The sequence below is a fragment of the Idiotropiscis lumnitzeri genome, chromosome 9 (assembly GCF_059441095.1).
Source record: "Idiotropiscis lumnitzeri isolate Australia: NSW breed Sydney's pygmy pipehorse chromosome 9, RoL_Ilum_1.0, whole genome shotgun sequence".
Taxonomy (NCBI): Eukaryota; Metazoa; Chordata; class Actinopteri; order Syngnathiformes; family Syngnathidae; genus Idiotropiscis; species Idiotropiscis lumnitzeri.
In genome coordinates, this window is record NC_142399.1 from 8388238 (window position 1) to 8501004 (window position 112767).

The 112767-nt window shown below is 40.1% G+C and overlaps 1 protein-coding gene across 2 annotated transcripts; it reads right to left on the reverse strand.

The window, feature by feature from the left end:
* Positions 1-2668: 2668 nt before the first annotated feature.
* Positions 2669-94174, reverse strand: LOC148330113 (cGMP-dependent protein kinase 1). Of its 2 annotated transcripts, none has more exons than XM_088304898.1 (18): positions 93707-94174; positions 79403-79569; positions 52307-52420; positions 29356-29461; positions 25502-25565; positions 23950-24027; positions 22323-22417; positions 14694-14759; positions 12126-12200; positions 8186-8282; positions 7946-8085; positions 7378-7467; positions 6793-6934; positions 6560-6723; positions 6369-6491; positions 6237-6299; positions 5109-5175; positions 2669-5029 (listed from the first exon to the last, which is right to left on the reverse strand). In XM_088304898.1, the coding sequence occupies exons 1-18, from the start codon at positions 93961-93963 to the stop codon at positions 4931-4933; spliced, it is 2007 nt and encodes a 668-aa protein (XP_088161024.1). In that variant the 5' UTR covers positions 93964-94174; the 3' UTR covers positions 2669-4930. The 2 variants fall into 2 exon arrangements, with proteins under 2 accessions (XP_088161024.1, XP_088161023.1); XM_088304897.1 differs by lacking the exon at positions 93707-94174 and adding an exon at positions 86417-87008.
* Positions 94175-112767: the final 18593 nt, after the last annotated feature.

Here is a 112767-nt window from a genome sequence, read left to right on the forward strand (position 1 = left end):
ATTCATTTGCCGGCTCATTTGAGGTTAAGTGAGGGGGGGGGAAACTGACACATGCAGCGCCCTCATGTGGCCACTCACTAAATTGTGACCATCAGAGACAGTTATTGTAAATATTTTTGCTGTAAGCGTTTCAAGAAAAATATAACATATTAATATATATGTATATGTATTAAAATATATATCTTTATCGCATATTATTCAGTTTGAAATTCTATTTTTATATCACACGCAAGTGTAAGAAATTACCGCTGGCAGTTGCACAGTCCCATAAAAAACAACAATCTTGCCTCATTTACATGCATTTAACAAAAGGTTGTAAATAGTAAAAATATGAACTCTAATATAATTGTCTAATACTGTAATTCCCCGCCAAAGTCACACACATGCACATAGATTAGACGCACTATCATCCATTATCTAACCCACTTATCCTTACAAGGGTTAGATGCACCATGGAACTCCCAAAAAATACATTTTATTATAAACTATACATGATGAAATAAGTTGACCAATAAGTCACTTTTTCCTCATTAATTAAACATTTACTTCTTTTTCTAAAATGGGTGATTTTGACCAACTACATAATAAGGCTAATTGAATGAAAACACCAACACTGATCTTTTTTTAAAGTCTATAATTAAAAAAAATTATACACGTGGCACTTTGCAAAATTAACTTACAGCAACAAATCAAAACAAAAACAACACAAGGCAAATATTCGACAACATGAAGATGGTCCAAATATGATATGAATCCACTCACTTTTCCATATTTTAGATAAACTTGCATTTAAAAAAAAAAATAAACATTGCACTCGGTATATAACTTAAAATGACTACTAATAAATAAAAACACCTATCATCTAGTTTGGAATCAAACGGCCCAGCTGTTGTTTTCCACTTAATCATTTTTAACATGGGACTTCTCAAACAATTGACAAGTGGGTATGAAAGATGAAAAACCGACTGTCGCAATCTTAATCATAACTAGAAAATGCAATTCCTGGAGAAAATGAGACTGAATGATTTTGAATGACACTGAATGTTTTTGGATGACTCTGAAATATTGAATGAGGTTGAATGAATTTGAATCATATTGAATGATTTGAATGACAGTGAATAATAGTGAATTATATTGAATCATCATGAATGAAATAGAAAAAATATTGACTAATGTTGGAAAATATTGAATAATGTTGATTTATAGTGAATGACATCGAATGAAAATGGGGAAAGGCAGTGATTAATGGAATTGAATGATATTAAATCAACGTGAATAAAGTTGAATGATATTAAATCAAAGCTAATAACATGAAAACTGAATGACTTTAAATCATTTTAAATGGAAGTAAATAACATTGAACAACTTCCGGGTTTGTGACGTCACTTCCGGTCAAAATACGTCACTTCCGGTTCCATGATGTCACCTCCGGCCAAAATACGGCGCTTCCGGTTTCGTGACGTCACTTCCGGTCAAAATACGCCACTCCCGGTCAAAATACGTCACTTCCGGTTTCGTGGCGTCACATCCGGTCAAAGTACGTCACTTCCGGTTTCGTGACATCACTTCCGGTCAAAAATACACCACGCCCGGGTTTGTGACGTCACTTCCGGTTTCGCGACGTCGCGTCCGGTTTGTGACGTCACTTCCGGTCACAATACGTCGCTTCCGGTTTCGTGACGTCACTTCCGGTCAAAGTACATCACTTCCAGTGCATGAATCTAAATTGAATTATGTGAAAGGAATTACATGAATAGAGTGAATCACATGAATTATGGGAAAGGAATTAAATGAATGACCTGAATAACTTGAATCAAACTGGAAACATTTGAATGTGAAATGTTGAATGTCCCATTGGAAATGAATGGGGAATTTGCGGGTGAAACATGTAAAATGGGAATGCATGAATAGAGGGAATCACATGAATAATGTGAAAGGAGTTAAAGGAATGCGAAATGAATGACCTGAATTTCAAACTGGAAGCATTTGAATGTGAAATGTTGAATTTCCCAATCGAAATGAATGGGGTGAATTTGGGGTGAAAAATGTGAAATTGTGAATAATCTGAATAAGTGAATGACGTGAAAAATGGAAACCCCCATCACATGAATAATTGGAATACGTTAAAAGTGGAATTGAAGTGAATCGGTTGAATTATGTGGAAGTAGTTAAGCGTAAAAAAAACGGGCGGAATAAGTTTAATAATAATAATAATAATAAAGAATCAGAATAACATATGTGTGAAGGCCTCCGCCTTCACACAATAAATACTTGTGCCTCTTTCAGTCTGCCATTTGATTCCTTCCCTCGATGCGCTGTCATGTTTGAATGACGCAAATATTAAAGCACAAGTTGACAACTGCAAATCATTCCTGCCTCCGTGATGGTTGTGATTTTGTACTGAGCGGAAAAGCATGTCATTGCAGTCGTATGTGATGGATTTTTTTTCATTTTTTTTTTCATTCCTATAGATGAAGAAAAGATATTAAGGACTTTTCAGTTGTGTGTGTTCATGCAGCATCAAAAAGGCCTTGTGACGATGATTTGTACGCCGTTGATTTAAGGCACTTACATTTTATGCTCTTGATTGTTGGGACGTGACAGGTGATGCCTTCAAGATTGTTTGAACGTCATGCAGATGCGATGGGAGGAAATATACACACACGAAAAAAATAAAACAGATTTTTTTACACAAAATAGACGGCGTCATTAATATCAAATAGTAACAAAAAACAAGCACAGGAAAGGAAAGAAATTACTGTACAAAAAAAAAAATCCAACCAATGTCACCGTCTTTTTTTTTTCTTTTCTTTTTTTTGTGATCATGAATTAAGAACAGCACCAGAGACATTGACAGCGTGTTCACAGTTCGAGCTGTACAAGCGCGATGCAGGTCCAAACAATATTTCATGAATCGTTGAATGGGAAAGTCAAAGAACGAATGTGTTATAACGAGTGCATAATGGACGACACATTACCTCATGGAAATTTTGTCATTTCACATGTGTCAGCTGTGTGATAGTTGACATCTGAAACAGGGCACTTGGAAAGTCTCCTTTCTTTCGCTGCACACGCGTTTGTGCTTTTTGATGTGTTCACAATGCACCTTAAAGGGGACGTATTATGGAAATTGGACTTTTTTTATTTAAGTCTCTCTGCAAATACAGTCCTACCTCTATAAAAATGTTTAAATCTTGACTTAAGACTTTTTTTTTTTTTAACTCTTGAATGTCACTTACCCTACATCTGAATTTTGGCCTGTTTTACCGCCGCTTCCTTCTCCAGAGGCGTCATTTCATTCAACCAACTTTGACTACACCTAAGCGGCATCATGTCAAGAGCTACAGCATTAGCGCAGACTATATTAGCATTAGCTAACAGTGTTAGCTTCTGAAAACCGGAGCATATTTATCACCAGGATCTATCACGCTAATTGGCACAGTTTGTGGCTTGGAGTTGAAGTGCTGCTCCCACAAGTGAAAATACAATCTGGTCTTTATGGACACTCACTTTTTATGGTGTGGACGTGGACGTGGCCGTTCAACTAACTTGGGTGTGTTTACTGAGAGATCCGATCGACTGGATTTAATTGGCAGATATTTTGCATTTTATGGAAAATCGGTTGTAATTTAATAATTTGCCATACGATCAAGTGAAGTCACTGATCGGACCCGCAAAATAAGACATTACAGCAAACAGAATTTTATTTGCGTCGGGGACGTTCAGTGCTGCCATCGTCAATAAGACAAGTTTTCTCAGCATATACAGTTGGATTAAAAAAAATTAAAAATTCCGTGTATGGAATGTTTTAAGTGTTTCTGTGAGATTTTTTAGGGTTTAAATTTTTTTTCTTCCCAATATGTTTGAATGGGTGTCAATTATATATGAATTATGATTATTCGTGGGCTGGGCTGCAAATAGAGGAGATCGACTGTAATAGATTTGTCCTATATTTTGATCGTATTGGTGATTGCTTATCTTTTTTTTGTTGTTTTTTTTTTTTAAACCCTCTAATGAGCGATCAGGTCCAAAATCCTGGTTGTGTAAAGCCTAGTTTATAAAAATGTTAATTAATCACTTTTTTAAAAAACGAAGAATTGGAAATTTGGGTGAATGAGCTTTGTGCAAGCACTATTTATTCGCAGTCTCGATGTGGAGGATTGAACTCCAGCTGTGCAATCTCAGAGCCTCCATAAATCTCTAATCGCGCGTCAAAAAGTAGCTACTTTTGTCGTGAGAGGCGTTCAGGAATGTCGCGCAATCTGACGACAGTTTTGAAAGAGGCATCACTGTGTAGCCCTCGCATTGTCAGAACGCCCTAACTCTGACCCTGGTCACCCTGCTGACAAAATACAATTTTTAAACACGTTTTAAGACACCTTGGAACTTTTTAAATTGAGGAAAACAAAACCCTTGCATAATATGTCTCCTTTAAAATGTTCAATACTATGTAATGCGGCAATCGGTGACATTCAGGTTAGTCGAGAGCACTTGTTGTACAACGGGAGAAGCGATGATCGGAACACAACATTTGACATTTCCACACGCTTATTTATCCTAAAAATAAACAACAAGAAAAAAAAAACCCGCAACATTCACCGGCCCGTCACATGGGAACGCCGGCTCGGTCACCGGCCATGTTTTTTTTTTTATTTATTTTTTTTTTTGTGCGAGCGCGTGTGTATCCCTGCACTTTCTCCGCCTTAGAGCCGAGTGTAAGACAACACCGAACATGTGCTACAGCTGTCCCACAATAAATGCTTGACCCGGGGGCCACAGTGAAATAAAGGCATATCGGTGACCCAAAAGGGCTTGCCATCCATCCGTTAAATTTGTTTCCTTTTACCAGGCAGCCACGACCTCTGCATGGCTTCCATACCAAATAAAAGAAGAGTTTCTTTTGGTTCCACGCGGTGCTTGAAGGACAACTTCAGAAATCAACGTCCCAGCCGGAGTTGTCGTCAGGCGGCGGGTCCTCGTTGTCCTCTGGGAAGCTGTCGAAGTTACTCGTGTCAACTGCTGACGTGACCTGACGAGGGAGACGAGTGGACCGCGTTGGTATACAGCTGCACAAATAAATATATAACCCTTCCGCTAAATCCACTTACGTTGGGGATAATAGGAGGTGTCAGTGTCCCCTTCTTCAAGCCCTCCCAGTTAAAGCCCTCAAACCACCTGCAAACAAACACATAATTGCACAGAAAAGTTTACAAAACAATTGTACCGAAATAAATGTGTCACAATAAACCGTTATTCAAGATGAAATGAAGTTTGAAGTTAAATACAACTGAATGTGATTTGCATGCCTCACGAGCGGGAATATAAAGCCGGTCGGGCTTCGATGTCTGCAATCTTGTGTCAATTGGAGAAGCCCGGCTTTCAAGGCAAACATGGTGAAGCAGTATTTAGATGTTATGCTGCATGCCAATGGAATAAGTTGCCATCACAAGTAAAGTCTGCCTCAAGTATGGATGCCTTTGCAATCCAGGTTGAAAACGATGAGAGAAAAGCTGAATTTGCAAATGCTGATGATAGTACACTTTTTATATTTACTTCTGGGATTTTTTCACTCCATTATTAGACTATGAAAAGAATGCAAGAAGGGCTGAGATGATATAAGTATTATTGAAATAAACTAATTTTTTTTTTTAAAGTTACGTGTGTGTAAATGAATGCATTTCTGTTCGTCATTTATTTTTTGAAATTTTTTTTACTGTTTGAAAAATGTTCAGATATCCTTTTTCAAATCGTGCAATTTTCTTTTCCCGAATGTTCTTTTAAAATTTAAAAACAATATTTGTGTTAAAAATATCTGAACATTTTTTTTATATCTCACAATAGCATCCTGAGGGAACTCGTTTTATGTTACGTTTTCATCATCACCAGCATTAGGTAAGCCTCCTCTTTGCCCGTTTTTCCAATTCGCCTTAAAACACTTTTTTTTTTCTCTGCACTATCTGTGTTTTATTATGTTGACTGTTTTTATGTTTCATTCAAACTGCCTTTGTATGATTTCTATTTTATGTGCATCACGTTGTATGCGGCTGTGGTTGTTTTTAACGTGCTCTATAAAAAAAAAGATTTCTTTTTTTGTAAAATTGTAAATGGCTGACAACTGGCATGCGCTGACAGTCGGCATTTTATTATATTTGATGATGCCTCTATGAGTACAACGGAATGAACGTGATGTCATCCACGCGCCGTCGCAATCATTTGTGATGAATTGGTACGCTTACTTGTGCTTTTGGATGTCTTTGACACCATTTTTCAAGTTTCCCAGTCGTTCAGAAGGATTATCCCTGCAAAGGCAACACATTAAGTTGGCACGGCCACAAAATGAACGCCAAGTCAAAAAAAAAATCAATCACCTGCATAGCTTTTTGATTAAGTTGGCAGCATTTTTGGTAATTTTCTTTGGGAATTCGATCATGTCGATGCCTCTCAGGATTATGTTGTAGGTCTTCATTGGATCGGGCCCGGAAAACGGAGGACTAGAAATAAAACCGTTGCATGAGTTGAGATTTGGCTTCCTTGTAGATTTCTCACCGGATTTTCTTACCTGCCGGTCAGGAGCTCAAACATGAGGATTCCCAGTGACCAGTAATCAGCGGAGATATCGTGGCCCTTGTTCAAAATGATCTCCGGCGCTACGTACTCGGGCGTCCCGCAGAAAGTCCACGTTTTCTTCCCAAAGCCAATCTTCTTGGCAAAACCAAAGTCCACCTAGCGGAAAGACGGTATTAAATGAACGGAAAGAACATTTGGAACCAGATCATCGGGAAGCGTTCCTACCAGTTTGGCGTAACCCCTGTGGTCCAGTATAAGGTTCTCCGGTTTGAGGTCTCTGTAAATGATGCCTTTGGAATGTAGGTAGGCGAAGGCCTCCACCACGCAGCCCGTGTAAAATCTGGTGGTCGAGTCCTCGAACGACCCTCTGGGAACAGCAAGAGAACGCTGGTGCCTTGATTTGTTTCTCAAATATTTATTAGTGGTATATGTAATCATTTGGGAGTTTATTTATTTTTCCCAATAAAATGCCAATGGATGTTTGCTATCAGTGTAGTAATTTAAATTATATTATATATTACACCATATGGAAAGTGCTTTGATACAGCTCCAGCTGTTGTGAAATACGCTATATAAATTATTTTATTGTAAAATAACAATGATGAAAAAGTAAATATTCATTGCCTTAGGGTTATAGCACAGCCACACTGATGCTGTTAGCCTGTCTATGGCGTTTCACATCATGTGTTAGCATTGAGCTAGCAGACATAATAGCAATAAAAAAAAAGTAATTGTCTTTGTTTGATGTTTAGTTTGACATGATTGTCATTCAGCTGTAAAAAAAAAAATTTTAGCAGCATAATAGCATACCGGTCTCGAAGAATGGTCCACAGTTCTCCGCCTAAGCAGGCTTCCATGAGCATGTAGAGGTACTTGCTGTCCTTGAACGTTCTATAGAGTCTGAAAACAACACAGTAGCGGGATCAGAATGGCACACTCGAATCGTGACACACAAACATAAATGGCGTTGCAAGTCATTCAAATATTTGTGCCCCGAACCAGTTTTGTACTTCTGGTAGTAACGTAAAGAATTTGAATTCAACGCCGTTTACATCCAGCAACAATTTATGGGAAAGGTACATCATTACTACACAATGAGCGTTTGTTTTGGAGATGTGCTGTGACATTTTACTCATTGAAAATATGTGCCATGGCTCCCAAAAAAAATTGGCAAACATTGGACCGCGCTTTCTTGGTGCATTTGTATTGTCAGTGTCCCAAAAAAAAACAGAAAAACTATTGAGTATTCTTCATTTAAATGCGTAAAGAAACCTTGACATGTGGAACCACAAACACAATGCGCCCCCTTGAAAAACACACTTCAGCCCTCTTGGGCCGAAGGGCATATTGCATCACTCTTAAGGTGAGTTTCTTATACCGAACAATAAAATCCGAGTGGGCCTCCTGCATGATGAGTTTCTCCGAGCGAATGTGCTCCTGCTGCCGGGTGTCGACAATGTGCCGCTTCTTGAGGATCTTCATGGCGAAGGTTTTGTTCTCGTCGCTCTTGAGCTGAACCTAACGAGGGATGACGAAAGAAAAGAAAACACAAGACAGCATTGGCTTCATTCAAATTCACAACCACCGCCCCCTTTCCCCCCCCCCCCCCCCTCCTTACCAGCTCCACACGACCAAAGCCGCCAACCCCCAGAGTGTCGATGATGTTGAAATCAACCAGATTGAGATTGAAGAAAAAAGCATTCTCGGCTTCATACCTGCGGTTCGTGTGAGGAATGGAGGATGAGGGGAGAGTGTGGCGGGTGGGGAAGACAAGACAAGGAACGGGATTAGACATGAGACGGGATGATGAAAGACAAGATAATCCACCTTCAATTTTGCCTTTGAGTTCATTTGTTTGCAAATCTCAACGGATTACCTCGGAGTAATCCATCAGAGATGTCGTCAAGGATGTGCACAGCGTGTGAATACACGAAACACTTCGCTCGGAAAGCGACTCACGAAGTGTCCTCAGCCTGCAGCCAATAGTGCGGGACGGAACAGGAACATCTGGCACCCGAGACGCGTTTGGGCCGGAACGCCCGGCCGACTCAAATTGTTTCCACGTGTCCATCTCTGATCCCCTCACGCCGCCCCCGTGTTTCGGGTTATTGTTTGATCCAGATCGAGTTTCATCAGATCAGGATCCGGATCAGCGGGCTTAGTATTCCTCAGGCTCCTTGCTGGTCACTCGAAATATGCAACAGCTTTTGCAACCAGCGGGTTTGTGGTTTGCAAAAATTAGAGCGGGAATTTTGCCACCAGGTATCCGAGCTCAGTGTTTCTTACAAACAAAGTGAGGTCGCCTAGGGAGACTTTTGTTTATTTGTTTGCATAGACCCGGTAACGAACTCAAGGGATTATTCACACGTGAGCTTTGTTTTTTGTTTTTTAATCTTCATCATCCACGAGGGTGGCCCAGAAAAACATCCAAATGCCCCAAAAAAATGAGTCCATTTTTTTTTTGTCCCGATGAAGTATCAGAATGATCAATGGACGTGCCTAATTACACTAATAGTAAGCACACACGTACTTATATTTCAAGACCAAATATCAAACGCGCTTCCACAATTGGCCAGCAGATGGCAACATTGCTCCGTTACGCCGCTGCACATGCAGCAAACCATTCAATGTGAAACACTAGTCATAAATCTTCATCTACATGCCTGGGGTGGACTTAACACGGTTCAACCGATAGCCTCCAAGAGCAGCCGATGATGTTTGGGCCGGCTTCAAAGTGCATTCTTATGCTGACGTGGATTCCTTTGCAGCAGGGAAAAAGCACTTGTTGTTATTCCATAGCCGAAGCCCTCAAAGAATATGAGAGTGGCCGCCGGCTCTGAAAGGCCTACAAGCCGTACATCAAACCTTGAACAGATAAGCCTGACCTTGAAATAAAGATGAACTGCATCCATCACACAAACACATATTAGATTAGCTTCAGTTGGAGATCAGTGCCACATTTGCCAACCGTAACCTTGACATGCATGGAACACTCCCTTGTTCTTGAATGCATCTTCTTTTTTTCTTCTTTGAACTGCACATATTTCATCCCAATGATTAGAAATGCAACATTTAAAAATCATTAAGACACAAAGATCTAAACTAAATCAAAGTACTGAAATGTGTGAACACTAAAACCAGCACTGCCATCAGTTTTCTAAACAGTTGACTCAAAATTCTTGCAAATATTTATCAATTTTGACAGTATTATTGTATTGTTCATTGCAGCTTCAGCTCGCTACATTTGTCATTGATCAATATTCTATAGCACTTGACACTTTAAAGCGCCCAAGGACTTTCTACATCATTGTACATACTGTCATACTTGTGTGTTTTTACGTACATGGCCAGTAAAGATGATGCTGACAAAAATAAAATAATAATCTGTACTTGAAAAGCTACAAACTTGGGAGTGACTTTGTGGCAGATTTTTGCATTTTTTTGTGCAGCATAACAGTTAAATGCTGCTTCACCATGTTTGCTTTGAACTCTGAGCTCTCAAACCTAAAGATCATTTTGATATAAATGCTTACCCGCACCAAAATCCTAAAGGCAAACCCTAACACTGACAAAAAAAAAAAACCAAATCCAAACCCTAGTCCGGATTCTAACCATGACAAAAACAAAATCTTTATTCTAAACCTAAACCCAAACCCTTTTCCAGAATCTGAAAACAAAAGCAAACGTCAACTATAAAAGTTCGCACCTAAAAACAATGATAACACAAGATTGAGTCGCCATGGTAACAGTTACGCAGCTTTCCGGAGATATATCGGTTTTCATTTCACCACTGATCAGTATTCAGCCAAGCACAAAATGTAAATTCACGACGCTTTAAACTAGCCCTTGGCAGTCCACAATCGCTCATTTCCAGTTAGAATGGTAGAGCGGAATGTTATTCACCAAACCTTTTAAAAGCGCTGGATGGCAAAATGCTTCTCCACAGATGGCGTCGCACCCGCATGGGTGATAAAAACCGGCGGACTGATGAGGTCATAGAAATAATACAATCAGAGTTCAGAGTTAGTTTGTGCTCGGCAGTCCGTTTCCATTTTCTCTCAGGTTGTATCACAAATGCACTCTGACCTTTCCACATTTTATTTGGACTTTCTGCAAAGGTTTGAATATACGGTTCAAATGTTTTTTGAATAACTTGCTGCTCTCAAACACGGCACTGAATGGAAAAATAGTGTGAAACATTCAACAGTCGCGTTCCAAAGTTTCGAGAAGGTCAAATTAAGTTCACTTGTGAAAATTCTGATGTATTATAGGTTCATTCTGAAATGTCACCCCGAAGCCTAATAACGTTTTGTGAGCAGCGCATGTAAGAAGTGACAACGAATATCTGAACGCGGCATTGCACGTTTAAAAAAAAAACAACAAAAAAAAACACGAAGCACAACAACAAAATGATGCGTCTTTCTATTTCAGATAATCGCAAACTCCCGCCGAGTGAACGGGCGGCTTGATCAAAACCACCAACATTGATATTCTTTGAAGGAAAGCGCTGGAAACAGCGGGGAGCAGCTGGATCTTTGCGGCAACGCAACTAATGCGGGAGATAGTTTCCATCGCCGCGGGATGCTGACTCAGGTTTTCCTCGCTGTGCAGCTTTGTTGAGCTAGGTGGGTAATTCCGGCAAAGAGGTGATGCACGTGCGGCACGGGAAGCGGGGAAGCTCCAGCTAAAAATGGAGCTGATGGGACATCGGGGAAGAAGCTGAGAATTAGGCCTGAAATTAATTTACGCTTTTTATATATTTTTATTACATTTATATATTATATTATATTATTTTATATTATATTATATTATATTATATTATATTATATTATATTATATTATATTATAATATATTATATTATATTATATTATATATTAATGTGTGTATATATATATATATATATATTTTTTTTTATTTTTTTATTTATTTATTTTTTTATTTTATTTATCTACATAGTGTCAAGAGTGAGTTATTGTTGACCCCGCCTACAAATATTTATAACGGTCTATATCAATTCATATTTTGGTGGTGCACAATATTGGGCACATCCCATAATATGTGGCAATAAATATGTCAGTGCCAATCAAAACTTGAGCGTTATCTTTCTAAAGGCCGCTTTTTACTTGTATAGCGGAGGGTGCCTTATGACTTGTGCATTGATGTTCTCTTGTTTCCATGGTGACGATGTTACCGAGTTGCAGGTCGTCGCTTCACTTTTCTCTCTTTCCAACCATCTGTTGTTATGCGGCAGGCCAAAAGGTGCAGTTTATGCCTTATACCAGCAGATATGAAACTTTTTTTTTTTTCTTTTCTAAATGGTCCATTAACGCCCGCTGCCAAGCGCAACGTGCCACGTGCGTGTTTGTGTTCAGTTTCCCCCTTGAGCTCTCAATGTCAGCGCTCCTTTATACACATTCAACGGCTGGATATTTTTGATGCAATTATTTAATCAAATGGTTGGCCACAAACTTCTGCGTTGTGTGTTGGAGATGCTCTGTCACTGCGTGTTTAAACGAGAATCTAACATGGCTTATGATTGCATATGAAAATAACTTACTTGGCTTTGGCATCAACATCCTCATGGCCTTTACTGGACACGTCCTCCAAGCCTCCAATCAGGTGCTTAAATGAACTGCAATAAAAGAAGAGCTGGCGTCAACACCGTTTGTGCATGTGATTAGTACATGAAAGGCTGACCAGACACTCGCAACAAGTGATGCCTGTTATAATAAAATATTTATTGGGTGAGACCCGTTAAAAGTCGGCGTAGACAGCGCTAATCGGAGCAGACATAAACGTGAGAGGAGACACGAGTTGAGAGTTGATATGACAGTAAAACTTTACAACAAGCCTGTGACTTGTTTGCAAGGTGACCTGATTTGAATTCAAATGAAATCGTTTGCACTCCATGAACAGAGACTTTGGCCCGGCTTGAGGTTTTCACCGTTTGATTTGGGTAGATTAATATACTTGACTCATATCTCAAACTGTACAACTAGGTTTTTTTTTTAAATTAAAGTACTAGTTTTCATCAATCAAACATCATCGATTTCTTCCACTTTAAAACATCATTATTATTTTATATATTTTTTTAATTTTTTAAAAAATTATTATTATTATTTTTTTACTGAGCCAATTAAATCGCAATCCCAGAAAATGGAATCATTCCACTTTAATGTTTACCACCCTAAAATCGTATCGCACCCCATGTATCGAGTTCCGCATTGAATCAGCTTGGTAATTAATAATCTGTCATCCATTCATAATTCTTAAAGCCAGGCCAAAGCATTTTGTGGCATCTTGGTGCTCAAGAACTATGCTGCAGTGAGTTGACGACTTTGAATGAGACAAAAGTAGTGCTATGTCGCCATACTGTGGAGATGATTTTTTTGCTCTTTGTGGCATTTCATCGAACCAAGAATCGAGTGACCTCCAACAGACCGAGACCAACAACCTTTATCTAAGGTCCGTGCAATAAAAACAAACAAGCGTCACAAGTTGCACTCCTGGCTGTATAATTTCCATTAAAAAAAAAAATCTATCTGCACCTTTCCCTTCAATTGAAAAACAGCAGAAAATAAATCATCACAAAAACACACTTCCACTCAGGGCTCATTGAGCTGTCACACCAAAAATGTACGTTAATTCCTCTGCTAAGAGCATTCGGGTGTGAGTTGTGATGCTCGCCATTGCTTGTTTTCCTTCGCAGCGCAGTTCGGTATGCCAATAAATGTACACGGACGAAGGGGAAATATGCACACACACACACACACACACACGCCGGTGGAGCTATCACTGCAGATGAAGACACTATCGGACACGTGTTTGAAAGACAATGGCCATCACCTGTACGAAGTGATTCTCTCATTTTCCCGTCTGTTAGCTCAGACGAAGCCCAATTTGAGCTCACTATACTCCACAGCTGGGTCCTGGCCTCGAGGTAAGACGATACTCTCCACCCCCTGAGCTCGTCCATATCGTTTATCCCCGCCACAAGACTTAACACTCCTCGGATAAACTGTCCCCTCTTTCAGGGTCAATAAACATGAGGAATACGGTTCTGCTCGGTGGCAATCAAAACAACAAACAGTCCCGCTGCTCGATTATTCACGAATTCTGAATTCCGACACCTGTCCTCTTGGCATGGCTTCTCAAAGCAAAGCATTTATTTTCTTTAGCGACGAGGAAAAACATTTACATGCAAATGAGCCGAGCACAAAAGCAACTCGGCGGACGGCAGGTGACGGCGCGGTGAGCGAAAATGAAAGACGAACGTGATCCGGGAGATTGAGCATTATCCGAATGTTCTGTAGGCAATGGAGCTCATACACTCGGTACTGTACTTCAATGAAAATACAATCCCGTCAAACTATTGTCAGGTGTGACGTTGCCACAGTTACCTTGAAAAGGTAACTTACAAATTACGTTATTAGTTACATTCAACAGAAAACTCGCCTAACATGTTATGTTAGAAATACAATAAACAAAATAAATAATAAAAGACATTTTTTTTAAATGAGACTTTTGGGATTTCATTTCTAAATGGCAACTAGTTTTATTTGAAATTTTTTTTTTTTAAAAAGTCGTTCTTTTCTTTGCTTCTGTATTTTTAAGGCAGTCTGTTTTAGCCCGTTAATTGTTAATATTGTCATGGAAAAAACACTATTGTTTTAAACATAAAATTATGTTTATAACATAATAATAATGATATAATATAATGTAATATAATGAAATAAAATTGGGGGACCTCGTACAGTCACACATCTTTTCGGGCCTTTCTTTTCTGGCTTAAATGTGCAGCAATGACGTTTTTTTTTTTTTTTTGGGGAGCGGCTGGTAAAATCTTTGAAGCTAGAAAACACTTTGTCATCAGCATCGTGTGCAGCGTAACTTGAGATTGTATTTAGCTGTTTGTTCATTTTGACTTTTGGTCTACATGCACGAATGAGGGAAAACGATGATTGCCGAGTGGTAGAGCATTGACAGCTCGGTTAACCCATCGTGCCGATATTAGAAAAACGGTTATCTGCATTCCTTCTTTCCTTTTAATGAATTCCATTCCACCAAATCAAACATTTAAAACCATCCAATCAAAGTATCATTATTTGTGTGGATGGATACTCACTCTCGATCAATGACGAGGCACGTGACCGCCTCTGCAGCAATAACATTGGCGGTCCTGATGTCCTCCCTGTAGGGGGGGAAACAACCACAATTAGCCACAATTGAACATTAAAGACTTTTTCACTTTGCAATTTCTTTTGTAAATTGCTCATCAGATGAAGAAGCTGAGTCACATGACGCACAATTCGTAAATATCGGGACATTACACTTTATCATATTTGAAGTCCAACCCATCGTCCGATTGGCATTCATCATCCGACGAGTTGCTCCAGTCGCATGAATCCTCCGAGTCGGTGTTCCAAGAATCCATCGCCAACGAGGAAGTCCTCCAATAAAACACTAACTAAAACGTGCCGTAAAAAAGACAAGCGGAGTCTCGGACTGACATCCCGTCTGGAGATTATGTGGACACTTGAAGGGGTCGAGCGCCGCTCCAGTGCTCGCGCTCCATCACTCACTGAGTCTCTGCTCAACTTATGACAGCCTATTTCAATGATGGTCCATTTCAACTCCCTGCTCCTCCTCCTCCTCCTCCTCCTGGCGCACTCACGCGCGAACCCGCCTCGACGCCGCCGAACCCACCGCGCGCCCGTACGTTACGAATAAAGGTCACAGCTGGTGAGTTTTGAGGGGCGTTTGCTGCGTAGGAGAACTGAAAGGAGGAAGGAGGTGTTTGTCAAGGCTGGTGGAGGTATTTAAGAGTTGGATAGGAGTGCGGGGGGGGGGGGGGGGTTGTCCAAGTGGGGGAACACATGGACAACTTTATCCCAGGGATTCGTTTCCTTTTTTGGGATGAAGATGTTCCAATTAAATTTAGATCACAAAAGAGAATTAACAAGTGAAGCATGTTTTTAGGTGACCACAATACGCTGTGTCAAAAAAAAGTAACGATTAAACTCGGGCCCGACCGATAAATTGGCTGATATTACCACATTACAAGAAATGACAAAGAAAATATTCGGATATTCAAACCCCAACTTTAAAAGACGGGGAAAAAACCCCGCAGATTTTTCTGTTCATTGTAAATTTAAACAAACACCGAAGGACAAAGTTTTGTAAAACAGTCAAATATGCTTTTTTTTTCCACAGATGAAAATAAACTTTTATACATTATTTAATTTTTTTATCTGCCCTAATTTTCTCAGATTTTCACGACAATAATGCTAATATAATCACAGTAATGTAACAGGTTTTAGGTCTGATAAAATGTAATTTTTATTTCACTATAAATTACATTGCATGGTAAAATCTCATGAAATAGTTTATGCTTGACTTTAGAAATGAAGAAAATACAAAAATTTGATCTTTTTCATTTACTAGCGATCAGCTGATTGGATCAGGACAACTCTAATATACACAACCTATGAAAGTATGACACCAGTTCATACGAAACATGAACGCATCGTCAGCATCCATTTCCACGACATTGATTGTCTTCGAAAGGTAGCTGAGGGCCACATTACTAATTCAAGTACAAGAAGTTAACTTGTTTCACTTTCATCAAAGTTCTTGTAATGCACCAGCTGTGATTTGACACGACTGCTGCAAGCAAGATGTTGTCGCTCTACTTCACAAAAGAAAAAAAATACAACACGTGTCCCCTCTACAACTGGAACGGGCTCATTTTTAATTCATGCCACATACGTGCCAGACAAGGACACAACAAGAAAGCTGCCCTTACGTGCGTGGCAGAAAAGAACAGAAATACACGAGTCAGACTGCATTGAAGCTTCTTGAAAAGTCATTTTAGTTTCATTTTCAAGGCAAGGCAAGGCGCGGCAGCTTTATTTGTGCTTGCACATGTCGTACATAAGACAACTCAATGTGCTTCACGCAAGCAAGCAACACTACTTAAAAAATTTGGATTAGGGGAAAAAAAGATAAGTATTTAACCGGGATTTAAAAGCATTTACTGTCTGATATCACTTCTGTTGGCAGCTTATTCCGTTTATATGCAGCACAACACTTTACTGCAGCTTCAACATGTTTACTTTGAATTCTGGGCTCTACTGATTGACCGGAGTCTGCGGATATGAAAAGGCAAAAATAAACATAATAAAGGCTAAAATGACAAATATTCATGGACTGGTCGCCTGCAAATCACAGTTGAGTTCATATTTGCATTCAAACAATCACGAAGTGGGAAAAATTCCAGAGTCCATTTTATTATTCATTTTAGCAGCCTCAGTTGAATGCTATAATTAAGCAAATTAAAATTATAAGAAAAAAATATTTTTCATTGAATTCTATCATTGTTATTGTTAGTCGTAGTCGGATTATTCTGAGCGTTAATATTATCGTCCAAGTATTTAATGTATGTTGTAGAAATGCAAATTACTATGAACAAAAATTTATAATATAAAATCCAATCAAAAAATGAAGTAAAAAATACTTAAGTACTATAATTAATGAGCTAATTACGTAATAAATTAATTAATTACATTTGTAAGGGAATTTAATAGTTGGTTTAAAGTTTTACATTTATATGAATCAATTTTAAACATATTTTTCTACGCTGTAATATAATATTTTCGGAAGGTATTAACTCACTCACTGCCATTGACGGATAAATACGTCAAAGATCCATTTTTTTCACTCAGCTGATAGTGAATGAGTTAAATTAAAATATCTCATTTCATATACACACACACACAAATTATGATGATCTCAGACAGTGCTAATCAAAGAAAGTTAAAAAAAAAAATATATATATATATATATATATATATATATATATATATATATATAAAACATTTGTGGGTGTGCAATGACATGTCAGCTGTATGTAAAATCAAAAGCATTTTGGATTCAACTCTTACATAACATTGTTTCAATACAAGCAGCAAGCAGATGACACCTCATTCTCCTCACGATGCAAATGCGTCAAACCGAGCCTGCACATGTGCCGAGCATCATTTTGTTTTTTCTACGCTGATGAGCGACAGCTAATGACATCCACGCTCTGTTACATGAGCTCATTAGTCCCCCAAACAAGGAAGCTGTGTCACTTCTCCGCCATGACGACGACGCACAACAAGTGCAAGGGACGCATGTATCAAAAATAATGGTTACATAAGCATGAATCCGGCCGAGGTAACCTCAAGGGTTAGTTGCCTCTCATTACGACCTGAAACTCCGCCCCCGACATAGTGTGCCATTGCGTTGACAAGATCAGCAACCGTATCTGTCATTTGCACACGTCAGAGGCTTAAGTTAGCCACTAAGCCAACAAAAACAGACGAGGTGCTTTTTAATTAGGCCAGAACAAACATGCCGTCCGGGACGCACGTACGGCATATACTAGCTCAGACGCTAAAAGCGGAGAAGAATGTTCTTTTGGAGTTGACGGCCGTGTTGATTACTGACCCAGAGGGAAGGAATTAACCTGGTAATTTGACGGCGATCTGGTGTCCTGGGATAAGGGTTATAAAAATAATATACAAGCACGCAGTGTCGCCGTTCGGGCCAAACGGCAACATGAGCATGTAACAAGTGATTTGGACTCCACTCCACTGCCAAATATCGGGAACAAGACAAGCACAATGGAAGCAGCAGAAAAGCATCTAGCTCTCACTACTAAGTGGGAAAATAGAAAATTCGGGGTCAACATCAAGGCAGAATAGCTTCAACGTGATTCGCGTATTAAATATTGTTGCTTTAAAGGTGAAAGTTCAAGCAACCGTTGAATGATCTTCTTTGGGGATTATTTTTGAAAAATGGCCTCAAGCGAGGTTACAGTCCAAGGCTCCGAGGGTTGCTTGCTGCTTTTCATGCAATTTGTTTGGATGGCTATGCACCTCATCTCAAGAAGTTCTCACCTCTTGACATGTTGTTAGCGACATCCATATGGCGTCTCTGATATTCTATATGTGAGATCATACCAAAAATAAATACATAAATACATAAATCCTGTAACCGAATCATTGTGCAGCTTAAAAGCGTTTACATGCGCAAGACACACTGTGACGGATTAGAAGGAGAACTCGCTTTGATTTGTAAACATGTTCTCCTCAGAGATGAAAGGACGACATTGACGGTGCAAAGACAAGAGAAACCTTTGAGGTGATTTTCATCCACGAGCACTCAGTTAACTTTCTAATTAGAGAGGCGGGGGTGGGAGGTTTCGGGGGAGGGGAGGGGGGGGGTCCCTCGGATCAAAAGCCTCTCTTGCAAGATGCTCGTCATCCGCCGTCATTTACATTTGGCCGAGACAGTCATCAAAAGCTTGGTTGGCTCAAGACGACGCAGCGGACAAAAGGAGCGCCGGGCTCGATGAAAGATAATCATAACGACGTCCTCATTGTGGCATGAAGATGAAGTTGCGTGAATAAACAAACGGTCAGACCATCGTCTTGAAATTGCATTCTGGGAGAACATGTTATCTAAGAAAAATTCAAGCATACGATAATAATAAATAATTTATTGATGAATCCATCCCACACTCTTTAAATACTTTCAAATTTGTTAAAAAAACATTGTAAAAAGAGTTGTTTCAAAGAAAACCAAATTATTGGTAAAAAGGAGCGGTCCACTACTTGGCTCAATTTGACAGAATTTTTCTTTTTTGTGGTTTTACATTGTGCATATAGAACAGGGGTGGACAAACTTTTTGATTCGAGGGCCACAATGGGTTCTAAAATTTGACAGAGGGGCCGGACCAGGAGCCGACAGATGGAGTGTTTTGGTAACCTCACCTCATCGGAGAAAAAAAACCAAACACGTTTCACAGTATTTAGAAAATAAAACATTAACAAGGTTTATTCATTTAATTTTTTTCAAGTTCGGCGGGCCGGATTAAAAAGTTTAACGGGCCGCATGTGGCCCCCGGGCCGTAGTTTGCCCACGCCTGGTATAGACAAACAAATTTGTATTTGGAAGACACCAACAAATGGTCAGAATAAGCCAATAAAATATTTTACTATTTGCTATATCATCAATAATGCTGTGTCACGTAATTACAGTGTAATTACTAGTAATTATTAGTGGTGGCCCAAGACTTTTGCATAATACTCAATGATGTCATGTCATCTTCTTTTTTTTTTTTTTTTTTAATGGTAGCGCAGATGCCGGTTCCATTAACAAGTGTCTCATTCACATCACTTGTTGGGTCGGATTTCAATTTGAAACAACCGTCTGTCTGAAGGGCCGACCTATCCTTGTCACGCATGTCGTGCACGTCATCTTGCGTAGCTTCATTAGTCAGTAACATGTGGTCAAGGTCAGGCCATCTGCACCACGCCAGCTGTCTCAAAGCTACTGAGGGGTTAAACCGGTTGGAAGCATGGTGTTGATTCGTAGTCTGAAGTTTGCGGTCATAAAAAAAACAAAAACAAAACAAAAACAAAACATGAAGCAATTATACGCCAGTAACACGTTTGCGAGCACATTTTTCAATAACCAGCAATCTAAAGCGCCCCTATTCCTAGAGGGAATATCAGATTCAAGTTACTTATTCTAATCACTGAGAGACACGATAGCGGCGACAAAGAGTCGCCAAATTGTCGAGGTACTTCAGTTTGCTGAAGCAAAACGCTTTAATGAGCAATCAGCAGAAAATCACACACGCAGCAACTGGAAAGTGGCTTTGGAACACAAAAGAAATGAGCGGGATGTCACAACACCGAACACAAACCAAAAGTGCAGAGTGAAACCAAAATAAAATAAAGCTGCAACACAAATACAATCGCGGGACCGGACAGGACAACACAAACTTGAGTTGGGGTTTCAAATTAGGGTTTCAAACAATGGTTAGGCTTTCAAAAAGTAGGGTGTTAAAATCGGTTTAGGGTTTTCACATAGGGTTTCAAACTAGGGTCAAGGTTTCCAGGTAGGGTTTCAAAGTAGGGTTTCAAATTAGGGTTAGTTTCAAAGTAGGGTTTTGAACTCAAATTCCTGTCAAATATTCACACTTCCAACTTCTACATGGAGAAGAAAGTGCAGCAAACCATTTGGGATTTTGAAACTGAACTTTTAAGTGATGATTTCTTTCATTTGATTTGCGTTTTTACAGTTTTAAAAGTCCATTTTGAATATTACCTCCACTTCAAAGTGTTGAATTGACGCACGCGTGAGCTTGTTTTCAAAGAGGCTTGACTGACCACAAGATGGCAACATCCTCTTTTTACAACTGGCCGCTTACTGCCTCACTCTTCTCTCAAATGTGTTTCTCTCTTAAAAAAAAAAAAAAAGTTTCAATTTACCTCCCACATCAAAGAGAAGGAGCGAAAAAAAAAAAAAAAAAAAGCACAACCAAGCAAAAGAGGCGGCCGAGTAAAAATAGCTTTCAGGGGCTCCGGCCATCTGCGCCAGACGAAATATTTTATTTATTCCACTTAAGTGTTCTTCAAGACAAAAGTGTTTGTGATATGACTCAGAGTGTTTGCAGTGGCCGTGGAGCACTTGAGGCTTCAAGTAGATGCAAGCTGGCTCTTTGGTGTGTGTATGCGTGCGCCAATGACCCCCACCAGAGACGTACTATCGGCTTCATTGTGATTGTTTACTATTATGTTTGTGAATATGCACGTTTCTTTTTATTGTCTTGTCAATTACAAAATGTAAGACGAAAACCTTAAAAACAGGCTATGGAGCAAAGCAAATGGCGATGCTACGTTATGTATACGGTATATGTGGGAGAAGAGTGTATGGGTTTCGGTAACTAATAGTAAAAGTGATCGTGGAAAAAAAAAAGGTGGCGCAGGTCATTGAGAGAATGTAAAAAAATGTGAAAAAAAAACAATAACTTGTGAACTGGCGGTGCGCATACCCCAAATAGAATCTGTGTCATATATCATAACATGCAGCTGGTTTATCGCAATCAGTTGTAATTTTCGACTATACTAGCGCTGCGTCATGAATTAGCCGAAAATTAGAAGAACTACGAAAAAACACATTCAGTCTCAGTCTCTCTCTCTCTCTCTCTCTCTCTCTCTCTCTCTCTCTCTCTCTCTCTCTCTCTCTCTATGATATAGAAGACAAACATAGTACCTCAATAACACCAAAATACTGAGTGAGTTGATTTCTGTGCCGCACAAAATGAATTCTTTCATTTCATGTTGGTTTCCTGTTCAGCAGTTTTGTGCTGTCCTTGAATGGTCATTTTTATGCAAGTGAGCTCTTTGCATTGAAAAAAAAGGAAAATAACAGTATGTGGTTTTGTTGATAATTTCAAATAATTTATAATTAAATTTAATATAATAGGAGCACATTTTGCACGCATGCATGCATTTTGTCCATATTTTAAAACTTTTTTTTTTCATAAATTTGGTTAGGAAGTAGCACTGATGGAAAATTGTGGCCCTCTCCAGCATTTAGGTTGCCCATCCCTGATCTAGGATTAATAAAGATTTGGAAACAACTCGCTCGGCAACAATGCTGTCATCTACAACCACACATTTTCAGCGAGCGTCCGCATGTGGCATGTGAAAACATTTGCACCTGTCAAGCGGAGTGAGCATTGGCAACAACAAAAAAATAAACACAACAGGGTTACCATGAAAGACACGCGGAAGACGGATAGCGAATTAGAGAGGATAAATGCAGGATACGCAGAGAAAGCGTCTGACAGTGATAGAAATCGAAACGGAGAGAGGATCGAAATGGGAAGAGGCAGCGTCGTTAGGCATCAACGTACCCTTGCAGCGCCTTCTCCCCGAACCAGTCGCCCTTTCCCAGGCTGCGCAGGTAGACGGGCTCTCCGTTGGGCGAATCCTCCCTGGTCACATTTACCTGGCCAGAGAGACGAGCTAAGATGTCACATGTCCATCAATCAAATCCATTGTGTATTTCAAGAACGTCACTTGTCAGAGTTAACGATGCTGCATCACTCAATTTTTGGAGGATGTGGAAGAAGCTGTTGATTACGATTTTCTGTGAATTTTTATACATCAAAAAGCGACCCACGGACCATTGCGTGTTTAACTTCTTACACCAAATGCCACGTAAAAAATAATTAGCTCTCAACGTACCACCATCATGAAGTGTTCATCAAAAACCCTAAAAACAAAAATTCAGTATTTTTAGCCACTATATCATTTGCACATTGTGCTTTATCTGAGTCAAAATGGATCAATTAATTGACAACTATTAGATTATGAAATTAATCAACAACTATTTTAATAATTGAGTGACCGTTTAGTTTCATTTAAAAAAAAAAAAGTATCCAATCCTCTTATTTCAGTTGCTCAACAGTAATTATTCTGCTGTCTGAAGTTGTTCACGAAAGCTGACTGATTATTATATTTAGTGTTTAATCAGAACAAGACATTTGCAAATATCTGCTTTTACTTTGGAAAACAATGACTAAATCAGTTTAAAAAAACGCTGGTCAATCCCTCGTGTGTGGTATTGCTTTATTTGTTTTTTTGTTGTTGTCATTTAGCACTAAAGAATACTAAATAAACAAATGGTTTCATAATACACTTGAATATAAAATTTTATCCAATCAGTCGATTAATCGATAGAATAATCGATTCTAAAAATATGCGATAGTGCCCAGCTCTACTCTGCTTAAATATAGGAACATTTAAAAGAATTTTAATTCAAATTCATACATATATTACGCGTACAAAATATGTTTTGAAAAAATAGACATGTTTGAAAAAAAAAAAACATTTTAAAATTTCACAAGAAATATTGTGAGAGAATTACGACTGAAAGACACTGGTTGGAACTTTCAGACAAGTTTTGGGGTCTGATGTCATTCAAAATTAAAATAAAAATAAATAGGGTCTTTGCTGTAGTATGGCTAGAACACTTCAGAACCTTTCGACAGTGTGCAAAATAGCTGTGTGTGTGGGGGGGGGGGGGGGGGTGTGTGCGTGTGTGTGTGTGTGTTTGAGGCAGGATGTAAGATGTAATCATGTGTCCTCTCCACAAAGTTCACTGCTATGTTGTCTCCTTGGAGCGGAAATTAGGGGAAATAGCCATGTGGAAAAAGGTCAAGTGTGTGTTTGTGTGTGTGTGTGGGGGTGTGTGTGTCTGCAAGTAAAAGCAAAGTGCAACAGAACATCTCTTCATCGCCCTCACACCCCATTATCCCATTTTTATTGCACTTTGGGCATTTCTCGTGTCATCGCGAGGACGTTCTTATTGACAAGAACATAACAGCAATGAGGAAGGTGTCATGAGATGGCGGGCCGAGGGAAAACAACGACGGCAAGGGCGAGACAAGTTGGCGTGGTGCTAAAAGCCGGCGTGACGGCGATGAAAGCGACTCTTCCTCTTCTGCTAGACATGCCAACAGATCTTCCTCCGCTCACCTTTCCTTTACTGATGATGAAGAAGGTGTCTCCTCTGGCTCCCTGTCTGATGATGTACTCGCCGTCCTCGTAATGGGTCTGACAAAAAAAAAAAAAGTACGAGAGAGACTTTCAGGTACGTGCTGTTGTTCTTGTTGCCTCTCTTGGCACGAAACTTCACAGCTAACGAGGTATGTTTTTACGTCATGCTAGAGGTGCAGATTGATCAAGCCATCTATGCAGAGGTGGTGGAACAACTTGTGGAGCATGTGTGCGTGTTGGGGGGGGGGGGGGGGGGGGTTATGCCCTCATTGGCCCCCCTGATTGCACCACCACTGGTCGAATGAAGTTACTCCGACAAGAAAATGTCATTTGTTTTGTTCAGTTTTTTTAATTCATTTGCCCTGTGTAATTTTTTGGGGGGTGATTTGGTCTTTGCTCTATAAGCAAAGCATATTTGAAAATCAATGAAAATCGTGTTTTCAGGAATTCGTGTTTTCAGGCTACTGTACATGCCAAGAGCAACACGAGTCTGAATGCAAGTTGGCTGTTGCAACAAAACGTGACAAAAATTGTCAAAGCAGCATCCTTGGCTGCATCTGGACCAAAACAAAGGATCATTTTTCATGGATATCAAAAACAGATAGTCGTTCTACCTCCTACGTAACTAATCAGTTGAGAAAGAGTATTCCACGTCTTTTAAAGTCTCCCCAATCACAAAACATTCTTTCTTTAGCTTGCCTTCTTCTTTATCACTCGGGCCTGTTTTTGTTGCTTGCTGAACAAATGCCCTTTTTTGTGTTCACGACAGCAACTTTAAGTTAAAGTCAACTTAAACAAATGCAGGGGGGGGAGACCTGTTCCACCAAGGAGAAACATTCTGCGATTGCATTTGCACGGATGCTTTCTGTTAATTGAAACACAAGGGGAGAAATCAGCAAAAAAAAAAAAAAAAATCCATTTTTGCTCCACTGATGGTGAAAGATTCAAATCAGCGTGCGCTTACGGTTATGAACGACATTAGGAAAATTGATTACTCTGTTCTGGCTCGTGTGAAAGGCTTTCATTAGTTGATGAAATGCTCCATGAAATCAACAGTTGTGTGTCGTGTTTCTGGAAATACAACTGCAACAAGATCTAACTCAAGGGTGGGAAAACTACGGCATGTGGGTGACATACTGTGACTGATTAATCCAAACCATCGGGCATTTACATTATACATAGATGGCTCACACTTTAGGCAATAATGGTGATTGCTATGGGCGCCGGGAACATTTCACTTACATTAACTTGTTCACGACCAGCCCAGTAAAAAAAATTTAAAAAAAAAAAGGATTTTGACGTATTTAGCCGTCATTGGTATTGAATGAGTTAAAAGTCATCATTCGCATAAATTATTTTTACCCATTCTACCTATATACTTGAACTTTATATAAAAAATCGTTGCAAATGATCAGATCGACTGGCTGCTGCGTCAACCAAACATCTGGAACCCTAATTTCACTGTGACTCGATCGTATAGAATTCGACAAGTGCATTGTTGAACGCGTCTCGTTAGTAAGAGAGCCATCACCTCCTCAAGGACGTCGGCGAGCTTGCTCAGAATGTCCTCCTGCAGGCTGTGGAAAGTGGGCACGCTGCAACAACAAGAACAAGGAAGTACTTTTCAAGTGAGAATCACGCGCTTTGGTGTCATCCATACAGTGCTCGTAATGAATAATGACTGAATCATGCTATAGGTGGCGGTTTATGCTATGGTACAGCATGTGCGAATTAATATTTAAGCATTAACTGAGTTAAAGGGTCTGGTTACACAGCGGGCCATAATGTGGAGGAGGTTGAAAGTGCCACAAAGAGGCTTTTTTTTTTTTTTTTTTTTGCTTTTCAGCAGTTTCATCGTACACCACACGGCTGTTATTGAGACTTCTAAATAAAAGTGGCCCCATGTTATTTAACAAGGAAAGGGAAATATCCCACATCGGCGAACAACGAGCTTATCTCGCCAGAGCGTCTCGCTCCATCCCGTCGCCCAGCCCAGTTTCCACGTTTGTATTACAGTAATCGGAATCATCTCATCGCTGCTGATCTCTTTATTCCGCTCCAAACTTCCTCAATAGAGGTGAGGCAACAATAGTGGAGTGATCAGACGCAGTGGCGTCGCGCTGACACGGCCCGGTGGAAAGTCATACATTTTTGTTGTCAATATTGAGATTATTTTGACCCTTTGGCCTCACTGTAGTTCCGGCCTGGAAATGTGAGAACAAGGTGGCACACTATTATAGTAAAAAAAAAAAAAATAATAAAATATAATAATATTAATAAATGCTCACACTCCACACACATGGCAGGACAGGACACAAAAATACGCTAGCAGCTCAAATGCGGGATTTGGGGCTTGTTATTTTAAAAACATATGTATTTGTTCTTAATAAACTTAAAAAAAATTATAATCAATTTAATTCAATTTTATTAATATTTACTGGTAGAATATATACATATAGGCCATAGAAGTCAACAATATTTTCAAATTTTGTTTGTTCGCACATCAGAATTTCATAATAATAATAATAATAATATAATAATTGCAATAATATGCGTAATATTGTAATGTATTTAGTAAAGTTTATAAATTTAGCGTTCCGCAACAGGAGCAAGTATTTTTCATATGAATTACATCGCATGGTAAAATCTACATTTTATTGTAAATATTTTAAAAAATCTGATGGGCTAGAAAAAAAAAAGGAAAGACGTTTATGAAATGGGCATAAAAATTACATTTAGAAATATATAAAGCTATCACTGATTCAAATATTGTCGAGCAGTGTTATTAAAAATAATAATAAGCAATGCTTCCATCTTAATAATGTAATTTAATCACATTTGTATCAAATAATAATTGAGAGGAAATGTACAGGAATTTAATCAGGTTCTTAGTTCAGGTGGTGAGCTTTTCAACTCTAGGGGGCAGCATCGTGCAAAGGCAGTGCCATCCTTGTGATGAGTTTGATGAGGGAGCTTCAATTCCAATTTTGGTTTTATTCAATATAATTACATGTTTTATTCAATATAATTAATTTCAGCTTATTCCTGATAGAAATATGGGTCTTCTTACCTTTGTGTTTTCCATATTTTACTTTCCAAACAAGTCACACCTCAAAGTCCTTATGTCGACAAGTTGTGCTTGTAAAAGTCTCAACAGGGCTGTCAGCTTTGAAGTCATATTTGATGACTCAACAGCTGGCGGTCCAAATCACAATACAGAAGTCACCCATCACGGGCGAAAATCAAGTTGCGCTAATGATCATGCGGCTTATGATACGACTTTGACCTTTTCGAGGATCCTGTATATGAGCGTCTGGCTACGCGCCAACTATTAAATAATACAATCATCCAGAGGAAGGTGATCCCTATCTCGCAAGGCGACGTCTGGCTTTGTCGCGACGGACATTAATGCAATTGGAATCTATTCTCTTTTGCTTCATGAATATTTTGGTGTGTTTCTTAGATAGGCAAATGGGAAATGTGCTCCAAAGAGATGAGTCCAGGTTGGTCGTTATTACACGGTTACTAGAAAAGGTAAGTGTGTGATTTTGGTTTCATGGAAGTCAAAAGGCGATTACATTTGTAGTATGCAAAGGTTCTGAGCAGAGGATCCACATTGCTGGTTGTAACCATTAATCAAATGAAAATAAATAGCGCTAAAATTCTACGCTCAGTTTCAGGTTTGAGTTTTGCTTATGCAGAATACAAATTAGAGGTTGGACAAACTGCACAATTATGAGTAGCCGATAGCTTGAAGTCAATTTAATCGCCGGTTATCTGTTTTGACATTAACAACACGGACGCCTCAATTAAACCAAAAAAATGGTCGGTATGAACGGCGATCTGTTATATTACAGTGTGTGCTGACGACAAAATGAAGCCAAGCGATAGTCAATAAAATTATAAAATGAACGGTTAAAGTTGCCAGTAACACAACCGGAATCCATAATAAAAAAAATAATACCGCAAAAAAAACGAAAAAAATAGTAATAATAATCTTTGCGACACTGCAGTTTTGTTTTCCAGGTCACGAAGGCAACTGAGTGTGATTGGATGAGCTGGTCGAGGGGGTGGGGCCAGTGCAAATAAAGCGTGTGGAGAGTTGGTAACGGAGAAAAAAAAATGTAAACGACGTCTTTGATGACTGCGCAGAGTTCCTCATTTGACTACTCTGTTGTGCTGTGAGACAAAATTTGGGTGGGTTTCAGCCGTTGTTCCAGCTCGTTTTGACATTTCCACGACATCGCACCTGTGGCCAAACGTTATTTTAGTGGGAGGCTCTGATGACTTACTGCATCCATCTGCCTGCCATGAAATAACTCTGTCAAAAAGTGACAGCTTCTGATTTCGATCAGTGTGATTCATGCGCTTTGTTGCAGTAGAGACGAGCTTGTGGGAAGTGGCATGGTGGCAACGACTGTAAACGCTGGCGGGAGGCATCAAACCTTTCTTTGGCATGACCACAGTGGTGGACGACGTATAAAACATGGCAAGGTCAAGCAGGGAACCGGGTCTCATTCACCTTTATTAACACTTTCCGTGTCGTTTGATCAGTCTTTCATGCTTTATTGCGCATGCGCTTGGATAAAACAGTCAGCGGGCCTTTAAAGTGATAATGGGTTTCTCATCGGGGGATAAATATAAAGATGAATCACATCAGTGGTTTGAATAACTTATTTAAGTTTGGACCCTGGTGAGAGGTAGCTGGCACATAGAGTTCCGTGAGAAAGTATTTGCCTCTGTCCTGAGTTCTCACAAAGATGCCTAGTAAATGTAAAAATCAGTTTCTAAATGATGATATTATTAGGAGAAAATAATCCAAACGTATCTGGAAAAAAAAAAAAAAAAAGGTTGCACCACGAAATCTCAATTTGAGTTTAGTCCGGACTTTGGCTTTTGACCATTCAGAGGTGGATTTGTTACCACTATTGGCTGTAATGTTTTGGGTTGTTGTGCTGCCACATAAAGTGAGAGCGCTAGAGCTTGAAGGAATGGACTGAGAGCCAAACATTTCCTTGCAGCATTTCCTGACAGGCAACATAATTCATTGTTCCATTAATCACAGAAAGTCGTCCAGGTCCTGAAGTCGCAAAGCAGCCCCAAACCATGTTTGACTTAAATTATGCTTTTTTTTTTTTTTTTTTAAACACACAACAACACACATCACACACACATACACACTCACGCCTAATGGGTCAGACACCTTCCCCCAAAAAGTTAAACTTTACTCTCATCAGTCAACAGGAAATTCATTTTGGGGGATAAAAAAGAAAAATACATCAGAACTCAAGAAAGGGGGCAAATGTTTATTATTATTCACATCACTGTATTGTACTCTATTTCTTTTATTATCAGATATCAGATCTAGTTCGGCGAATTCTTTACCTTTTCAAAAACTCCATATACTCCGTGTGCTTGATGAGACCCGTCCGCATCATGATGGTCTGGAAACATTGCCGATCGATTGCCCACAGCTTCACGTTTGTCAGTGCTGGAAATGAGAGTACACACACAGGCATTTCTTTAAAAAAAAAACAAAAAAAACAAACAATATACAGAACCAGCCCACACACTGGCGGCTTCAAATGTCGTGCATGCAGATTAGGCATAAGGAAAACATCTTAAGCATCTGAAATTGAAGTTGATATGCAACCAGAATCCCCACCACATTTTCTCAAAATGCAAAGAGAAATAAATCAGCAGATCTTAGAAGCAAACTGTTGTTTGCTGTTTTGGAATTTCTTGCATGCATGACTTGGCTCGAAGTCGCCCAATGGCATCCTAATGAAGGTCAAGACTTTTTTTAATAGCTTTTCTCCCTGGTCTTCTTGATAAAAAAAAACAAAAAAAAATGAAAGATGTGTGCAGTGTTGAAAAGTCAATCACATCCATGAGCAGATCGTGGGCATGCAAAAGAAAGAAAGATACAAGCGGGGATTACTGAGGCCAGCATACAGAGTGGAAAGGAAATCCTAGAAAACATGTACAGGGGATTATTGGTGCACATTGGGAGTTCATTGCGACAGAAGTCGAGTTTGGATTGAATTCGGTTAAGTTAAGTGTTCACCCGGATAACAGTGAAAGGAAAATATAGAAGTTTGGCCTGAGAATTATAACAAAAAAATGAAATAATTTAGCATGAGAACCTCTGCACCACATGCATGGACTGTCAAAATCTTATTTTATTATTTTTTTTTAAACTAACTTTTCCCAACACTGAATTGAATTTGTGCTCGCCCGAAGGCATCAGGCCAACCCTTGCCTGGTGTACATTGATGTGACCATATGCTACATAACTGGACAGTTCTTTTGGCTATAAAATATTCTGCACTATTACTTTTGTTTTTTTTTCAAAGCTATTTCTGGTCATTCTAGCTTTTAGCTATGGCCGTCACATCTCGCCAATATTAAAGCTTGATACACACTGCAGGTCTTACTGTAAGTGCTCCATTCCCATTTATTGTCTGCATCTATTCGACTGTTCAAATTGGTTACTTATATTTAAAGGGGACCATATGAAAAAAGATATATTCTGTGTTATCCTTTGTATTTTAAAAAAAAATCTGTGAAGTTATAATCAAATAGAATGCAAAGAACGGAAAACTGTACCAAATTTGTTGCTTTAATTGAGTAAAAATTAGGCTGCTCCTTTTGTTGTGCGCCTTTTGACCACCAGGGGGAAGTATACTACAAACACAAACATGGGGACGTCTCAGCTCCTAAATAAGCCTCAGTAAATCGTTCTTGGCAGAGGATAAAGATTCCACGCCCGCGTTGCTCCACAGTTTTTGTTCGTTAGCATTGTGAAAAATTAGATATAGCTTTGAATACACAGTTTGTTTTGTTAGTTTGACAGGAAACCTGGACTGAGAGTGGCAATAACAGCAAAAAAAAAAAAGCAATTGGCCAAACAACTGCTGGTATCTTGAAATCGTTTGAGTCAGGTGACTCCAATCTCAAGCCAGCACTGCACAGTCAACGGTAGTAAAGTTCTTGTGTCCAATCTATACTCATAAGAAATCAAATAGATCTGGAAATCCCATCCATGGAATATTTTATTTCGACTTATTTGATTTTTTTTTTGTTTACGTGCACAGAAGCAATATACAGCCTACTGTTTGATGGCTTGCCATGGCCCGATTGTGTCGCTGTGTTGTGTGGATGTTTTGTTTATGTGCCGAGCAGAGCAGACTGGTTGGCTTCATGAGAGCGCCGGCGTGTCGTTAAAGTTCCCCCATTAAATGTGTGTTTCATCGTCCTCGGCGGGGCCTCAAAACTCTCTCTACATTTCAACGTGGCTGAGTCATCCACGTACAGTGGCTCTGACCATCCTCTCTTCTATTTTCCTAATGGTTTTATTTGCCTCATTATTCCCAGTTAACTTGGGAATCGTTATTTTCTATAATAACGGCTCGTTATTTGGCTTTGGTGGAGGACGATTTTGGGGGTGTGGGTGGAGAAAATAACATCTTGGTGTCTTTGGATTTTTTTCAGTCTGTCTGGTTCTGGAGCTTTTCTTGTGGTATTTAACTGTTGAGTGACCGATGGGATTTTTCAGATTTTTTTATTGCTGAAAAACCTAATTTGCTGTCTTTGTATTCAGCCCAAAGCCCTAAAAAAAATTATAAAAATATTGCTTCAATAAAACTGTGTGTGATTGAATCAGACATTGTCAAAAATAAAATGTCGCAATGTCGTGGCATTCATTGGTGATCACAAACCTTTTTACACGGTCGTCAATAATTTATGGAATTAGCTTTTCTATTGCAGGTTAAGGTCCTTCAAACGAATCGCAGGGCATGCACTCATAATACCCAATTACAGTGAGAGCAGCAAGTGCAGCCCTAAAAGTAGTGCTTTGGCGCTACCTTGTGCTATCTATTGGCAATCGTAGAATTTTGCTATTCACGTCAGGGATCAGTACCTTTCTGTATTGCAGTTTTAACATTTAAAATAATCGGTCCAACGGTTTCCTGCGCAGGTCGCGGGAGGGAGAGGAGGGGGGGGTGAATTCCTCTTCACACACCCCACTGGATAATAGGTCAGGTTAATGTCGCAGATGTAAAATTGGGAGCAACACCACTCCAAATGATCTATTGCTCTATATCATTTTACTTTATGAGCTTTTTTTTTTTTTTTTTTAAATATTAAGCTTATCCCTTTTAAGATGACCTCACACTTGCTTTTTCAACTCACCTCACATGTGACTTAATCATTTTTGAGATACTCAATGAGATTTCATTTTTCTTTCCTGGTGTTATTGCCGGTTGGTGGATACCACAAGTTCCTTTGGGATCGCTAAAGTTTCGACTATAACCACAATCAGAGGCATGTTGAAAGTGCCCGAACAGAGCTTTATTATTTTTGTAGAAGACTGCGGATGAGGATGGAGCTAATGGCGTAGGCTGATAGCTGGAAATGGCAGGTGGAAAAAGTTAGTCAGACATTCATAGCGAGTTCATGAATATTTTACAACTCGTTCAAAAGTCCAACGCCCATGTCTGAGGTGTAATAATACGATACAATATAGTTACAGTCCGTGTGGGGAAAGAATTCCGCGATGCAGCAATTAATCCACGATATAAATACGATGAAAACAAATAGAAATTTGCGATGCGGTGAAGTTACAAAATATTTTCCCGCATTTCTCAACCCAGAATTTACCAATCTAACGGCCCCCATATTATCCTCCAACTTAAAGATATACGTGAAAACAACTCAGTAAATCGTTTTGGAGCAAACAACTAGCTTGTTTTGTTGCACTAACTAACATAGTTGCCATAAATATCAATAATTTATATCTTCAAATCGTTCCAATTCAAATGACTGATTTAGCCCAAAAATACAAGCAGTGTGTTTTTTTTTTCTAAAATGTGTGTGCTGTTGGGCCATTAGCCTGGCGGGAGATCCATAACCTGCGACTGCAACACCGTTTTATTACACGATGCAGCATATTTCTCTCCAAAATGCCTCAATAGTCTTGAGATTTCACTGTACCCGACAGATTCAGGACAACGTAGGCCTGATGTAGCAAAGCAGCCCCAGAACAAAACTGAGCCTGCTGTGGGTTCACAAACAGTACAGTACAGTACAGTTGGTACTATGTTCTTGCCTTTGTACACACAACTCAGGCACAGGGCAATATTACAAGCATCCTTTTGTTAAAAAAATAAATAAATAATAGCCACAGTTGACACTGAAATAACTTAAAAGTGGTGAGACCGAAATTTGGTGAAATGGTGACAAGCCACAATGCTTGTGGTGATCGGCGTTTTCCGTCCGTAACAAAAGGCGACCGACTATTTTGACTGTGACGTGTATGACATCAATAAAACGTATTTCAAAAATGAGTCTAGATGAGGATGAAATGTTCTGTAAATATGCGCTACAAACGGTCATTTTGAGCCTGCTTGTACATTTCAAATGACAGAACTTCCTCGTGTGTTCCGTCCCTCGCCAGACAACTTTATAAATAGAACCGCTCAGCAGGGGAGGTGCCCTCATTACGCAGCCTGACATCCTTTATATCACAAGAGACACAATATCACAAATCGGCATCGAACAAAGACGTTTCGGACAAACATGTTGCACGACCTGCATCCGAAAAAAAATGTCAAGAAAGCCAAAAGAAAAATGCATTAATGGAGTGGGGGGGGGGGGACTTCAAAGGACTTCTCATGTGCCAACAAGCGATATATATGTGGAGTGAGTGGGCAAAAAATGATTAGGGTCATCTTTTAATTTGACCCGCCGGTCACATGAGTGGGAGGTCGGACGTCATCGGCCACGAAGCCGGGGCCCAAAGGAGCGTTTCGGGGCGGAACCAAGAGAAGGGGCGCTGGGAAATAAGATGTGCGGCCAGACCGCAGCGTCGCGCAGAGGGTAAGCATCTTATTCCGAGGCTGCTCTAAATTGCACTGAGACCCGGGGAACTAGTTATCTGGTAGCGAGGACGCTGATGAATGTTGTAATGCTCGCGGGTTGCCAATTAGCTTCCTGGTGCTGAGCGCAGCAAATGAAAGATTTGAAGGAATTTGGGGCGGGGGAGCGGGGGGTGTCGGGAGGATAAATGACGTTTTGGAGAGTCACACCATGACGGAAAGGAATTCATCAGGCTGGAAAGTAGAGAATGTGGAGTAGGACACTGCACGGCCCAGATCAAATGCGACTAGTTTTCGCCCTCTAAGTCCAGTTCATCAGAACATAACTTTTTTTTTTGTTGTTACAATATAGTGACCAAACACTGTCGCAATCAGCAAAAACCTGGAAGGAACGTCTCATGTAAGGGTTTATAATTGCCTCAAAATTGCCATCTGAAGGCGGCAAAGCACTGCTATTGTCTAAATGAAGCACCAAAACTCAATTTAACGGGATAGTCCGGCACCAAAATGCCAAAGATTGGTTCGTTTGGTCTTCACAAATATCCTCAAATCACTTCAAGACTGCTACTTTTGTAGAAAGGAAGCCCCTCAACACACATCAAGCAACTTCCCTGGCACCAAGACACCATTAGATGGGCCATAATACTCATTTTGTCCAAATGAAGTACCTCAACTCGATTCAACATTGTTCTCGAGCAGCAAGATGGCAAAAGACAGTGGCAGTGCACTAATTTTGTCTTTTGGTTTGGCTTAAGTACAAACAAAACAAATGGGTGAGTTTTAATACAATAAAAAAATTGAGGCCTCTCCTAAAAAGGTTTACAACTCCCGCTGGCAGCAAATAACTCCTTTTGTCTAAATAAAGCTCCTCCACTCACCTCAACAGTGTATTGGCAGCAAATTACTACTTTTGTCTAAATGAAGCACTGCCTTCCGCCATCCACCCTGCCCTGTTGCCTTATAGCCTCTCCAGAGAACAGGAAACTACAGAACTTGTGAACTATACACAAGGTCGCTACATTAGTTAATGGATGACTTTTTTGTTTTAGCGAATAACGAGCCTTGATTGGCAAATGCGCAAGATGGCACAATATACTTACTGCTGATGTTGGCCCCAGCTCACACAATAGCAGTGAAAACCACGCCACATTGTGAGCATCATTCCAAATGAGACGTGCCATCAACAGTGGATGCGAACGATCTCATCAAATTGTGAAAGTGTACCTAATGTTACGCAACATAAAACAAGCCAGACGTTTATTTGTTTGCCCTTGTTGCAAGTCAGTGTAAGTGGATTTCAGCCCGCGGGCATTATGCAAATCGAACATGTGCTTGTCTTATAATCCACTTTGTTGCCTATTGAATTGTGACACTAAATGATAAAGCGTATTTTCCGTGTACTCCGTCATGGCGGTTTACGTTGTTGCTGTATTTGAGTATTTTTACCTCAAGCTCAGTGCATTTGTGGAAAATGATTTTGCTTAAGTATGTTTTCACCGCAGGAAATCCTATCCCAAAACTCGGCAGGCTTATCCCCAATGTGCTTAAATACAAATTAGACCCGTCTCAAGCAGTGAGATGAGTTTAAAAACAAGACATGCATTTGTCAGCATCGTAGCATCAATAATACAAATGAAAGCTCGCCCCTGTGTATACACGTCAGTAATGGCAAAAAAGGATTACACAAAAAGTTTCTCCTCCGACAAAATGTTTTTAAACTTGTCTGTAATGACGACAATAATGTGTTCGGTGTACTAATTTGATGCTAACGAAACATGCTAAAGCAGGCTAGCACCTGTGCGAAAATGAGGATACGCCAGAACGTACGTGAGCCATTAATAAAAAATGGCTTAGAGTTATATAAAAAGTAAATAAAACATTTTTTTTCAGAGAATAGCCGAGGATAGGTTCCACACAAAAACACAAAAATGGGTACATTTGAGAAAAGTAAGCCACGAATAGGGGTTACTTGTACATTGAATTGCTAAAACGGGAAATACTAATTTCGGCATAAAAAAAACTTTGGCACAGACTTTGTTCACACAAAGCTAAAATGAAAGCTACATGTGGCTAAGAGCTCGTAAATGCACAAAAATGTGCTCTGAGAACGTGAACACTCTCGCTAAGAGACTTGAAGCAATAAATTGGCAAAAAATAAATAAAAAAGATTAGACGCCGGATGATGAGACAGACAGAATCCTGGCAGACTCTTCGCTCTCTCGCACACTTTAGCATGCTCATCATCAAAACCTTGTGATGCGGCAAAGAAAATGTGTGAAATGATAATAATCAAATGCGCTGCATTGTTTATTCCGATGCTCTTACCCGCAGGTGTTCATTTTAGCACTTGCCGATGTTTAGCAAGGAGCTGGCTCTCCAAACTAATGAGCGAGAGCTCTCACTCGGGTGTATTATTATAATCAGAGAAGGCGTTTGAATTGTTCCTGCTCATCAAAATGTGACGTGCCTGCTTTTTCCAACTTCCCCCACACACGCGCACGCAAATTACGGAAGGAGTGCAGCAGCTGTCATGGCAGCGCGCTGGAACAGTGCAAGCTCTATTTCCCTAAAGTCATTAAAAGCATCAAGTTAGGTCGGACTGATGGAAACGGAGCGTGAGAAAGTACGACGGGTCATTAGATGCCACGTTCACGCACAGAGCTGCAGGTAAACACATCAGGAATTCCCTACTTGTTTTTTTTTTTTTACCACCTAGCAGGCCATGCTTGGGTCGCTAGTGAGCCTTAAATTAGGACAACAACCTGAAGCTGATTTTAATTAACGGTTTCTATACTAACGTAATTTCCTTTTTTTTTTTTTTTGTTTTTACCAATACTGTAGAAGTCAGTCATGGGCAAACTACGGCCCGGGGGCCAAATGCGGCCCATTAAACGTTTTAATCCGGCCCGCCGAACTTAAAAACTAAATTAAATGAATAAACATTGTTCATGTTTTATTTTCTAAATACTGTGGTTTTTCATAGAAATAAATTTTTTTCTCCGATAAAGTGAGGTTACCAAAACACTCCATCCATCTGCTACTGTATCTAGCTAACTAGCAAGCGATTAAGGTATGAGTTAGTAAGTTAGCTCCTAAGCAGGTTAAGTGCCAATTTTTATAAAACGTTGTAGATGAGTGGTTCCTGTGTTAGCGAGCTAGCTGTGTAGTGAGTGAGTGAGAAAGTGAGCGAGGTTAGTTAGTTTGTAGTTACACAAAACCGGAGGCTATAATTGATAACTACAAAATCTTGGAGAAAAGTGTTTCATGGGCTTGCAAGCTAGTTTGGTTTTAATGAATTAGTTAGCAGGTTACGCAAAACTATCTGACCAATTTCCCCAACCTGGCTAGTTAGTCAGTTAGTTAGTTAGTAACCTCACAGAAAATTATCGCAGGGATGAACAAATGTCACTTTTTGCTCCAGTTCAGCCCCGATTTGTTGCAACCTGCTATTCTGAAGGAATGGAGGACGAACAAAGGTTCTATTTGAGCACTTTTTATAAAACTGCCCCAAAGCTTAACACATTTTGACAGCTTTCACATATCTGCAAATTGCAAAACAGACCGCTATTTGTTTTAATCAGCAGCAAACTCCAGATGCCAATATTCTCCTCCAGAAGGCTCAAAAGTCGGAGCAGCAGCTGCCAGAACAATATTCTGCCGTGTGTCAGCCCACCTGCCATCATCTGTACTATGTATAGAGTACAGAAAGCTTGTGTATTCCAGAGGAGAACAGAGATCTATGTCGTTACGTAAGATATTTCTATTCCTGGACGGATGGCTCTCTCTCAAGCAATGTCCAACCGCTTCCATCATTAAAATTTAAAACAGACAGCCACACTTGCGGGAGTCATTAGAAGAGTGATAGTGAGAGGATAGTACTCAGTTCCTCACTAAGTCTTCATGTTTCTCTAATGATCAATGATGAATGAAGAGGCCAATAGGTCAGCGAGAACTGTGCCGGGCAATCACTGATCAGTAGTGAGGGAAAATGGCAGACCTCAGATCAAATAAGGAGCTAGCTATGTCGTTAAATCAGGATATAGGATCGTATAGGTAATTTTCCTCATTAAAAATAAACAAAAAATGAATTCACTAGTTGATTTGCAAGGTTATGAAAAAAATACATTGCTAATTACCACATAACGTGGTACAGGAGTGACATTTGTGCTTATAAAATTATTAGTTTGTAGCTTTGTAGAGGAGTGAGCTAGCTTGTTAGTTAGTTATTGGGAGAGGAGTGAGAGTAGTCCAGCTATACCTAGCCATCAAGCCGCATAGTTATGATAATGAAAAGGATCTTTTGTTTATGAACCCAGACTCCTGACTCAACACGGGGTTTCCTTGGGCCAACAAAAAAATAATCATTAGCCTTAAATTGCTCCGTGGTTGGTTTATGAGATAAATTTTAATTGTTTGTTGCCCCAGTCATTACAGACAATCAAGCTAAAACAATTAGGCGTAGAGGAAATGTGTTTGAATAACCTGATAAGTCTGTGTGTGTGGGTGTGAGTGTGTGTGTGTGCCAAGCTGCAGAAAGTCAAATGCAAGGAAATTACGTTTGTTTGCTATTTATCAGCGCATGACGCTATTTTTAGCACCCTGGTGGAGGTAACACCAGGTCATCATACCCTGCTATGATTTATCTAAATTTCGTGAGAACCGCGTCAGGTTTTCGATCGCACATTGCAAACAATAACGTCTGAAGATAACATCCTGCTGGGTTGAGTAGAGCGTCAACTCACTTCTCAGACTTTTTCCTTTCACTGAGAAAAGTATGACTCGTTTTAAAAGCTTCCGCGTCAGTCAAGTCAGGGGCTTCTTTTCTGAGAAAACGCACGGTAATCAGCGCAGAAGTGTGTGCGAGAAACATTGATTATATCCTCACGAGTTCTTTCACGCTGCAGGGAGCCCACTCGACGTGATGACTGTGTCATTAATGAAGAAATTGGTCATCAAATCAACTCCTCGAAGAAATAAGGTCAGCGGCACAAGGGACGTCCTACCGTCTAGAATACAGGACAGCGCTTCGCCTCTGCTTTTGGATAGCTCGTAATATATTGCTACCCATATTGGATAGATATTAACACATTTCATCCCCCCTTTCACGAATAAGTATCTTATTTTCTCCCCAAGACAGTCGCTGTGGCTTGTAGTTTGGCAACCTTATTGCCTTCTTTCCGCCGGGAAATTAGAATTAGTAATCCACTCTGCGACTTTGCGACCGTCAAGGTGACACATTCTTTTCCAGGAACGGGTTTCCAGACAAAATCCCCGCTAAATTGATGGATCGATGCGTTGGGAGTCAATTTGTCGATGGAATCAGCCAGATTACGGTTCATTCTGTACGTGCTCCGGTCCCAGGGTTTGCTTATACGAGGCTCTCGATCGATAAGGCCCCACTTTTATTCACTCCTAACACATCTTATTTAAGACACCTTTGAAGACACTTGGTGGTTGTTTTTAGAATACACACTAGATGGTTGGCATGAAGCCAGTGAGTAGAATGGCTGCTTATTTTGGCAGAGTTGCATTTCTATGACGGCAACGTTACCTGGATTGGTATGAAATTATATAAATATGTGACTTGGTAATTGATATGTAAATTATCAGTAAGAACGGCGTGTGTTTTTGTGCTGTGTGGTGGCTACTCAAATTAGCTGAATTGAAGGAAAGGCACATCATTTGATACATTTCTACGGCATGTTAATCCCACTTTTGTCATGTAAATTTCTCAAAGGTTTCCATGGAAAATTTGGAAATTGTCATCGTTTTTATGCATGATCAATGAAAGATTTTACATTTGACAAATACGCCACATATTAAAAACAATAAAATAAAACTAATACTAAAACTAAGAAAACCTAAACTATAATTTTAATAATTAAATAATTTTCAAAAACAAAATAAACAAAAACTAGCATACACACGAACCAAATTAAAACGAAACCAAAGTTGAATTCTTTTCTATTCTATTCGAAAACAAAATACAAAATAATTTAAAAAATCTTTATAACTCGGATTAGAATGTGGCGGCATCTATCACTAACCTAATCGAAACGTCATAGTTACAGTAAATATATTTTTGAAAACAATACTAGTCCATTAATACACGGTGACGCCTTGAGATAAAAGTTTAACGTATTTCCAAATTGTCTTTCAATATGAAAAGTCTTTAATGAGGAAAATATTATCCCACATTATTGGATTTTATGAAAACATATACGAATTATATCATTAGATTGAATGAAATGAAAACCACTCCAAGTCACAGAATCGCTGCAAGAACTTCAATTTTATTATAAAATGCAGCAAGTTGTCCCCAGTTGCCCTACTCATGTCGGAACAAGCGGAAAATAAACACCTGGAAATTCCAAATTGTCATACAAGAGTAATTTGCATATAAACACCCTGCTCTGGCTTTTTTTTTTTTGTGGTTACACCTGCAAGACAATGAGCTAACCTCTGAAAGGACCCAGAGATTTACGACAACCTTCTAGCTCCAGGAACACCTGCGCACCCGCTGAGATGAGGATGACAACCGCGGCCAAACACACTTACACACATATTTGTGCACAGCAAAGCACACTAAAGACACAAACGCTTCTTGCATCTCGGCCCCTTTTGTCAAATAACACACAACAAAGGTGACATCAAAACAGCGGGGTGACGGCTACCCTGACACCATCGCCGTTGCGCCATCGCATTTCTCGCGGCTCCACTGGTAGCAGCGTTGCCATGGCAGCAGCGGGAAACTGAAGATTTTTCCATCCCTTTTGGATTTTTTCGCTCCTCAAAGCCATGCTTGGTCTGTCTCGTTATTCCCGTCCCTGTCATCGCTCGGTCTTTTGCATATGCGGTGGAAATGCCTCCATCTCATTAGCAACGAGTCTTTCTCATGAATTGGTCAGAGGCTCATGTGTTTTATTTGTCAACAATTATTCGAAAGTGCGCATCTAACTCATTCTCTGTCGGCCGCATACTCATAGGGGAAACGTGTCAATAAATGCTGTCGCTAATTTGCCTTTTTTTTTTTATGTTGCTTGTCATTCCTGGAGTGTAACTATGGTCGGTTAAACATTGCCAACGCACTGGATGGCGCATTGCTAAGAGTATAATCAAAAGTTCCATTGCTAAGACGCATACGCGCTTCGAAACAATGGAGCTAATTTCTTTTTCCTGTTATGTTACGGATCAAATTGCCTCTCGGAAATGATAACTCAAAAAAGGGTTGAAACACATTCAGAAGGGCTTACTGTTTTCTTTTCTTTGAAATTCTATCTTTTGAATGTGGTTGACACATGTACGTCATTCTTGTTTGTTTCATTTCCAACCCGTTGTGGTGGCGTTTGGAGCCAAAAAGATGAGAATTGTGTTGATGTTGCAATATTTATGAGCCTGACTACAACATGAACGTCGAAGCATGGTGGGCATAAATAGCTGCCAATGGAATTGGTTCTCTTGTATTTATTGAGCATTTGACTGCTGACAGAAGCGGCAGGATGAATTCGGAAATATTTCAGATCATATTATCCGCTCATATTCCGACAAATACTTCCTTAGACGGCGCATGACATTGCAGGTGGACAAAGAGCCGAAGTATGCTGTGGAAGCAACCAAACACTTTTTGAAAGCAAGCAATTGGAATGTTAAGTCATGGCTAAGTCAACCAACAACCTGACCTGAATCCGATAGAGCATGCATTTCACTTTGCTGAAGACAACACAGAAGGAAAAATCCCACAAGCAAAACCAAGTAGAAAACATCAGCAGGGCAGAAATCAGCATCTGCCGTTGTCGATGCGTTTTAAAAAATGGGTCCCTTAAAAATCTAAATATTATAAGGCAACATTTATGACCTTAATTATAGATGATAATGCCTCTATATCATAGAAAAGGTTATGTACTTAAAAAATATGAATATAGGCACCATGACACCACTAGCGCCAGTGTTGCCGACTCAGCAACTTTTTTGCTATATTTAGCAACCACGAAGCGTCACTCCTTTTAAAAAGTGACGAGGAGCAATTCAAACAACTTTCACTTATTGAATCTATCCGTAAACCCTTTCAGCCATTGTTAAGTCTGCTCAAAGATTTATTTAGTGTGTTCTCTAAATTTCAGCTGCAGTCAAACTTTTTACCCTTCTTATAAAATAAGTGATAAACAAACAAAATAAAACACGACGGAGAGTGACAGGCGTACCAGTAGGATGCTTTACGACGTAAACACAAGCCGAGCGTCATAAACTCAAGGCCCTATTCTCTACGACTGCCGGGAGAAGATCCATGACACTGAGCAGGCGTCATCTGCACGCACTTGCATGTCAGCCCTCGCAAGATTGGTGAGAGCGACGATCCTTTGGTTTGGTCTCCACGGAAGGAAGGCTTCCTAAACAGCGGAGACGCTTTGCCGCTTTGTGAAAACGCCGCTCTTCATTCTTCGTGATGCCGCAGTTAGTTTTTTTATCACCTTGTATGTTTTTTAAAAAAAAATATATATGATTACGTTTAGCCATTTGAGCGAAGTGAAAATTCCTTAGGGTTTGTTTACGACTTCAGTTCTTTTAACAGATCTATGTCACGCTGAGTAAAAAAGACGCTCTCTCCCTGAGACCACTTTTGTGCTGTCTAGAGGAGATAAAAATCTGGATGTCACTGAATTTCTTGACTTTCAACAAAAAGAAGACAGACGAAAGACAGCCCTTCTACTTTCGACCCTGTTGACCTCGGCCCCCTGGCATCTTATCTAAAGCCAACAGTCTTGAGCTCGGGTTTTAAACTGGACAGTGATTTTAAATTAGATCGACAAATCAGTGCTGTGGTTTAATCCAGCTTCTTTCATTTTAGGCAGCTCGCCAAAGTGAACTCCCGTCTTTCTCAGTAGCACTTAGAAACAGTAATCTATGCCTTTATTACGTCTAGACTAAATTACTGTAATGGACTTGACTTTGGAGTCAGCCAGTACTCCCTCATGCGGCTCCACAATGCTGCTGCTCGCCTTTTAACTAGAGCTCGGAAGACGGATCACATCACCTCAATCTTGGCTTCTCTTCACTGGCTCCCAGTGCACTTTGGAGTTCGCTTTAAGATACTTCTATTCGTCTTTAAATCTTTAAATGGCCTCGCCACAGTGTACCTCTCCGAGCTCCTCCACCGTGACGCACCTGCCCGCTGCCTCAGGTCTGCGGACCAAATGCAGCTGGAGGTACAGAGGACTAAGCGCAGCCTCAGGGAGGGGGGGGGGGGAGACAACCTCTGTGGACTATGGAGAATAATTATATATTAATTAAAGAAGTGGTAACTCCTTTCATTGTACCCAGGGCTACACAATAACTTTTTTCTCCACTTGGAGCACATTGGTCACCAAGGTGAAATTTTAGGGGTTCCAATGGAAGATATCGAGGCGCAGACTGTAAACTGACTTATAAAGTAAATATTCATCCCACTCATTTTTACGATAAATGGAGTGAAGTGCGGCGCATCTGTTAGCCACAAAAACTGCTCCTTTTTCTGATGCTGTTTACTTAAACCTTTTTTTTTTTTAAATTAACAAATCCAGACAGAGTATTAAATATTCAGCAAACTGCACATCAGACAGATTCATCTAACCAGCTAACAGTTACGAGCGACCGGTGTTTTTGCATCCTTCAAATTCCCACCTAAGATGTACCGTTGCCACCAAGGTCAACATGACACAATAATACACGCAAAAATAATTAATTATGCTGCCATTGATTAAATTTGTCCAATAAAGCGCCAGTCTCCAGTGTTAGCAGCTAGCGTCGAGTGCACAGTGCGCACTTTATATTGATGCTAACAGCATGGCGTAAGTGTAATCCGTCAGTTTCGGACTGATGACCATGTTATCAAAAATGGCACCCTCAAGTTGATTCTTATTCTGTTTCATTGTTTTAGCACAAATGCAAATTTAATCAGAGAACCATGTTTTTAGCGCTGGCACATACAATTGATTTCTTTTTTCTAGGCATCTCAAAACTAAACAAAAATGTCTGAAAGATGGCGTGTAAACCAATGCTGCTGTATAGACTTTGTTCTCTTTTTGGGCCGGGAGAAATAGGTTAATATTCAGTATTCTATCTGCCGGAATAGTATTCAATAACCTTCACTTTTACAATAATCAAAAAAGAACTAAGGGTGAATCAGGTCCGAAAAAAAATGTAAGGTGAGGTACATGTAGTAATTTGTTCCTTTCTATGCATGGCAGAGACTCATTTTTGATGTCTGAATCAATCAAAATCAAAAGTTCTTCCTCAACAATATATTCAGTAATTTTATTAGCGGTGGGTGGCAAGAGTTACTTCGGCATGTTTACAGCGGCTTCTAACATTATCAAAAGCAAGCTAAGAAGAGATCAAATTTACACCAGCTATTTGGATATTCATGACTCCGGTGGCGCGTGTGACGATGTCGTGCCATAACGCCGCTTCGTGAACGTACAACTCTTCATCTTATAGGACGGATTGCGTCACGGCTTTAGCCACTGCCATCCGCGGTAAATGAATCCAGTTCTGCGCATTCATCTTACCGTTTGAGACCGAAGGCATCACCAGGCGGGACTCGAAATGTTAATTGATGGGATCATAGGAGAGACGCAATGTCAATTATACTTTAATAAAATGTAATTTTTTTTTTATATCTACATCCAGATATTAAACTGTTATATATTTGTATATATAGCCTTTTGGAAATGTTGCTCAAGTTTTTTTCAATCCATTAAAGTGGTATCAGTCAAGCAATCTAATTACCGATTAGAATATACAATATCAATTTATCACTGATAAAATACGGATTAATATCGATTCTTGGCAAATTTGATTATTTTTGCTAATTTTTGTCTCTATATGATAACGTGGATGAGTATGCATACTTTAATGCTTGTTAGATTTCAAACAAGAAGTCAAGTCACGCTCCATTGCCGTCATCAATCTTTTTGATCAATTTCCTGCATAATTATTCGTCACAAAGATAAAAGTGGCATGACTCATTTGCGAGTAAACCTGATACAAATCTAGTGATTAACGCCACTATGAAAGATTGTACACATATTTATTCAGCCACCTCGTTAAAAAAACGAGACGACACCAACCAGCGTCATTAACTGCGTTAATGTGGACTCTTGCCATTTTTCATGTTTTATTATACCGAACAGGAATGGGGCATTTGCTGTTCAGGACTGAAAGTAAAAAAACTTTAATTTGACATTTTTGATCAATATATAATCATATGCTTTTACTTTTGGACGGTAAATATATATATGGCTGAAAACTATATCGGACGCAAGTATGTCATATCGGTCGATATCGATATATATCGAATTGTTATTATGCTGGAGCTACGGTCGGCCGGTAAGTCGACATTTCGCCACCCGTTTTTTTTTTTTTTTCGTTTGTTTTGAGTCACGCTAGCTCAGCGGCGGGAGTTTGTGACGAGTTTGGCCGTGATAGGTCAAATCTGCTCCGTTATTTTCTTTTTTTTTTATCAATAATTTATCTATACCATTTTCATTTAATATCAATCACCTAACTATCGTGATACATATCGATATCGAATTATCGTCACAGCCCTAGGTAAAACGATGGATAATTTTGAACTGAAAATAGAATTTTGCTACATTTTTTACGGTGACAGAAAGATTTTTAAAAAGAAAATAAAATTGTAATGGCCAATGCCGTTCATTTAGAGCTGCTAGTACATTTGTTATTCTCTGTACACTACTTATTATAAATATAAATATGACCATTTGTGTTAATTGAACTTTCTTTTCAACCTGAGAGACACATTCACAATCTGCCTTTCACGTCCATCATGGACCAATCAGTGCCTCTGTTGTAAGACGCAGATAAAGGCTGCAAAATATTTATTCTTATTCTTTGCTCTCTGAAAAAAATGATGGCCAGTTCTGATAAAACTGCTGCTATGGCAACAGGCACGATCCACCGCCACAGCTGCCGTTCGTCACGGAACTCTCATAATTTTCCAAACCATCATTCAAATGGGAGGAATTTTAAGACTCCAGATAATCCCCTGTATCCCTCGCAAGGCTGCTTCTAATCCTTTACAATACATTCATGTGAGATCAAGTGATCAGTGCAAATGATCCCATACAAAGCTTGAGTAGAAATATGAAAAAAACTCAAACACGATTTTGTTTGTATTGTAATGTTTGTGTCAAATGAATCATTACACACAAACACACACACACACACTCACACACGAGTTTTAAAGCTATCTACGTCTTGCTGCGCATACATTTGTTGAGAGTGATTAATGTGGACTGCCTGTAGGCACAACGCTGACGGTGACTGATGGCGGAGTACAAACGCAACGATGTTCGTAATGTTCGGAGGTGAATAATAACTTTTTTTTTTCATTGTTGCTTTGTTTTTAAATGAAGCCCGGAAGCTAGTAGAGACAAAATGATAAATGGGTTTGAATTTCTTACATGTGATGAAAAATTGGTCTTTATGTATCTTTAAAGACAGGGTAATCACGGTTGTGACACGTCAAAAGCGATAAGAAGAGCGGCGAGTTTTCATCTGGCGGAAATTGATTCAATAGATTGGCTTTTCCTTTTCCCGGACATTCTTTTTTTCTACAGTGCTTATCATCGTTAAGGGCACAGGTGAGCTTAAAACCTCGACTGGCGACATGCAACCATTCACATTCCTACTCGCATACACATCACGTACACTGACAATTTCGAGGCTTCAATTTTCATGCAAACGACACGCAGAGACAACCCAATGGAGATTCAAACATGGATCTAGGGACTACGAGCATTGGTTTTATAATTTGAAGGGTTCACACTCGCCCTCAAAAACACAATTTGTTGTACATGTACACAAATGACATAAATGCGAATCTAATGATTACTTTTTACTTCTCCAAAATGAAGATATGTCATAGTCCAAAAAATGAAAAATATAATTCAATAACTTAAAAAGTACCTATTGAACCAGAAAGAGAGTAGGCTTCCGTCTTTTGGCCACTTCTTTTCCCCCCATAATTTTGGTCTTTTTAGTAAAATGTTTTACTTTAACCCGCATACCTTGCACTATCATGGCCAAAGGTAGAAGAACCCCCATTCATCCTCCCCCTTTTGGGACCATTTGCATGCTTTCTAGCTTGCTAGCTAGCTAGCTAACTGGTTTGCTCACAAGCTAGGTCTAGCTAGCTATCTAGCTAGCTGACTGGCTCACAAGCTATGTCTCGATATCTGCCACGCTGAGCTAGATCAACTTTGTCTCATTCATTTTTTTCGTAGTTGTTGTCCCACTCCAACGACAACTGCTTTGCGGATTCGGCTGTAGCACTCGATGGATGGCTCCTTAATCTGTGATTGAGCCAGGATGAACTAGAAATGCGTACATGTGTGAACATGATGCGCAGTAAGTCAAAATGATCTCGACCGTAAATATTGGCTAAAAATCTTGGAATGTTTAAAAAAAAATTTTTTTTTAAGAAAACATGGTGGCAGTGAGCAGCTTCTATCAGAATAAAGTAAATGGTATTGCATTTTAAGACTTGTTCTGATTCGAGTGTGAAAATACTGATTCGCTGATAGCTTGGTGATTCGTGGATAACTCGAATAATTACCCAAACATGTATGCTAATTTTGATCAGCATATCTTTGGTGTTTCATAATAAATGGGAGCACTTTGCCAGCCGACTTCTGTTATTTGGTTTTGTTGAACAGTTTAATGTTCAAATATACAAGGTTTAATTTGCTTTTATTTTATGGACCTGTTTTACAGTCAACATAAACTGGGAGTGACAACATAAACTACTTGAAGCAAGCCTGCTTCGTGTCTTCATTTGTTTTGATTTATTATTATTATTATCTTTAGTATTATTTTATTGATTTACGATTTTATTCTTTATTTCTTTTATTTATGCTATTCTTATTCTCTTCATCTTAACTCTCATTCACATCTACAGCCAATTTTACTCCGCATGATTTTGGAATGCGGGAGGGAGCCTGAATAACTGCAGAAAATGCCACATGACACGATTCAAACCCAGAACCTCCGAAATTCGATGCAGACATGCTAACCCACTCACATCCTGTGCTACCCTCGTTTGATTTTCCCACACAAGAAAAAGCTTTGGTCACATTTTAATGCCAAATTGTTTTCAGTGCAACCTCTCTTGCGTTAATAAGTCGATTTTCACATTTTAATAGAAAAGATTCACATCATCTCGTCATTGTCTTTGGATGCAATGATGCTCGTAGGTGGGAATTAAAATCAAACCAACGATCCAATAAAAGCGCTTTATTGGGAAAATGCAAAACCCCCCGCCTCCTTGCCCCGCCGCACTCAGACACACCAAAATGTAATTTTCATTTGCACTTCAATGAACCAAATGAATTCCTTCATACATTCCTGTATTAAAACAGCGGGCCTGCGTCCCCTCATTCGATACCCTCAGTGACCCATCGATTGGGACCTCAAAGGCGCTAAAAGGAAAGACACTTCGTCCCCCCACGGGAACTAGAAGCCGCATAGGGGTGGGTACCTGTTGCCATAGCAGCAGCAGCATAGAAGGAGGAGTAGCATCAGGTTGGCTGCGCTTTGAAAGGGGTCGGCAAAGAGATCACATCAAGTGGATGCCATCACACCTCCACTAGAACCTCTTTGGCCTCGGGAAACCCCTCGTCTCACCCAACCGGCCCTCATGCGTTCATTCATTTTTGATGGAGGACAAACATTGATTTCCAGTTTGAGTTGTGTTCTTCTGTGGTGAGAAGGCAAAGAAATGGCGTCTTGGAGTTCATTACAAAAGGCGCTGCCAGGATGGCCGAGCGGTCTAAGGCGCCGCGTTTCGGTCCCAGTCTCCCCAGGAGGCCTGGGTTCGAATCTCGAATTTCCCCATTGTGGGACTAATAAAGGGAATCTTATCTTATTCACCCACTGATCTAATTATTACGTCAGAAAAGCAGTGTTTCAGAAAACTGCTTCATATCTGTGTTGCATGGCCGCACAGATGAAAGAAAAAAGAAATCTTGCCGTACTTCCGGTGTATTATTATTCGAGGCCAAAAATATTTGATTTTGAAAAGTGACCGACTTCTCCCCGTTACATTGGACTCTTGACAAATGTCAAGATGCTAATTGTCTCGGTCCCATTACGCTAATATTCAACCCACAAGCTAGCAAAATGAGGACGACCACATACGAAGGCCTGCACAATATGCGGCGAGCGTTACCTTGGCAGTCCGCAAAATGTAGGGACTTGCATGAACCGGTATGCGGCGGGAAAAAGGTTGGAGTATAAGCCCCGTTTCTGAGAACTATTTCATATTTGTGTTGCATGAAGAAAACTGAACGACTATATCAACCCATAATCCATTCCACGACAGCCCACAAATGCAAAACAATCAAGTTCCCATAATAAGGTCAGCTAAAACAGAAGAGTTAATTGCTTCCAGCGACATTGAAGGGGTTACATGCTTCTCTATTCTTAAAATATGAAAAACAATTATGAACTCCACTTACACTGCGGCTACTTAATTGAATTGATTTAGTTTGCACCCAAAAAAAAAAATGTTATCTAACAGGCAAGAAGCTACACAGTCTCAACAATATTCAAAATGTGTGGTCATCGACTTATGTATCCCACCGGGCATCCTCGGGTTATTTATGATGTTGTATATGAAGCATAAAGTTGCTCAACCGAGAGTCCAATAATGGCACAGAAGAGGCAATAAAAGACTATAAATGGCTTTGTATATACACGACAGCACATTTAGACGACCTTATACAATCACGTCGTAACAGTCTTACACATGACCAAAGCGAAAGATAAACATATTATCTATTTGGTTTACAGAGTCCAAATATTTGCACAAGAGGGTTAAGGCAGGGTTTGATTAATAATGATGATCTAAGTGGAAAGAAATCCCTCGTTTTGGCGCAATCAAATCCCGCAGGATCCAATTATGAAGTGATTCCCACACACTCGCTCGACGTTGATTTATTAAGGTATCGAGGAATTATGCCGTCATTCCCGAGCGGCGCAGCAATTACACACTTGTGACCGTGTCGTCATCCGGTCGCTTCTGGGTGTGCGCTCGAAGCCGGCGGACCTTATATCACCTTTGGTGGATTTATTATACCGAGTCCAGGAACGCATTTCCAGCCATTTCCCTGTTTCCTGCCGGCCATAAACACGTATTCCTCATCCTGACACACTCTTATAACACACTTGTTCTCAGCCATCTGTTCTCACTCCACACTCCCTTTTGCTAAATATTCAAATGGCTCGTCTTCTTGCTGTCATACATGCTGTGGCGCTGGAACTGAGAGGGAGCAGAAAGTTCCAAAGCGGGGTCTTGCACAAAAAAAGTGGAAAACTTGTGGATCAGAGACGTATCATCATGGCATAAAAAAAAAAGATTCCAGACATCCCTTTTGGAAAGTGTTTGTCCTCTTGAGGGTCGTGGGTGAGCTGGAGCCTATCCCAGCTGACTTTGGGTACACGCTCGACTGGTTGACAACTAATCGCAGAGGTAATAAAGAAACATTCACACTTACAATTTAAAGCAACGACTGTGAAAGTATGGCACGAGTACTATTAGTGGTACGCGAAAGAAACTCAGAATTAAACAATTAAAATTTAGCGTGTTAGCTCTTTGAGCGCCGTTGGGGAATCCTAACTTGCAGCGGTCAGCGAATAAATTTGTCGTCAACTACGAAAAGTATTGGCCAACTCTGGTTTGACCGTTAAGATGAGAAAGTACATAAAAATAAAAATGAAAAAAAAACATTAACTCGAGCCAGAAGATGGCACCAGTGAGTCTCTTTTGAATGAGACTACCTTCTCTCAATAGAACGCACAAACCCATGAACATGCCGGACCTCTGTGAATTCAATCATTACAATCAGCTTGTGATTGATCCAAGTGTTTGTTACTTTCAGTTACTACAAAGATTGTCACGAAAGAGAGAAAACATTAAAAAAAATGTACCTATAAATATACACACCTACTCACACATGCACACACGCTACTAAATACTACTACCACTAAATAGCATGCAAATAGATAGTAAAGTTTGTCAAATGTAAAATTGAAACTTGCAATTTTTTTTCTTTAAATGAAACAAGGGGCCACTCAGGGCGTAGGCCACATGTAGCCTATCGGCCAGCTTTTGCATATTCCTGCACTAGACGATCAGTAACTCGTGTAATCAATACACTGGAGTAGTCCTTTTCGAGTAGTACTCTTTTATTGTTGACTCCTTTCCATTTGTCTGACTCCCTGTTGCTTTCATCTCTCTGTCCAGGGGCTCAGCACAGTCAGCCCCTAATTTGCCATTCAAACAACTCAGTGGGAGTGAGTGACACATGCAAATTTTATCATTGGCCGACAGGGAGGATGGAAGTGAGCCTGATTAACTCCCTTCCTTGCAACAAGGCATCGCACATATGCATGACATAGCGCTTTACCACCTAATAAGGCACGCAAAGCACTTCACACTGACTTCGCATCAACCTGCTGATGACACATTATCATTGGCTGAATTTACACTGCAGGTGCGATTTATGCCTGTGAGAATTGGATTATGATCTGTTTGTACGTGTTGCCACTCTGTGTATGTTTAAGTAACATTGACTTGAAGCTTTAACATCCATGCTAATGTATACTAGCCTGTCTATGGCGTTTCACATTAGATGTTAGCCCTAAGATAGCGTTCGTAAAAATGCATGTGGTTTCGGATGAACATTTTGGTGTTTAAATATACAACTAATTAATTATCTTTGATTTTGTGTCTTACTTTAGCAGTAAAACGCAATTTGGAAGTTACAAATAGCTTCAAGACTCTGGTTTGTAGAAACAGGTAGTAAGACATACGTTAAAAAGTGTGTTGCGTGTAAGTGGAAGTTTGTTCTAATAGATTTGGTTGTGTTTCAAGCATATAAGAAAGATAACATGGAAGAAAAAAATGCATACGGTCTCTCGGCTATCACAAGTTTTCACCTATGTTGGTCTGGAACTAATTTTCAGACGTGTGCATTTAAGCTGAACTCACCAAGGCGTACTTCCAATTCCTGCAGCCGTGCCTTTATCTCAGATTTTTTTACCCATCTGGAAGACGCCCGATTCTGATACGAGGATAACCATTCCATGTGGGTTTTTTGGAGGGGAGCTTTTTACGCTGCTATGACTTATATTGCAACTGTGCCGATGGGGAGAAAATCGTGATTTGTGTCACTAGAACCATGCAGTGTAAATCTGGCTTTAATCTATTAAAGGCATCTGTAGTGCTCCAGTATTTTCAAAGCACCTGTTTTATAACAGATTCGAGTGGATTTCTTGAGACTATTGTCTGCCTCACCATGTTTTCCATGTTATCTGTCCCACCGCAAGGACATATTGTACTCTCGACAGCACTGTGGATGTTTTGTTTCCCCAGCCAGGTGTCTACGGAGACTCACTTTTGACAGTGGCGGTCCTGGTGCAGTTGTAGAGAATAGCCAGCTCCCCAAACACCTTCCCGGGCCCCATGGTACACAGCTTCAGGCTCTCCTTCGTCACCTCCACCTTCCCATCTGCAAAACATGAAAAGAAGAGGATGTGAAGCACACTGCTGTTTTGAATTGCGCATTTAAAACCAGGTGAGCTGTGCTCACAGAATGAGTGGCAAAGTTGGACTGATGGAAATGTGTGTGTGTGTGTCTGGGCGTGTGTGTGTAGGCGCGTGTGTGTGTGTGTGAACGATCGCCGTGTGAGGGTTTGTACTTCATTTTTGAGGGCATCCAGCCAGAAGCCTCTTGGCTCACTGAGCTAGAAAAAGAAGATTATTTTGTGGTGTGGGACTTCCAGTGTGGGCTGCCGCTAAGCTACTACCGAGTCAAAAAGCTGGCAGCAATACCAACGAGGCAGACACCGACCTGCGCCATACTGGTTGACTGACACTGTCACAGAAGTAATCATTTAGAAGTATATTATACTTGTTGCATACTGAAATGTTTGTAATAAACCCACAGTGACAGACTTGCAGTGGCGCCTTGATACTGCATATTCGGTCCTTAAAGCATTAGCATTAAGCTAGCAGCTTTCCAGGCAAATTTACGAGCTTGTTCTAAGCACACGGTGTGTAATTCGCTTTGTTTTATGTTTAGTTTGACAGTAAACTTTAACAAGGCGTGGCATTAAACAGTATGAAGCCTCTTTAGAGGAAGATTTGTTCACTATACTCAACTGCAGCTTGTCGGGAAGTGAGCGAAGTTGAGCAGATCTCACATTTTTGTCCGAACAACGCCTCGCATCTTGGAAAAACTTTTTACCTTTTTGTATTAGATTTCATAAGTGATATCATGGTTAAAACTTCTGAGAATCTTTGTGTGAAACCGAGCCGCTGTGTTTGCAGTAGAGACTAAAATTCAATGCATATTTAATGAACGCTGACAGAGAATAAAATTCAAGGACGTAATATGTTCATGTGTCAGAAACGTGTTAAAGTATGTGCGTTGTGTCACCATTTTATTGGATTTGGATAATAATAAAATGTCAAAACGCAATATCACTGTTTTTGCATACCGGATGATGCTAAACAAATAGGTTGAAACAAACCAAAAAAAACAACCACAACCAGGTTGCCGATGCCAAAATCTAAATGATGAACGTCGTCATTTATGTTTTAAACTATTAATAAAGGTTATGCCAAAAAGGCTTTGGGGCTGTCAATTACTTTTTGCACGGCTTATAAATGCGTCTTCTGCCTTACGACGGGATCTCCGTGTTTCTCATCAGCCGTCAGCTGCAAGCTTTTTTTTTCTTTTTTCAGCCAATATTCCACCCTTGATAATAGTATGAGAGTCAGGACAATGCCTGTGAAGGAAAAGGAATGCTCCAATGCCAGGACAGGAGTGCCAAGTTTCACACTCACCACTCACTTCTACGCCCCCGTTGACAGCAATTGTCTGTGTCCGACAAGAATTGTTATTTGTCACATTATCTGCTTGCTGAATGCTGTGGCGTGAAAGCACACACAGTTGCATCAACGTCCTGCCTTTCTTCGCCGGCTTTCGTATAAAAGGCTAAGGCGGCATTGATATGGAAGGAGTTCCTGTGTTATTTCTATTTATTCAACCTTCAATGTTCGAGGAAACATGTTTCTATGTCAGAGAACACAGCTGACATATTTGAACTAGTTCTGCGTCCCGGGTCCAATTCTTTCACTTGTTTTTTTAACTTTGTTGTTAGTCCGGGAAAGATGATTGGAGTCTAAGATCATAGCGGTTTATATTTTGTAACTTAACTCCAATTACCGTCTTTTGCGACTTGAGCTTAATGAGTAAGTAAATGTAAGAAGCCTCAATAACATATTACCACTTACTTGAGCAATTACCATAAGTTAACGCTGAGTATTCTTCTTGAAGATTCTCATCTCTTGACAGTCATTGGCGAGCAAGTGCTTATTAAAGTAATATACTCCAATTACCAGAGCGCCTCGACACTAAAAACACTTGATCCAACACAATTCTCCTCTGCCCTTTAGACAGGACTTAAAGAGGATGCACGCTTTCGTGGAAACACGGCGTACCGGCGGGACTTTAAATGACTGCAATGATTCACCGAGCGCAAACTCGAAGAAAACATTTGTAGGCAAGCTCTGCGGGAAAGAGTTTTGATTGCTTGCCGAGGGGGGGGGCAGTTTCCATGTCTTTGTGCGCATCATTCCACGGCGCAGTTACACAAGAGAGACAGTCGTCACCTCTTTGAATGTCTAACTATATTTTGGTCCTGCACCCTGCTGTTTTGATTGTGCTCATTTGTCCTCTATTTTGTGTCCAAGGCATACAGGGGAAAATAAAAAAAAAATCTCTTCATGTCGCTACAGGTTTGTACACTCTAAAAACAGCCGTCGGTGCTGTTCTTATAAATCTTTAATGAGAGTGACTATTCACTGAATGGCGTTTTAATATAAAATCATCAACACAGCAGGCAATACGATTCGTCTTAATTACAGCTGTGTCGAGCCAAATGCAAGACGACAATATGAATTTTTTTGTTTATGGTGACCAGTGATGCAGGTAGCGTCTTACCCAATAATGACCGCTGCTTTGATTAAGGAATAATATTAAGTGGGACTATATCTAATATAGTCGTCTGATTAAAATTCAACAACTTTAATGTGTTACATTGTGACAAAGCAGAATTGCCAAATACTTCAGCAGCAGAGGATCTTTCTCGTCGGAAGGCAAAACCAGACAACTGCTACTCTGCAGTAGACGTGAGCAACAGATCACATAATAGACATTTGCATCAAACTTTAAATACAGTCCCTGTGTTGAGTTTGTGTCAGCTAAATACAAAAATATAAAAATTGGTTGCACGCTCCGTGCTGTCAACAAAGTGTTATCTAGCTTCGTGTCAAAAAAAAGAAAACAAATTTTACATTTGAAGAAATGTTTTGCTTTCAAAGCTTTCAAAGGCCGTGCAGCTGCGACTAGAGCAGGAGGCCGCTGAATTTTTTTTTTTAAACAACAATGTACAATATTAGCAGTTAAATATGTCACATTACAAATTGACTGCCTTTATTTTAGGTTATCTACATAAAATAAAATGTATTTATGATGAGTCTTTTTTAAAATAAAAAGTAGACCATTTATGTTGAGTGAAGTATTTTTATATAAAAACAATTTGACTTTTTCCAAAAAAAACTTTCTCCTTAAACTTTACTGTTAAAAATGCACTTCCAAAAAAATACTTTCATTTCTATAGTAATGTTGTCAGTGTCTGCCGAAAGTAACTAATAAAGTATCATAAAGTACAACTGTAGTAATCACTACAGTAACTTACTTTTAAAATCAAGTCATCATTAAAGTAAGTAGGTTACAATATTGATAGCGACACATTTGCCTCACACTCACGTCCACAATTATGGAAATGATGGCTCGCAATCTGCCTCGGGCGCCCTCTCGACACGTTTTAACAAAGTATTATAAAGATGACTTCACACACCGTTTCTTTCACGACATACTGAAAGCATTCATGCGCTCCCCCCTGAGCAAGTGGCTGACGTTATTTCACAGAAAAGAATATAAAGAAAAGCCATTGTGAGGTTTAATTTTTAGAGGTCAGCCTTTGAGAATCGATTAAGTTTTAAGCATGTGATGGAGTCAGCTGTTGATGCCCAAAGGGATGCGGAAGTGTTTGGTCATGTGATGAATAGAAATTGGAAAATTTGTTTTCACGCTTCAATTTAATGAAAATGGGGCAGGGAACTAAAACAAATGCTCTGTGAGAGCATGAAAATGCCAAGTTGTTTATTTGATGACCTGTGCTACACACCCAATATGTTGGCTCATTTTGGACAAAACACAAATTGGTTCCGCTTGTATACTAAACTGTGAAACAAATGACTTATTGACCTATGATTCCAGGTCTGTAACGACTTGACATGTTTTGAATGTGCGTCATGGTGGCGTGGCATCGGCTAATGTGCTCCACGAAACCTTTGAACCAAAAAAATGGATTTTTGACGTCTTTAGTCGTCAATGGTAGTAAATGAGTCAAGATCAATCAAAATTGCGGTTGAGAATAAAATGACCTGGAAAAATAAAAAACAGTCACAAGTATATCATTAAAAAGTCTGCTTTGGGTCATTCAGAGCTACATACCAAATTTCATCCAAATCCAGATTCCTAAATGTTTTACGTAGTCTAAACGGTTAAACTGTAAAACAACTGGGAATGGATCTGGATCGAGAATTTGGATGACTGACCCAGATTAGGATCAAAATGTAATCATTGTATCCATTGGTCATATGGAAACTTGAACACAAATTAAAATTCACGCTAATCAATTTTCAATCTACATGAAGGGATCAAGAATGTGGCATCCATCATTCCAAACCTTTTGAGTTATAGTATGAACGGAGCTAAAATCTACTCCAGAATAAGGATAATGATCCAGCTCAGGACGGAAAGTTAATCAATTTGTCCATAGATCATAGAAACGCTACACATCAAAGATAATCCAAATCTGTTATTAACATTTTACACCTATCAAGGAATCAGATGTGGATCTGGATTTGGATACTGATTCAGATCAGGAATGAAAGTTGATTTTTCCATAAGCCATTTTTTAGATGTTTGTGTTAAGCGATCTCAGATATCAAGCCAGAATTTGGAAGAATCTAATTTTGTCCATTTGTCCATCTGGCATTCTAAAGCGACACTACACCTCTACGTTCAATGAGAGATTTTGACTCTGGATTACAAAAAGGCATCCAAGAGAGATCTTCATTCATCCAGCAAATCCATATATCACAAAAAGAGATTCAAGATTGGGATCCAGAATCTGGATCGTGATCCAGATGGAAGAATGAGATCACAATTTTTTTTCCATGTAGATTAATATGCATCAAATAACATCCACACACAACTCCATATTTTTCAGTGATGTCGTTGTTACAAAAAAGGAATCGAAATCAGGATTTTGAAAACTGTCCATCAAAACATTTTGAGTTTTTCCATACACAAACCTTCTCATAAAACAGCAGAGGGTAAACAAATCCAAACGTTTCAATTCTTCGTCATCCATCAGGGCTTGGTCTGTCAAGTGAAATGATGGATAGTGTGAGAACATGGCTGAGTTTGTCTCTGAGGAAAAATGATTGATATCCTTCACAAGATCTGGGAGTTTAAGCATCAAGATTAGTTTAATGGGGCTCTAAATGAAATGTCCACAGGGATACAACAAACATGAGCTGAGCCTGCCGCTGTGCGAGTCACGGCTTTTCAGCCTCTTGGCTTTCCTGCCCTGCATGTGAACGTGCTCGCTTAGCGGCACTGATTCGCTCGACTGCGGGGCAGGACAAGGTCAAGGCGAGGATGTTAACGCAGTCTTGCTCGATTTAACGACTCCTTTAAAACGCCGTTGTTTTCAACGAGCATTGATCTGATGCATTCCAACCGATTTGTCGGCATTCTTGCCGATTTAATAACGTAGACGCTACCGCTCGGGTTTTGTGTGGAAATTGTCAACTGATTGACTCGGGCGAGCCCAGTCGATGCTTTAGTGGAGTGAAAGTAAAACTAAAAACGCTTTGTCGCTACTTTGAAAAGATCATCATCACGGCTTTGAACACTACCGGAAAGAAATGGCATTATTGTACCTTTTGTGGTACAAAGGTGCGGCTTTCGTAGCCTTGACACTTTGCTTTTAAAGAGGATATTCCAGTTTTTCATGATTTAAAACAATTTCTTGTCTTTTCTTTTTAAGCGGCTGATTCAGTTTCAAGCAAGTTAGCAACTGGACACTGCATCCTATATACCGGAGGGCCCACGGCTAAACTGACCTAGATGGACTTCGATGGAAAAGGTCGTCAGTGTGGGGACACCTAACGGTACAAGTCGCTTTCGAAAACTGAGATCATGCTATTAAAAAGGCACAAGCAGTCAACCCAGCACATTGAGTTGAGGATTGAACCCAGCACGTTGGGTCAACATTGTTGGGTCTTACCAAAGAACACAAATGGTTGTTAATGTTTGTCAGACTGGGATTTGAACCCCAATCGCCGTTTTCAGTGTCAGCTGTGTTAAATTTAAATCTTCAACCCAATCCGTTGTGTCAAAATAATGAACCCAACCTTGAATAAAGATAACCCAATCTGTTCAAAAATGAGTTTGAAAACAATCCAGCATTATTTTAGTGTGAAATTGTCTTCCACCCGTTTGACACTGAGCCCCCAAGCAATCTTTGACTTTTGTTTTCTCCCAACTTGCGCTGTCCATGCCCAAACGGCAAATTCTACCTTATAATGACAGGCGGAGAAATTCTCGTCCCATCTTTACGTCGCTGACAATTCACTGGGAAAGTCGTTTAAAAAAAAAAAAAAAGACTTCTATTGTAGCACTTTTCATGTCAGTGTCAGGTAAACATTTGACGAGGGTGTTCAACAGACATGAAGAGGAAACATTTGTCACTGTTTGCTTTGACAGGAATGGATCCCCGGCCTTGTCGGTTAATTGTCGACCTTTTGAAAAGGACGAGGCGAGGGTGTAATAACAACACGGAGGATATGCGAGGATAAATGCTAGAGTAAGTTCTCGTCATGCAAAAAAATATTAATTTCCTGTGTAGAAGCATTTCATTAATTATTGAAGTCAGAGGCGGATGGCTGTTTTGGACAAAGCTGGAATGCTTGCAGTGAACGGCCGCATTGAATTTGATGAATGCTGCTCTTCTGAAAAGAACAAGTTCATTAAATGCAGGCAGGTTTGGCTCTTATTTCTATTTTTTTGAGCATCTCATAAGGCCTGCTTTATGACAGAGTTGAGTGCAGAAGCTTCCAGCTCACCTCTCGTCGAAAAGAGTTATTCAAATCCGATGCAAATAGCACCACAGGCAAATAAACATCTCCGTTGGCCAGCAGATCTGAGGGCCGAGCAACCCCACAGCTGTGGACGTGTGGCCGAAAGTCAAATACGGAGTGGCATGGCGGAATGCAGAGCCGTGGAATTAAGAATGCAGAAAATTCTGCATATATAATGAATGTCATTACATGTTTTTTTTGTTGTTGTTTGTTTTTTTCCCTCATGCTGGAAATGTCTCAGCTTGCCATCTTTCGACCCCACCTTGAGGATGTGGGCTTTTGTCTTCGGCGGATCATTTGAATGCACGCTATGTAGCGCGCCACTTAACGGGACATCAGGGCGCACCTCGGGAACTATCCCCCCCCCATTCCTCCACAACACCAGTATTTCTGTCTCGAGATCACATGGGATTCTGGAGGCCTTCCAGAGAGCCGCTGTCTTTTGGGTTGACTATCTCTCACTGGTGCTATAAATATCTCACAGTATAAGCAACATGAGTGACTGCTTGCTCCTTTTGAGCTGGATCATTTGGATGGTACTTAAGGAAATGAAGCCAGGTGATGATGGGTTTTTGACGATATATGAGATTTATTACTATACTGTATGTGCGTGTGTGTATAAGAGAGAGAGAGAGAGAGAGAGAGAGAGAGAGAGAGAGAGAGAGAGAGAGAGAGGGAGAGAGAGACAGAGAGAGAAAAAGAGAGAGAGACAGAAAACAGTTTTTGGTAAGTGCAGTGCGAAACGATTCAACCCCAGTTCAATTTGAAGGTGGATTGCTGTGATACAGTAGGATTCAGTTGGACCTTTCTGAGTCATGAACAAGTCTCTCTCTCTCTCTCTCTCTCTCTCTCTCTGAGAAAGAAAGACTGTTCAAATATACAGCATTATAACATTTTTGCTGAATATATTTTGTTATATGTGATTGGCTGGCAACCAGTTGAGGCTGTTCAGATAACGGAAGGATGTTTCATTATCATTAATCACAATTATGCATCAGTATTATTTAGTTTTTTCCATCAATAAGTTTGATATATTTAAAAGTGATGTAAAAGATGGATGATGAATGCATAGACAATTGGCTGTGAGAACCCACCATGTACGACTGTCTCATAGTACATTTTACAAACCCTCATTTGTACCCCACTTGAGCTCCTATCAAGTTCCCTAAAGGGTTAAACAGTAAAATAATCTGTGAGAAAACACATTAAATTCATTCAGAGTCATTCACACTGAGGCCGTAACATTGAAAGGTCAGAAATGTGTTTCCCCTGGCCCTGCTGTTTTGTTATGGGGGGGATCGTGAACATCAAGAAACAGGATGCTAGGGAATTAAAATCCCACTGAGGATAGCGGAGTGTCCATGCTGACACGTCATCCTGCCGGACCTTCGGTCGCCACCCGCATTAGCCAATCGTATCCCTATCGAGTGGAGTCACAAAGGAAGTGATAGCATATCATGTTGAACATTGATTTTGTCCTGGTGATGAATGCCATTGCCCTTAGCTTACTAAACGTGGGTGGCACAATGCACCTCAAGTTTGTGACCTCACAGAAACCCCTTAAATCGCCTTCTTTGTGACAGTTTGACGGGTTTGCTGAAATGGGCCAAAAGGCAAGCATTGCAATCTCTTTTGGTCAGACACGGGATCTATTCAGCCGAGACTGAAAAGGCTTCAGAGAAATCACCATCTGCTGTCTTTGATAGATGAAAGATGATAGAAATTGCTGTTTATTCACACGTATGAAAGTAAACGCTTCTTAAAGAAAAAAAAAAATGGCTTTTCATTTTAGAGCAGAAAATCACAGGATTGATTTGGGTTTCACCATTATGATGACATCGTAAAAAAAAATACCAAAAAATGGCATGTGGAAAAATAACGCAGTCAGAAAGTAATAAAAAGTTAGTTTTATTTGCTTGAGAGCTTGCCAACAATAAATTGCCTTTTAGACGATTTAATAAATGCTACGAAAAATAAACAATTGATCGTTAAGAATTTGGCCGACTGAGCCGGGTCGTGTTGCAATTGAGGCAAAATGGATTGAGAGCAACATCCACGCAGACCTACAGGCATGGCAACAGGAATTCAAAACATTCCAAATTTTTATATAAAAAAAAATTAAATAAAACAAACGACTTTCACAAGGAAGAAAAAAAATCCTGAATGCAAGTACAAAATACAAACAACAGTAAAAGCAGCACAGACACCGACCCTAACACAACTAGTCAACTGACAAAAGATGACCCATGGTTGCCATGGCAACAAGACGCTGCTACAGATTGCTGCTTTAAGAAACGGCAAACAGCCCCGAGAATCAACACCATAAAGATGCACTAGATCCTTCTAAAACCAAATAAATAAATACGAAGATATTTATAGCAGCATCGGCTCAAGCTAAATTAGATTCTTACGGAAGAGCCGGTGAGTCAAAAGTTTTCAGGCTAATTTATGACACTAACCACAATTTTAGTATGTGTAATGCCTTTCTGATCAAAGAAATGCTCCTGGAATTACGGGTGGGTACAAACCAAAGCCTAAAAAGAGCGCAAACACAAAACAAAAAAAAGAGCAAGGGAATTATGAGATATTAATGAGCTGAGAGGAAGCGGGTGCTGGAAATGACAAGAATACTGCCAGTTGTTGTTTCGCACTTGATGTAGGCGGAGGGAATAAAAGCTGGAGGAGGAAGCAGAGTTGCAAAAGCAGAGCTAGAAGGGGAAGACGGTATATGATGGAGAATACAATCAAAAGTCGGATCGCTTGTATCCGGAAGGAACCACTGCAATATGCAAAAGTTTGAGGACATCATTACGTTGATTTTAGAGGCGCTGTCATGATGAAGGCATGACCGAAATTAGTACTGAACCACTGAATTGTTGGACAAGTGCAAAAGCAAAACGACAGTTAATCAAAAATCACAGAAATAAATAACCCAAAAAAAAGCTGATTACAAAAAAAGAAATAAAACGGCCAATCAAAAAATCAAAAATCAAAAAATTGATCCAGCACATCAAAAAAAATAATGTTTTTTTTTGTTTTTTTTTTAGTTATTTGTCTTTTTTAATTTGCTGTTGTGCTTAGTTATTTGTTGTCTTTTGCACTTCTGGCCCACTGTACTTCTTTGAAAATAAAAACTATCAAGAAACATCAACTTTTCTTTCTTTTTAAGTTGTATGTAATTTAGTTTTACATCAGCACCAAATGAACAAAAAAACTTTTTCTTATCAAAATACTGTTCCCTATCTTGTAATGCGAGCAAAAGCGCTTTGCTATGCTGTGCTAGCAGTTGACTGCGGCATCACAAGTGGCATTGCGATCGTCCAAAATTAATTTCATTACTAATTCACTCATTAACTCGTTTTCTTGTCAAAGCAAACTTTTGAAGCAGAGAGGAGCCATAAAAGTAGATGGTGTTGAACTAAATGCCCAAATTGAACAAAAACAACCTTCAGCATTTCCTCATCCAGGAAGAGATCCGTTCCCAAACTCACGACACTCACAAGAAGCCCGGAACGACGATTACGAGAGCGACTGTGAAAAGCGGCAAATGCTCGGCCTGCTCCTTCAACGTCATTGTCGAGCCTCGCATCCGGGCCGATGCAGCTGCTCACCCCGAATGAAAGCAGGCTGCGGAAATGAAAGTGGCCCACGATGGCAGCACGCTGGGAGCGCCATTCATCTGCATTCTGGTATTGGCTAATTAAGTCCGGTCGGCGTGAAAGAAACAGTACGTGCGCGTGGCGTGGTCTCTTAACCGCTAATTACGCTTCATGGAAATGACGTTTCTTTTTTGTTTTTTTTGCTTGCACTCCTGCTCGGGCGATCAATCAGTTTGTCAACACAGAAGCCGTGACATGAAGCTAATGAACGGCGGAGTAGCTGGGCTACACAAATTCAGACGTATTGTTTGAATGGAAACACAGAGGTGCTCCTTTGCAGTTGCGATTCGAATTGCTGTTAGAGTTTTACACTGTAAAAAAAACACAACTTGTATAAAACACGACTTGTATTTCTCTCTCTCTCACACTCCCTCTCTCTCTTATTCACTCTCTCTCTCTCATACTCTCTCTCGCTCTCTTTCTCTCTCTCTCACTCTCTCTCTCTCATACACACTCACACACACACACACACACACAAATTTGTCATATTATAAACCAGGCTTGTATTTTTAGGTGAAAGTTTTTATCCAATCAGAATTCAGCTAGCTTGTGTTGGCAGGCAGATTTCATGGTACCAATGGCACGTACTATTCGTCCGAGGCGTTCAGATTGAACCGTGCGGGCGACTGTGCTGTGTGAGTAAACGGGCTCTTAGAGTTGCTAAACAGTTGCGATAGCCAATCAGATCACGAGTTGGTGACAGTAAAGCCTTCTAGCTGGCCTCACGTTGAAGGTGATGAGCACGTCCTGTCATTCGATAGTCACTTGTGACAGGGCAGCGCTATGCAGAATCAACAATTCCACACTTGACTGTTTTACCTGGCGACCGTTACAAAATGAAAATTCTATTCTTGGTGTTTTAACCCACAATGGCCGAAGGAGGAAACCGTGTGGATTTGATTGCAGATACACTTGATAGGCCATTTTCAAGACGAACTTTGCAGGAGAAGCTAGCTCTCATGACCAAGGTCAAGTGTGTGGAAGTGTGTATCTGGATATGATTTTTTTTTCCAGGCGTCGTGTCATAAATGATGGTATTGGGAGGGGTATTTATTCAAGCCGGAGTAAGTAGGACTTCACTAAAGGCCTCGTTGTGAAGTGCATGTTGTTTTTTTTACTTATCTCGTTTTGCGAACATGTGCGTCATTAAACAAACTCTGACGTGAACGCAACATTCGCTGCACAAAACAATTATTCGCCGCTCAGTGGAAACAAATCTCTGCATACATTAAATTGCACGCCACGAGCATGGAGAGATGAACAAAACTAGATTACTTATAATAAATCAACAAGAATATTTTTGTGCCATTTAAGTGATGTTTGATGATATTCCACCTCTCACCGTACTCTAATGTGCCGCAGCATCGTGGCTGGAACCCACAGCCCTAAATGTCGGAATTGGAGTCACTTCATTTCAGAAATCCCCAGCTCCAAAGAATGATGCAAAAAGGTGAAAGCATCCCAAGTGGCGCGGACGCCGGCTTGACTCTCGCAAGTGTCAGCAGTTAAATATTGACACTGACTTCATGATGATGTTTGGCTCTTTGTTAGGAAAAAATTCAATGAGCACAAAGGAAAGGCAAAATATCAGTCAGTTGTTACTTTGCTTCCATGATACGAGTGCAGAAAACCTTCGATTAAGTAAGAAGCCATTATTACATTTAAAAAAAAACACACACCTCCCACACTCACTTCGTTATCCAAAGGTTTTTTTTACTACCCATTTTTTTTATTTAATTGCCAAATGGACCAGATAGTGGTCTCTGTTATTGTTAAAAACACATTTTTAGAGTGAACATTCAAGATGTTTATAGTCATATCGTCGCTGTCCAGTGAAAAACACATTTGTCCATTTTTTCCAGATTTTTTTTAATTTTTACATGAATGGGGTTTTTGCATTAGAGACATCCCATTAATGTGAAAATGTTTAAACAATTACTGAATTGGACATACACGGTTTTTAAAAGAACAGTGGTTACACTGACAAAGTTCCCATCACAATTAGTACTATTATTTTTAAAAGTATGGAGGCAGAAAACTGCCATTTGGTTTTTGGCACTAAAAATTAACCAATAATGCCACTATTGACAGTTTCCATTACAAAAAAAAATTAAATAAATGGAAAAAAAATCATTTTTAATAATATATTGAGTTTTTGAATGTCCATCTTTTTTTCTGTGTTTTTCTATTTCAACTTCCTGATTCACTTTTTTTTTTTTAGATATTTTATTTGATGCTCACTAAAACAGGAGATTTATTACGATGGGGGTATCTATCAAAATGTAGGCCGTTATTTGACGAAATGCCGGACAATATTTGCCGCGTATTTTCAATCTACTCCTCGCCGATTCGCTGCACGTCCTGTCTCATGTAAAAGTATTGCACTGGCACCATCTTGTGGCATATTGGTGTCAATGAACTATGTCGACATGAGGGGAGGAGCTCCTTTTAGCAAGGACATGGCCCTGTCTGATTGAAAAAGTGCTTTTCCAACATCTATATGCCATCTATATGCAATTATAAAGCTTTTTAAAGGGCATCGATTAGTCACAGATTTTCACTATTCTCCGCACGGCTCAGTCGCTAACCCCAACGAAGAGCCGAGAGTACTGCATTTGTTTGTTTTTTTTTTGTGTTTTTTTTTAATATTAGTTTATGCTTCCGTAAAATAAACACAGACTCATTCGCACCCACATAGTCTGGCATTAACAAAAAAAAAAAATAGTATATATATGTATTGCACTCTGGTGAAGGTGCTTGGTGAATGTAATCAAAGTTCAAAAAGAGATCAAACAGAGAAGCTTTAACTGAACTCAAGACGTGTAAAGGAAGAGAAATTGAAAAGAAAGCCTTACAGTATCTCAAAGTCACTCTTGATTCCGTTGACTTAACCAGATTGAAAAGTCCCTCTCAGGCGAAGACTTTCCCAGCAACTTTCAAGTGTACGTGCAGGAGACAGACCATTTTTTGTCTTTATGATTTGCAGCTTGAGAAACGTAAAAGGTAGCGTTGATTTTTGGACACGAAGGCAGAGATTGGTGAATGGGACAGCCAACCCTAACGTATTAATCACTTCTATATAAATAGTTGATCTTTGAAGTGCCTGTCCACCCATAATGTAAAATTTAACAAGCAGGTCAATCTTTCGTCAGCTGCCTATTTCTGAAAATGTGTCTGTGAGCGAGCTGTTCAGAATTTTGATGAGTTTTAGCGCAACAGTGAAGCTAATTTACATAATAGTGTCCCCACACTGAGTTCTTCGCCCATGACTTGGCAGCTAGACTGGAAAAGATCAGCCATTTATTTCCAAGTGACACTTAAAGACCAGTCACCACAAAAATGAAAATTCACACATAAACGAACATCATATCAACAAAATATTATCAATTAATTCAACAAACGTCCCCTAGCTTATTGCTAATACATGGTGCGAGGCTAACAAATCTTCCAGTAAATGTAAATCTTCAAAAAAACTGCAATAACAAAAGCATGTCACAAACCACCTGGGAGCTTTTGGTTTGAAATGTTCTTTTTTATCACATGTCCCCTTTAAGCATCCTAATAGGCAAAAGCAAAGCACGCGCAGCATTTATCGTCCCTAAAGTTGAGGAACTCTCAAAAGGTATCGAACTCGGGGAGCATTACTAATTACGTCTTTCACGGCGGTACATTCATCGGCTTCTCAGGAGCTAAAAATGGACACCTCGCCTAACACAAAGGCCACCACGGCCTTTATCTATCAGGAGAAAATGAGGGACAAACAAAGACGGAGGATAGTAGGATGGAAATGAGCCGAAATGGCTGGACGGCGGACGATGAGGGAAAAAAAAAAAAAAGACAAGGCGATGAGTGAGAGGAGGACGCGAGTGACAAGAGGACAGATTGAGGTCAATGCAGGTAGAAAATGTGAGGCGAAGTGAAATGGAGGGAAATGTGTCGGTCTCACCTACTCTGAGAAGTTGGAATTAAAAAACAAAGTACCTGTGAGAGTGTGTGTGGGTTTAAAGTGACAAGAACATGACGGGGCAAAATGAAAAAGCAACTTGTTGATGTCCAATTTTGGCAGGCTAGTTTAACAATCAAATGTTAGCATGGCGGTAAATGCACCAAGTATCTGACAAATCGAAGCCAATGCGGTAAATAAATTAAACAGTATTTCGTTATTTAATTTTTACCTTTGATGCCCTTATTTTCCAGGGAATCCAATGTTTCATGTTCAGAAAGAAGAGCTACTTCTTTAAGCTAGCAAGTTAGCTACTATTCGGCTCAATAGTGTTGTTAGCTTTGAAGCTAAACCCAACCGCAGATTCACCACAAAAATTACCCACAAGAGCATTATGGTAATCACTAACGTCACAAGTCGTTATTTTAACAAAATGTAAATGAATTACTTTTCATACTTGAGTTCATTTGCTGATGTTAATCCTGTTAACTAAGAGACTAACATTGGAGCAGTCAGGCAAGGCCAAAAGTAAGTATTTAAAGCAGCGGGGGTTAGTTAGCTGAGCTGGCTAACTTGTCCTAAGTCAATATAGTTGCTAGCTTAGAAGCTAACAACAACGCACAAATTTTATTGAACAAAGGAGGGGGAAAAAAATAATTTCAGAGTTCAGAGAGCAGAGGGTAAGTTTGCCTAGCTGACTACTGAGATTTTTGCTATCTGGGAAGCTGACAAAAACAGCATATTCACCACAACAACATATTCAAATTTTAAATAATGTTTTTGCATTTCTGATGCTTGCCAACATTAGCTTCTTGGCAAGAAGGCTAACAAAGGACCACTTGCCATTATCAGCACTGTTCCACTTTTGTCTTGAGCAGTACTGTGTGTCAATCTTTGCTAATATGCTGCTAAACTGCGAGTGCTCATCAAACTGGAGTCGGTAAATGAATCTATAGAATATTGGCACTTACAGTCTCAATCTACTCAACAGAGAAAAGTTAACAGTCACCGTTGAATAGTTAAAAGACATCACAGGAGTTCAACAATTGTAATAAAACGTCAATGGGGGGAAAAAAAACAAATAGACGATATAGCAGATATGCAATGTTGAATTCTGAGGGACAACATGAGTCACATGCTATTAGACAACAAAACTCACCAAAAGATGGAACGACTCATCTTGCCAGACATGAAAGACATCCTGAAGATCGTCATTACAACCGAGTTCACCATTTTGGGCAGGCCAAAGTTGAGAAACGGCACTCCCGTCCTCTTGTAGCAACATTCACGGACTTCAAGATAAAACTTGCTGTCGCAAAAACGGGATCCACCTTCTCCATAAGTGATCATTTCTCATCTGAGATCCTGAGAAGATACAGGCTACTAAACCCAATTATGAATAGAAGCAAGAAAAAGTCCTTTAAAATCCTCGAATGTCCATAGACATTATTAGCCGAGAGACAACATACTGGCTAAAGTAAAAGGGACAAGAATGCTAACCGGTGAGTTAATGTGTTTGCTTAATACATCATTGAAAGCAACTGTTGCTATGGTAACATAAACAATAGCCTTTGCCGCAATGATGATTTGATTTTAATTTTGGGGAAAAATTTCTTTTTCAGGCCATTTGGGCTATTAAGCATTGACGCTTGGGAATGGTCTGAGCTCAGCCATACATCTTTCAGTAGGTTTCAAATTTTGAATGAGTATGAGATCACTAAAAGCACATAATAAATTAAAGAGTTTTTCATAAAAAAAAAAAATTATAATATTGCTAGAATACCGACAGTACACAAAATTAAAAACCAACTCTTTAACTACTCCTGGTGTTAAAAAGATCTGTTCTTCAACTACTTCTACACATCACTGAATAAAAGCACCAATAATTCATTCAACACTTGTGCGATGACATTTTTCTGACCAACACAAACCAGAGAAAGATACATCTTTGAATGAAATATGGAAAAAAAATGCAAAGCAGCCCTGCCATTATATAAAAAAAAAAAACATTAAAATAAAAAGAAGCTATTTAATCCCACACCCGACTCAATAAAATGGCCTTGCATGATAGCAGTAAATACATTAAATGCTGCGCGGATGAAGAACGCCCCACCATTTTGTGCGCTTGGAAGAATAAAAATCAAAGCTATCTGGTAGATCTTATATAACAGCGCAAGTAATGATTAGCACTAATATGGCCATTCCACTCACGCCACAAACACACATCTGCCGAACTGCAGAGTATCTCCAAAGAGTAAAAATATCTTTCTCTCCTTATGTACCGTCACACCAGAGAAACTCGAGAATAACCAGATTGCTTAAAAGAAACCAATCCATGAAGAAGTGATCACCAAAGCAATTGAATTAATTAGTTTGGGGTGCGTTTGCCTTTAGAAAGGAAAATAATGAGAATCGCTACGCTGAAACATGGGCGCCGTTGGAAAAAAAAAGTGCTTAACGTCACAATAATACTAATTTGTGTTCCTTTTTTTCAGCGTTTTTGGAATGACTTCTCTCAAACCGGGATTCCCTACCACTGTGTTGCGGCACATTTGTGTGCTGTGAGTGATCATCTGCAGCGCTGCGGGGGAATTATCCAATTTCATCTAATTGAAAGTGAATGTGATTATTTAGTTAGTACAAAATCAAATAATGCTTATTTGTCATCTATCTACGCCAGCGACTTATAGCGGCGGTCAGGATCGTTAATGGCAGAACCTGTTGCCACAAGACTGGAACAGCTTTGTGTTCAACTATTTAGGCCACATTTCGACACATTTGGGAGTAAATTAAGAATTTTATTTCAGTATAGCTTTTGTTCACAATTTTTTTTGCGGTGTGCCGTGAAGAGTTTTTTCATGTGTTGAGATCTGCTCAACGTTGGCAAACGCTGCTCTAAACCGCATGAATTTTTCAAGGATGTATATCGCAAAAACACAATCAGTTCGCTTCACGCAGAGCTGGATGTGATGTAATAATTCCACGTGAGCTTTATTTAATAGCAAACATTTGATTTAATAACATGCAGCTTTTGTTTCTATGCCGGGAAATGCCTCTGCCACTTTTACCAGGAATTGAAGTGGACATGCACAGGAGTCTAAATAGCAAGTTTTTTGTTGTTTTTTTTTTTAATCTTTTTTTAAACACCAAAAAGCCAAGATAACCAGATGAGCGTCATTCCAATTCAACACCCTCATCACCTCATCCCCTGATAAGCGCACTTTGAGGCCCTTATAATCGTGATTAAAAAAAATAATAAAATAAAAAAAAGACATCATCATGGTCCTACTACACCGGTCAAGTAACTTCAGGACACAGCACAACGGATTTGACATTTGAATCCCAAGTAGTTGAAGTGACGTTCCCTTCCCTGGTGAACCATCAAAGCAAGTGTGTCAGTCTTACTTGGCTTTTGAGAAGCTTTCCCCCAAAAATGTGGCGGCAACACTCGCAACACTTTTAAGTTCTGCTTCGCTTAAGTTGCCAGGCAACCATGACAGTGCAGTGGATTTGTGTGCGTGTGTGTGTGTGTGTGCACTTATCTTTTTGCAATCCCAAGCATTTGCTATTTTCATACCGCTTATCAGCACACAAAGAAATAGGCGATCGTAACGAGGTGTGTGTGTGTGTGTGTGTGTGGGGGGGGGGGTCCTTATCATCAGTGCGTGAACAGAGTGATAATAACGCCGGTAGTAGCGGTAACCAAAGGTGCTCCTTCTAATTAGCTTCACAAATTGTGTCCTTTTCACACGCGTGACACGCAGTCACACTCGAGCGCCTCCGCTGATTGCGTCTGTAGTACCAGATTACAGTGGACCCAACTGAAGCCAGGGGAGAAAAAAACATTCAAGATGCTTTCGGGAAGTCAAAATTTAAGACGAACATATTTTAAGATCACCTCACAGGTGTCCTGGAGCTTGACCGAGCTGACTTTGGCCACCTTTGACAAATCATCAACCCATCGCAGGGCTCGAAGACAAACAAGCACTTACTATCATAGCTATAGAGCAGTCTTCAATCCTGTTCTTCCTGCTGCAAGATCACCTGATCCAAATGATCAGGATCATTATCTAGCTTCTGCAGACTTTGCTAATTATCTGATCGTTTGAATCAGGTGTGCATCAGCAGGGAGAGATGAAAAACAGGCAGAACACCGGCCTTCGTGGAGCAGGATTGAGGACCCTTGATTAAGAGTCTTCAATGACCCTAACGCTAGAGTATACGGGGAAAACCCACGCAAGATTGTAAGCCAGAACCTCAAAAGTTCCAGGCACTCGTGCTGACCACTACTTCAATGACGAGGCGTCTCCAACAGGGGTCGCCAACTCCGGTCCTCTGGAGCACCTATGCTGCATGTTTTCCAGCGCTCCCTGATTCAAATGATCAGGATTGCTTCTGAAGAGCTTGCTGATGAGTTTATCAATTTGAATCAGGCGAGAGATAGAAAATCTGCAGGATCGTTGTCCCAGAGGACCAAGCGTTTCTGACCGTTGCTCTACGACATCGTTTGACTTTGGTCAAGTTTTATCAACTCCTGTCATTGTTCAATTACTGCCAACACAAAATTGTTGTTTGTCAGCAGCTCTTTGGGTATTTCCTGTCAAACTCTACCACAAATCGGAAAAATTAACCCCATAGCAGAGCTCCTAAAACGGCAACGAGTTTAAAATCAGCCATCCTCTCGCTGAATTATGTTGATGATTATTGTGAGTCAGAGAGACTAAGACGTTTACAAGCACCCCAAATGATGGGCGCTTCAAGCCATTTCGGCGTCTGCTTTTCAGCCCGTCGGCTGGAGTGCAAGGTGACAGATGCGATAAGGTGCGTGAGGAAGCCAAAAGCAATGATCCCATGACAAAATATACAGATGCGAAGAAGTGCCATCAGACACCTGGGATTTTCAATTCTCAGCTGTTGTTTGAACTAAAGACGCGCACAATCATGTCAAACAGCTGCTTGAGTGCAGAGCGATTAAACTCCGCTCAAGTGGTGAGCAGGTAGACACTGATACTTATTGTATATCTTAGAAAACCGCACACATTCAATCATCCATTTTCTCAGAGGAGTGTAAGAAAACTCAAAGTCCTGTCACAAAAGATAGGCCAGACAGTCAACCCACACAACGAGATCCTGCGGCGTTTGCTTTGCTGAGTGAACATTAAGAGACGAACGTTGCGGCACGACAACTCATGGCTGCTTTACCTTGATATGCCTGCACTAAATGCCCTGAGCATCTGACACTTCCTTGCCAAGAAGAACATCATAGCGCTGGATGGGAATTGAGAAAAATTTGAGCTGGTTTCCAGCGCAATTCTATCTTTTTAGAAAGTGCTCTCCAGAGATTCTGGGAAGCCTCCACGAGAAGTGAGCCCACAAAATCCCGGTGAGGGCTCGCTCTCAATTTTTTTATCTCGCTGCAGTCTTTCCCCTGCACGTCGTCAGATTCTTTAAGCATCCTCACCAATAGCTGAGCCTTCTTTTTTTTTTCTGTCCCAAGATGACTCAATAAACGGAATCGTCACGCGAACAAACTTTTGATTACTACGAATTGAATTAGAACTCATTTCCATTTTCATACCCAGCAGTCCTGGAACTTTTGATGAAACTAACGTGCATGTTTTGGGCATACATACGATTACGCAATCGTAATGTGTCAAGCAAAGCCAGCCTTCAATGACAGCAGTCTGTCAGCTTGCTACATTTGTAGATGGTACGTCAAAGCAAAAAAATGAAATAATTGGGGACTTTTGTGGCAAAAACCTGTCAAATCCAGAAGGTTTTCACAAATCCTCCAAACACTTGGAGCTGAATAAGAAAGTGCTCCGAGCATCAATGGCCGCATTGAATATGGAAGCCCGACATAGAAACTGTCAATGTACAGTGAGCACTCAGGCTCTCCACTTGTACACACTCCGCTCTGTATTACCCCGCCCGACACCCACCCGCTCTGCCTCCTCACTTACTCCAGCTTGTAAAATGTGCACGAGGGCAAGCCGCCAGCCAGCTCTCTAAAAGACAACATGCATAATTCAGTATCAGCGGTATCACTGCAGACACCTTCATCCAGGGAATGTATTTGTTTTGTTCTTAGGCTGCAATGTAAATCCAAAAACCACCACTACTCTTTGGCTTTAAAACTTTTTAAGGGTGAGGAACTAAAACCGATACACAAAAGTGAATTTGTAAATCAGTTCTTTGTGCTTGTGGGGATAAAAGGATCATCTTGGGCTCTTAAATGTCATCGTGTGAAGAATTGTGTCTGTGAAGTGAAATAGTGTTGGTTGGTTCCTCGATGGAAACGAGAACGAGCTATTTGAGGGTGGCACATTTTAATGGATGACGCACCCATGTACCAAATTTAATTTTAAATGAAAGTGAACAAAAGCATTACAACAATATATGTCTTTGAAAAACTTGGTTTATTCATTTAATTTTTTTGAAGTTCGGCTGGCTGGATTAAAACGTCTAACGGGCCGCATGTGGCCCCCGGGCTGTAGTTTGCCCACCACTGGTCTAGTCTACATGATTTTGAAATAAGAAAATGATTATTTACTTGGAAAATGACGTTATCCTCAAATTTAAAAAAATCTGTAATACTCATTTGTAGTTTTGGAGGGAAGCAAGTGAGGGTTTACAGGTACAATGGAAATCTATTCATCCAGTGCCAGAATTTTCACATTAATCAGATTATAACATTGTCTTTCACTAGCCTATGCTAGCACAGTATCAAAGTCATAGTTTCAGTAAATAGTTATAGAAAAAAATGCTTCTAGGCCATATGTATAAAATAATCAACTGAAAAACAGGAAGTAAGGTTTTAAGCGTATCTACCGGTGTCACATGACGACGTATTTTTACGTCACTGCACAGCCTCAAAACCAAAATCTGTTTACTGTAACACAAAAGCAAACACTAGCCTTAAAATTAACATTCCAAACCATAAGGGAGCATCATAAGTGCCGAAAGCCGTCGTGTCTATTTGAAGAAATGTTCATTCACACACAAAAAAAAAAAAGAGTCAAAGTTTTTACTACAGTAACTCGTTATGTTTATGCGAACATGTCTCTTTGTTTACAATTTGTCCCTTTACTTACTTTCAACTTGCCAGGCAAGCTCATTATTCTGCCCTTTTTTTTCTCCAAGTCATTTGCCCAAAAAAAAAAAAAAAAAGAAATTCCCCATCTGCAGCAATTGAACCCGTCGTGTTCACTTTGCCCAGTCTTGCTCTGCATTTATGTCATCCAAACAAATCCTTCAATCTCTTTTCCCAGTGCTGTGGATTAAAGTCCGTCGGTTCACGCGTTACTGTTTGCACTGCCACACGGTGCGGAGTACAGGTGTCATCTGGGTTCGGGTTCGGGTCTATTTGCATACACGCTTGCATTTGATTATGTTTAATGGTGACTGCGCGGCACATTCTGGTTATTTTATTGTCAATACACGACTCCATTACTTATCGGCATTAGCCACCTGTCCTGGCTGTTTGCGGCTCTTGTCTCCATGGAAACACTTTTGTGGTGAGTTACGGTTTGTCTTTTAAACAGGAGCCACGTGGGCAAACAAAATAATACAACAAAAGTTCATGATGGCGCACCTCATCAAAGCGGGCGAGCCGGCATCCCTTCTGGCTCGTCTGATCTCACGATGATTCATGCAAACGACCGAGGTGAACCGGGGAGGCTGTGACGGAAAAAGATCACGCTTTTCTCAGGAGAATTTGGGCGAAAATGATACAAAAGGTTAGGCACTGCAGGTAGAACTGGATTATTTTTGCTTTCAAAAATGTTGTGGGATAGACAAAGACACGCCACGCGCATAGGCATATTTCCCAAATGAAGCGTCATTATCATTTTATAATAGTCATAAAAAAATAATCAAACAGCACCCATCACGAGGAATGTCAGTTCTGCGCTCGCATGAAATATTTACATCATTGTAACTGTCGTTAAATAATAATAATAATAATAATACATTTTATTTGTCATCAGATCAATTTTAAAGTCCCAAGAGCACTTAAATGGATTTTTGACGTCTGTAGCCGTCAATGGTAATAAATGTGTTAATGAAAATATTGGCCAGACTGCAGGTATAGACGATATATTCTTTCCCATCCAAAATCCCACTAAATTCTCAAAAAAACTTCTTGACAAACAATTTGCTCACCGTTGCCTCGCGACAACCATGCGTGACAGACACTCTCTCCTCGCCCGACAGCAAAACACTAACGCTCAGCGAGGCGAGCGAGCGACACTTTATTTGCTGCCGCAGTGACGTACGACACGCGGCGGACAGTCGCCGCGGATTGAAAAGTCACGCAGACCCAAAACGGACCTTGAGACAAAGCGTCTGTAGTTTGTGGCCTGACACTATTTTATGCAAATGAAGCAGAGGCCGAGAACAGAAATGCACTTTGTTACTGTACAGGTATGAATAATATGCAATAATTTATGTTTATTTGTAAATACAACCAACACCTATTTATCGTGAGGGTTACTCTATAGACAAAAAAAATTGTGATATATCTATGATATTTAGAAAAATAACTGAGTTTTATTTACTTCCTGTGGCAGCTGACCTCTGCTCACTTTGCTCACTTTATTTTTTTTGTGTTTTCTGTCCATGATCCCTTACAAACAAATAAACGAGCGAGTGAAACCTGTCAATCTACATAATCCCCCTCAAAGGATCCCACACCCAAAAAATGTCAATATCGCAATATGGCAGTTGACACATTTCCAATCGGCTTCAAATCACAAAGTCCCTCCACAATTAAGTCACGTGCAGATGTGTCTTTTTTTTTTTCACGTCATGGTGTATGTCGCGATTCATCACGTCAGTGGCGAGCCCAAAAATGACGAGGCAACCGCCAGGACGTTCATCTTCTTCCAGCCACGATCAACCCTCATTAGCAAAACTCTATGGGGGGAAAAAAAAAAAAAAAGCAAAAACAATAGACACCAGATTTTGTTTTCCAGTTCAACATCTCCAGGCGTATTGTTTCTGCCATCACAATGCTCGCCATAAGCAAATGCGTTTCGTAATTATAGTCAAAGATATAATCCCTGATTTGCTTGGAGCGTCTCATCAGCGGTGGGCGCTTCCTTTTTTTTTTTTGCATTTTATCTGCATGATGACACGTTAGATAGCTCGCGTCATTGTCTGCGTGTCGCAGATAAGCGAGTGATGTCATTCTTGCCACGCCATGACAATGAAGTACACATAAAGGATCCATGAAGTCCTTGTTTACAATCTCATTCGCGCATTTCGGAAGTTGGCAAAGTTCGCTGCTTGAGTGTTGAATCCGCTCTATGTCGCCTCCTTATATGGCAAGGAAGCATATTAGACATAGGTCAACATTGACAAAGTAAATGCAGTTGAACCCCCGTTTATCGTGGGCGTGCTTGGGGTTTTTCCAGACCAACCCACATTTAAAGGAACATTATTTTAAAATCAAGTACAAAAAGTCAATTAGTGTTTGGCAGATCATTTGTTCTAACTTGCCAAAACATCTTACGGCTTGTTTGAAAGTCTGCTTCTTACGCTCTTGAATGGGGCCACATTTGTAAGGAACATTAATTTTTGGAATGGGTCAATATTTCTGTAAAGTGCCTTTGGTGTGTGTCCTCATCAGAATCACTCAGTCATTACAAAAATGTAGCAGAATCTTGAAATCTGAGTTGTTATGATAAGACGCTCTTAAATATATATTGCCTTTATTTGATCCATTTTTCCCTTATTTGTACGGGATTTTGGCATGTCCCACACACTGCTCTCAGAATTTCCATCCAATGTGTAGTTGAATGTTGTCAGACTTGACATGTCCACTCTGTCATCGGGAAATGTCAAGTGGAATAAAAACCTTCCAAGAACCCAAACTGGATTTGTCAAAAAGTCATCTTGCTAACTGAATCATGTTGCGACATGAAGTCATTGTTAGAAAGACGCAGTTGGAAAGGGGCGCTTGCGCTATTATGAGAGTGAACACTACCGGCTACCTGGCCATTGGAAGTGGTTCCTTTTATTCACTTTAAATTAAGTGCAGAAAAGGCATATACAGACTTTGACAATCCAGAAACGGAAATTGATTCAAATGATTGGTGTTAAAAATACACAATCAATTTGATGATGATAAAAATGATGCATTATTTCTATAATTTCCGGGGACTTGAAGCACGCTGTTATTATTTATGAATGAAATACGATTACATCCACCCAACATATCAGCAGACGGAATCTGTCTGCGCCTCGATCTAATCCACCAAAATCGCGTGACACCACCTGCACCACAACTTAGACCAGCTCAGAGCTAGTTTAAAGTTTAGTATTCTTTCAGTCAACAGATTGTCAGCTGTGTAAAAGAAAATGCTGTCGGTCTGTCGGAATGCACGCGATCAACAAGACTTGCCCTGGCACGAAAATCGAGACGCGGCAGTTTTTACGCCGAGCGCAAATGTCTTACAAAAGTAGAGCCCAATGCTGCGTGGCATTCGGAAGCTCATCGGCACTACCAAATTTCCTTCCTTCAGCGAAAATGTTGTTCTACCACTGTCGTGCTAATTAAGCACACGTAAACTCGTAAAAACACATTTTCTAAAAATAATCCTTGGTGCCTGTTGTCACTCTCTCACTCACAGAGTTCTCCAAAACAGGCAAGCCTCAAGCTATTTTTTTATCACTCCCAGTTGTACTGTAAAACTGCCGAATAAAACTAAGGAGAATTAAGCATTAAACCTCAACTACGCCTTGAGTCTAAAATTTAAGGCAACACATTGAAAAACATTGGTGGCATGCTGTCACCCGCATGCTAAAAGAAAAGTTTTCAATGCCGCTAATAGAAAGGTTGGAACTTTGTCCGACTGATTCATATCCCTGATGTCATCCTGTTTTAAAGTCAGATTGACTTTACCCTTCACAAAATGTTTTGGTACTAATCCACCCCAAATGATTCGATGAGGAACAAAAGCAGCATTTAACATTCCTGCTGTCATCATAATACTCTTTGTCTGCTCCGCCTGACAGGCATGTAGAAAATAAAGCACGGTGTTGATATTTAAAAAAAAAAAAAAATTGGCTCAAATAGCTGTGTCTGATTCTTTTTTCCAATAGATCCGCTCAAAATACCACCAGGACAAATCGAACCTCCAGGAAATGTGGGTGAGATGAAAAGATCAATATCGGCATTCTCCAAAGTATGTCATTGACCTTTCAGTGTAATATCGTTTCACAAGACGCCGGTTTATTGCTTCTTGTGTTACGCACACATCAACGCAACTTGCAAGCAATGGTTGTCCGCGATGGTCGATTGTAAATCTTTAGTTGTAACATTAAGTCTGCGTATAGGACACTAAAGTAGACAAAGTACATTCCGATAAACGGGGCGAATTTGAGCAAGTAGATCGGAATGATGATGCATAGAGATTCCTGCAGGGTGCAGATGTCAAACAACAGCCCATCAGAGTCCGCCTCTTAAAGGCACATGCATGTACAAAGACCAAGGTTATTATTGTTAACGAAAACAAACAAAATAATAATAATAATAAAAAAAATATTAAAACTGAAAAAGCATTTTTGTTAACAAAAAAATAAAAATAGTAAAACAATAACTAACTGAAATCACTTTTTATATTTACAAAATTAACCTAACTACAAGTGTGGTGAAAATGTCCATAATTTTGTCATATCATTTTTTTTATGTATGTTTATGTTTTTGTATTTTGTAGCCACCCGGGCGTTTTTACGCCAGGTTTATTTTATCACCATACAAAATTTTGTTACCAGCATATTTTTTTAATAATAACTTTTGTTGAGTTTTTAATACTTAATCTGACCTTTTTTTTTAATCTTGCACCCAAGAAATAAATAATATTTAAAATAAAAATAAAAATAAAAAAAGTAAAAATAAAAATAAAAACTAACACTAAAACATTTTCGGAAAAAATGAACAAAATAAAATACAAAAATAGGCTGTCGCACTACACTATAATTTGAACAGTATTTTCTAGATATCTTATTTTTTCAATTGGTGAGCCTAAATGCATAATTGCCTAAGTTGTACTTGTCGCAACAGCAATAAAAGCTTGTGTTTTTTTTTCTTTATGCCTGTGTGGATTCTCGGGCATCTAGTCATGGAACATCTTGTTTTCTGAAAATGTAAAAAAACGACTTAGGCAATTATGTTATTAGCCTAATAAATACTGAAAGTGTGATGCTGAAACATTTTCATTACTAAGTGTTTAAATTATATATATTTTTTTTCACCTATTGGAGTTGGTTCTGAAATGGATTCCCTGCGATAAACATTCGATTGACTCCATTTTTAGAAGTTAAAAATGACATAAAAAGTATGCCCATTCGTAGTCAGTAATGAATTATGATATTTAATGCGGCACAGATATTGCCGCTGTATATTCTGTGTGCTCATCTCTCCAGTGATTCATAAAAGGATTTATTGGCGCACTTGATCATATTTTTACTGCTGCAAAATATCTTTTCATAGATCTAAACAAAGCAGTGCAGCAGTCTCTCACATTATTATTTCACCCCTATCGAAAAAATAAACAACCCCAAAAAAAATTTTCATGCACTTTTGTGTGCGTGCTCATACCTTCCATGACGTACACCAGCGAACCAACGTCGCCCTCCTTGATGATGCAACTGTCCTTTCCGTACTCCACGGGATACATGCAGTCCACGATCTCTTGGATCTGCGACAGCTCCAGGTTCTTCATGAAGTCGTTGTCCAGGATGGCCTCTTTGATCAGATCCTTAGACCTTGGAGATGAAACAGAAGGTGGCGTTACCAGATCAGACTTCGAAATGTCATCGTTAGCCAGTCTATGGCATTTGACATTGTTTGTTAGCATTAAACTAAATGTAATCCTCAAGACGATTCACTTGTGTGGCTCCAGAATGCAGCACGCCGAAAACAAAGTCAATCAACGGCAACACTGAATGCATGTTAATTGCTTCCATTCAAGGGTGCGACTCTGAAGGCCAAGTCGGCCTTCATGCACCGAAGAAACGAATGCATGCCGCAAGTGCGTAACAAACAATTAATTGTAAGGGCTAATGCGGCGTTGTCAAGGTGCAGCCGGGCGCACGACGAACGCGCTCAATGCCGAGACGGAATCGGAGAGCATGATGAGAGGGCCCGTCAACTCATTTGAACGCCGCGCAGGAGCCACTTGATCTTTGCCAAACAAGAAGGGAAGAAGTTTGACCACATCGTGAATAGTGATCAAAGTCGCTCGCTCGACGGAGCGTGTCGGCTTTGTTTCTGCGGGACGGGCCAGGTTAATGATATGCATCGAGGTTAATCCAGCAGCAGCAAAAAATAAATAAATAAAAAAATAGTCCTCTTCCGCCAAGAAGCGAGCCTTTTCTGCATTTATTCAGGACCTGCCTCCGATTTGCTTTGTGCTCATTGGCCTTTACATTTCTCATCACCAGAGGCGCTCAAATACAACAGCAGGAATGAATTTTGATTTTTCTTAGCCTCCCCACACAAAAAAATATATATATAAAATAAAAAATGACTGTATATACAAACGCCTCCGCTGAAGTACAGCCTGTAGCGCTGTGACACAAACGCTCTCACAACAACAATTTCAAAACACACTGATAAACCAGTAAATAAATTGCTTGGATTCAAACTTTAAAATAATGTTTTACATGCCTGAGGATGCCGTGTCTTTGCCAAGCTATTTTTGTTTTAATATCAGGACCCAGGAGTGTTCCCTGTTCCATGACTATAGAGGTCAGAGGAACGTAACAGCGCACTGATTTTATCTAAATAAACCTCCGCAACTCACTTCACAATGGTTCCTTGGCACCAACATGCCACAAGATGGAGGCAAAGCACTACTTTTGTCTAAATGAATCTCCTCAACTCACTTTGAACGTAGCTCCGCAGCACCAAGATGCCACAAGATGGCACAAACGCACTTTAACATAGTTCCTTGTTACCAGGCAGTGTCATAGTACTACTTTTGTCTCAATGAAGCTCCTCAACTCACGTCCCAGTTTCGTGGCACCAATATGCCACAAGATGGAGGCACAGCACTGCTTGTGACCAAATCATGCTCCTCAACTCACTTTAACATAATTCCTTAGGACCAAGATTCCATGAGAGGGAGGTATAAGCACTACTTTTGTCTTAATGAAGCACATCTACTCACTTCAACATCATTTCTTGGCATCAATACACCACAAAATGGCGGCAAAGCACTGCTTGTGACCAAACAAGGCTCCTCAACTCCCTTCAAAATCATCTCATTTCATTTTATCTCAAAAATTAAAATAAGATGAGATGTCAATTTACCTCATCTTTCATCTCATTTATCTTTATTGAATCTTACCTCATCCCTTTGACTGTACTAGTTTTTTTTTCTCTCGTGACATTTCATCGTCCCTGACCACAACTCAAACCGTCTCGAAAGATGAAAAGAAATTAGATAAGATCACATCCATCTATTTTATTTTATTGCCTGACTTGAGACTTGCTCGACACCAATGACTTCGTTACAGCACTCGGCTCCATTTTGTAGTGTTATAGAAAGTGCACAATGTCATCCACCATATTACGTATCGTACCTTTCTCCTCGAACAGTCGATATTTTGTCTTTCCGAAACTTCTTCCCCTGTCTTGTCTCGATTTCATTTTACCCTTTGTGAGATGGGCCTCGTCTCATTTTCGTCCCATTCATTCATCACATTCCATTTCACTTGAGCTTATCTCACGTGCGCATCATGTTCGCGAGTGAACAACAGGCGAGATGTGTCCGTCTATAGGTGACGTTTGGCACATTGTCACCTACAAAAGCTTTTCACAGCCTTGCCCACTCCCTAAAAGCTGACTAAAGTCTTTGCGGTGGGCGTTAAAGGCTCCGGAGAACGATACCCAAGCTCCTCCTCGGAGATTTCTGCAGATGCGGGCGTTACTTCTATTTCTATTTTAATGTCACTTTTTTTTGTCAATTTCTCAGCAGGGCACGGGGACTCTTTGAAAGGCTTTGGTGATGACGTCGTTGTTAAAGAGCACATGGTGGGTGAGGTAAGACAGAATGTGAATGACTAAGTGGGAAAACATTCTAAATCTATTATTTTCTGCTTCAGGAGCTTGTGGAAACGCACTCGGGAGGTTTGTCGCCTCTTCACATTTATATGTTTAGCCTCTTGGGGCGACACTGAGCAGACGCCAATAAAAAGAAAAAATAACAAAATCAGCCTTCCTCTATTTTGGGGAGGGCGATGCAGTGGACTGCATGGCAATGTTTAAGCAGAGCAAGTGGGGCTTTCCATAAAAGGACAAAATATGCTATTTTAAAAGCGGGGGGGTTGGGGGGGGGCATTTAACGGGTGGTGTTAAAAGTGGGGGAGACGCTGAGGAATAAAGCGCCAGTGGAAGAGCTCGCCTCTCTGTGGGCCTCGTAACAAAGATGGAGTGGGTGTGAGCCGAATGAAAGGAAAACAGGACCGCTCGGCCAAATGCAATAATTATCAAACATTACAATGGCGACGTCTTCATAACACAGGAAAAAAAAAAAAACATGGACGAAGACAAATTGAATACCACTTAGTGTATAAGAGAATAACAAACCTCTCGCCCCATTATCAACCCAAAATGAGCATAATAAACCATATTATACATATATTTCTTTTATCATATGCGAAGAAAGACCACAATTTCTGCAGCTTTCTGAAAAGTTGTGACCGTCGTCATACATATCTGTAGCGTCGTCTACTTGTAGCCGACACACAAACACCAGGAGCAGCACAATGTTCGTTGAATTAAAGCAGAAATGTGGCAAAAAAAAGTTTCAATCTTTACATTCTATGTTATTCTGAAAATAGTCTTTTTGCAAAGTACAGTATAATAATGCCTTATTCAAAAACACACTTTGATTACAATTTTAGCTAGACTATGTATTTCGTAAATTAATTATTAATAATTTGTTAATTACTAATAATTAATAAAATGTATTTTGTTATAAAGCTAGAAAGCCCAAAATTTGAACCTTTTTTTGTAATGATTGTTAAAAAATGTGCCTCAAAAAACAAATGATGTCAGCAAATCTCATGAGACTTCGACTCAAGTTTTCTGATTTGATTCCACAAATTAAAAATGACACTTCAGTCCAATGCAATTTGTTTCATGACATCGAATTGTCTCTGCTGATTGGCTGAGAGAAATTCCATGTTTCTACTGCCTTATTGTGAGTGTCAGCCATTTTCCAACCAAGTTACCAAATATGGTTCCTGGCCTGGCCTTAAAGGGCTACTAAGGGAATCTGCTCAACGTAGGCAGTTGACCCGCCCCCCCAAACCCTCAAAAAGCAAGCCAGAATTTAGAAGAGAGGGGAGATCATTTACCAGCAGTCTGATGATGAGAAATATGCCATCAGAACACCACTAAAAGGCCAAGTGGGACGACTCTTAATGGTAAAGGCACACGCCATAAAAGATTTAGTGCGCAAATGATTATTGCAATGAAATTTTCATTGGGGCGAGTTGTCCTTATATCACATTCCGTGGCCGCGTCCAGACTCTTGCATTTATTTATGAACGTTTAAAGCCAAATAAAGTGCTTAAGATAAAAAGGAGGGGGGGGGGTAGATTTCCAAAGCAGGCTTTGTGGTGACCTTTAAGCCGCGCCGCACAATAACCAACTTCACTTTTAATGGCATTCTTGAAGTGTTGTTTGTTTGTCTGTTTCATTTTTTTTGCCTCTTGCCATGTTTTTAGATAAGACATCTTCTGCTTGTGTTTATCTTCTCTTCTCTTTCTCTGTGCTGAAGTATCAGTGAGCCGCAGTTTAAAAAAATAATTAAATAAATACCTGACTGACTCGGGGAGAAAACCATTCCATTTTCAAAAGTGCAGCAGATCTTATTTTACATTTGCATTCACTTGGAAAAAAAAAACTAATAATAAAAATTCAAACCTCTGCAAGGATGTGTCTCTTAGCGACCGTCCTGCTATCGATGCACGAGCAGGGTAAACAGTGGAGAGTGGTTGCGTAAGCTCTCCTGTGCTAAGTGTCTATGAAAAAAAAAAAATCATAAAAACACGGACCGAGACACTTCACACTTCTTTCAATTTCTTTAGAAATTCACCGAGTGAATCAACACTCACTCCAACCTAGACCACCAACCTACTCATTAACTAACCACACAGCAACCAAACTAACCAACCAGCTAAACAAACAACTATCCAACCAGAAAACCAACAACTAATTAAAAAGACAACCAAACATCTAACTACCTCATCAACCAGCTAAATAAGAAACAAATACCTAATAACTCATCCAACCAACCAAAAAACTAACTGACTGAGACAGTGGACCAATAAACAAATCAACCAACTAACCAATCAATTAAGCAACTAACCAGTTAACAACTAAGCAAATTATTTTTTTAAACTAACCGCACAACCATCTCACCACCCAATAATTTCAACAAACCAATTACTAACAACTAACCAATTAACCAAATGACCAACCAGGTAACCAAGCAACTAACTATACAGTAACCAAAAGAACTAACTAATTAAATAGACAACCAAGCAATTAATGACCTGAGCACCCAACTACATCAATCAATAAATAAACCAATGAACAAACAGAATACATTAATTATTAATCTGCTAAGCAGACAATTAACCAATCGATTGAGTAATTAACCAATATATGAATCAACCAGCTAACTTATAAGAAAACATTAACCTTACCAACCAAATGTCAAACTAACCATGCAACCGACCAATCAACCAATTGATCAACCAAATAGGCAACCAATAAATGAAACGCTAAACTAAATATCTAAAATAACAACTAACCACACAACCATCTAACCACGCAATTAACTAAGCAGTAACAAACCACCCAACAAACTTGACCTCATGAAAGAACCTGCAGTTTAGCTAATTAATTAATCGTGGTCACATCATTTTTTTTATTGAAAAATAATCTGGAATTTTATTTTAAACAAGGCATAGGCAAACTCGAACCTTTCGAAAGCTTTGCTGACGCAAGAGGCCAAACGGAGTGAGCATGAAAGAAGGAGTGAGTCTTCAAGGAGGAGAGATAGTCAAATCTTAAGGTAAACACGCTCCGGGGGCCTGCGAGAACTCTTTGTCAGCGTACTGGCAGTTTGTTTAAACACGCTTTGGCACACTTCAGTCCTTCCAAAAAAGCTCTCCACTAAATCTGCTGCCAGCGTGTGGAAAATTCTCCCGCGCTGAATCAGACTGCCTTTTGTCTGGTTCCCGTGAGATCCCTCGTTCACCTTCCGCCGCGGCGTCTTACCAAAATAGACGTTTAGGGGACAGATGTGGATGAGTGGTCAATTATGTGACCTGTCACCCACAGATCCCGGGTTCGATTCCTCTTAATGACCCTTGAACAACTTGCCTGACCACCATATTCTTCTCTGCGTAACGCTTCAATGGCTGACAGGCAGACTAAACAACAAACCGTTTGAAATATTAAGAGAACACTGCAAAATACAGAGTTGGTCTTCTTTTTAGGCTGGAACATCTACGGTTTGTATTATTTTTAGGAAAGGACAACAATTTTGGTTTGTCTTCATTTCAGGAAAGTGCAACATGTCTCGTTTGTCTTCTTTTTAGGAAAGTAAAAAATCGATGGTCTGGCTTTCTTTGTGCTTCTCAACTTGTCAAGGAAAAAAAACAACAGCTGTGGTTTGTCTTCTTTTATAGGAAGGGACAATGTTTCTGTTTTCTCTTTTTATAAAAGTTCAACATCTATGGCGTGCTGCATACATGATTGGACTTCCTTTGGGGAAAGAACAACATTCCTGGTTTGTCCTCTTTTAAGGAAAGTCTAACATGTCTGATTTGTCTTCTTTTAATAAAAGTGCAAGTAACATCCATGCTCTGTCTTCTTTTGAGGAAAGTGCAACTTGTCTGGTTAAGCCTCTTTTTTTAGCAAAGTGTGATTCCTTGTGCGACACCTTGTTAATTGCATTTTTTTTTTTAGGAAAGTGGAACATTAATTGTCTTCTTTTTGGGAAAGTATGAAGTGCGATGAAGTATCTATACTTTGTTACTCCCCACTGACGTTGCAGTGGTGCGTTCCCCTGAAGGGTGCAGCAGTTGTTCAGTTGTCACTCAGTGACAATTTCAATATGAGCGTCACTGTCTGTCTGTGCATTGGGATTGACTGGCGACAAATTCGCATTCATCTGCCCAAAACGTAAGGATAGGTTGGAGCTCACCTGCAGCTCTGAACTAGATAAACGGTCTACACAACGGATGGATGGATACATTTCATCAGTCCACACACTCAATCAACTAATTCCCCAACCTTATCAACTCTTCAAACAGACCAACCCTCCAAAAATGAATTCAGCATTAATTACCCATGACAGCCTAAAAGAATAATACTTCTTATTAGTAAGACGTGATAAGAAACAAAATGCTTCTAAAATATTAATCGTTGGAGACTTTCAACGCATGCACGACCTACAGGTGCTCCACCTGCTGCGCCTCCCGCAGCATTACGCACCGCCAAGCTGCACGCTCGAGTGCAACAGTTAGCGCAAAGTCAGACAACAGGTAGTGGGGCCGGGGGGCGGGGGGCGATGCGTGTTGCACCTACTGTGGGCTTTTGGGGTAGAAAGGCAGCGTGACGTGACTGAGATCGTGGATGTCGAAGGCGGTGGGCTCGGCCGAGATGGCCTGCCTCTTGGTGCGCTGCTGCTCCGAGTGCAGCTCGCTCTGCTTGTGGACCTGCTGCGTGGCCGGCTTGATGACCGAGCGGTACTTGTCCAGCTCGTTCTGCAGCCTCTGGATCAGCTCGTCCTTCTGGTCGAGCTCCAGCTCCAGCTCGTCGATGAGCGCGTCGCGCTGGCGCAGCTCCTCGATCTTCTCCTGGAGCGCGTACTGCAGATCGCGCAGGGTGCCCATGTCGGCGTTAAGTTTCCACTCGCGTGGGTGTCCTCGCTCCTCTGCTCTGCCGCGCCGCGCGCAAACTATATCCGGCATCAATAGCCTGTGCCTCTTTTATTTGATTTTTCAGTTTTTAAACACCCCTCCAAGTCCGTTTACGCGGTGCTTTCAGCGCAGGATCCCGCGGCTGACATGCCGGGCTTGGTCCCAACCGAGCAAAGTTTGCTCCGGTATCTCTCACTCGGTCTCTCTCTCTCAATTGCTTTCTTTCTCTCTCACTCACCCACTCTCTCTGGGTCTCTCTCACTCACTCACTCTCTCGCTCTCGCTCTCTATCACTCACGAACTCAGACTCTCTCTCTCTCTCTTTCTCTCTCTCTCTCTCTCTCTCTCTCTCTCTACCTCCCCCCCACCTCCTCTTCGTCTTCCGTGCACGTCAGACGGAGAGCCACATGCAGAGAAGGGCGCCTACAGGAACCCGAGGGGCGGTGCAGAATGTGAATGAATGCAGATTAAGATGGTAAATCCAGCCATCCAATCGCTACAGCACCGTATCATGGCCAAACTAGTAGTACCTTATTAAATCAATCAAATTGGCTGCCAGGATGGCCGAGTGGTCTAAGGCGCCGCGTTCAGGACCCAGTCTCCCCAGGAGGCCTGGGTTCGAATCTCGAATTTCCCCATTGTGGGACTAATAAAGGGAATATTAAACCAAGAAATTCACCAAGGAATAAACTTCCTGGTAATCAAAACCAACCAAAGTTCAGAAGTACCCAACACACTAACTAATCAATCATGTTCACCAATGGGCGGTATGGTGGTCGACTGGTTAGCACGATGGCCTCACAGTACAGAGGTCGTGGGTTTAATTGCAGCTCTGGCCTGCCTGTGTGGAGTTTACCTATTCCCCGCGCGCTTGCGTGAGTTTCCTCCGGGTACTCCGGTTTCCTCCCACATTCCAAAAACATGCCTGGCAGGTTGATTGGACACTCTGAATTGTGAGTGTGAGCGCGGATGGTTGTTCGTCTACGTGTGCCCTGCGATTGGCTGGCAACCAGTTCAGGGTGTCCCCCGTCTACTGCCCAAAGACAGCTGGGAAAGGCTCTAGCACCCCCGCGACCCTTGTGAGGAGAAGCGGTACAAATTATGGATGGATGGATGTTAGCAGCATTTGCATCAATCTGAAGCTTCTTCTGTTTATTTATAAAGGTAACAAATATAAAAATTTCTCCTTTGTATCGAGGTCTTTTAAATAAAAAAAAAAACGTCCCCTGGTCTCATCTTGAGCCTCATGTGCACATCTCCAAAGTCATCTAGCGTGCAAATTCAGCGGAGGAATAAAGTGTCAAAGCCAATCAGACGAGATGGAGACTTAGTGGGGTTTCAAATAAAATCGCAATTACACAGGCGAGAATGAGAACAACATGCCGGCGAGGACAATAAACTGCTTGTTTTGTTTGTTTTGGTTGCTGAAAGGAAAAGCAGTCTAAAAACATGTCCTGAGAATAGATGATCTATGAAGACTGGGCTAAATGAAGAGCACAGCTGCCCTCTAGTGGTGGATTAAAGGATTTAATAAAAAAAAAAAAGAGTGGCGGCTCAGCCCACCAACAACAAGGGATGGCATGCCTCTTGTCATGCAAACACCACGTGATGGCTTAGGAGGACAATTTGGCAAGTAGCTTATGTGAGCAAACACAAAAGATGCAAAAAAGCGGGAGGGATTTGATCCAAGCAAAAAATGGAAAAAAGACAGACCTCATTTGCACAAAAGCAACTGGAATGCACTATTTTCCAAAAGAGTCCTTGAGTATGAATTCATTTGCAACACAATTAGGGAAACTTTTGCCTTAGCAACCATTAATAAAAACACACACACACACACAAGTCTTTCTATTTTTTAACACTCGTATCTGTACTTCAACTTCAATACAGAGTACAAGAACTTTTGCAACTTCACATTACATAAAGTAATAGTTTATTTAAAATGTCCTGTTTGATTTAAAAAGAAAGTAGTTTAGCTAGCGAGCTAGTCAGCTAGCAAGTAAGCTACATAGTTAGTTAGCTAGTTAGGAAGTGATTCTTGTCAGTGAGCATATTTATTAATTTATTTATTTGACATTATAAGATAACAATTAATTCTAAACTAGCCCAGATGATATACAAGTGCTGACATATTGTCTTTTTGTACATTATCGATGGTTTCCCTGTTAGGGATAGACCGATTATCAGCCAGGGCCGATTATCGATGAATAGCAACTTTTGATTTTGTTTGAAGTTAAAACGAAAATAAGTGAACAGTTTAACATTTCAGTTAATTTGAAGTTTTGTTAAACGTTCTTTCTTGTCTAAGTATCCATTTAGCTTTTTGAGACAGGCTGAAAACCCTAGAAGCTTCCTGAACGTCTTGTTATAATTTTTAGGTTAAGATATTTTAACAAAGTCAAGAGTTGGAGTTTGTATGTTTTTAAATTTTGATGCCACTATTTTCCCTTCCACTGAAAATGAATATCGCCTCCAAATATCGCTCATCAGCCTCCTTGACTACAAATAAACGTTATTGATATTGGCGCTGTAAAAACGGTATAATTGTGCTTCTAGTTTCTATCAATGTGACATGCTAACATTGGTATGAAGAGGTGGAATGAGTCAGTTCAGTCCCCAACAGGATTATAATAGTTTGGAATTTTTCATTATAGTTCTTTTTATTATTTATCACTTTTTTCTTTTGAATTAAATTTTAATTAGTATTTAGCAGAACTCAGTTTCCAAAAGTGCATCATTGAAGTTTAGTTTTCATTTGTTTTAGCGTTAGTTTTATTATTTGTTTAAATAAATGGAGTATTTGTCGAGTATAATATTTTTTAAAAAGTCCAGAAATATTGTGTAATCAAATAAAGTAAACTACAAATCTCAAACAACGGAACTCCCTTATTCTGTGCATATGTACAGCAATGTCAAAATAAATACATTTGAAATTAAACTCAAAAGTTTGTGTGTGATATTCATTGACACAGACGAAAACGGAAATTTTATTTCTCTATTATTAGTCGGTTTTATCAACATAAGATGTAATTTAGTTTTTTTACAAAGCATTTTAGTTTTTATTTCATGAACGAACATTTTTTATTTTATTTTTTTTTAGTTTTCGTGTTGGTCCAAAACTAAAGGCCGAGGTACCAAATGCTTGCCCCACCACTGCCCGACGAGCAACATTCCGCCCGTATTTAATTTTGGCCGTGCACAGGACATTAAAAACCTTACCCACACCATGTGAACCACTACACTCGCCGTGACCGAGCAGTTGCTTTGAACAGGAGCACTTTCTAACAAAGGACAGCACAACGATTAAACAAAGTTGAAGTCAGCAGGTACCCATAGACTCAAGCTGTGACCCCCACTACCCTCAGCACACACACACGTGCACACACATCCGGGCATGATGAAAAAAAAGCCCACTCACTGTCCTTCAAAGCACCTCTGGGCTTTAAATTTCACCTCCCCAACCATCCAAGCTCAGCCCTTTTCCTAAGCAGATCAATAGAAACAGGATCCTTCGCTCCACCGCGCGGTAATCCGATGACGGCTGGTGCCACGGCCTTGCGCCGAGGCTGGAATATGGCAAAAGTGGCTCAGGGGCTGGTGGTGGTGGTGGTGGTGGGGGGGTCACATCATGTCATACATGTATGACACAGGTGCCCGCAGTGAGAAAACACATTACGTCACCGCCGCTTGTTTCTGCTTCACGGCATATGGACACGTAGGATTACACGCCAGGGCCTCATGTCGTAATGTTTCCGAAGACATTTTGTCCTGTATGCTTCCAGAAGCCTTCGGGGAGTTTTTCTGCCGCTGTTCTCAGTCCAAGCGTCAATTAAAGTTTGCAAATGAGGACCTGCCCCGCGCGTCCTTTTGTCTCGATTGAAATTCATTAATCTGACACAATCAAGCCGCACTGTCTGCCAGTTAGCAGAGAATCTTTTGCTCGGGCATGCTCACCGGTCGCAATATTAGGTACACCTGCTCAATCGAATGACATGGATTAGACAGTCTGTCTTCAAAAAAATAAATAAATAAATAAAGCAATTTTTTTAAATTGACAATATCCGAGAGGTATTCATTTAACTACTACAATTGAACATTCACTTACAATTTGAAATCGTTGGTTCTTTTCATCTCAGACAGACTATAAGGTCAGTCATTTACCTGCCATGTTTCGGCGACATTCTTTCGCCATCTTCTGAGGCACACTCAGAATGTTTCGGTGAAAGACTGTCTCCGAAACATGTCAGGTAAATGACTGACCTTGTCTGTCTGAGATAAAATAATCAACGATTTAAGAGACAGAATGAAATTTATCCAATCATTCACTTACAAGTTGTATATTTAGTATGTGCGGTTAATCCATTCCTGCACGCCCCCCCCAAAAAAACAATAATTTACTCATTCTCTGCAGATGATAAATAATATGCAGCTGTGAGCCTGCTTCGTGTTCACATGTTGCTATGATTTTTGTTCAAATATTAGTTGTTTAAAGGTTTGTAATTACAGCGACCTTGCTGCTGGTTTTGTTAGCCTGTCTATGGCATTTATATTCGGGCGTTAGTATTTAGCGCTCTCAAGAGAAAGGTAATGGATGGATAATCATTGTGTAATTGTTTTGGTTTTCTGTTTCCAAGATTTTGAGGAATTGTTTTAGTGAAATAAAGTCGAACAAGGAGCTTATTTTCATTCTTGTTTTATTTGCAGAGTTATAGAAAAACTACTTCACTAAAGAACTTCAAATATTTTTGGGGGGGTTGTATTTTTTTATTTTTTCCCATTTTGATTTTTTTCAATATTCATCTTTTTTTTTAATTTGGGCAATTGATTTTGTCAAACTTTACAATTAACTTTAGTAAAATTTTCCACAATTTCTTGAACAAAATAACGCATGAATATAAAAAAAAAAGACTTTGAATAATGAGTGGGAATCAGAGAGTAATTCACAATATTTTGTCAACTATACAGCAATTGTTGGGATGAAAAATGGGCCAATTCACAACTTAAGCCAATTTCACCCAACCAAAAATTAGGGTTGTTTTGTGCTGCAGTATATTTCCAATGACATGCCAATACCATTAACTCATACTTAAAGCAGGAAAAAAAAATAGCATTAAGTAAGTCCTCCTCTGCAGTAGTTGGCGCTAGATTGCAGAAGTTTTGAAACATCGGCAAATCGTCATATGCATCAGAATGAAAGGCCTTTGTTTACAACTTTTGTCATAAATTTTATATATCAAAAGTACTCAAGGTATTGGCACTTGATATCAAAGAGTGAGTACTCGTACTAGTATCGGTCTGAAAAAAAAAGTGTTTTCGAACATCCCAAGATATCATCACGAGAGCTACAGTAGGGGGAAAATACACGATGAGATTTATGTGTGTTATATAAATAACAATTAAAGTGATAGCACATTGTTTCAGAGCGCAACATTATAAGTACAGTATTGTACAAAAAAAATGATGATCGCTCAAATATATCATACTTAATCCAAGATTTCAAGTTAACATTGGGAAACATTGTAAATTAAAAAGATAAAGCTTTGCGACATTATTGCCTAGTAGGGTGCCATCATTTTTTTTTTCATGTAAAATACGTTCAAACGAGGGCTCAATGGTTAACCAACCACTGCACAGGATTGTGGGGGTGTACCTAATGGTTTGTCCAAATGTCATGGGCTGCAAATCCTGGACTGGGTCCATTTAAAACCCATTTCTGATGCTTAGTGGGTGATAAGTGACAAGTCAAGTAGTCAAATAGTGTGCAGATATGTAATGCACTAGGTATAAAATATTTCATTAGCGCACTGAATTGTCTTGGTGGGGAGATCCAAAGGCCTACTAGTACTTCGACCTTCAGCTGGATGAAGTCGGCTTTTTATAGCCATACTATAGTAGACCAAAAGTGACACTAGTATTGTTAAAAATGCAACTAATACGACAATCATTTTCCTAATGAGTGGGAATGTCTACTAGTGAGAACAAAGAGCATTCCCGCACATGGACTTTACGATGAATATCAAGGACATTGATTAAATGCTCAAGAAGTTTTGCGTGGTCATACTAACTGTCCACAAATAAAAGTAAATAACGCAACGGGTAGGACAAAGTCATTCTATCAGCGGGCTTGTGTCATTCCACTAGTGCTCTGAATCATCCTACTAGTGCAGACAAGGAGTGTGCTAGTACATGCGCCTTGAACTGGAAGTAGACTCTATATATTTTTTCATATTCGTACTCTCAGGCCAAAAGTGGAACAATTAGAGAAAAAAAACATTACTAGTAAGACGATGTCATTCTATTAGTGTGCCCTTGTTATTCTACTAGTGCTCTAAATTGTCTTAGGACAAAGAGCATACTAGTACATGGACATTTAACGGGCTTTGAATGGGCATACTAGTTGGCCAAAGGTGGAACAATTAGAGGAAATAACATTACTATTAACACGGTTATTCAACTAGTGTGCTTAACTGTCTACTAGTCAGGACAAAAAGTGTACTAGTGCATGGATCTTCAGGACATCACATATCACATAAATGTTCAAACAGTTTATTACGCTTATTCAATATGATGAATTTCCATCAAAAGTGGCAGTAGTAGGAGAACAAATGTTTCTCGTATGACTCAGTTGTTGTTGTAGTTCACTGAGCATGCACCTTAAAGTGGATATGAGGAAATGTGGACTAAACGTTCAAGCGGCTTTCCCAATATAGGACAGGAAGCATATGGTCCGGTACGGTGCGCCGTGTCTTCTTCTAATGGAGTATTAAATATCCTCAGACATGCACTTGGGCTACTAAAAGCCAATAATGCATCACACTTCCTCCGGACGCCCCTCCCGGGGGACCGTGCGTGATGGATCTGATCAATTAGGAGCCCTTTTACAGAAGCTGCGTCATCCCCCTCCAACCCAACCCCCCTCCCCATTCATGAGAAAGTTGAAGGTGAGAATGCTTACCAGTCGGTTTTGGCGTATTTGCGGAAGGTGTGCCTGGACACGTCCTGGTGGGTCTGCGGCTCGGCCGAGATGCCCTGCGCGCGCCGGGTCCTCGGGCCCAGAAGTTGCGCGCTGGGCAGCACCGACTGGCACTTGTGCAGCTTCCTCTTGAGCTCCTGCACCTCGTCCTCGCGGTCCAGAAGACGTCTCTCCAGCTCGCGGATCCTCTCCTCCTTGAGCAGCAGGATCTTGGCAAAGTCCTCGTCCAGGTCGCTCATGCTGGCGGCTTCAAGTTTCCCACCACACCGCCTAAAATAAAAATAAAATGAAATGGAAGGGGGGGAAAAAAGTCGACTCCACGGGAAGGGGGGTAAAAAAAGACGTCCGTCCCCGATTCCTCGCCCCCCACCCCCGGCTCCACTTGTTGGGATGAGCCGAGCAAAGCGTGGCGTGAAGCGGCCGGATGGAGCGACGTTAGCCCGCCGAAGCCTGCTTTCGCTCGGCTTGTCTTCTTTTCTTGGGAGGGAGGGAGGGAGGGGGTCTCATTGAGAAAACCAATGACAGCAGCTCTTCGTGGGCTCGCGGCCACGCACTCGTCCACCCTCCTCCCCCCTCCCCTTCCTCATTCGCCCTGCAAAAAAAAAAAAAAAAAAAGACACAAACAAATATTTGCGCATCTTTAAACAGCACACGCACGCGCAGATAACATGTTGCACTTCAATGGTGAGCATTTAGAAATCTTTTTGGTTTGCTTTGCACGGTTTGGAAGTGTTTTACATGCTGGACACTCTTCTGTTATTTCAAAACAAGAGGAGTCTGTCATGATAAAATGCGAGGAATTACTGAACTGTAAACAAACACCAAAAAAAACAGTAATACATACGCCTGAATATTGTTTTGGAAAATAAATTACAAATAAAATAATAGAAATTACATTGATCAAATTCTTGGGTAAATACTTTTAAAAATGCATATTTTCTATGGGTTTTATTTAATTTATAAATACATGTACTGTAAATTAGAGGTGTGAACACGTTTCGAATCGGAAATTGTTTTGATTTAAAAAAATGTGAGTGCGTTGAATCGAACCAAATTTATTCATTTCACTGATGTATGGAAATGACAACAACAACAAAAAACATTGTATCGAACTGAGCCACTGAATTGCACCAAACCGAATCGCTCAATCCACTTTAAAATCAAACAATGCTTGAGTCATGTCGTACCGGATGCACGTATCGAGGTACATGTCGAACAATTTAATTGAGAGATGCACACCCCTAATAAATACATATACTTATCGATGATGTCTGGAACAAACCTCCTGTGTCACAATTTGGTAAATGTAATTTTTTTCACACATGTATTCTATTATTTCGAATCGATACTCTTTTACACTTATTGGAGTTTTCAAGTATTAATGTTGAAAACGGCTCTTTGACAATGTAATTTTAACGGTTGGACAAATCAGCCATTTTGGGGGTCTCGCAAAAAATGACGTATTTTCTAAGTACAAGGATTACACCCGAAGCAAGTGATATTTATGCACTTTTGAATTGTGACACTTGGATAAATGTCAAATGGCACCCAAGTTAAATCTTTTTTTTAAATAAATATTTTAAGGTTAATTTACAATATCTAAGTATCGCAATGTGCATCGGATCGCCATCCGATATCGGGATCCGTATCAGATCATGACAAAATTGTATCGTCCCAGGGCTAGTATATACGTACGCAGTATGGAGAGAGAGAGAGAGAGAGAGAAACACAAACGTCATATATAACATACTGAAAGAGCGCAAGAGCAATGGATGAAGTAAAACTATTGTACAAAATGTCATTTAAAATAATGGCGTAACAACTAGAAAAAAAAATAATTCTGACATAAGCGACCATATGGTGTACTGTACAATACATAGTGTATAATATCAATCCACAGATGATATCATTTCTGATTCAGTGTCATCCACCAGAGAGCCACGCTAACGAGCCAACAGATTTGCACTGTTTTATCTGGATGATTAGCATAAGCAGTAATTATATAGTTTGCCAAGCATCATCCGCATCGGCGCGCAGAGTTCGCTACCGACCACGTCTCGCTCGTCTCACTGGCGCTGATTAATCTCCACAGTCAGAAAGAGTCATTTTCAGGCCTTTTTTTTTCACTTCATGTCTAAATCTGTTTGAGGGGTGATAGTGGAGTGTGTGGAAATGGAGGGGAGGGGATTGTTCATTAAGATTCAGGGTTAAAAATAGAATGCACATTTTCCTGTTAGCTGCTATAATTCATCGTGTCTCGCCCTGGCGTTTGCCATTTGCCCCGACACACACACGCCCTGCCTTATCTTTTGTTTAGGTCTCTACGGACCTTAGAGTGTTTAGCTGAAGCGGCATACACAAAAAGGGATTTTTAAAATCTTTACAGATATTTGAAATGTGAAAGATGCCCACACATGACAAGGAAAAGAAATCGGTAAAGAAAAGTAGACTCATCCGAATGTAGAGCCAAATTTGGACAATCAGACTCGGCAGAACTAAATTGTTGGGTGACCAAATGTTGTACACTGAGGATGGAAAACAACCCCACCAAAGTCATTATTCGCATCTCTCTTCTATCTTCAATTGATTGCACATTCCAAATGATACAACAGCAAACCAGTAACATTTCGTGTTTAGCAACTTTTGACATTAGTATGCCGCGCTACAAATCTTTGCTTCAGATCTTGCTATGAATGTGAAAAATCCAATAAATGGAAGTCATTTTACATAAACAATTGCCACTATGGCACAATAGCGACAAGCACATATTTAGGTAAAAAATCTTTGCAAAGATAAATTACAATTTTGGTGTAGATTTTCTCCCAAAATGAAAAGAAACAACTTTCACAGAGTTTCAAAAGTCAGTTAAAAACAGACTTTTCTAGTTTAATACTTGTATCACAAATCAACTGGCTCCCTCCCCTCTCTCTACCGCCCCAGGACCGAAGAGGGCTTAACTAAGCAGCAGGAGCTCAACATACGCCGCAAGCTAGCATGGTATGCTAATGCTAACAGGTAAATAGTAGTGCTAGAAATTCTAAACAAGTATTAGCACTAGAAACACGCTACAGCAGACGCATCAGTTATATTAGTAGCATGATTTGCTCATAATAAAGTGTTACTATCCTACTTAAATGATATTGGTTTGAAGTTTTATTTTTTTGGAACATCCAGTTGCTAATTCTAGATCGCTTATGAATCCTCTCAGCTGCCTGAGGTCCCTTGGTGGCTCCGCTTCTGTTCGCCCGTCTCGTGACCCGTTGCCACAGACAAGGAAGGCATGGGCATTTTCATATATTTTTACTGCTACTGGATATTCCGTTATAGAGTCAGCTAATCCCATGAAGCCCAAGGTAAACAGGTCAGCAGGCGCAGTAGTTTTTTTGCAAATCAAGTTTGAGGCACAAGGTGGGCCAGAGAGAGATGATTTATTTTTTCACTTTAAGATCATTCTGATAGTTTTAACAAATAAACTTCTTCTTAAACTAAGAAATTATTTGATAACTTACACATCCGGGATTATACAAACCACCACTCTCGTCTGTTATTGCTGATTTAAGAGCTTTGCAGATATCACCAAGCGAGTCATCTCGCAGTCTGAGTCTTCCGCGTCTCCCGGTGACCGCCACTATTCAATGACGAGTTGGCGCAGCGGAAAAAAAAACAAGTAATCGATTAATTATGCATGCGTCGGTGCTCCTAATGACGGTGGTAAATTATGAGTCACCTTGCTTGACCCCTGAGTGGATCCACCACAGGGGTGGGGGTGGATAAGAAGCCTCCATCCTATTCAAGAAAAAGCCGTACATTCATGCATGGGGACAAAAAGACGAGTTGGTCTTTGATGCCGCGTTACTGACGATATCAATGTCCGTGAAGTGAGTTTATTTGCATGCGCACGCGAGCCTAGAAATGCTGCACCACCAGTTTGAGCGGTACACGGGTCACGTCGCAAACATAGGAAAGGGAGTTGACCTCATTCGCGTGAACTGCACCCGTGGGTGTCAGAAAGGTCACGCCCAAGGCCCGCTCGCCGTGCCCTCCCGTCGTCCTCAATGGGGGCGGATCATCTTACGGAAGGCGAGAGGGCAGACATGAAGTCACCGTTTTCCTGTAAAGACACAAAGTGGGAGGGGAGAGTGCTATGGGGGGGGGTCATCAATATCGGAAGCATTCATAAAAACGCAGCAGCTAAACGCAGCCTTTTTATTTAAGAAATAAAATGTATTTTATTTATATTATATAGATTAAACAAAAAATGCGAATGAATCTTATATAGATTTTTAGATCTAAAATCTAGACTAGCCAAAATATAGACATTGAATTCTGAACCTGAATTGTATTCTATTTTTACGTTGATAAATAAATTACATTCACAGAATTTGAAATACAATATTTGGTACACCCGCACTATTCATTTTTATATGAATAAAAACATTTATTGTTTTGTATTTTTTTTCTAAATGCCATGAAATAAAAATTCTAGAATGATTACCACTTTTCTCTTTAATTTTGGTGTTTTCATAATGTTGTAATAATGTCATAATGTTTTAATTGAAAAAGAAATACGGCACTACAAAATTATGCATTGTTTTTCAGTGTTTTCTTTCACTATATTAATACAATCAGATGTTTCAAATAATTTTAATATATTAGATACACCTGTACTATTCATTTTAATAAATCATACAAATGAACATCAATGTATATTTGGTTGCCTTTATTTCTAAAATAAAAATGCAAAATTATATCAATTTTATTTTATTAGGTATGGACAATATCATTTTAAAAGAATTTTTTGACATGTAATCTTTTGAAAAACCACCGTCATACGAGAAATCTGACAGGAGTTTCGCAGAAGGCAAGAATGAGAAAGAATTGAATCCATCTCCAAGCAAGCGAGCCTACTCGTGCCGCAGCTTTATTTTCTTAGACCGAGATGCAACCTCGAAACGTCGTATGTCGGCCCCCTTGTAAACCCGTTCATCTGCAAAATGAAATGTGCTCTTTTTGTACTTAGCGCTTCTCTGAGGAGCAATGGGCGATGACTTTGGTCAATGAAATGATTCTAACAGGCGCTTTTTTAATTTTTTTTTTAATGGTAGGTGAAACCGGAGTACCCGGCCCCCACCTGGAATTCAAACCTCGGACCTGGTGAGGCAACAGTTGCAACCAGTGAGACACCGTGCCGCAGCGGTGGGATGTAATAAAGTGCAAATACGTCAGAAATCTGCAAAAGTACATTTTTCAGTCAACTATATTTTACTTTAGCATTTATTTTTGTGATAACTTTTTACTTTTACTGTCTATATTTGTAATCAGACTGCAGATAATTCAAGTAGGCATTTTCAGCCTTCATAGATGAATACAGGACATAAAAAATAAATAAATAAATAAATAATGGAAAAAAATAAAGGTCCAATTTTGTAAAATCTAGGAAAATGAGACGAGACCAAATCGGAACGTTTGGCACATCAGTTCAAAGTTCACAGACACAAAACTGATGCATACCAAGAAAAGAACACCCTCCCTACTGTGAAGCACAGGAGAGGCTCGGTCATATTCTGGGGCTGCTTTGCCACATCTGGCATAGGCCGTCTTCAATCTTCAGAGAATCCAATTTAATCTTGAGATTATCAATGTCTTCTACAGCAAAAAATGTGCTAGCCGGTGTCAGGAAGCTCGCTCGGTGCAGTAACAATGTATTGTGACCGAGAAGATGACCGGGCAAAAACTCTTTTTTGGAAATTTCCATCTTCCGAAGCATCTTCCATTCCCACGTCCATGTGCCCCCGATACATATGGCGCATCTTTTTCACTGTACCCATCTGGTCCCGCTGAGACCGCACCAGCTGGCTGCCTGTCTGGACCTGCCATCCCAGGAGAGGTGAGACTGAAACACGGGAGACATCTTTAGGGAGCCGTTGGGAACTTATTTTTCCTCATTTCCCTTCAGATCTTTTGTAGCTTCTGAGCAGAGAGAAGGGGCGCAAGGGAAGAGGAAATCCGACACGAGCCGGTCTCACGTCGTAACATGATATCACATCGCGCGGCTCGATGATTGATCGGCTGCGTGGCACTGGAGACGGATTGAAGCAGAGCGCAGGAAATTGACTTAGCAAATGCAGTAATGATGCTTCCTTCCTGCGTGGCTCGCATGGATGTCACGGACTTGGCTCTTTTTTTTCTGGATAATAATTGTTTTTTTGTTATTAAATCGGCCCCAAGCGTCACTGGAGGAACAACATGAATCAGATCAAGTGAAGAGGTCAAGGTTCAGCATCTGGAATGAACGGTTCCCGTCGTATTCTAGGTGCGAGGGCCAGCCGAGAGTGCGTTTCATCGTCTTGAGGCCGAAAGATTAATCGGAAGCATAGACAATTTGCATTGTAATATTTTTTATGGAATTGTATAACATTATAATAGTGTATTCGCTTCATTTCCTAGCCTTTCTTTTGGCTGCAAAATCCGCATCTCTGGTGAGTCATATCGTGACATATTTAAAAATTTTAATTATTCACAAATTGTGTGTAAAGCGCATTTTTATTTCGTAGTACTGTTTTGTTTCTACATCCGCGATGTGATTTTGGCCGTGTTAAGAGGTGGATGAAGTCCCCACAGAAAGCTCGCCACTGTCAGAGGACAAGTGAGTGCGAACATCTGATATTGAAGTTCACCTCAGACAGCTCGCGCCCGGGAAGCAAGCAGGCCGACTTTCAGCGCACGACTCGGTTTTTAATGTTTAACACCGTGACGACCCTGCGGGGGCCTTTGAAGTTTTAAACAGCCCTTCCCAAAACGGCGTCAGCAAGGGCAGCCATAAACAACAGTCTGCTCGAGGGCTTTCAATTTCTCAAGATTATGTGAAGGGAAAAAGATGAAATACTAGGGGAAAAGTTCAAATATTGACAAAAAAAAAAAAACAATGACATTTGAAGGAGAAAGTGTCAAGATTACAAAAAAGTCAGCGCATTGGATAAAAGACAAGAAATATATTACAAAGTGGCCATTTTTATTTGTATTTTTTTTATGCCTCTATATTGTCTACATTTACATGCGCAAAATGAGACAGATTATTTTGTCCCGGGGAGTCAAAATCGTGTGTTTCTCAACTCGCATGTCCCAAACAGCGAAAGAAACCGTTGAGTCATGTTCTCATTATGCAAGAATTTGCTCCTGACCACGTTTATTTTTTTTTTGGGTTGTTTTTTTTGGGGGAGCTCGTGTTTATGTTAAACCAAAAGTGAGGGCCGTGATGATGCTCGTCACTTTGTGAGGAGCCAAAACAGACGTCAGACGCCGTTTTACTGATTGCATACACACATCTGTGGTGCAGCTTTATGGATGTGCCGCCTAGAAGATTCTTTTGTACTTGGAATACTTACAAAAACTGCATTTTTCACCGTCAATTGTATCCAATCGATTTTTCCAAAGTGAGTAGAGAGTACAGATATCTGTTTTCAAATGAAGAGCATGCACACGAAATAAAGGACCGATATGGGAAAAAAAAAAAAAACGACTTAAGTACAATACTTGATTACTTCCCATCACTGCATCAGATGACAAGAAGTGGCAATAAAATGAGAGCAAGGTCATTTAATTTAATTACAAAGAAAGTCATGATTTCAAATAAGGGGAAAGTACAAGTTGTACAAGAATAATGTCAAAGAAGGTAAAAAGGTCATCACACTATGAGAATAAAGTCATCATTTTGCATCGTTAGATTCCCAAAAGTCCTACTTTCATGAGAATAAATAAATAAACCCTGAGAAGTGTTAATGTGTTTTTTTTTTCCAAATTTTTAGAAGAATTCCATTACGTAACTAAATATTTGTACTCAGTGACTTGCCTACCACTGCTTTTAAGGGACGTATTTGGAGCTCTGTGACTGCCGCCTTCAAGCCTCGTACTCGTGTTCTTGTCACCTCCGCCTCTGTCTCACGTTTGCTGGAGGAGGTCGACACCTATGAAACATGAATGGTGTTACGTATACTTAGAGTGAGTGAGTGAGTGAGCCAAAAGGCCTCTACATACCAATTTTTGACGGTGATGACGGATAACTTCTTGAATGAGAGTGATTAATTCCTCTTGGCGCTCTTCTGTCCAGCCGGCCAACCGATATGTCCACAGAGGAGATTTGAAATTGAGCAAAGTCGATTTAGTTCCTGAAAAATCTTCACAGTTTTTCTGATTCGCTAGCTGACAGCCAATCACAGAGCTCATTTAACCCGACAGCTCGACCCGATTCCACATCTTGACTCGGCCAAACGTGACCCCCAGACGCCCCAACAACGGCTCCGACTTTACGACGTTGCAGGCTACACCAAACAGACGGCGCGTATCGACTTTCCAACAGCCGACGTCGGATTCGTGTGTAGAGGCCTTAAGAGTGTGTGTGTGTGTGTGTGATGTGAGTGTTTGGTGAGACAGTGAATTGTGAAAGTGTGTGTGTTGAGAGTGCGTTTGTGAGTTCGAGTGTGAATGTGAGTGAATGTGAAAGTGTGTGTGAAAGAGAGTGTGCATGTGAGACTAAGTGTGACAGTGCACGTAAGCGCATGTGTGTGTTAAAAGTGAGTGTGTTAATATAAGTGTGAGCGAGACTGCTCGCGTTAAAGTGTGTGAGTCTGCGTACGTATGAGAGCGAGAAAAAGCGAGTGTGAGAGTGTTTAAGCATGAGAGCGTTGGTGAGCGTGTCTCCTTCCCATCTGTTGCAAAAACATGTCAAGTTCTGTCCTCGCTTAAGGCCAACACGACGTAAACACACGTGCACGTCGAGACGGGAAGCGAGAGGAGCCTCTACGGCGCAGCCTACCCTTTTCCCCCCCCGACAGCGTAAAGCGTACCATATGGAGGCCATGCGCAAGAATTCCAGTGCTATGGTGGCAGGAAACGTGGGGTACACTGGCTAACTCCCCAAACGGGTGCGCCGTCCAAAAAGTGGCAGTTGAGCTTTTACAAGACACGATTCAGCTTAGGGCTGACTGTTATGAGAAGGGAAAGTATGCAAAAAGTAAACAAAAGAGGGACGGCCGCTGGCGTTTGTGGTCGATTATAAATGAGCACAATAAAGCACATTCCATTTGATTCAGTGCAGAATAATTGTGGAAGAAATTTGAATTTTACACTCGCGGGCCAACACGGGTTGGTGTGATCTCATCGTTTAATACGTGCACTTTTGCTTGAAAATTGCACGTAATTTGAATTCTAATGGCTTGTAAAAAAAAACTCCAAATACATTCGCAATAAGTAGTTAAAAAAATTCCGACTTCCTAAAGGTAATGTTGATATTTATTTGATACATTTTGGTTGCAGTTCAAATCGCGGGAATGCGGTGTAATTACACTTTTAGACACCAGGTGGAGGAATTTTGTGCTTAATATTATGTTTGAAAGAAGAAGAGTAAAAACAGGAAGTATTTGAAGATCAGCTTTATTTTTGCCGAAGAGATACGTACGGATTTATTGACTTTTTCAATCCTCTTCCTTCCTGCGTTTTACGCCTATGGAGCGCAACGGCTGTAGGTTCATTCTATAATATACATTAGGGAATATTTTTGGGAAATTGAATATTAATCGTGATTTCAAGACACTCTCCCAATATATGCAGCTCGACCAGTCGATGAGTGGGAATCCTCAAATAGCTTTTTAGTGTTCCTAATCATTGCATCATCAGCGAACTGCATTGTTTCGGTTATCTGTCGCGGCAGCTGCTGTTGGCTTTAAAAAAAAAAAAAAAAAAAAAAACGGGGCCCAGAATTCCTTTTGCACATACCCATCTCAGCAGGTGAGCACGCAGTGAGCCGACAGAGCCGAGTGGAAGGCCCGACCGTCGGCAGCCCGCTCTGATAACAGTGGCACAGCACGGGCCTGGCTTCAAGCGCCACATAAAAAGCCGCAGCAGCTAAAGATAGACACAGGCGGCGCGAGTGGGACGGTCATAAATCGGCGGGAGGAACCCCGGGGTTTTGACTAGAAAGCCCTGGCCTGCTGTCATTAAGTCGATCTTCCACGTGGAACCCAACCGGCCCCCTCTCATTATAAAAACGCGACTATTTGTTGCCAAACAATGACCGCACATTTTTCGGTTATCTTTGCTAAAAATATAAGCGCCCCAAAGGCTCTGTCGCATTCCTGACTGGGCTGGACGTTCAACAGGCCACCACCTGCAGCATGTCAACTGGCGCAGGCCGCCACTACGCACGGTCAACACTATAAAACCCCCTCGTGCACACCCCCGCTCCGTGTGAAACCAGTTCCCGTCACTCCAGCTGGAAATGCTAGTAAAAGTGCCCCAGAAGAGGACTTAACTACTAAACAGCCCCAGATAAAACCCGAATGTGTCACATGGGACAATGTGTCCTGAGCTAAACCGCATCAGCCGACATAGCGCAGATAACATTGGCCGTTTGTAGGCCCACTGGTAATGTCCAAAAATAAAAATGTATAAATAAACGGGGTACTGTTTACAGGAAAATGCTTGAAAGTGGATATTAAAAGTCTACACACCCCTGTTTAAATGCCAGTGGTTTTTTTTTTGTGCCAAAGAAAAAAATAGATACAAATCTGACCAATATGATCATTTGATATGATCTATACAACACTATTGAAAGACAGAAATAACTGAAATCACATAGGTTAAATTTGACATTAAATGGAAACACCCGCCACCATTTGATTTATGCCAGATAGATTACAGTCAGTCTAGAAGGCTTTTCCTGACTTTTTTCTTTCCTAGCAGAAACCCGAAGGCTCTGTGCCAACACTGAATTGTTCAAATTACATTGGAAGTCTGTAGGCCTTTTGTTAATGGCCAACAATAAAAATAAATCAATAGGAAAATGTCTCAAAGTAGATGTAAAAAGTCTACACACCCCTGTTTAAATGCCATGTTTTTTGTGGAGAAAAAAAGTCAAGCTAAAATGATTTTGGGGAAAAAAAAAAAAAAAAAAAGGAAATCCACCATTGATGTGACCTATGTAATACTTTTGAAAGACAGAAAGCGTAAATACATAAACAACTGAACTAATGTAGTTGCAAAAGTGATTGACCAAGCACCGAACTGTTCATTACTCTCTCTCGGTCAACAAAGTAAGTCCAGCTTCACTATGTGGTGTCCTATTTGCGCTAAACACACCTTTTGGAATGATCACACTTTCCCACATGCGTTTTGGAGATTTTGCTGGGGTCCAAAAACAAGATGGAAAAAAATGTGAACAGTTCAAAATAGCAGTCGGTCTTCTGAAAGCAAAAAAAAAAAAAAGTTAGTCATCTACTCTACTAACGAAGAAATTAGATCGAGGACAATAATGGCAGAAGGTTTACTGCATCTTAAAAAAGCAGGAGTGCCATCATGAAACGTTTATGAGCAGTGTAATAACAATAATAATACCAAAATGTGTCTACTTTTCTTTGGAACAGTGGGGCAAAAAAATTTTTTTGGAGCTATAATGCCCGAAAGAGCTACAAAAAGGGACTACCGACATACCAAAGTCTGGGCCATTGGTTTGAAAAGCGTGAGAAATGAGACGTCACAAGGGGGTTTTGTGTTAAAACGAATGAAGACATAATGGGTTGACAACTCCCAATGAGTGTTTCGTCACTTTGAAAAGATCACGCGAAAATGAAACAGACGACGCAGTGGAAGGCTGCCGCCTTTGATTGACATTTACTCATGGCGGGGTGTCCTCCGAACTCTGGGGGGTATTTTGTTGTGGCTTGTCTCAGCTGTCAAGTCTGAACCTGTCAGTGTTGGGCCATCAAGGTCTGTGCCGCCAGAAGCATTCACAATACATTATATTATATTATATTAATATATATATATATATATTATTCTGCCAAATATCAGAATTTGTTTTGGTTTTTTTTGGTTTTTTTTTTTTTTTAAAAGGCCAGGTTTAACAATTTGGGCCTGAAAAAAAAAAGACCACGCAACATCTCTCATCCTCACATTCACACAGCTGCTGTTCCACTGTTGCTCTTATTTGTGTTTCCTCCTCTTGAGCACACGCCATTAAGAGTTTTGTCCTCTGATGGATTCATTACCGTCCTATAAGTGCCGGTGCGGCTTTGATGTTACGTTCAAGAAAAGCGTCCTTCAGCCAAGGAGTTCGTGACACGCAAATGCAATTTCCCACATTTGTATGACAAAGACGACGTCGGACGATATTGCGAGTTGTCATCATCGGATGCTCCGTTTTTCTGTTTTTTTGTTGTTGTTTTTTTGCATCGGTGCCGCTATATTATAGCAGGATGCAGTTGCCTGGTAGCCAACGACGCGTTCTTCGCTTCTAATCCGCCGGAGTGGCACGCCGGGAATAAGACTGTACTCCAGAGGGCAAGAGCTCACTAATGTAATATCACGGACGGTTCTTCATGATGGAGCGTGAGAGACTGCAATTTTACATCCATAATAAATCTGCTGTGCAATACATTAGGTACACTTGCACAATCGAGAGCAGCGTAACAAATGTGGTGCTGGACTATGTTGCATCAGAGGTGTTTTGACTTTTTTGCTTGGAAAAAGGGCAACATGATCCCAGTATGATGCAATACAACAATCGCGATAAATGTGTTCAAACTAGGGCTGAATGATTTTGAAAAGTAATAGAAAATGGGATTTTACTTACCCTCAATATTGCGATTGCGATTCATTGTGCGATTTTTTTTCAACGTGGAGTCTTTAACAAACAGGCAATATGTTAACTTGTATTAAAAATAGCAACATCAGATGTATTACGTAATTGGTCAAACTAAAAATAAAGAGAATAAATTATGACTTAATCAAAGAGAGTTTGTGTCTACTCCAAGACACGAAATAATTTGACTTGGTGTCTCTTAAGCGTTCACCACAACAACTTAAAAAATATATATTTTTTTTTTCATTTATTTATTTATTTTTTTTAAAGTCTCTTGCTTTCAAGATTGCAACCTTTAAAAATCACATCGTACCACGCTTATCTTACACACACTGCGATTTAAATTTGAATTCAGTTCATTGTTCAGCCCTGAAACCGTAAGGAAATAAACTTAAGTTAAAAAAAAAAAAAAATCTGAATTTCAGAATCACTCATAAATGCCACGTTAAATACATTGCCTGCATTTCGCCACGGCAGGATACTCAGAGTGGAAATGGATGGACGGATATAATGTATATACCGTCCATATAAAAGTGGCCAACTAGTGCATGAATCAGCCTCGGGGAACGCTTGCAGATATTTGGAAGCAAAGTCCGGCACGGCTGCTGGGAAACAGTCCAGCCCGTGTTGCGTGCTGGCGGCGTGATCGCTCTTCATTTGACTTGTGGTGCACTAAATCAGTCGTGCGAGCCACCATTATGAGAACACTCTGACCCTCTCTGACAACAAGCAATCACATTGTAGCTATTGTAGACTCTTGTGGCTATCAGACAGGAGATATTAGCTTCTCTAATTTGGCATTTGAGACAATTTTCCCGTGTGATATTATTGTCTGTCTGTAGTCTTGAGTCTCAGAGATGTGGTTATGCAAGCTTGGTGGCTGCCTACACTCGCTATACGATGACATGAGCTCTAAAGTGTCCTCTGGCTATTCCTTGACCATAACATAGTTTTACTTAGACATGCATAGGCCTAAAACTTTTCCATGAACTACCATCATGACCAACATTTCATTTCAGTGGCCTCAGTGTTTATCAAAAACGAGACATTTTTGTTTCTGAAAAATACATAAATCAATCAAATTTTATTTATATAGCACTTTTCATACATAAAATATCATTTTTAATGTACTGTAAAATTTTGCAGCTTTTGAACATTCACGCTGAAATTAACGAAAATTTATAATAAAAATAAATGCATTTAAAAATATGAATATATAAATGGATTAAATAAATAAGTGTACATAACTGAGCGTGAAATGTCGTCAACTACGTTCACTACTGTGCTGGAATAGTAACATGACTAGTCCCAATTAAGATGCATGTGTCAAGCACTAGTGGCCACCAGTGGCTTCCCATCAAGCTATTTGAACACTTTTTGGTAACCTTGACATCCATCTTAATGTACTAGTAAGCGCTTTGCCCTCACACCGAGACGACGACTTACAAGTGAGGCAAAACTGTGCACTAGTTGACATCCTTCCGGTGAAGTAGTGAAACACCAGATTTGAACAACTAGAACCTTATAATCCCACTAGTAGCACAGTTGTCAACTAGTTATTTCGCCTAACTAGTGACATAGCATATATGGGGTCTGTTAACAATGGTGTTGCCATGACGACTAGAGCGCAGTGACTTGTTAAATCCACCGAGTCTAAAAGCCCTCACCAAGACTTGAAGTGTTGAATGAGTTTTCCCTCATGGATGCAGCACTTCATCACCAAGCCAATTATTTTTCTGGCCAACAAGGCCTCGCTGACCTTAGTTTACAAAATAAAGGGCCGTCAAAGGACAGAAGTACTCGAGCGTCACTCCTCACCATCTTTCACTCTGGCGAGAAAGGGGCCACGGTGCCACATTGGCTGTTGACAGCCGATGAGTGAGGCACCTGAGCGGCGGCGCCAAATGGACCCAAACTGCTCTCTCAGTGCAAGTGATCAGAGAGTCTGCAGGCTAGTGTTGGACCAGTGAGGAGGATGAAATTGAGCGAGGTGGTGTGCGTGGGCAACTCATTTCATAGCCTCTTGAGATACGTGTGTGCGTGTGTGTATGAACTGAGGCGATGACACTACATTTTTTTTTGCAATAATGGCGTGCATGAGTGTCATCACTCCACTGCCGAAGACGGCGGCGGTAGACACTTTCATTGCATGTAAGGCCATCTCGGGACACTTGGAATGAAATCCTTGAGTGCACGTGACCCGACCCCATTACAACATAGCATACTTTTTATGTTGTAAAAATAATACATTTAAGCTTTTGGTTGCACGTACTGTGCATTTTTAGAGTCATTAAAAATGTGCTTGCAGTGTACCAGGAGTGATAAAGTCTTCTAAAATTCATCAGAGGCCACACTGTGGTTACACTTTGCCTCAGCGAGCCATGATGACTGAAGAACCATGGAAAAAAAAAAAACATTTTTATATTTATACATTTTAACATATGCTAGTTGAAATGGAAAATGTTGGCAAACAATTAAGGGAGCATATCGTACTGCGAGTAGTGAAAATCGCAAGCAATTGACACCTCACACTAAAAGTGTTTATATCTGCCACAAGATGGCAGCAAATCACCTAAAACCAAGAGGATCATAAAGCATCAACGCCGTACATCTAGCATGAACGCAAACATGAACCCATGGTACATAAATGACAGCATTCGGTGTTTACTTTGTTCAAAACAAACCACCTGCACATGGAGCTCATCAATAGCATTAGCTAGCATACTATCCAAAATAACATGCTAGCACAAAAAGACATCAGTCATGAACAAACAAAAATGAGCACGAGTACTTCACACAAACAGTAGAAGTCAATGAACCGGCTGTACCTTTTGGCATTCACAGAAAATATTATACGCCAGGCAATAGAGGTGAATTCTGACTGACTACGGAGACTATTAGTAGCTGCAGCAGGTGATGCCAGAAGAAAAACACGACTTTTAAATTAAACAAGTCGAGTATAAAACAACAAAAAAAAAAATATATATATATATATTGAGAATTCTTGCTTCAAGGCCTTTTCAAGTATCAAATAAAATATTATGTTATCATCTTTTTTATTGTTGCTTATGTATACAAAAAATGAAAAATATAAAATAAAAAAAACTACAGCTCCAGATTGAATATATCCATAATCATTTATTCATTACAAGTATCATTAACATGACATTTTCTGTAGTTATTAATATTAAAATATACAAAATAAAATAAATGTTTTGCAATATAATAATCTTGATATATTACCATAATCATTATAGTTTGATTTGATTAATAATGGCAATATAATCAATCAAATTTAATATATACATTTGTTATTATTAAATATTACTTTATTATTATTATTATCTTGGAGTGTCAACAAGAGAATTATAATCTGGAAAAAAAGATGACCAAGACCTTTTTTTCCATTTATTATTCTACACATTATCACTGAGGCAAGAAATATTGGCACTGTTTATTTTGGATCTCATTAAACTGAATAAAGTGGATGGGGAGTATGTTATTATATTTGAATCACTTGGAGAGTGAATGCTTAAAAACACATGCTCCATTACAGAAAAAGATTGTGGAAAGAACTCATCCCCCACCCCAAAAACAAAAAATTAAATAAATAAAAATGATTTTATGACATTGGCACGCCGTTGGATTTGGCCCCAGTGCCACCACATCTGTCGCAGCTGCTTAGCCACACTCGACAAGTCATAACTCATCACCGACTTGCTTTCAACCAACCATCTGGGGTCAAATTAAGTCTTCGATATGGTTCTGTGTTACAACAGCAATGTGATGAGCGATGACAGAAAAAGCCCAAAGTGGTGGTCCAATCATTTCTTTATCTCCTCCCGTCTGCTTTTTCTCGCTATCGCATACGCCACTAAATCAAAGCAAAGGGAGTGAGAGTGCAGCAATGTAAATATGTCTTTGCAGACGACACATCTGCATTCGCATAAGCGGGACAGTGTGTGCTTGTATACAAGGTGGCTGTTTTATTGCCAAATCACCCCCCCCCCATCACCACCACCTCCCGCCCTCTTTTCAAGAGCCATCCATTAAAAGACAAGACCATTTGCTCCACAACAACAATATTATCTTCACAGACTAAGTATGGTATTACTGCGAGAGGCCGCAGTGCCGCTGAGAATAGAATTTGCTTGTGAAGCCATCAATCGAGACTGCAGTTTGTCTTGGCCCAGCATCCTCAAGGAGGGGAGCGCAAGAGGTGGGGGCATACTCTATTAGTGCAAGCGTGTAGGTGTGAAAAAGAAAGTGCGTCATGTTCTTTGTAAACATAGCTGACAGGGAGTGACAGAAAGAGCGAGACCTGTGTGGACATGCAACTTGGGAGTCATTTGTGGCGGTACCTCATAGGGTGTTGTCCTTGAGGGGGCAGTACTCCACGAGATCCACCAGATGGCACTGTGGTGAAAAAAAGGGTGTTCATCGTCAAGTTACTGTAGAATGCAAAAGACTATTTCTTCAAATACAGGAGTGCCTTGACAGTTTCATTCATTACATGACCAAGCTCGGAACTAAATTTACTCATCCACTGTACTGGAGTGTACCTGCGTATTCACCTTTTTATTTTATTGCTTATTTATTTATTTTAAATATTTTTTAAAAAAATAAGACGCAATCTGCTGTTTTTTATGGAAAAGCTATTTGGAGGTGTATAAGCATTTATTCAAGAATGTTTTGGTTGATTTTTGTTCGCCCAATGCATTTATAATGAGGTTCAATTACACTGGTCAGCAAGATTTTACTACATTATGCAAATAAGACTTTCCTAGGTTTTCCAAATCTGCCCTTTTTTTCTCTACATTTTCATAATAAGTCAAAGGGACAAAATCACTGTTTATGTGAAGTATGAAATGTATTTATTCAAGCGGATAAATTACTCATTAGGAAATATGTTGCCTGGAAACAAATTCTGTCTCGTGACAAGTGAGTCCAAAAAAAAAAAGCTTCTTTGTACGCCGGGTAGATTAATATTTTATTTTTGTCGCCAAATTTTACAATGTCCATGTGATCTTGTACAGTGATTGAAATTCAAATTTAATCCTGAACCGTCCCATCTATTATGTAACATTTCTCCCTCTTCTTAACCTCATGTGAAGGCAAACTATCAAAGTTAGAATTTAATCGAGCGCTTTTCACCGCACGCATGACAATAAACGACAGTGTTCGTTGGCAGAGGTTTTAAGTGACAAAGCCAGTCAGAGAACGCCACATCACCCCCCCGCAAAATGAAGCCTGCCAAAGCTTCATAATAGAAGCAGACAGGCTGGGAAATGAGAGTGTCCCTCAGCATTATGTGATGAAGTCAGCTCCAAAAGTCAAGGAAGCGGAGGAATGTGTGCAGTAGTAATGAGTGGGAGGTGCAGCACTCAGGCTCTTTGGGGAGGGAGCTGCAAATTCTCCAGCGGTGCAAAGGCAAAAAAGGAGCCAGCACTGCATAAATAACCTCACCCAAACTTTTCATTCCTTTCAGTGGCCATTCAGAGAAACGTCCATTTATCAGCAGCTGAGGTCATGAGCAGATTTCATCTTGGTCCAATCATTCTTACCTCTCTCTCTCGGACCGCTGTGGGAACTACAGTTGGGGATGACGGATGAGGTTTTCTAACTTTGTTGAACATTTGGTTTTATTAAAGGTTACTTTATACATGAGGGGAGCTGAGGTCGTTGGGTCAAATATGGCCTCTGGCCTTCCTGTGCGGTTTGCATGTTCTCATATGTGCTCGCTTGCTTTCTCTCCCGCATTCCAAGAACATACATGTGCCATGCGATTGGCTGGCAACCAGTGAAGGTTGTGCCTCGGTTGAGATGGACTCCAGCTCACCCGTAACCAGATTGATGACAAGCGCTCTAGAAATTATTTGTTGTATTTGAAGACAGCTGTTTGCCTTGCAGGTCTTATTGCATTGCCTAGATGATGTCTACTTAGTACCAATTAGGTCGGCATAGCAGTTAGCACATCTGCCTCACAGTTCAGATGTGCAGGGGTTCGAATCCGGTCTTCCTGAGTGGCGTGCATGCTCGTTTGGTTGGACACTCTGAATTGGCCCGAGGTGTGTTTGTAAGATGGTTCTTCCTCTTTGTGTGCCCAGCAATTGGATGGCAACCAGTCCAGGGTGTACCAGTGGCAGGTCATGCATTCGGTAACTGTGCATTATAGCGCACACTTAGAGGTCTAATTCATAGATCTACAGGAGGAAAAAAATATATTTACCATAGGATGTAGTCAATCTGTTGCCAGGAGGAACCGCCCCTGACTCACACAGGAACAACACATCTGATCCACCTAAGACCAAAAAAAAAAAAAAAAAAAAAGCTAAATAAAATGAGTTAAATCACAAGAGCAGTTAAAAATGTCATCAAGTTGCCGAGGTTGTTTGCTCCTGTTGCTAAG

Bases quoted from the DNA above. Each gene is read 5' to 3' on its own strand.
- LOC148330113 (XM_088304897.1), bottom strand. From the start codon at position 86,802: ATGCCGGATATAGTTTGCGCGCGGCGCGGCAGAGCAGAGGAGCGAGGA. The intron at 14,760-22,322 runs GTACGTTGATGC...CCCCCCCTACAG, and splicing joins GGGGAGAAGGCGCTGCAAGG to GGAGGACATCAGGACCGCCA. The intron at 6,724-6,792 runs GTAGGAACGCTT...TCTTTCCGCTAG, and splicing joins ACAGGGGTTACGCCAAACTG to GTGGACTTTGGTTTTGCCAA.